General features: G+C 39.0%; 2 protein-coding genes across 2 annotated transcripts; both read left to right on the forward strand.

Annotated features, from left to right (window-relative positions):
- Positions 1–30,271: 30,271 nt before the first annotated feature.
- Positions 30,272–64,179, forward strand: CD84 (CD84 molecule; the record flags this gene model as incomplete). Its single annotated transcript, XM_082861808.1, has 6 exons — positions 30,272–30,317; positions 58,688–58,939; positions 59,339–59,458; positions 61,324–61,421; positions 62,344–62,406; positions 64,114–64,179. 6 exons carry the CDS (start codon positions 30,272–30,274, stop codon positions 64,177–64,179), a joined length of 645 nt encoding a protein of 214 aa, XP_082717934.1.
- Positions 64,180–83,145: 18,966 nt separating this feature from the next.
- On the forward strand, positions 83,146–112,246 carry SLAMF6 (SLAM family member 6; the record flags this gene model as incomplete). Its single annotated transcript, XM_082865774.1, has 8 exons — positions 83,146–83,251; positions 103,327–103,650; positions 106,412–106,675; positions 107,147–107,263; positions 107,588–107,626; positions 108,920–108,999; positions 111,519–111,593; positions 111,943–112,246. The coding sequence occupies 8 exons, from the start codon at positions 83,146–83,148 to the stop codon at positions 111,994–111,996; spliced, it is 1,059 nt and encodes a 352-aa protein (XP_082721900.1). The 3' UTR covers positions 111,997–112,246.
- Between the last annotated feature and the right edge of the window lie 31,933 nt (positions 112,247–144,179).

Here is a 144,179-nt window from a genome sequence, read left to right on the forward strand (position 1 = left end):
ACACATATGGTTACCTTATTTTTGATAAAGGAGGCAAGAATATAGAGTGGAGCAAGACACCCCTTTCAATAAGTGGTGCTGGGAAAACTGGACAGTTACATGTAAAAGAATGAAGTTAGAACAGTCCCTAACACCATACACAAAAATAAACTCAAAATGGATTAAAGACCTAAATGTAAGGCCAGACACTATAAAGCTCTTAGAGGAAAATATAGGCAGAATACTCTATGATATAAATCACAGCAAGATCCTTTTGACCCACCTCCTAGAAAAATGGAAATAAAAACAAAAATAAACAATTGGGACCTAATGAAACTTAAAAGCTTTTGCACAGCAGAGGAAATCATAAAGAAGATGAAAAGACAACCCTCAGAATGGGAGAAAATATTTGCAAATGAAGTAAATGAGAAAGGATTAACCTCCAAAATTTCCAAGCAGCTCATGCAACTCAATATCAAAAGAAAAAACAACCCAATCCAAAAATGGGCAGAAGACCTAAATAGACATTTTTCCAAAGAAGATATACAGATGGCCAACAATAGCACATGAAAGAAGGCTCAACACCAGTAATCATTAGAGAAATGCAAATCAAAACTACAATGAGGTATCACCTCACACCACTCAGAATGGCCATCATTGAAAAATCTACAAACAGTAAATGCTGGAGAGGGTGTGGAGCAAAGGGAACCCTCTTGCACTGTTGGTGGGAATGTAAATTGATTCAGCCACTATGGAGGACAATATGGAGGTTCCTTAAAAAACTAAAAATAGAACTACCATATGACCCAGCAATCCCATTACTGGACATATACCCTGAGAAAACTATAATTCAAAAAGAGTCATGTACCAAAATGTTCATTGCAGCTCTATTTACAATAGCCAGGACATGGATGCAACCTAAGTGTCCATCAACAGATGAATGGATAAAGAAGATGTGCACATATATACAATGCAATAATACTCAGCCATGAAAGGAAATGAAATTGAGTTATTTGTAGTGAGGTGGTTGGACCTAGAGTCTGTTATACAGAGTGAAGTAAGTCAGAAAGAGAAAAACAAATATTGTATGCTAACACATATATATGGAATCTTAAAAAAAAATGTTCTGTAGAACCTACGGGCAGGACAGGAATAAAGATGCAGACGTAGAGAATGGACTTGAGGACACGGGGGTGGGAAGGGTAAGCTGGGAACAAGCGAGAGAGTGGCATGGACATATATACACTACCAAACGTAAAATAGATAGCTAGTGGGAAGCAGCCGCATAGCACAGGGAGATCAGCTCAGTGCTTTGTGACCACCTAGAGGTTTGGGATAGGGAGGGTGGGAGGGAGATGCAAGAAGGAGATCTTATTGGGATATATGTATATGTATAGCTGATTCACTTTGTTATAAAGCAGAAACTAACACACCATTGTAAAGCAATTATACTCTAATAAAGATGTTAAAAAAATTTTTTTAATAAATAAATAAATAAATAAAATACAACAGAAAATAATCCAAATGACTTTCAGCTTCACGTGATCTGGGAACTATTCAGTATTAAACTAATATTTAGTATTAAATTTTGGTTAAGTTTATTAATTAATACAGACATGTCTTTAGAGTCATCAATATTAAGTATAATACTTTTTTACTGTACCTAGCTATCCTGAAAGTCAATAGTTCATATTATATTTATTACAAAATTTTTCAGCAATAAAATTATCTTGATATGATATTGTCATAACTAATGAAAAAGAGGTAAATGGTAAAGATGTCTTACGTGAAATCTTTAGAAATAATTATGTTTTAGTTTTTATAGATTCTTAGTAACTTGAAACTTTAGGGTTTTGCTAAGTTAACTTCAATGATAAAAATTCATTGAAAGTCTAGGTCATTTTAATTAAGATAAGATACTAGAACATTGTTTGCTAGACAAGCCATTTTATTAAGAGAAAAAAACTTAAAGATATTTGGGTTTATTAGGTACATGTTTTGTACCACATTAAAAATTATGCTATAAAAATGTGTGTTTTTAGAGGTTATGGTATATGTTGTTAAGTTCTTTGCTATTCAGGAAATATTGGTATGACATACAGTTCACAATTGCTTGTTTCTTGATTTTCATTTGAGATTAAGGTTTTTAATGGTTAAAAATGGTAATATATGTAATTCAAGCTACTAAAAATGACAAAGGAAGCATTTCAGTGTGTAAAGAATGTAGGAAATAGGTTGTCAGTGATATAAAATATGAAGACTAGATATACATTTGTTGGAGAAAAAAGAAGAATAATTTTTTCTTAGAGTTGATTATTTCTGGATGGAAACATGGGACAAATTAATATGGATTCAGAAAACTATGAAAAAAATGTAGAAAAAGAACCTTGAAAAAAGAGTTTTGTACATGGTCAGGATTGATTAAGATTTTAGTGAATTTAATTAGTTAAATGAATTTTGTTATTAACAGTAAACTAATTTAAGGCTGGAATCTGATTCTCTCTCTCTGTTAAGAGAACAAAGTTTCCTTAGAATGCTGCTTTTGATAACAGGCTAAATCTCTTTCTCTAGCTAACTTTAGGATGTTTTACAGAGCCCCCGAAGCATCTCAGAAAGATATTAAACTAACTAGGATTATTTGGTAGATTGGATTACAGGGGAAGCATTGTCAAATAAAAGGTAATGTTAAGCCTTCTTATGTTATGTCTATATAAATATATATTATAGGTGTTCCAGAAGTTATATGAAGTTCCTGGAAATCATATATGTCCTAACATAAAATGTTATCTGTCATCAAAACTGAGGCTCACTCTAAGGGGACTGAACCCGAGTATTAAGGAAATGCCCTAACTGACTTTCATGTAAAGGCAACAACAGAATCTATAAAGATTATGGCACATATAGATAAAGTCCATTCTACTTCTACAAAAAATTAACCCCGCATGTCAGACTTTTGTCATCCTGATAGCCTTGTGTCATGGCAGCAGTCTGCTCCTAAATCAGAGAAATTAAGATGGGTAAACAATAGTTGTGAATTAAATAATCAAGGCTATGGGAAACCTAATACAGCCAATTGGCTCTTCCCGGCTCCCTGGAAAACCCCATTTTTCTACTTGGTGGGTTAAAGCCTTCCCTTGATGCAACGCTGATGCTCTCACAATAAAAAAAAGAAATGGTTAAAAATGTATTTTCTACTTGGGGTATACTTTCTACAATCTCCAGTGATCAAGGCATCCACTTCACTGGACAAAATATACAAGCTTTAAAAAAATCCCACAAACTTGTTGAAATTATCACTGTCACTATCATTCTTAATTATCAGGCAAGATCAACAAAACTAATGGAAAAAACGGACTCAAACAACAAAAATTAATTACATGGGACTGAATGAACTGAAAAATATGATTATAATTTTTATGACTTTTTGTCTGACATATTACTGGCTTTCAATCTTTGTTTTTCAGTTGTAAGGGAACATTTCCCCTTAAGCTGATTATGATTTATAACAATTTGGTAAATTATACCTTATAAATTGAAATATTTATCTTTTCTCTCTACCTGATCTCTCCAGAAATTAGAAACTCTCAGGTTCCCAGAAGCCTAATCAGATGAATGAGGAAGGCCACCTCTTACTTAACAAGTTCAAGAATCTCAAGGGAGTTCCCTGGTGGCCTAGCGTTTAGGATTCATTGCTGTCACTGCTGTGGCATATATATGTGTGTGTGTGTGTGTGTGTGTGTGTGTGTGTGTGTGTGTGTGTGTGTGTACTCATGTAAAATCTCAAGCTATTTTGGGGACCTTGAGAAGAGAAGAATTCACCCAAATCTATAGATACTGCAGGCAGAATCTGTGACAGCCCTTGGTGTGGCTTTACTGGCCTTGAGATTCCTTTTAAAAGTTCAGTCTGAGATTCCTTATGAAAAGTTTAAGCACAGCCAATTTTTTAAAAGCCTATGTGATCAATGAATCAGACTTATTTTACAAACAAATTAATCTTAATTTGGCTATATTTGGTAAAAATGAGGGTAATTTTAGAGAGAAAAAGATTGTGTTTTGTTATATATTAAATTCTAGTTTTGTTAATTGACATCAGTATTTACTGCCTAAAACTCATTTCCCAAATAGCTCTTTGTTGCTATGTTACATTATTGTAAAGCTTAATTGAGTTATTAAGAAGATATTCTAAGCTTGTTTCTGATCACTGTAATCTATTTTTGGATGAAGATAAGATGTCCCATGATCTATAACCAGGGGATTATGCATACCGGAAAAAGCATCATTTAAAGGACTATCTCCAACTAGATGAAAGACTACTTATCAGGTATTCTTAAGTACATAATGGACAAAGAAACTGAAGTGAATTAACTCAAATTCATATTTCTTACTTAAGAAAGGCCTCTGCATTGGACTAGTCTATAGAAAGGACTGCTGACTCCAAACAATATTAATACCAGAATGAGAAGAAGACAACAGCAGTGGTAGGCAGTTGAACCAGACTGGACCTGTAAGGCCTATCATACAAATCGAATGGAACTGTTTACCAAATGTTTGTCTCCCTATCAACATCGAAAGTTACTGTTTTACTTTTAACCACACTGTTGCCCTCAGTGTTTAGGATAGGAATATAATTCTCTAATGGAGCTTTCACAGAGTATAACTACTCATGATGTAAAATTGCTGGCTTAAACCTATTGCTGAAAGCACATGTACAATGCTTATGTGACAATTGATTTTTGTGACAATTATTGATAAAATGTATAGCCTATAAAATGTTTCCCCATTAACATACCTCTGAGCCTGTTCACAATATCTGATTAGTTTCCCTCAATGTGCATAACTAGGCAAATATAAAGGAGGCCTAGCACCTAGGGACATGCTCTAACCCTGGGGCAGGCAGCTGAACCACCCCAGCATCAAGGGACAGATATTCTGATTATCAATACTTTCTATTGAAAGATTTGCCATCAAAAGTTGAAAATAATGAAAGAAACTTTTACATATTGAGGTATGTGGAGGTCATTCTGGCTTTAGGCTAACCAGAACAGCCTGCTTGTGGGCTATTAAACATGTATTGTATATCTGCTTTAGCCATTAAAGAAACATACATTAAAAAAATCAGAATGGAGTAACTGTGGTTCAGACATCCAAAATGGAGATAGGTGGCCATTGTGGACCTGGGTTCAGACACATTCCTATGTTACTGAGAACTTGTTTTCTAAACTTTATTAGACTTAAGGACATCACCAGCTGTTCTCAAAACAATATCTACTAACAGCTGCCAAGTGCAACCTTATGGTTTCAAGGTCTCCTTGTAACTATGAAATCTTTTCTCACTTTAGAAATAGTATTGGCAAATTAGACAGCTCAAGCTATAGCCTCCCAGCAAAAGGCACTTGTTTCTTTAGTCAGAATAATATTAGCTAATAAAATTGCTTTAAATTATATTTTGGCCAAAAAAAAAAAGGGAGCCATGTATAGTGGCCAATAGTTACTGTTATGTATAATTAGTACCCTTGGAAAAGTTAAAACCCAAATATAGAACAATTCAAAAATCTACTTGATTACTGAATGTATGTAAAGAGGAAATATTCTAAAACTTATTTTCCTGGTTGCCATCTAAAGTAGGAGGACTCTTTTGAAAAATACTATAAACTATAGTTTGATCATTATACTCATTGTAATATGTCTATTAATATTCAAATGTTTGTTCAGGTGGTATAACAAAACAATCAAAGATGGAAGTACTGTTTTCATAATACAAAATATTGATGCTGAGCTTGGAACTAGAGACTATTTCCAATTCTGTGTCCAGTTCCCAAATTAGACAGGACTATGCCCCATTTCAGCAGGAAGTAGCCAGTGTGGTCATCACCCCATTCCCTCAAAGAGTTGGGGAAAATTGAAACAGAAATGGAAACTAAAACTGAGTTCCTCTGCCAAGTTTATGATTAACCTCTCAATCCAAAACTATATTTCCTTTCTTGTTATGCATCTGTTCTCCCTCAAGATTGAGGAGTATCCAAGGAAAGGGGGGAATTGTAACTGAGCAGGTCTCTATGGGGCCTTTCCTGAACATACCACCCCCCATGTCCTCTGCCTGCATTTTATCTGTAGAAAAACTTAGTCAAAGAATAAATTTAATCAGAGAAGTGAGAAAATGAAGAAAGAAGGAAAACAGTTTGGTTTAGTAACCTAGGATAAAGAGAAAGTCTTAAATATTTCCAGACAGAGAAATTACAGAACAAGAAGAATAAAAATAGCATACTTTTTAATGCAAGTCTAAATGCTACTCACACATAAAAAAGAATAAAATTTTGCCATTTGCAACAACATGGATGAACCTGGAGGATATTGTGCTAAGTGAAATAAGACAGAGAAAGATAAATACTGGATGATATCACTTATATGTGGAATCTAAAAAATAAAACAAATGAATGAATATAACAAAACAAAAAAATTCACAGGCATAGAGAACAGACTGGTGTTTACCAGAGGGGAGAGGGAGGTGGGGAGAGGTGGGATGCGGTGCTGATTGAGAAATACAAATGTGTAAAACAGATAGGCTACAGGGATTTATTGTACAGCACAGAGAAATATAGTCATTATTTTATGGTGACTTTCAATGGAGTATAATCTATAAAAATGTTGAGTTTCTATGATGTACACCTGAAACTAGTATGATGTTGTAAATCAACTATACTTCAACTTAAAAAATAGATTAAAATAAATATTTCCAAAAAGAGGGACAAGTTATGGAACTCAAGATATACTGGTGAGAAAGATAACAGTAATAGTAAATTCCCAAACTGCTGAGAATAAAATTTCTAACATATTACTAGGAGAGGATTCATAAAACAGGAAATGATTTTTTAAAGTAATAAAGGAATACAATTCCAGCTTATTTCAATGAAATGAAGAGATTGAGAGAAATAAATGCTAATATTTCACCTTGCTGGGAGTTAGGAATATCAACACTAATTAATTCTCATTACTGATAGAAAAATATAGATTTGTATGTTCCTTAAAATGCTATGTGTAACCACTAATAGAACAGATTAGTTTCAAAAGTTAGCTCAGTCTGTTAAGGCATTGACATATTGGTGAAAGAACTTGGCAGTAGAAAAACTGACTTCTGGCTAACCAGTTTGTGGATATGAGGCTAGGTAGCTCCACCAAATAGAAATTAGAAGAAAACACTGCAGTGAGCAGGACAAGAGACACCATCATGAGACTGTTATCTGGCCAAGTTAATTAGAATGAAAAGAAACATAACCATCCTTCTGACCAATTTTACTTGTATTCTAAGCTTTTTTTATATAGGAATGTAAATGCTATGTTGTTAGGTGCCTAAAGTTTTATGATCACTATATCTTTCAAGTATATTGTATATATTTTTTATCATCATGCATTTTCTCATTCAAACAACATACTACAATGTGCTTATTGCACAAAGCTCATATTAAAAAGGAAATTTAGAAATTATGTTGGAGGCTTGGTGACACCCAGAGTCTTGACAGTTTAATGTAAATTTGAGGACTTGGCATTAGATGATGCACAAGATGATGCACAATCTACCATTTTCCAAGGAGAGGTGAAACTGATTATTTAAAATGTCTAATAGTAATATTGAGAGTATGACATTTGGGGGTATTCAGTCAAATCTGAACACTTAAGACAAAAATTGAAAATAGTGTAAATTGAGTTTCAGGTACCCAAGTTGCTCTCTACTCAAGGGAACAGATGTAGGAGACTCCAAAAGTTCTTTGCTTAATTGTGTGAATACCTACATTTTTTCACATATGTATACACAATGAAACATTACTACATTCAAGATAATGAACAGATCCATTACTGCCAAAAGTTTTTTTGTAGCCACTAATCTTTTTTCTATCCCTATAGATGTCTCATTTTCTAAAAATTTTTATAACTGGAATTTAGAGTATGTTTGTGTATGACTTCTTTCACTTGGCATAATTATGCTGATTCATCTATGTAGTCATATTTCATGTGTATTAATGGTTCATTCCTTTTTACTGCTGAGTAGTATTGTATTCAATTAGTATAACACAATTTATTTATTCATTCTCTTCTTGAGAGACATTGGGGTTGTTTCCAGTTTTTGGCTATTACAAATAAAGTTGTACCGAACATTCATCTACAAGACTTTGTACAGCCATATGCTTTCATTTTCTTTAATAAATACCCAGAAGTGGAATAGCTGAATTTTATGGTAGGTGTAACTTAACTTTTTAAGAAATTGTCACTGTTTTCTAAGTGGTTGTCCATTGTCTTAAGTCCATTCAGGCTGCTATAAAAAAAATACCATAAACTAGGCAGCTTATAAACACCAAAAACTTACTTCTTACAGTTTTGGATGCTGGGAAGTCCAAGATCAAATAGCCAACAGATTTGGTGTCTGGTGGGGGCAAAATTCCTGGTTCATAGATGGCTGTCTTTTTGCTGTATTCTCACATAGTGAAAGAGTGGAGGAAGCTCTCTGGGACCTCTTTTTTTTTCTTTTAGATTTTATTTACTTTTTAATTCAGATATAATTGACATATGACATTATATTAGTTTTTCTAATAGATCTTTTTTGGAGTATAATTGCTTCACAGTACTGTGTTAGTTTCTCTTGCACAACAAAGCGAATCAGCCATATGTGTATGCATGTCTCCATATCTCCTCCCTCTTGAGCCTCTCTCCCATCCTCCCTATCCCACCCTATCTAGGTCTTGACAAAGCACCAAGCCGATTTCCCTGTGCTATGCTGCTGCTTCCCACCAGCCAACTATTTTACATTCTGTAGTATATATATGTCGATGCTACTCTCAGTTTGCCCCAGCTTCACCTTCCCATCCCATGTCCTCAAGTCCATTTCTTATGTCTACCTCTTTATTCCTGCCCTTTAACTAGGTTCATCAGTACCTTTTTTTTTTTTTAGATTCCATATATATGCATTAGTATACAGTATTTGTTTTTCTCTTTCTCACTTACTTCCCTCTGTGAAGTACAAATAACTCACTACAAATAACTCAATTTCATTTCTTTTTATGGATGAGTAATATTCCATTGTATATATGTGCCATTTATGCATTAATCTGTCAATGCACATTTTGCTTGCTTCCATGTCCTGGCTATTGTAAATAGTGCTGCAATGGACATTGTGGTACATGACTCTTTTTGAATTATGGTTTTCTCAGGGTATATGCTTAGTAGTGGGATTGCTGGGTCATATGGTACTTCTATTTTTAGTTTTTTAAGTAACACCGGTACTGTTTTCCATAGTGGTTGTATCAATTTACATTCCCACAAAGAGTACAAGAGGGTTCCCTTTTCACCACACCCTTTTCAGCATTTATTGTGTCTAGATTTTTTGATAGTGGTCATTCTGAACAACATGAGGTGATACCTCATTGTAATTTTGGTTTGCATTTCTCTAATAATAGTGATGTTGAGCATCTTTTATGTGCCTCTTGGCCATCTGTATGTCTTCCTTGGTGAAACGTCTATTTAGGTCTTCCACTCAGTTTTTAACTGGATTGTTTGTTTTTTTGATATTGAGCTCCATGAGCTATTTGTATATTTTGGAGATTAATCCTTTGTCTGTTGTTTGATTTGCAAATATTTTCTCCCATTCTGAGGGCTGTCTTTTTCTCTTGTTTATGGTTTCCTTAGCTGTGCAAAAGCTTTTAAATTTAATTAAGTTCCATTTGTTTATTTTAATTTCTGTTACTCTAGTAAGTGTGTCAAAAAAGATCTTGTTGTGGTTTATGTCAAAGACTGTTTTTCCTATGTTTTCCTCTAAGAGTTTTATAGTGTCTTGTCTTACATTTAAGTCTTTAATGCATTTGGAGTTTATTTTTGTATATGGTGTTAGGTAGTGTTCTAATTTCATTCTTTTACATGTAGCTGTCCAGTTTTCCCAGCACCACTTATTGAACAAGCTGTCTTTTCTCCATTGTATGTTCTTGCCTCCTTTGTCATAAATTAGGTGCCCATATGTGGGTGGGTTTATCTCTGGGCATTCTATCTTGTACCATTGATCTATATTTCTGTTTTTGTACCGTACCATACTGCCTTGATTACTATAGCTTTGTGGTATAGTTTGAAGTCAGGGAGCCTGATTCCTCCAACTCCGTTTTTCTTTCTCAAGATTGCTTTGGCTATTTGGAGGTCTTTTGTGTTTCCATACGAATTGCAAAAACTTTGGTTCTAATTCTGTGAAGAATACCATTGGTAGCTTGATAGGGATTGCATTGAATCTTTAGATTGCTTTGGGTAGTATAGTCATTTTCACAATATTGATTCTTCCAATCCAAGAACATGGTATGTTCCTCCATCTGTTTATGTCATCTTTGATTTCTTTCATCAGTGTTTTATAGTTTTCTGAGTACAAGTGTTTTGCCTCCTTAGTCAGGTTTATTCCTAGGTATTTTATTCTTTTTGTTGCAATGGTGAATGGGATTGTTTCATTAATTTCTCTTTCCGATTTTTTGTTGGTGGTGTATAAGAATGCCAGAGATTTCTGTGCATTAATTTTGTATCCTGCAACCTTACCAAATTCATTGATTAGTTCTAGAAGTTTTCTGGTGGCATCTTTAGGATTTTCTATGTATAGTATCATGTCATCGGCAAACAGTGGCAGTTTTACTTCTTCTTTTCTGATTTGTATTCCTTTTATTTCATTTTCTTCTCTGATTGCTATGGCTAGGACTTCCAAAGCTATGTTGAATAAGAGTGGTGAGAGTGGACATACTTGTCTTGTTCCTAATCTTAGCGGAAATGCTTTCAGTTTTTCACCATTAAGTATGATGCTTCCTGTGGGTTTGTCATATATGGCCTATATTATGTTGAGGTAGGTTCCCTCTATGCCCATTTTATGGAGAGTTTTTATCATAAATCGGTGTTGAATTTTGTCAAAAGCTTTTTCTGCATTTATTGTGATGATCATATGGTTTTTATTCCTTAATTTGTTAATGTGGTATATCACATTGATTGATTTGTGTTTATTGAAGAATCCTTGCATCCCTGGGATAAATCCCACCTGATCATGGTGTACGATCCTTTTAATGTGTCATGGATTCTGTTTGTTAGTATTTTGTTCATCAGTGCATCTATGTTCATCAGTGATATTGGTCTATAATTTTCTTTTTTTGTGATATCTTCTGGTTTTGGTATCAGGGTGATGGTGGCTTCAAAGAATGAATTTGAGAGTGCTTGTCCCTCTGCAATTTTTTGTAAGACTTTGAAAAGAATCGGTGTTAGGTCTTCTCTAAATGTTTGATAGAATTCAGCTGTAAAGTCATCTGATCCTGGACTTTTGTTTGTTGGAAGATTTTTAATTACGGTTTCAGTTTCATTACTTGTGATAGGTCTGTTTACATTTTCTAATTCTTCCTGGTTCAGTCTTGGAAAGTTGCACCTTTCCAAGAATTTGCCCATTTCTTTGTGGTTGTCCATTTTATTGGCATAGAGTTGTTTTGTAGTAGTCTCTTATAATCCTTTGTATTTCTGAAATGTCAGTTGTGATTTCTCCCTTTTCATTTCTAATTTTATTGATTTGCATCCTCTCCATTTTTTTCTTGATGAGTCTGGCTAATGGTTTATCAATTTTGTTTATCTTCTCAAAGAACCAGGTTTTAGTTTTATTGATCTTTGCTATTGTTTTCTTTGTTGCTATTTCATTTATTTCTACTCCAATCTTTAAGATTTCTTTCCTTTTACTGACTATGGGTTTTCTTTGTTCTTCATTCTCTCGTTGTTTTAAGTGTAGGGTTAGACTGTTTATTTGAGATTTTTCTCATTTCTTGAGATGATATTGTATTGCTATAAACTTCCTTCTTAGAACTGCTTTTGCTGTGTCCCATAGGTTTTGGATCGTCATGTTTTCATTGTCATTTGTTTCTATGTATTTTTAAATTTCTTCTTTGATTTCTTCAGTGATCTCTTGGTTATTTAGTAGTGCACTGTTTACTCTCCATGTATTTGTGTTTTTTACAGTTTTTTTCCCTGTAATTGATTTCCAATCTCATAGCATTCTGGTCAGAAAAGATCCTTGATAGGATTTCAATTTTCTTAAATTTACTGAGCCTTGATTTGTTACCCAAGATCTGATCTATCCTGGAGAATGTTCCATGTGCACTTGAGAAGAAAGTGTATTCTGCCACTTTGGGGTGGAATGTTGTATAAATATCAATTAGATTTATCTGGTGTGTTGTGTCATTTAAAGCTTGTAGCTCCTTATTTATTCTGTTTGGATGATCTGTCCATTGCTGTAAGTGGGGTGTTAAAGTCCCCTACTGTTGTCTTACTGTTGATTTCTCCTTTCATGGTTGTTAGCATTTGTCTTATGTTTTGAGGTGTTCCTATGTTGGGTGCATAAACATTTATTATTGTTATAACTTCTTCTTGGATTGATCCCTTGATCATTATGTAGTGTCCCTTCTTATCTCTTGTAAGAGTCTTTATTTTAAAGTATATTTTGTCTGATACAAGTATTGCTACTCCAGCTTTCTTTTGATTTACATTTGCATGGAATATCTTTTTCCATCCCTTCACTTTTAGTCTGTATGTGTCCCTAGGTTTGAAGTTGATCTCTTGTAGAAAGCATATATATGAGCCTTGTTTTTGTATCTCTTCAGCCAGGCTGTGTCTTTTGGTTGGGGTATTTAATCTATTTACATTCAAGGTTATTATTGATATGTATATTACTATTACCATTTTCTTAATTGTTTTGGGTTTGTTTTTGTGGGTCTTTTTCTTTTCTTGTGTTTCCTGCTTAGAGAAGTTTCTTTAGCATTTGTTGTAAAGTTGGTTTGGTGATGCTGAATTCTCTTAGCTTTTGTTTGTCTGAAAAGCTTTTGATTTCTCCATTGAATCTGAATGAGATCCTTGCTGGTAGGTTAATCTTGGTTGTACGTTTTTTCTCTTTCATCACTTCAAATATAGCCTGCCAATCCCTTCTTGCTTGCAGAGTTTCCATTGAAAAATCAGCTGATAACCTTATGGGGATTCCTTTGCATGTTATTTTTTGTTTTTCCCTTGCTGCTTTTAATATTTTTTCTTTGAATTTAATTTTTGCTATTTGATTAATATGTGCCTTGGTGTGTTTTTCCTAGGGTTTATCCTGTATGGGACTCTCTGTGCTTCCTGGGCTTGATTAACTATTTCCTTTCCCAAGTAAGGGACGTTTTCAACTATAATCTCAGCAAATATTTTCTTAGACTCTTTCTTTTTCTCTTCTTCTTCTGGGACCCCTACAATTCGAATGTTGGTGTGTTTAGTGTTGTCCCAGAGGTCTCTGAGATTGTCTTCAATTCTTTTCATTCTTTTTTTCTTTATTCTGCCCCTCGGCAGTTATTTCCACCATTTTGTCTTTCAGCTCACTTATTCGTTTTTCTGCATCAGTTATTCTGTTATTGATTACTTCTAGTGTATTTTTCATTTCAGTTGTTGTGTTGTTTATCTCTGTTTCTTCTTTAGTTCTTCTAGATTTTGGTAAACATTTCTTGTATTTTCTCAATCCATGCCTCCATTCTATTTCCAAGATTCTGGATCATCTTTACTATCATTACTCTGAATTCTTTTCAGGTAGATTGCCTATTTCCTCTTCATTTATTTGGTCTTGTAGTTTTCTTCCTTGCTTCTTCATCTGTGATATATTTTTTGCTGTTTCTTTTTTTTTTTTTAATGAGTGGGATTGTGTTGCTGTCTTACTGTTTTTTTGGTCCAAGGCTTCCAAAACTGGGGTTTGTAAGCTATTGGGTAGAGCTGGGTCTTGGTGCTGAGATGAGAAACTCCATGAGACTTCACCCTGATGAATATTCCCTGGAGTCTGAGGTTCTCTGTTAGTCTAGTGGTTTGTACTCAGAGCTCCCACTGCAGGAGCTTTGGCTGGACACTGGGTTCATGAACCAAGATCCTGCAAGCTTCCTGAGGTGGCAAAAATAAATAAATAAATAACAAAGTAAAAACTAAAATTAGACTAGGAAACTAACAGACATGTTGGAAGAATATAAAAATTAAAATATAGATGAGTTGACAACTGGATGGTACATCAGTACCACAATAGTAAAAAAGAGGAGGAGAGAAAGAAAGAAAAAAAAAGGAGGAGGGATGGAAAGGCCTTGGCTGTGTTGGGCAGGGCCAATGCTCAGGATCCACAGGGCTGGAAAAGGCCCTGGGGGCTGTGGGGTGTGGGGCTTAGGCTCAAGAAACAGAAGAGACCCTGGTGTGCCCCCAACCCGTGGTCTCAGAGGGCAGGGGACCTCACCTGGGAGCCCAGCAGGTTTATTGGGCTCTAGTGGGTGGGGCAAATGCCCTCCTCTCCTCTCCTTCTCCTCTGGTCTGGGAGGGCCCCTCCTGTCTGCCTCTCCTGATCTCCCTGGCCTCCCTCCTATGCCCCCAAGGACCCATGCAGTCCAGAGGGGGCTTTGGAGGGCAAAGAGCTGGCCTGGAAGCTCAGCGGGCTCCCCAGCCCAAGTGGGCCAGGCAATCGCCCTCCACTCCTCTTCCGCTCTTCCTGGAGAGTCCCTCCCACCTGCCTTTCCTGATCTCCCTGGCATCAAGGGCACCAATCCTGCCTGGCCTCCACTTTTCCTCTCCCCTCAGTCACCCTACTTCCTACCAGTTCACTTTAGGGTTCCTTCCATCTCTTTGGGCATCAGAGTCTCCCACCAGTGGCCAGCAGGTGCCCTAGTTGTAGGGAGACACTAACTCCACATCTTCCCACACCATCATCTTGACTCTGCCTCTCTAAGACCCCTTTTATAAGGGCACTAATTCCTTTTATGAGGGCTCCAGACTCATGATCAAATCATTTTCCATGGCCCCCACCTCTTAATACTGTCACATTGGGGTTAGGTTTCAACATATGAATTTTAGGGGGACACTAATATTCAGTTTATAGCAACCATTTAACATACATATACACCAAAAGTGTATAAAAGTTCTAGTTCCTCCATAATCTTGCCAACATTTGGTATGCTGAGTGTATTAGTCAAGGTTCTCTAGAGAAACAGAATCAATAGAATATATACATATATAACTAGAATGAGACTTATTATAAGGAACTGACTCATGATTATGGAAGCTGTAAAGTCCCACAGTCTGCCGTCTGCAAGCTGGAGAACCAGGAAAGCTGGTGGTGTAAATTCCAGTCTGAAGGCCTGAGAACCAAGAACACTGATGGTGTAAATCCCAGTCCAAGGGCAAAAGACAAATGTCTTAGCTCAAGCTGTCAGGCAGAGAGAACAAGTTCAACCTTCCACTACCTTTTTGTTCTATTCAGGCCCTCAACAGATTGGGTCATGCCCACTGACAATGGGGAGAGCAATCTACTTTACTCAGTCCACCAATTCAAATGCTAATCTCTTCCAGAAACACCCTCACAATACATTCAGAAATAATGTGCAACCAGATATCTGGGCATCTCATGATCAAGTTGACATAAAACTAACCGTCACAGTGAGTATTTTTAACTTTAAAGGATGTTTAAATGTATCTCATTGTAGTTTTAATTCAATTTCCCTAAAGATTAATGAAGTTGAGCATCTTTTCATTTGCTTAGTTGACAGCCTTATATCTTCTTCGATGAAGTGTCTATTTAAACTTTTGTCCATTTATTTTATTGGGTTGTTTGTTTTTTTATTATTTAGTTTTGAGATCGCTGTATTTTCTGGATATAAGTCCTTTGACAGATACATAGTTTGCAAAAAATTCCTCTCTGTGGCTTTTCTTTTCATTCTCTTAACAGTGTCTTTTGAAAAGCAGAAGTTCTTAATTTTGGTCAGTTCGGATTTGTCAATTTATTCTTCTGTGGATTGTGATTTTGGTGGTGTGTCTAAGAAATCTTCATCTGCCACAAAATTAAAAATATTTGACAAATATATTCTCTTATGTTTTCTTCTAGAAGTTTTATAATTTTAGGTTTTACCTTTAGGTCACGATCTATTTTGAATGGATTTTTAAAATATGGTACAATGTATGAATCAAAGTTATTTTTCTATTTTTTCCTTTCCTTTCTCTCTCTCTCTCTCTCTCTCTCTCTCTTTTTTTTTTTTGACTGCATTGGGTCTTCATTGCTGCACACAGGCTTTCTCTAATTGGTGCGAGTGTGAGCTACTCTCTATTGCAGTGCACAGGCTTCTCACTGCGGTGGCTTCTCTTGTATCAGAGGATGGGCTCTAGGTGCACGGGCTTCAGTAGTTGTAGCACGTGGGCCCTAGAGCATGTGGGCTTCAGTAGTTGTGGTGCATGGGCTCAGAAGTTGTGGCACACAGGCTCTAGAGTGCAGGCTTTGTAGCTGTGGTGCACAGGCTTAGTTGCTTCACAGCATGTGAGATCTTCTTGGACCAGGGATTGAACCCATTTCCCCTGCACTGGCAGGCAGATTCTTAACCACTGCACCACCAGGGAAGTCCCTCCTTTCTTTTCTTTCTTTCTATTTCTTTTTCTTCCTTCCTTTCTTTATCTTCTTTTTCATATGGATATTCAATTATTCTAAAATAATTTGTGGGGAAGACTGCCCTTTATGCACCTCATTTCTTTTGTTCTTTCATCAAAATCCATTTGTCCATATATGTGTGAGTCTGTTTCTGGACTCTCTATTCTATTCCATTGATCTGTTTGTCTATCTTTAAACCAATACTACACTCTTCAACTCTATATTCATAATTATTATTTGTACCTCTCCAATTTTGATCTTCTTTTTCATAGTTGTTTTACCTATTTAGGTTTTTTGCATTTCCATTTTAGAATCAGCTTGTAAATTTCTGTTAAAATCCTGCTGGTTATGAATAATTATACAACTACAAATTAGACAACTTAGAAGAAATGGATAAATTCCTAGAAACATACAACATACAATGTACATACATACATACATTCTTTCTTCATCATGAAGAAATAGAAAGTCTGAACAGACAAATAGTGAATAAAGAGATTGAATTAGTAATCAACAATCTTCCAACACATAAAACCCCAGGACCAGATGACTTCACTGGTGAATTCTTCCAAGCATTAAAAGAAGAATTAATATCAATCCTCAATCTCTTCCAAAAAATAGAAGAGAAAATACTTCCAAACTCATTTTACAAAGTCAGTATTACCCTGATACCAAAACCAGACAAGGACACCAGAAGAAAAGAAAATTACAGAACAATATCCCAGATGAACATAGATCCAAAATTCCTCAACAAAATTTTATAAAACCAATTCAACAATACATTAAAAAGATCATACACCATGATCAGGTGGGATTTATCCCTGGAATTCAAGGGTGGCTTAACATCTGCAAATCAGTCAGTGTGACACATCACATTAATAGAGTGAAAAGTAAAAATAATATGATAATTTCAGTAGGTGAAAAAAATTTTGGAAAAATTATCATTAATTCATGATAAAAAATCTCTAAAAAATGGATATAGAGGGAATGTACCTTAACATTATAGCGACCATATATGACAAGCCCACAGCTAGTGTCATACTCAACAGTAAAAACATAAGTTCCTCTAAAATCAGGAACAAGACAAAAATGTCCACCCTCACCACTTTTATTCAAGGTAGTACTAGAAAACTTAATACTAGCCAGAGTATTTAGACAAGAAAAAGAAATAAAGGCATTCCAATTGAAAAGGAAAAAGTAAAGTTCTCTCTGTTTGCAGATGACATAATATATGTAGAAAACCCTAAAGGCTTCACCAAAATACTCTTCGAAGTAATAAACAAATTCAGTAAAGATGCAGGGTACAAAACCAATCTGCAAAAATCATTTGCACTTATATACACTAGTAAACTATCAGAAAGAAATTAAGAAAACAATCTCATTTACAATTGAATCAAAAACAATAAAATATCTAGGAATAAATTTAATGAAGGAGGTGAAAATTCTGTACACAAAAACTATAAGACATTGATGAAAGAAAGTGAAGAAGACACAAATCAATGAAAATGTATTCCATGCCCATGAATTAGGAGAATGAATAGTTAAAATGCCCATACCATCTAAAGCAAACAATAAAGTCAATGCAATCCCTACGAAAATTCCAATGGCATTTCCACAGAAATAGAAAAAACAATATAAAATTTATATGAAACCAGAAAACACCCTGAATAGCCAAAGCAATTCTGAGAAAGAAAAGAAAATCTGAGGCATTACAAGTCCTGTTTTCAAACTATATTACAAAGCTATAGTAATCAAAACAGTATGATATTGGCATAAAAACAGACGCATAGATTAATAGAACAGGATAAAGAGCTTAGAAATACACTTTATGGCCAATTACTTTGTAACAAAGGAGCCAAGAATGTGCAATGAAGTAAGGATAGTCTCTTCAATAAATTGTATTGGGAAAACTCGATATTCACATGCAAAAAAATGAAACTGGACCCCTAGTTTACACCATACCCAAAAATCAACTCAGAATGGATTAAAATATAAAACCTGAAACCATAAAACTCCTAGAAAAAAGCATAGGCAGTAAGCTCTTTGACAGCAGTCTTGGCAATGATTTCTTGGATTTGACACCAAAAACAAAGGCAACAAAAGAAAAAAATTAAAAAGTTGTACTCATCAAACTAAAAATCTTCTGCACAGTGAAGGAAGTCATCAACAAAATGCAAAGAAGCCTAAGGAATTCGAGAAATATTTGAAAAACACATATATTATAAGGGATTAATATCCAAAACATGTAAAGAACTCATACGAGTCAATAGCAAAAAACCCCCAAACAATCCAATTTAAAAATAGGCAGAGATACTAACTAGAAATTTATCCGAAAATGGCATACAAAAGGCAAACAGGTACATGAAAATGTGCGTAAACATATCTGGTATTTTCACAGTAAAAATCTTTGCTGCGAGCAGTTTCATCACAGCAGTTTTGTTGCCCAACTAGTTAGCCATAAGACAATTTTGCCATAAAAGAAAATAACAAAAACAAATCAAAGACAGACATAAAAAAGGACATAATGAAACATGAAAAATCAATAACAAAAGATTTTATTGTGAAACAAATGAACCTGTCTATGAAACAAAAACAGACTCACAGACATAGAGAACAGACTTGTTGTTGGCAAAGGGGAGGGGGAGTGGGAGAGGGCTGAACTGGGAGTTCAGGGTTAGCAAATGCAAACTATTATAAGTAGAATGGATAAAAAACAAGGTCCTACTGTATAGCACAGGGAACTATATTCAATACCCTGAGATAAACCACATGGAAAAGAACATAAAAAAGAATTATAGGTTTTGTGATGAGAGAGGAATAGTGGTAGTTCAGAGTACAGATCTCGAGATACACCAGAAATACATCTGCATGTGGAACAACTCCTACAGAACACCCACTGAACGCTGGCAGAAGACCTCAGACCTCCCAAAAGGCAAGAAAGTCCCCACGTACCTGGATAGGGAAAAAGAAAAAAGAATAAACAGAGACAAAATGATAGGGACGGGACCTGCACCAGTGGGAGGGAGCTGTAAAGGAGGAAAGATTTCCACACACTAGGAAGCCCCTTCGTGGGCGGAAGACTGCGGGTGGTGGAGAGGAAAAGCTTCGGAGCCGTGGAGTAGAGCACAGCAACAGGGGTGCGGAGGGCAAAGCAGTGACATTCCCGCACAGAGGATCAGTACCCACCGGCACTCACCAGCCCGAGAGACTTGTCTGCTCACCCGCCAGGGCGGGTGGGGCTGGGAGCTGACGCTCGGGCTTCGGTTAGAGCGCAGGGAGAGGACTGGGGTTGACGGCATGAACACAGCCTGCAGGGGGTTAGTGCCCCACGGCTAGCCGCAAGGGAGTCCGGGAAAAAGTCTGGACCTGCCGAAGAGGCAAGAGACTTTTTCTTCCCTCTTTTGTTTCCTGGTGCGCGAGGAGAGGGGATTAAGAGCGCTGCTTAAAGGAGCTCCAGAGACGGGTGCGAGCTGCGGCTAACAGCGCAGACACCAGAGACGGGCATGAGACGCTAAGGCTGCTGCTGCTGCCACCAGGAAGCCTGTGTGCGAGCACAGGTCACTATCCACACCTCCCCTTCCTGGGAGCCTGTGCAGCCCACCACTGCCAGGGTCCCGGGATCCAGGGAAACCTTCCCCCGGAGAACGCACGGCGTGCCTCCGGCTGGTGCAACATCATGCTGGCCTCTGCCGCCGCAGGCTCACCCCGCATCCATGCACCTCCCTCCCCGCGGCCTGAGTGAGCCAGAGTCCCCGAAGCAGCTGCTCCTTTAACCCTGTCCTGTCTGAGAGAAGAACAGACGCCCTCCAGCGACCTACACGCAGAGGCGGGGCCAAATACAAAGCTAAGCCCCGTGAGCTGTGAGAACAAAGAAGAGAAAGGGAAATCTCTCCCAGCAGCCTCAGAAACAGTGGATTAAAGCTCCACAATCAACTTGATGTACCCTGCATCTGTGGAATACATGAATAGACAACGAATCATCCCAAATTGAGGAGGTGGACTTTGAGAGCAAGATTTAGGATTTTTTCCTCTTTTCCTCTTTTTGTGAGTGTGTAAGTGTATGCTTCTGTGTGAGAATTTGTCTATATAGCTTTACTTCCACCATTTGTCCTAGGGTCCTATCCATCCGTTTGTTTGTTTTTCTTCTTTTAAAATAATTCTTTTTTTCTTAATAATTATTTTTATTTTAATAACTTTATTTTATTTTATCTTCATTCTTTCTTTCTTTCCTTCCTTCCCTCCTTCCTTCCCTCCCTCCATCCTTCCTTCCTTGCTTCCTCCCTCCATCCCTCCCTCCTTTCTTTCCTTTTCTTTCTTTCTTTCATTCTTTCTTTCTTTCATTCTACTTTTTCTCCCTTTCATTCTGAGCCGTGTGGATGAAAGACTCTTGGTGCTGCAGCCAGGAGTCAGTGCTGTGCCTCTGAGGTGGGAGAGCCAACTTCAGGAAACTGGTCCACAAGAGACCTCCCAGCTCCACGTAATATCAAACGGCAAAAATCTCCCAGAGATCTCCATCTCAACACCAGCACCCAGCTTCACTCAACGACCAGAAAGCTACAGTGCTGGACACCCTATGCCAAACAATTAGCAAAACAGAAACACAACCCCACCAATTAGCAGAGAGGCTGCCTAAAACCATAATAAGTCCACAGACACCCCAAAACACACCACCAGACGTGGACCTGCCCACCAGAAAGACAAGATCCAGCTTCATCCACCAGAACACAGGCACTAGTCCCCTCCACCAGGAAGCCTACACAACCCACTGAACCAAATTTAGCCACTGGGGACAGACAACAAAAACAATGGGAACTACGAACCTGTAGCCTGCAGAAAGGAGACCCGAAACACAGTAAGATAAGCAAAATGAGAGGACAGAAAAACACACAGCAGATGAAGAGGCAGGGTAAAAACCCACCAGACCTAACAAATGAAGAGGAAATAGGCAGCCTACCTGAAAAAGAATTCAGAATAATGATAGTAAAGCTGATCCAAAATCTTGGAAATAGAATAGAGAAAATGCAAGAAACATTTAACAAGGACCTAGAAGAACTAAAGAGGAAACAAGCAAATGCTGAACAACACAATAAATGAAATTAAAAATACTCTAGAAGGGATCAACAGCAGAATAACTGAGGCAGAAGAACGGATAAGTGACCTGGAAGATAAAATAGTCTAAATAACTGCTGCAGAGCAAAATAAAGAAAAAAGAATGAAGAGAACTTAAGACAGTCTCAGAGACCTCTGGGACAACATTAAACGCACCAACATTCGAATTATAGGGGTCCCAGAAGAAGAAGAGAAAAAGAAAGTAACTGAGAAAATATTTGAAGAGATTATAGTTGAAAACTTCCTTAATATGGGAAAGGAATTAGTTAATCAAGTCCAGGAAGCACAGAGAGTCCCATACAGGATAAATCCAAGGAGAAATATGCCAAGACACATATTAATCAAACTGTCAAAAATTAAATACAAAAAAACACATTAAAAGCAGCAAGAGAAAAATAGCACACAAGGGAATCCCCATAAGTTTAACAGCTGATCTTTCAGCAGAAACTCTGCAAGCCAGAAGGGAGTGGCAGGACATATTTTAAGTGATGAAGGAGAAAAACCTGCAACCAAGATTACTCTACCCAGCAAGGATCTCATTCAGATTTGATGGAGAAATTAAAACCTTTACAGACAACAAAAGCTGAGAGTGTTCAGCACCACCAAACCAGCTTTACAACAAATGCTAAAGGAACTTCTCTAGGCAAGAAACACAAGAGAAGGAAAAGACCTACAATAACGAACCCAAAACAATTAAGAAAATGGGAATAGGAACATACATATCGATAATTACCTTAAATGTAAATGGACTAAATGCTCCTACCAAAAGACACAGATTGGCTGAATGGATACAAAAACAAGACCCATATATATGCTTTCTACAAGAGACCTACTTCAGACCTAGAGACACATACAGACTGAAAGTAAGGGGATGGAAAAAGATATTCCATGCAAATGGAAACCAAAAGAAAGCTGGAGTAGCAATTATCATATCAGACAAAATAGACTTTCAAATAAAGACTATTAGAAGAGACAAAGAAGGACACTACGTAATGATCAAGGGATCAATCCAAGAAGGAGATGTAACAATTGTAATTATTTATGTATCCAACATAGGAGCACCTCAATACATAAGGCAAATACTAACAATCATAAAAGGGGATATCGACAGTAACATATTCATAGTAGGGGACTTTAACACCTCACTTTCACCATTGGACAGATCATCCAAAATGAAAATAAATAAGGAAACACAAGCTTTAAATGATACATTAAACAAGATGGACTTAATTGATATTTATAGGACATTCCATCCAAAAACAACAGAATACACATTTTTCCAAGTGCTCATGGAAGATTCTCCAGGGTAGATCATATCTTGGGTCATAAATCAAGTCTTGGTAAATTTAAGAAAATTGAAATTGTATCAAGTATCTTTTCCCACCACAACGCTATGAGACTAGATATCTATTACAGGAGAAGATCTGTAAAAAATACAAACACATGGAGGCTAAACAATACACTACTTAATAACGAAGTGATCACTGAAGAAATCAAAGAGGAAATAAAAAATACCTAGGAACAAATGGCAATGGAGACACGAAGACCCAAAACCTATGGGATGCAGCAAAAGCAGTTCTAAGAGCGAAGTTTATAGCAATACAATCCTACCTTAAGAAACAGGAAACATCTTGAATAAACAACCTAACCTTGCACCTAAAGCAATTAGAGAAAGAAGAACAAAAAAATCCCAAAGTTAGCAGAAGGAAAGAAATCATAAAGATAAGATCAGAAATAAATGAAAAAGAAATGAAGGAAATGATAGAAAAGATCAATAAAACTAAAAGCTCGTTCTTTGAGAAGATAAACAAAATGGATAAACCATTAGCCAGACTTATCAAGAAAAAAAGGGAGAAGATTCAAATCAATAGAGTTAGAAATGAAAAAGGAAAAGTAACAACTGACACTGCAGAAACAAAAAAGATCATGAGAGATTACTACAAGTAACTCTATGCCAATAAAATGGACAACCTGGAAAAAATGGACAAATTCTTAGAAATGCACAACCTGCCAAGACTGAATCAGGAAAAAAGTAGAAAATATGAACAGACCAATCACAAGGACTGAAATTGAAACTGTGATTAAATATGTTCCAACAAACAAAAACCCAGGACCAGATGGCTTCACAGGTGAATTCTATCAAATATTTAGAGAAGAGCTAACACCTATCCTTCTCAAACTCTTCCAACATATAGAAGAGGGAGGAACACTCCCAAACTCATTCTACGAGGCCACCATCACCTTGATACCAAAACCAGACAAGGATGTCACAAAGAAAGAAAACTACAGGCCAATATCACTGATGAACATAGTTGCAAAAATCCTCAACAAAATACTAGCAAACAGAATCCAACAGCACATTAAAAGGATCATACATCTTGATCAAGTGGGGTTTATTCCAGGAATGCAAGGATTCCTCAATATACACAAATCAATCAATGTGATACACCATATTAACAAATTGAAGGAGAAAAACCATATGATCATCTCAATAGATGCAGAGAAAGCTTTCGACAAAATTCAACACCCATTTATGATAAAAACCCTGCAGAAAGTAGGCATAGAGGGAACTTTCCTCAACATAATAAAGGCCATATATGACAAATTCACAGCCAAAATCATTTTCAATGGTGAAAAACTGAAAGCATTTCCACTAAGATCAGGAACAAGACAAGGTTGCCCACTCTCACCACTCTTATTCAACATAGTTTTGGAAGTTTTAGCCACAGCAATCAGAGAAGAAAAGGAAATAAAAGGAATCCAAATCGGAAAAGAAGAAGTAAACTGGGCACTGTTTGCAGATGACATGATACTATACATAGAGAATCCTAAAGATGCTACCAGAAAACTACTAGAGCTAATCAATGAATTTGGTAAAGTAGCAGGATACAAAATTAATGCACAGAAATCTCTGGCATTCCTATATACTAATGATGAAAAATCTGAAAGTGAAATCAAGAAAACACTCCCATTTACCATTGCAACAAAAAGAATAAAATATCTAGAAATAAACCTACCTAAGGAGACAAAAGACCTGTATGCAGAAAATTATAAGATACTGATGAAAGAAATTAAAGATGATACCAATAGATGGAGAGATATATCATGTTCTTGGATTGGAAGAATCAACATTGTAAAAATGACTCTACTACCCAAAGCAATCTACAGATTCAAAGCAATCCCTATCAAACTACCACTGGCATTTTTCACAGAACTAGAACAAAAAATTTCACAATTTGTATGGAAACACAAAAGACCCTGAATAGTCAAAGCAATCTTGAGAACGAAAAAAGGCGCTGGAGGAATCAGGCTCCCTGACTTCAGACTATACCACAAAGCTACAGTTATCAAGATGGTATGGTACTGGCACAAAAACCGAAAGATAGATTAATGGAACAGGATAGAAAGCCCAGAGATTAACCCACGCACATATGGACACCTTATCTTTGATAAAGGTAGCAGGAATGTACAGTGGAGAAAGGACAGCCTCTTCAATACGTGGTGCTGGGAAAACGGACAGGTATATGTAAAAGTAAGAGATTAGATCACTCCCTAACACCATACACAAAAATAAGCTCAAAATGGATTAAAGACCTAAATATAAGGCCAGAAACTATCAAACTGTTAGAGGAAAACATAAGCAGAACACTCTATGGCATAAATCACAGCAAGATCCTTTTTGACCCACCTCCTAGAGAAATGGAAATAAAAACAAAAATAAACAAATGGGATGTAATGAAACTTCAAAGTTTTTGCACAGCAAAGGAAACCATAAACAAGACCAAAAGACAACCCTCAGAATGGGAGAAAATATTTGCAAATGAAGCAACTGACAAAGGATTAATCTCCAAAATTTACAAGCAGCTCATGCAGCTCAATAACAAAAAAACAAAAACACAATCTAAAAATGGGCAGAAGACCTAAATAGACATTTCTCCAAAGAAGATATGCAGACTGCCAACAAACACATGAAAGAATGCTCAACATCATTAATCATTAGAGAAATGCAAATCAAAACTACAATGAGATATCATCTCACACTAGTCAGAATGGCCATCATCAAAAAATCTAGAAACAATAAATGCTGGAGAGGGTGTGGAGAAAAGGGTACACTCTTGCACTACTGGTAGGAATGTGAATTGGTTCAGCCACTATGGAGAACAGTATGGAGGTTCCTTAAAAAACTACAAATAGAACTACCATATGACCCAGCAATCCCACTACTGGGCATATACCCTGAGAAAACCAAAATTCAAAGAGTCATGTACCAAAATCTTCATTGCAGCTCTACTTACAATAGCTCAGAGATGGAAACAACCTAAGTGTCCATCATTGGATGAATGGATGAAGAAGATGTGGCACATATATACAATGGAATATTACTCAGCCATAAAAAGAAACGAAATTGAGCTATTTGTAATGAGGTGGATAGACCTAGAGTCTGTCATACAGAGTGAAGTAAGTCAGAAAGAAAAAGACAAATACCGTATGCTAACACATATATATGGAATTTAAGAAAAAAAAATGTCATGAAGAACCTAGTGGTAAGACAGGAATAAAGACACAGACCTACTGGAGAACGGACTTGAGGATATGGGGAGGGGGAAGGGTGAGCTGTGACAGGGCAAGAGAGAGGCATGGACATATATACACTAACAAACATAAGGTAGATAGCTAGTGTGAAGCAGCCGTATGGCACAGGGATATTGGCTTGGTGCTTTGTGACAGCCTGGAGGGTTGGTTAGGGAGGGTCGGAGGGAGGGAGACGCAAGAGGGAAGAGATATGGGAACATATGTATATGTATAACTGATTCACTTGGTTATAAAGCAGAAACTAACACACCATTGTAAAGCAATTATACCCCAATAAAGATGTTAAAAAAAAAGAATTATATATATATATATAAAATTATATATATATAAAATTTTGCTGTACAGCAGAAATTAACACAACGGTGTAAATCAGCTACAATTCAATTAAAAATATTTTATTGTGGAAAATAAAAGTACAAAAATATTTGAAAACACGTTAAATGTGTAGATTCATGATTGTAGCTGTATTTAGGTGTATCTTAAATTGAAGGATGATACTTCCTTTCTCAAGGTCAGCCATTAAGGATTCAGGATCCAATGTTGGATCCAAAGTAAGTTGTTTATAATATAAGAAAGTCTGCTGTAAATCTCTTCAGATTTCCCTAGAAGCAAAATGAACAGATGAGGAATGTTGTTATCTCTTATCAATGCATATAACCTATACAACTGGTAGAACACATCTGGACTACATTTAAATGTTCCATCACATGCCCAGTCCTCATATTTCACCAAATCATCTAAGCCAGATTCCGTGCCAAATGCAAAATTCTACATCACATTCTCCACTCTCAGGTACAAAAAATTTCCACTATTTTCAAGAAATTTATACTCATCAGGAATCTTGTAATTTGGCAGGGGTAGGGAAAATTTGATTCTTCTGTCATCTCCAACATCTAATATTGCTTGACACATTTGGTAAAGATGAGATTAGAGAACAAGTGGATGTATCTAAATCAGGTAAAGAATTGATAATTAATGCTCTTGAAGACTGTTGTGAATTACTAACCACCTCTTTTATATTTGCTATAGTTTGGTAAACTTTTCGTTTTGATGGAGGGAGGGATGACTGTGCTCACCAAAGGATTTTTCAGTTTTAGTTTTTGCCACAGGTTTTCTCCAGATAGTATAGTAATCACCACAGTGATTATGAAGAACTAGGCTATAGTAGGGTCTACATGTTTGTAATTATTACTTGTTTAATATAATTACAGCATTTTATTATATGTATTTAGAGAAATTTATTTACTAAATAAAACAAGTGTCTTACAATGTTCAAAAACAAAAATACCTACTGGGATTTTGAGTGGGATTTTGTTGGACCTATAGATCAATCTGGGGAGAATTAACATCTTAACAATATTGAATCTTCCAACACATCAATAGGCATTCCTTCCCACTTATTTCTAGTTTCCAGTATCTTTTGTCAGATTTATCCTTAAGCTGTCATCAAATTTATCTGTAAATATTTCATATTTTTGATCTCCTCTCTACTTCAGTTTGAATAGTTTTTATTGTCTTGACGTTCACTGACCCTTTCTTCTGAAGTGCTTATTCTGATATTAAGTCCATCTAATTAAATTTGTTTCATATATCATATTTTTACACTTTAGAATTTCAAGTTGGTTCTTCATTGGGATTTTGATTTCTCTCTGGAAACAGGCCATCTTTTCAAAGTTTCAACACATTTTCCTGTAAATTCTTCAAAATATTTATAGCAGTTGTTTTAAAGTCTTTACCTGCTATTTCTCAAACCTGCTCAGCTGTAGTTTATTTCTATTGATTTAGCTTTCTCCTGATTATGAATCACATTTTCTTGCTTCTTAACAATTCTCATAATTTTTATTGTATTCAAATAGTTGTATAAAAGAAAATATATTGTTAAGTATAATGCTTTTTTTGTTTGTTTTACTTTATTTATTTCCCTAGGAATGCAATCCCTTCCCTCTGCCTGGCATTTTGAGTGAGAAGGTGATCATTAATATTCTCCTTAGAATTAAATTGAGCTGGGATAGTGTCATAGCTTTAATTAGATTCAGTTCACTTACAGTTAGCCTAACCCCCAACCTCCTTCACCACCACTGCCTTTCAGATCTTACTAATATTTGAAGTGGGAAGGGGTTGGGCTGTAGTTTCATTATTTTTGGTTCACTTTTATATTAAAACTCCAACTACATGTGTCATACAATCTGCCTCTGTTTTCCAGATCCTTCTCAGTGCCACTTTCTCAGCAAAATTCTGGAGGGCATGGGAAATGTTGGACAAAAAGAATTTGTTTTTGCACTGGAGACTTTTCCAGATTCCAGCTTGTCTTGCCATCCCACAGGGTCACCTAAGTTTTATCTAATCTGTCTGTCTTCTCAAATTTTCTGTCTGTCGCAGACTCTCTCTTCTATTGGTCTGTACCCCAGACTGACCTCCTGCCCCAGATCTCAAGCTATTTGGCTCTTTGCTCATCTACAAAGGGCACATCAAGAAAAGAAGTCTCAAAAGCTAGTATCTTCTTGATAAAAAAAAAAATACACTATTGTGTGGCAGGTTAAGGCTGAAAGACAGAGATAAGACACTGGTTCAAGCTTAAGAGAACATAAGTCCTTGAGTAAGATACCAATATAGGAGTTCTTGTCTATGGCCATATCACCCTGAATGTGCCGTATCTCATCCAATAAAGGAGTTCTAAAGACATACACATGAGACCAAGCAAGAGTTTTAAATGCAAGAGACGAAGAAACATTTTTTCAGAGACTGAAGAAGGGAAAAACAGGATACAAAGTCAGGTTTCCAGCAGCTCTTGGCAACTTCATAGTCTTTCTTCCTTCTCTGTACAACTAATACAAGATAGATGTGTGGTTTTGCAAATGTATTAATTACATATTTCAGGAAGATATTCTTGCTAAAACTGTGAAAGTAATATGGTTTTATCTTGTGAAAGGAAAAAATAAAACTGGGAAATTTTATTTTTATTTTAATCCTTCTTTGGTCTCAGCTTCCCAGTTCACTATATCTACATAAAGGCACTCAACTATTCAATAATGAATAAGTATATATGGAGAATGAGGAGCAGGATTGTTTTATGAATGACTCCAGATGCTCAGGACCCCTAGAAATGAGCTAGCTGGCTGAGGGAAAGGCTGCATAAAATCTTACTTCCCCAGGTCTCAGGACCTATCTCCTCAGTTTTCCCAGCACTTCCCAAAACATCTGGGTCCAAGTTCAAACTGCTTAACATCTGGTCCCAAATATTTACTCATATTACCACTCTCCAACACACCCCACACAGACAAGATCCTTGTTATACTTCTAACAGGGATTGGCTAGGAGCATAACTAGAGGAGTATCCTAGAAGTATACTAGAGAACAGTCCTGTGTTATATCTAGCTCAATCATAACATATTTATACAAATTATACATTATATATATTATTTATGTATATACATATATACATTAAAATGTATAATATGATTTATATATTATCTGATAATATACATTATATTACTATTACATATAATATAATTATTATACAGTATAAATAATTTTACAGTTATATACAATTATAAAATTGTATAATAGAATTATAAATAATTATTATTACATGCAACTATAATTATGTAATATTAACTGCTACCACTTATTAAGCTCCTATAGTGTTAACACATTCTTCCTATTCATAATCCCTACCACCTTTCTCCTAATAATGTTAACTTACTCTTCAGACCTGACTCAGCTTTGTTGTCAGTTCCTTCAGGAAGCCTTCCCCACACTGTCCTAGTCTGGGTTAGAACTCCCCGCTGCCCTCTCAGTTCCCATTATTTTCTCTTTGGCAACACTTATCACACTATATTGCCTGTTAATATTGATCTCCCCAACAAGAATATGAGCTCCATGAAAGGAGGGTGATCAATTGCTTTGTTGTTCTTTATATTGCCAGTGCCCAGAAGAGTGTCTGACACATAGTAGGCATTCAATAAATATTTGTTGAAAAAATAACTAATTATACAATAGAAAAAAAAACTGGCATGTCCTTCATCAGCTAACTCACTTCCTTTCTGCAACGCCTTCTATAAAAAGGGGCATGAAAACAGAAGTGAGATTGATTCTCCGCTGGAAGAGAGTCATACTTTTACACAGAAGTTTATACTCTGGAAGAAGATGGCTCTTCACCACCTATGGATCTTGCTCCTTTGTCTACAAACCTGTGAGTTCTGACCCTTGATGATCCCCTCCTAATTTTCTGTTGTTTTAGAAATTTCCCTTAAGGAAGACATTGAATTGCCCTTTTGATCTGCTTTAACAGAAACACCCTGGGTCTCAAAAGGAATCCAACTGACTGGGGAGAGACCTAAAATCCAAACCTAACTGTTTTTCAGGTTTAGAGTTTATATTTCTGAATTTTATTTGTATTCAGTCTCTAAAGATCTGAGACAAACCCTTCTGCTCAGAAGAGTCAGCATATGGTAGACCTGCCCAGAAAACCAACAGAGGAACAGATAATCCAAAACCTTGAAAAACTTAAAAGCAATTTTCTTTTGGTGTTAGAATGTGTTATATAGGCTTTAACAGAGATAGACCCTTCTCAATTATTTCATTTCTCCAGCAGATTAGAGAGATGCATGACTATAATTATCGTTGTAAAAGTTTCATTGTTATAAGCCCCCTTTATTTTCAAAGTAAATTCAGAGCTATTGCTCTGCTTCTGTCCTCCAAAAACCCTAAAATAAATGGAGAAGAGATTATCATCCCTGTTCTACAAATAAGTTAGTTCTCAAAAAAGAAACAGAGAAGTTGAACTGAAAATTCTGTTTTTCTTACTTATGGCTTAACAGTAAATTATAAAGGTTAAATGCATATTGGTTGTTGTTAGTACAAAGAAAACTTATGTAACATCAACATAGTTCTGGGAGTGCTTTGTCATTGCATATATTATCTCATTGAATCCTAACAATTGCCTTATTTATGTAAAAACTGACTATATTTGGCATTTCTAAATCTACTTATAGGGTCTCTTACCAGCTTTGGAAATGCATTAGCAAATTCCTGGCATAAGTTAGAACACAGAGAATCTAGTGGGTTAGGATTTCTTGAAAAGGTAGAATCCATGCACTTTGGTGTCTCTGGTTCCCTTAACCATTTAAAACTGTGGCTCATTTAATGTGAGCTTCATAGGTATTGTATCCACTGGGCAGGTCAGGGTTTTAGAGCCTATGTTAGTCATCCGGACATACAAGTAGAAGATGCAAGTAGATGGGGAAAAAAGTTGAATAGAACCTAAGTGTAAATCTAGGGATGTCCCCAATCTTCCAAAGAAGGGCTGGACAGGGTGGTACTTGATACCACTTAACTTGGAAAGCATTTTACAATCTTTATGCCCACATTCTTATGTGATACATACTAAAATCATTTAAATAAGCAAGATAGATATTATTAATTCCATTATGCAAAAAAGTGTAATCTAAAATTCAAGTTAAACAATTCACCTGAAATTTCACAACCTGAAATTGGTAGAGCTGGAAATGGACATTTGTTCTGTTAACCCCAGGGCTATAGTTCTTTCTGCTGCACACTTTTCTGACCTCTTCACTCATTCAGTTTCTACGTCCTTGATACTCTTCAAAGGGCAAAACATGCTACGATGAAAGGCAGCTCTAAGATACACTTGCCTCATCTACTGAAACTGAAATCGAAGTTGTCAAATCAGCTAGCAGTGAATCATTCATCCATTAGTTTTAGGACTTTGGGAAAATTATATAAACTCCACCTGTTGTCAGGAAGAGGACTATTTCCCCTCTTCCCCCTCTTGAGTTCTTGTGGCTGGACTAATAATAAAATTGACACAAGACAAATTATAGGAGAAAAGAGACAAATTTTAATTTGTGCACACAGAAGTCTCATAGAAATTAGACCTAACAAGTGGCCAACACAAACAGCTTTTATACTTTTTAGACAAAGAAAAAATAAACTTGTGAAGAATCAACAGGACAAAGAAACTTAGGCTTTGGGTGCTCAATCAGTGAAGAATGTAAACAGAGTTTGGGCTTGAAGTAGTAAATTAAAGTAACAAGGTTTGTTTATACAAGCTCCCTGCCCCAAATTCCCTGTCTCTGGTGATAAGGATGTCCTTGTACCTCCAGATATAGGGAGTGCACCTTTCATATGGGAGATTTATTTTCTGCTTTCAGGGGGACAGAGAAGTCAGAGTTTCCCTCTTGCATTGGCTGCTTCTTAAGGAACTTCAATTCAAAATAATCAACATTGGGAGTTACCTGGTGGCCTAATGGTTAGAATTCTGGGCTTTCACTGCCATGGCCCGGGTTCAATCCCTGGTAGGGGAACTGAGATCCCTGCAAGTGGCACGGCCAAAAAGTAATAATAATCAATACGTCATTGTGGCATATTTGGGGACAGCCCATCCTGGGCCCCAAAAATGTTATTTAGATTTCAAAATGGGAGAACTATTAGTACAATAGGATTGTTTTGAGAACCAAAATGATAATCCATGTACAACACTTGGCACAGTATCTGAATATAGTAGGTGCTTAACAAATATTAGCTAATGCTGTTGTTTTTCACACTTGCTTTTCACGTGGTTTTAGGAGGAGCCAGGGCTTTCTTGCACTGAGATCCTGGGCGAGACTCCTCTGTTTAGGATGATCCAAGGAACATGAGCAGATGAAAAGATGGTGGGAATTTGAGCTTAGGTGTGGGATTTTGGGGTTCCATAAGAGAAAACCAGGGATGAAATATTCATTTTGTCAGGGATCCATAAATGAGGGGTGGGGACTTGTTTTTATAGCAGCAAAACTAAAAGTACTTTCAGGTACAATTTGCCTTTGCTGAATGGATCTGTTTACCTTTTAAAATTTATTCCACCAACATTTCCTGAGTCAAAAATATACCCGAAATCCCTCCTGCTGCTATTCCTGGCAAAGGTGGTCCCTTATATTTAGCACTGGGCTTAGACATCAACACTGACTTTACTTACTTCCCTGGAATTCAGAGCAGTGGAAGCAGCTGAAATGCAGTGGGAAAAGGGGGTTGGAAATCCCATTTTCCCTTGAAATCACTGAAATAAGAGGAGTCTGAGTGTGCAAAGCTCATGACCATTCCATGTTGGAAAAGTTTTCTCTAAGAACCAAGACTCACAGTCTTATGCTCTATAATCTCAACTTCCTCATCATGACCTGTGAACACTGTGACTCTGACTGTCCCTCCAAGTATTCTGCTAGCTACCTACCCTCTGGGGTAGAAAACAAGAATCCACCGCTTTTGCTTCATGCTCCTCTACGTGTTCTTTCTCACACTCCTTTAATTCTTCCTTTTCTCCACACCTTTCTCACTTCTCTTTCTTCATCCCCTCCACTTGCTCCCTTATCCTCTCTCCTGTCAATAATAGTAATAATTAACCATTTATGAAGCAATCACTACATGTCTGGCATTACTCTAAGTAGTGTACGTTTGTTATTTTGTCTAATCCTCACAACACCTTATGAGATGGATACTATTAATATCCCAGTTTACAGATGAAGACATTAACACAGAAAATCAGAAGTCATTTAGCCAAAAAGTGGGGGAAGTATGATTTGAACTCCAGTGTCTTTAGGCTTAACCACTGAGCAGTGCTGCCTTCACCCACTTTGATGCTGAAGTGGAATTGTCCCTGAGATTGATGGTTATCCCACTTTGGGATTTATCATGAATGGTGACTTATTCCCAACAAGAAAGGATTATTCAGCAGAAGCTGGGCCTATCTCTATACCTACCTACAGAGGAGGATGGGGGTTAGAGGCCAGACCTTTGCCAATATCAGAAGTTTAGGCAGGCCAGCAAGGCAGAATATCCAAGGAAATGACCATATCCAGACATGGTTCAGGTATCATTCACATGAACATGGTTATGTGTTGACTTGAATTTTCTTCTTCAGAACAAACAAGCGTCCAGTATCAACAAGGTCTTGATGTCTTGTTGAATGTAGAGCACATCATGGTGTGTTCCAGCAGGTGATACTTAAAAGTACAAGAGAAGTGAGCGGGCCCCTCTGGATATCTGTTCCTGGATAAGTAGGCCCCAACCATCATCCTGTGGGTTAGGGAGAGAACTTCATGCCTGGAGAAGGGTCCTGGCAAGAGTCAATTTGCCACTAGTCCAAAGTCCTAATGAAGAGGGGCCTTCAAGATAAAGACCAAGCCTCTGTTCTAGAAAGCGATTTGAGCAGACTACTACCATAGACACTCAGAAAGGGCTTAAAAGCAAAAGCCCAAACTAACACACCATGGTAAAGCAATTATACTCCAATAAAGTTGTTAAAAAAGAAAAACAAACTACTATGTATAAAACAGACAAGCAAAAGGGTGTATTGTATAGCACAGGGGAATATAGCTATTATTTTCTAATAATTTTAAATGGAGTATAATCAATAAAAATTTGAAAAATATAAATAAATAAAGCAAATCATTGTAAAGATTCCATGATACAGAGCTTAGCACAAATGTCTGGCACATAGTAAGTGCTCAATAAATATTGGCTATTGCTCAAAAAAAAAAAAGAGCAAAAGCCCAGTTATAGACAAGAAAAAATATATTAAGTATGGGGAAAACTAGGTGTCAGGACATTAGCTTAAAAATCCAGTCTCCAAGTAGAGGCTCGAAGCTGCATACTTGTGACAACACAGGACTCCAGTAGAGGGGGTAGTGACCCACCACACCAACCCAATCCACAAAGCAGCCCTAGAGATCAATATGGTGACCCACAAGGCAGCCAGAGTGCCTTCACAACAGGAGCCCAAAAGTCAGTGCTAGGCCATTTGGGTTACTCAAGTATTTTCTAAATCAAACCTTTCTTCTCTTGAACCTAAGAGAAGGATGAATCTGTAAGTTTGGGGGTATCTAAACTCATCTACGTGGAAGTTGGAAAAGAAAGAGGTGTGAACAATCAATTGGGGAGCTGATGTTAGTAGAGGTATGTACCCACATTTCCTTTGTTATACTCGATTTTTGATTATATGCTTACAGTGCTGAGTAGTGATAAAACAATGGGTGGTCAGGACCCCATCTCTGTTTTGAGAATCTGTGTGTGTGTGTGGGGGGTGTATGGATGTGTTTTGCAGAAGTGGAATCAAGTCAACCCAAATCTCAGTAAAGATAATATAAAGTAAAAAAAAAAAAAAATCCAGCAGAAAATAGCATACTATTGTATGGGGGTGGTAGGTTCCTTTTTTTTAAAACCTCATAACCAAGGACTTTCCATGCTCATGGAGAATAACAAAAAACTTCTGGCTGCTAACACTTTGTTTCCTCTTTGTCTGCTACTTCACTTCACTCAGAATAACTGGTTACAACCATCTCTCTTCTGGGTGCCATTGGGTGGTGCTACGTCTGGTCACCCTTCCAGGCCTGGAATATTCAGGCAGGCAGTGAATGGGAGGAGAGGAGGGGAAGGTTAGCTGGAGTCAAAAAAAGGACAAGAAATACTGACTTGAAGAATCCTAAAGAAGTGAGGGGTTTGGGTCACTATTAAGCAAGAGTTTACCCTTCCTTATTTCCACTCCCATGAATAGCTTCATGTTGGCCTTCTCTAACATCTCCCCAATACTGCAGCTCTTCTTTTGGAACACATAAAAGTTGTCTGGGGATATTATCTTAATCTCTGTAATAATGCTTTCATTTTACATAACAAACACATATGGTGCCTAGTATATGCAAGGTACTTTTCCAAAAGGCTTACAAATATTAAGTTGTTTAACTCTCATAACGCTTCTATGAAGTAAGTGCTACTATTAGTCTATTGGCTTCATTTAGAAGCTGATAAAACTGAGACACAGAGAGGTGGTTAAATTTCCCAAAGTCTCATGGCTAGAACCTGGCAGAAGCAGGATTCAAGCTCAGGCAGTCTGGATCTTCATCACTAAGTCATGGTGCTTGACACAGGGGCAGAAAGAGGGTGCTCTTCATGGCAAGACTCCCTTTGGGGGTTCTAGATTCTTCTCTGTTGATATATACATCTGAGAGCACTCTAGTGTCATTTGTTTTTGGAATTTTTGAATTTTATTTTATATTTTTATACAGCAGGTTCTTATTAGTCATCAATTTTATACACATCAGTGTATACATGTCAATCCCAATAGCCCAATTCAGCACATCACCATCCCCAAACCCCCGTGGCTTACCCCTCTTGGTGTCCATACGTTTGTTCTCTACATCTGTGTCTCAACTTCTGCCCTGCAAACGGGTTCATCTGCACCATTTTTCTAGGTTCCACGTACATGTGTTAATATACAATATTTGTTTTTCTCTTTCTGACTTACTTCACTCTGTATGACACTCTCTAGATCCATCCACATCTCAACAAATGACTCAATTTCGTTCCTTTATATGGCTGAGTAATATTCCATTGTATATACGTACCACATCTTCTTTATCCATTCATCCATCAATGGACATTTAGGTTGCTTCCATGACCTGGCTATTGTAAATAGTGCTGCAATGAACGTTGGGGTGCATGTGTCTTTTTGAATTATGGTTTTCTCTGGGTATATGCCCAGTAGTGGGATTGCTGGGTCATATGGTAATTCTATTTTTAGTTTTTTAAGGAACCTCCATATTGTTGTCCATAGTGGCTGTATCAATTTACATTCCCACCAGCAGTGCAAGAGTGTTCCCTTTTCTCCACACCCTCTCCAGCACTTGTTGTTTGTAGATTTTCTGATGATGCCCATTCTAACTGGTGTGAGGTGATACTTCACTGTAGTTTTGATTTGCATTTCTCTAATAATTAGTGATGTTGAGCAGCTTTTCATGTGCTTCTTGGCCATCTGTATGTCTTCTTTGGAGAAATGTCTATTTAGGTCTTCTGCTCATTTTTGGATTGGGTTGTTTATTTCTTTAATATTGAGCTGCATGGGCTGTTTATATATTTTGAAGATTAATCCTTTGTCCATTAATTCTTTTGCAAATATTTTCTCCCATTCTGAGGGCTGTCTTTTTGTCTTGTTTATGGTTTCCTTTGCTGTGCAAAAGCTTTGAAGTTTCATTAGGTCCCATTTGTTTATTTTTGTTTTTATTTCCATTTCTCTAGAAGGAGGGTCAAAAGGATCTTGCTGTGATTTGTGTCAAATAATGTTCTTCCTATGTTTTTCTCTAAGAGTTTTATAGTGTCCTGTCTTACATTTAGGTCTCTAATCCATTTTGAATTTATTTTTGTGTATGGTGTTAGGGAGTGTTCTAATTTCACTCTTTTCCATGTAGCTGTCCAGTTTTCCCAGCACCACTTATTGAAGAGACTCTCTTTTCTCCATTGTGTATTCTTGCCTCCTTTGCAATAGATTAGTTGACCATAGGAGTGTGGGTTTATCTCTGGGCTTTCTATCTTGTTCCATTGATCTATATTTCTGTTTTTGTGCTAGTACCATATTGTCTTGATTATTGTAGCTTTATAGTATAGTCTGAAGTCAGGGAGTCTGATTCCCCCTGTTCCGTTTTTCTCCCTCAAGACTGCTTTGGCTATTCGGGGTCTTTTGTGTCTCCATACAAATTTTAAGATTTTTTGTTCTAGTTCTGTAAAAAATGCCATTGGTAATTTGATAAGGATTGCATTGAATTTGTAGATTGCTTTGGGTAGTATAGTCATTTTCACAATATTGATTCTTCCAATCCAAGAACATGGTATATCTCTCCATCTGTTGGTATCACCTTTAATTTCTTTCATCAGTATCTTATAGTTTTCTGCATACAGGTCTTTTGTTTCCCTAGGTAGGCTTATTTCTAGGTATTTATTTTTTTCATTACAATGGTAGATGGGAGTGTTTCTGTAATTTCTCTTTCAGAATTTTCATTAGCGTATAGGAATGCAAGAGTTCTAATTTCTCTTGTGGTCAGAAACGATGCTAGATATGATTTCAATTTTCTTAAATTTACTGAGGCTTGATTTGTGACCCAAGATGTGATCTATCCTGGAGAATATTCCATGCGCACTTGAGAAGAAAGTGTAATCTGTTGTTTTTGGATGGAATGTCCTATAAATATCAATTAAATCTCTCTGGTTTATTGTGTCATTTAAAACTTCTGTTTCCTTATTTATTTTCATTTTGGATGATCTGCCTATTGGTGTAAGTGAGGTGTTAAAGTCCCCCACTATTATTGTGTTACTGTCGATTTCCTCTTTTATAGCTGTTAGCAGTTGCCTTGTGTATTGAGGTGCTCCTATGTTGGGTGCATATATATTTATAATTGTTATATCTTCTTCTTGGATTGATCTCTTGATCATTATGTAGTGTCCTTCCTTGTCTCTTGTAGCATTCTTTATTTTAAAGTCTATTTTTTCTGATATGAGTATTGCTACTCCAGCTTTCTTTTGATTTCCATTTGCATGGAATATCTTTTTCCATCCCCTCACTTTCAGTCTGTATGTGTCCCTAGGTCTGAAGTGGGTCTCTTGTAGACAGCATATATATGGGTCTCGTTTTTGTTTCCATTCAGCAAGCCTGTGTCTTTTGGATGGAGCATTTAATCCATTCACATTTAAGGTAATTATCGATATGTATGTTCCTATAACCATTTTCTTAATTCTTTTGCATCTGTTTTCGTAGGTCCTTTTCTTCTCTTGTGTTTCCCACTTAGAGAAGTTCCTTTAGCATTTGTTGTAGAGCTGGTTTGGTGGTGCTGAATTCTCTTAGCTTTTGCTTCTCTGTAAAGCTTTTGATTTCTCCATCGAATCTGAATGAGGTCCTTGCTGGGTAGAGTAATCTAGGTTGTAGGTTCTTCCCTTTCATCACTTTAAGTATATCATGCCACTCCCTTCTGGCTTGTAGAGTTTCTGCTGAGAAATCAGCTGTTTACCTTATGGGAGTTCCCTTGTATGTTATTTGTCATTTTTCCCTTGCTGCTTTCAATAATTTTTCTTTGTCTTTAATTTTTGCCAATTTGATTACTACGTGTCTTGGCGTGTTTCTCTTTGGGTTTATCCTGTATGGGACTCGCTACGCTTCCTGGACTTGGGTGCTATTTCCTTTCCCATGTTAGGGAAGTTTTTAACTCTAATCTCTTCAAATATTTTCTCTCGTCCTTTCTCTCTCTCTTCTCCTTCTGGGACCCCTATAATTCGAATGTTTGTGCATTTAATGTTGTCCCAGCAGTCTCTTAGGCTGTCTTCATTTCTTTTCATTCTTTTTTCTTTATTCTGTTCTGCAGCAGTGAATTCCACCATTCTGTCTTCCAGGTCACTTATCCGTTCTTCTGACTCAGTTATTCTGCTATTGATTCCTTCTAGTGTAGTTTTCATTTCAGTTATTGTATTGTTCATCTCTGTTTGATTGTCCTTTAATTCTTCTAGGTCTCTGTTAAATATTTCTTGCATCTTCTTGATCTTTTCCTCCATTCTTTTTCCGAGGTCCTGGATCATCTTCACTATCATTATTCTGAATTCTTTTTCTAGAAGGTTGCCTATCTCTACTTCATTTAGTTGTTTTTCTGGGGTTTTATCTTGTTCCTTCACCTGGTACATAGCCCTCTGCCTTTTCATCTTGTCTATCTTTCTGTGAATGTTGTTCTGGTTCCACAGGCTGCAGGACTGTAGTTCTTCTTACTTCTGCTGTCTGACATCTGGTGGATGAGGCTATCTAAGAGGAATGTGTACGTTTCCTGATGGGAGGGGCTGGTGGTGGGTAGAGCTGCCTAGTGTCATTTAATCTTCATAATTCCTCTAAGTGATAGAGAAATTTTATTTCATTTACCAACTAGAATCCTGAGGTTTAGCAGGTAAGTGACTTAGTCATGGTCATTTAGCTGGTTGGCAACAGAGCCTTAACTAGAACATGTTTCTTGATCCCTAGTTCAGGACACTTTTACTAACCATGCTATGAAGCCCCAGCCTCTGGACCTATGCAATTTTTTTGTTGTTGTTAACAACATGAGAATATTGGAATGGAAAGTAGTTACATTTAGCCAACTGCTCCTTCTTATTAATCAGTTTACACCATGGACCTTCCACACCAAGACCCAGAGACCAGCAGAGTTATCTCTTGCCCTCACTCTTTCTTCCTCTGAGTTTTCTACCTTGCTTTTTATTGCTAGAAAAAGGGCAACTGGGTCAGTAGCCAAAAAAGTATTTAGTTTTTCAACAAATATTTAATAATCATCCATTAATTGTTAGGGAAATACTAGTGACCAAAAAAGACAAGGACTGCATGGCAATTATATTCTCATGGGGGTGCAAAGTGGGGAAGACAATAAGTAAATACACACATACAATGCTTTAGTAGTCAAAACTGCTATGAGGAAAAATAAAGTAAGGCAAGGCCATAGGGAGTGATGGGAAGGAGACTGCTACTTAAACATGGTGTTTAAGAAAGCTCTCTCTGATGAGATGACATTGGAGCAGAGTTTCACAGTAAGGGAGTGCTAGAAACAGTGTAGAAAAGGAGGACAGCAAGTATAAAGTCTCTAAGGCAACAGCAGCTGGTTTGAAGAATGAGGAAGTCAGTGTGGTTGGAGTGAGTAGGGGAGAGAAGGGTAGGAGAGGAGGCAGGAGAGCAGGGGCAGACCAGACAGGATCTAGTAGATGGTGGCAAAGTATATGAAAGGAGACTAGGGAGCCCCTCAAAACCCCAAATGTACACTGTCTTTGTTTTTAATAGACTCTAAGGGGAACTATGAGGTTTAAGTCTAAACACCCTCTTTGTTGTCATCAATATTTGATATTTCAAAATCTCTTTAGATTCCACCCAACACTTCTTAGTAAGTTTCCCTTGCTCAGCTATGAAGAATTTGGATAATTCCCTCCTTACCACCCTTCCCCCACCAATACCTTCTATTTTAAAACAAAATCAAATAGTAGTTTTGCTTGACCCTCTAGCTATTATTCTATCTTATAACATTTCTTTCACTATTAAGCTTTTCCACTTCTTTACCACATATTCTATCCTCAATCCTCTGTACTCTGGGCTCCATTTGAATCATCTTAACTTGCACTACATTCTCAAGCACCATCAATAACCTCCTAATGGACAAATCTAGGGATCACTTTCAGTCTTTATCTTACTTGAAGACTGAATCATTAGACATCAGTTACAGCCCCCTTCTTGAGATTTTTTGTCCTCCTGGATTTCATGATATTGTCCACTATTGGTTCCTCTCTTGCCACTCCTACCACTTGGTCTATTCAATTTCTTTTGACAGTGCCTCTTTTAGAACTGTGAGCACTGTTCACAAGGCTCAGCCTTGGACTTCAGCCAACTCTTCCTGAGTGACCCTCTTCTTCAATCATCTCCTCTCCATAGATGATTCCTAAACCACTTGAATTTCAGTTTGATGGCAAATGACAGAGACTCAAAAAAAAAAAAGAATTCCTTAAAGAAGAAAAAAGTTTATTTCTTGCTCATGTAAAATGTCTGGAGTTGGCAGTTCGGTTGGTAGAATAGTTCACAAGGTCATCAGGAATCCATACTTTTTCAGTCTTCCTGCGCCACAATTCTCAGTACTTGGCTTCCTCTTCCTGATCCAAAATGTCCAAGATCCAGTTGTCATGGCATTCCAGCCTGCAAGAGACAAGGAAGAGATGAAGAAAACAAAGCATCCTCTTCTTAAAGATATAAAAGTTGATACAATACTTTCAGTTTCATCCTATGGACCTGAACTTAGTCACATGACCAAACTAAGCTAGCAGAAGGCTGGGCAATGTAGTCTTTTTTTTTTTTTTAACATCTTTATTGGAGTATAATTGCTTTACAATGGTGTGTAAGTTTCCACTTTATAACAAATTGAATCAGCTATACATATACATATAACACCATATCTCTTCCCTCTTGCATCTCCCTCCCTACCCCCCTCCCTATCCCACCCCTCTAGGTGGTCACAAAGCACCGAGCTGATCTCCCTGTGCTATGCGGCTGCTTCCCACTAGTTATCGGTTTTACATTTGATAGTGTATATATGTCCATGCCACTCTCTCACTTTGTCCCAGCTTACCCTTCCCCCTCCCATGTCCTCAAGTCCATTCTCTAGTAGGTCTGCGTCTTTATTCCCGTCCTGCGCCTAGGTTCTTCATGACCTTTTTTTCTTTTAGATTCCATATATATGTGTTACTAAGAATGGAGATGAAAACAAATATTGGAAAACAACTAGCAGATTCTGTCACAGCCCCCCAAATAATACTTTGAATCCATTAACTTTTCTTATCTTCCATCCTTCCAACTCCTTATTTAGATGGTCCACCATCATCTCACATTCAATATTTCTGATACTAAACTTGTCTTCTCCTTTTGACTTCTTTCAAGCATAAACAATCAATTTCCAGTTGCTATTAGTTTTCCACTGACATGAAGTAGACACTCAAAATATATTGTTGAATTCTGTGACATGACTCTTTATTCCTTGCCTTTATTTGCGCTCTCTCTCAAATTCAGCCCTTCTTTTCCACTCTCATCATCATCCCCCGATTCATGTCCAGATGGCTACAATAGCCTATGAAATGGTTTCTTAAGCCCAGCTTCTCTTTCCTCTTATTCTTCCTACATGTTATTACCATATTACTATGACCCTAAAACATCATTTAATTTTTATTCTCAAAAACTTTAATAGCTCCCCTCTGCCTGTGGTGTAGACTTCAAACTCAGGGCTGTCCCAAATCTAAACAATTTATATCTCCAGCCTTATTGCTCTCTACTCTGTTATGCAAATCTATACTTATTCAACCTATATCACACATTCTCCTGCTTCTAAACTTTTATTCAGAACCTGAGGACCCGAGACACCAATCCTTTCCCTTTCTATCCAATAAAATTCTATTCACTCTTAAAGGTCTTCCTCAAATTCTATTTCCTCCAAGAAGTTTTCTCTAACAACTGCAGATCAAAGTGATCTCTCCCTTCTTTGAAATCCTACTGCAATTATTGTCTCTACCATTTGCTTAAATTTATCATTTACCACTTCATATTGTAAAGGAGATTTATGTGTGTCTGTGTGTGTGTCTCATTTCCCTAAGCATATATGAAATTTCTAAAAAAGACAAGGAACTTGTCTTGGTCACAGACTTGCATAGTGCATTTCATAGTAAGTCCTTAAGACATTTTTGTGCCACAAATTCTCTCTGAAATTGAGTTTTCTTAAGGTCTCCTCCAACACTAATATAATGTTTGAGTCCCCTCAGTACCTAGAAAAATAAACATTAGGGTTGGTTGATATGGAGATTCTTTTTTTAAAAGACTGAAGTCTTTAAGAGAAGAATAAAGGCCACCAAGTGGAGTGGTACTGAAAACTCTATCCCTCTTTGCTTTACTTGAATTAGTCCTTAATAATGGCTCTTCATACATTCTTCAGTATGGCCCTGGTGTCATGAAGGCCATCATAGAGAGGGACTAGGGAAGCCCTAAAGGGCATGTCCTAATTGTTAAGGTGAGGATGAGAATGACAATTATTACTAACATTTATTTTGGTTTGATGGTTACCAGAGTTTCTACTCATACGATTTTCTGATCACTAATTAGATAGGCAATTTTTATAGTTATTATTTCCATTCTGTGGATGAAAATACTGAGACTCAGAAAAGTCTTCTGGCTTTATTAAGTTTGCCCAGCTCATAAGTAGAAGTACTAGCACCTATGTCTTCAAGCCTCCTTATCTTTTTGCTGCATGCTACGGTTTTGCAGCTGCCTCAGACCTCAGATGGAATGTCCAAAGGTGCATATTACGTTTGTGCAAGCCCTACACCTTTTCTCAGCAAGCCCAGGAATCTCATCCCCAACACCACAGCACAAAATAGCAACAGGGTTTCCGCTAGCTTAACGTATCTGCCACCCCCACTGCCTTTTCCTTTGATGCCCCAGCATCACTTCCTGAATGACCTGCTGCAGAAGACAAGACAAACTTCGAAAACAACACCACACACCAATCATTTTGTGACCACACAATTGTGTTCCTATTAAGAAGGCCTCAGCCTTAGCAAACTTCCCACCACTTCCTGGGGTTTGATAAGAGAATTATGAGTCTTCTCACACTGAACCTGAATCCAAAGAACAGAATGGAAATTAGGCACAAGGACCTGACTAAAAAAAAAAAAATCCTTATGAGACGTGGGAGATCTGGCACCAGGACCAGCCATATAATTTGTGGAACCCAGTAGAACATGAAAATATGGGGTCCCCTGTTCAAATAATATTAAGAAGTTCAAAGTGACATGGCAGCATTAAATCAAGTTCAGGTCCTTCTGAGCTCAAGGCTCTGTACGACTGCACAAGTCACATGTCCATATCCGGCACATCCAAGAATTCAGGCTGGGAAACTCTTAAGTGCCCCTCTACCCGACCTTATCAGCCCAGCGGAAGAGTTTTTCTGGGGAGAATTAATGTTCAAGGAATGGATTTTAATAAACTCTGACTCCTGTCACTGAAGGCAAGCTTAGTCTCTCCTGTTCCCCTAGTGGTTTGTTCCTTTTGCTTTTACCATTTAGTACTCATCATATTGTATTATTGTTGACTTGAATGCTCATGTGTCTTATTCTCCGGGCTGTGAGCTCCTCAGGGCTGCCACCATGTTCTATTCATCCCTGAGTCCCTAACACAGCATCTGACACTTAATTAGCACTTAATAAATGTTTGTAGATAGGGATCATTTGTGTCGCTCTTGCCCTCAGGGCCCTGTTATGTCTCATTCTGTACTTAGCCCACCCCACCTAAGTCACCACTCCTTGCCTGGGATATTCCTCCTAAGGGAAAATCTTGGATGTTCTGAAAGGAAAGACGTTTATATTAGAAGTCCCTGGCTCATTAAGGAGTTACTGTGTTGGAGAGCGGGGGTGGCCATAGTGAGACAGCACCATCAGGTTAAGAAATATCTTTGCTTTTCTGACACTTCAAAATGACTTGTATTCTCAATGACCTTTATTCTTGACCTCTTTTCTGTTTTTAATTAATTTATTTTTATTTTTGGCTGTGTTGGGTCTTCATTGCTGCTCATGCGCTTTCTCTAGTTGTGGCGAGCGGGGGCTATACTTCGTTGTGGTGCGCAGGCTTCTCATTGTGGTGGCTTCTCTTTGTTGTGGAGCACGGGCTCTAGGAATGCGGGCTTCTGTAGTTGTGGCACATGGGCTCAGTAGTTGTGACACATGGGTTTAGTTGCTCCATGGCATGTGGGATCTTCCCGGACCAGGGCTCGGACCTGTGTCCCCTGCATTGGCAGGCAGATTCCTAACCACTGTGCCACCAGGGAAGCCCTATTCTTGCCCTCTTTATGCCAAGCCTGGATAAACTTTAGGGTCAGCCTGAACTCACTTACATGGGAAACTTTTGTTCTGCTCTTCGTGGCTTACATGCAACCAGTACTCATCAGAATAGCCCTGTTACTCTTTATGGCTGAAGCCCTACTTGATTGGTCAGGGCCTGTATTTATTGGTTATTAAGCATTTTGAATATCATACATGCTGGCTTAATACACTATTTCACACTATATAGCTCAGTGAGAATAACAAAGTGATGAAAGAATAGAAGGAAAACGAGAAAAAACACCCTATAATTATATTGCCTTTCATTTTACAAACTATGTATTAAATCAATTTATCTTCATAAGGTAATAGAGGAGAAGAGAAAAAAATAAACATTTCATTTTTTTCCATGTTAGATTTTAAAAGCATTCATCCTTCAGCTTTTACCCGAAAGTATTGCTGGATTCCCAGAACAAATCAAGTCCCCTTCTTATTCTCTCTCAAAGTACCATAACACTTAATACCATTTGCACTTATCCAATCAAACCAGTTCTCTTCATTTAACTGTTAAGTTCCAGAGAGCAGGAACTACGTCTATTTTTACTCACCATTGTACCCCCATCTCCTTACATCATGCTTTAAGGAGTAGATGCTCAACAAACTTTTGTATTATAATTAAATTAATAAATACCTGCCATAGTATCTGGAAAAAAGCTGACCTTGAATACATACATTCATTGATTCATAAAAGTATAAATGAATAAACAAACTTTGCTTACTTCAGAAGTTGCTCCAAAAGATCCTAGGCAACACATAACTTAATTCCATTTATTAACTCATTCCACAAATATTTACTAAGCACCCACTATGTGTCAAGTACTTGTCTAAAGACTGGGGATATAGCAATGAACAAAAAAGCCCCCCCAAAATCACCAGCTTGGGGAATATTTACTCCAGAGCCTCTAAAGCACTCTCTGCCTATATCTTCTAGGAATAGAGGCATACGTGTAGCTCTTTATTTGCAAAGACCACAGTAGCCATCGTAGGCTCTTGTCCCAGCTCTTTGACCACTTGGCAATATGACTTGGGAAAGAAAGAACATTTAATATCTCAGACCTCATGGAAATTTATGGCCTTCATCTCTCAAATTCCATCTAGCTCTCAGAGTCTATATGTCTAGATAAATAAATTTTAATGAAATGGATCGCTTAAAATTCACTGGGAAACTTAGTTTTTGAAAGAGAATCCTTTAGAATATTTAGCCATCATATTAAATATATTTAAAGCAGAATGCCCCCACAAAAAAGAAGATATCATCAAGAAACTGCATGAGCTGCTCCTTGGGGAGATTCAAGCCTGGGGAAACAGGGAATTCTAAAAGTTGCAACAGTCAAATGGTTATGATTTTCTATTTATGTCCTCAGGTCTGGAAGCAGCTGGAAGTGACACAGATATCTTCATGGTGAATGGGATTCTGGGGGAGTTAGTTACTTTCCCCTTAAATATCCAACAATCACAGAAAGTTATCAGCATTTCTTGGAATTCCAAAACATCTGTCGCTTTTGTAACACCAGGAAACTCAGGAGCAGCACCCACAATTTCCATAACCCACCAAAATTACCATAAACGAATAAATGTCTCAGGTCAGAACTATAACCTGGAGCTCAGAAATCTGAGGTTGGAAGACTCAGGGATCTACAAAGCCGACATAAATGTAAAGACCTCTGAAAAGATCACTACCACCACCAGGTGCTACAATCTTCAAGTCTATCGTAAGTTGTGGGAAGACAGAGGGCTTGATTTTTTATTTTTACTTTGCAATTTGCTGTCTAAAGAACACTTTTATTTCTGACAGCTGGGTTCTCTAAATCTTTTTATACTTATAAATACTTACATAAATATATCAGTACTTAAGGGGATGTGGCTTTGTTTGCTTTTAGCTATGTACTCTTCCTGTGGACCTTGTTTCTTTTTTCTATAAAATGTAAATAATCATACTATTTATTTCCCATAGTTATTGTGAGGATCAAGTAAGACAGTGTATGCAAAGTACTTTTTAAAAACCTTTTTATTTTGAAATAATTATAGTTGCATAGAAAGGTGTAAAGAAATGTATAGGGAGGGCCTGTGTGCATTTCACCCCCACCTCTCCCAATGGTAACATTTTACATAACTAGAGTACAATATCAAAACCAGGAAATCGACATTGGTACAATCTGTAGAGCTTATTTATTGAATAGATTTCACCAGTTATATAGGCACTTATTTATGTGTATGTGTGTAGCTCTGTACAATTTATTCACATAAATAGCCTTATGTAATCACTACCATAATCAAGATACTTAACTGTACCGATGTCACAAGATTCCTTCATCCCTTTATAGTCACTCATTGCCACCCCCTTTCCCCTCCCAAACTCCTGGAAGACATTAATCCATTCTTCATATCTAAAATTATGTTACTTCACAAATGTTACATAGATAGAATCATGCAGTATGCAAGCTTTGGAGATTGGCTTTTTTCATTCAGCATAATTTCTTTGAGCCATCCTAATTGTTGCAAGTATCAACAGGTTATATATTTTTATTGTTGGATAGTATTTCATGGTACAGATGTACTACTTTGTTTAACTATTCACCTATTGAGGGATATATTAGTTGTTTCTAGTTTGGGGGTTATTACAAATAAAACTGCTATGAATATTTGTGTACAAGTTTCTGCATGAAGTAAGTTTTTGTTTCTTTAAGATAAATGTCCAAGATTGAAATCATATGGTAAGTCCATTTGTCTTTCTTTAAATGGTTTATTGTGATAAAATATACATAACATTTAACATGTTAATCATTTTTAAGTGTAACATTCAGTGGCATTAAGTACGTTTACATTGTTGTGCAATCATCACCACTTTTCAACTCCAGAAATTTTTTCCCCCTTTTAGATAGATTCTATTTTTTAGAGCAGTTCAAGGTTCATACAAAAGTTTAGTAAAAAGTACGGAGTTCCCATATGCACCCTGCCTCCTACGACATACATAGCCTCCTACATTATCTACATCCCCCACCAGAGTGATATATTTATTACAATTAATAATGTACATTGATACATCGTTAGCAACCAAAGTCCACAGTTTACATTAGGGTTCACTCTTGGTGTTATACATTCTATGGGTAATGACAAATATATAATGACATTTATCCACCATGACAGTATCATTCAGAATAGTTTCACTGCCCTAAAATCCCTCTGTGTTCTGTTATTCATTCCTCTCCCCAAGCCCTGGCAACCACTGATCTTACTGTCTCCATGGTTTTGTCTTTTTCAGAATGTCATGTAGTTGGAATCACACAGTATGTAACCCTTTCAGGTTGGCTTCGTCCACTTAGTAATATGCATTTAAGTTATCTTCGTATCTTTTCATGGCTTCATAGCTCTCTCCAGAACTTTTGAGTCATTTTTAGTGTTAAAAGGATTGCCAAATTATTTTGCATTCCCACAAAAAATGTACAAATGATCAGTATCTCCACATCCTCACAGCATTTAGTGTTGTCACTGTTATTTTGGTCATTCTGATGAGTGAGTAGTATATTTCATTTTGGTTTTTAATTTTAATTTCTCCAGTAGCTAATGCAAAATGCCTTTAAAAGGTAAAATATTAGTACTGTTATCATCACTAAAATTATGCAATTCACTAGGAGATGTGTGTGGTGTGTTACGCAATGCTACTCAAAGTGTGGTCTGTGTGCTGGCAGCAACAGCATCACCTGGGAACTTATTGGAAATGCAAATTCTCAGGCCACAATCCTTACCATTGGTGGTGAAGCCCAGGAATCTGTGTTTTAACATTCTCTCTGAACCATTCCTATGTGTGCTGAAGTTTGAGAAGTGCTAATCTAGAACTGCTCTGTCCAGCATGGTAGTCAGTAGCTACATGTAGCTATTAAGTATTTGAAATGTGGTGAGTACAAATTGAAATGTGCTCTAAGTGTAAAATACACACTAGATTTAGCATCAATAAAGAAACCCATAAAATATCTCATTAATCAATTTTATATTGGTTCCAGGTTAAGATAACATTTTGGATATATTGAGTTAAATAAAATACATTATTACATCACCTGTTTATTTTCACTACTTTTAATGTGGCTATTAGAAAAATTTAAATTACATAAGTGATTAACATTTTATTTCAGCACTAATTTATAGCATAGAGAATATTTGAGCCATGTCTCAAGGATTTTACTGTCCATCTGCCCCACAGCAGAAAAACACAGAAATGCGACTAATAGATAAAATTCAGGTATACAGTTAATCCACTAAAGTTCAAGCTCCATAAAGGCAAAGACTGGTATATGATACACTTCATGTTCCCAGCTCCTACCTTGCCAGGCACATAGTGGGTGCTGCAGAAGTATTTGTTGAATGGAAAAGTGAATTAATCATAATAGTCCCAGGTCCTAATACAGTGCCTGACAATTGTAAGTGCTCAATTAATATAGCATAATTCAATCAGGTTGCATCTGGATAGGACGCATACTGTAAAGAGCATTAATGTCAGAATTAGAACCCTTGCCAACTGTGTGACCCTGGCAAAGTTATTTACCTTGTCTGGGCCTAAATTTCCTTATCTATAGAATGTAGATTGTAATAGGTGGGATTAATTGAGATAGTGTTAGTTGAGCTCCTAGTACAGTGCAAGCCTTAAAGTAGATGCTCAATAACTAGCTGTTGTTATTAATTTTTTAACCCTTGTCCCCTTTTTAGATTCTAGTTAGGAAGAACTTCCTAGATGAAGAAGGCTCTGAACTGGGCATGAGCGACAGAGTCAAAGAACCATACCCAAGTGTGGACACTTCAGAAAATATGACTCATTCAAGAACTTTGGCTGAGAAAATATAGAGGGCGTTCAATCTTATGATGTTTGTTTTCATCCCGTTATATGTTTAGTTTTACCCACTCAGTCTTTAGGCGGTGTTAAACCATCTGCAATTAGGGCAGACTACTGTAAAATCTTAGAGAAAGTCCATACAACAAAATCTGCACTTTTTGGGTAGTTAGCTGAGAAGATAAAGAGAAAGAAACTGACATTTAATGAACACTATTTATTTGTATGGCATTCTACCACCTAATTGTTAAAAATACATAAAGATTATACATATTTAGGCAATATATGCACAAACAGAGCAAAAGATAATACAATGAAATGCAACTCTTCCTTTTCAGAGGCAGTCACTATGGCCAGTTTATTTTGCTTCTTCAGTAGAAAATTAAAGTACATATAAGCATAGATAGATTGATGCTGGATAGATAGATAGATAGATAAATAGATAGATAGATGATAGATAGATAGTAGAGTGGTCTTTATATATAATAGCTCATCTAATCCTCACAACCACCCTAGCTAGAGAAAATTGTTGTCCCCGTGTTATAATTGAGGAAACCAAAGCTCAGTGCAGCTGGATACCTTCTCCACCATTCCATAGTTAGAGAACAGTGGAGTCTGGATTCAATGGCTTCTCCACACTTTTACTCGGGAGGATGAAGGCCTGTCAGCCACAACCCTGACCTTCTCTGCCCATCAGCTTTGTGCAGGTAACATCTCTGTTCCTGCAGAGAAAAATGAGATGGAATCCTATTCTTCACCACTATCCCCCACCTTGACACCCACAAAAAAAAAGTCTTTTTAAAAATAAGTGAACAACAAGCAGAGACTTAAACACTGTTGTAAATCAAATTTCTATGGAAACACACACACACCATTTGGTTCCTTTTTCACTATACATATCTGTATCTATCACTGTTATAGCTAATCAAGGTCTTTACTCCAAACTTGTTTAGAAGCTCTTTGACAAGTTATCACTAACTCTGATTTGGAATGGTTCCCTCTAAGAGACTCTTAGGACCAGAGTATCTGGTTAGGTTGGAATCAAAGACTTTACTGCTCTTAGTTCCCATGTTCTACTCCCTCACATGTACAGACAAATGGTTCCTATATTTACAGTGCTGAATTTATTGCCTTTACAGACTTCACATTAATTAGAAAGTTATGTGCCAGTTCCTTCCTCTACTTCCTCTCTCACATGGCAATAGTGGGAGGAGCAAACCACATTGCAGCAGTTTTGACAAGAATGAACTAAACTTATCAGCTCTGAATGTAGTCCTTTTCTTATTTCCTGGTAAAAGGTTTTTCCTTTCCTTCTGCCAGCTCCAGATCTAGATATTGCCTCAACTTATATATAATTGGGTTTTTGGTAACCCTTTACTACCTACAACTTTTATCATTTACTTTTTCTTTGCTTTAGTAAAAACATTTTTTAAATGAACTTTTATTTTTTTATTATTTAAACATCTTTATTGGAGTATAATTGCTTCACAATGGTGTGTTAGTTTCTGCTTTATAACAAAGTGAATCAGCTATACATATACATACATCCCCATATCTCCTCCATCTTGCGGCTTTCTCCCACCCTCCCTATCCCACCCCTCTAGGTGGTCACAAAGCACCGAGCTGATCCCCCTGTGCTATGCGGCTGCTCCCCACTAGCTATCTATTTTACATTTGGTGGTGTATATATGTCCATGCCACTCTCTCACTTTGTCACAGCTTACCCTTCCCCCTGCCCATATCCTCAAGTCCATTCTCTAGTTGGTCTGTGTCTTTATTCCCGTCTTACCCCTAGGTTCTTCATGACATTATTTTTACTTAGATTCCATATATATGTGTTAGCATATGGTATTTGTCTTTCTCTTTCTGACTTACTTCGCTCTGTATGACAGACTCTAGGTCCATCCACTTCACTACAAATAACTCAATTTCGTTTCTTTTTATGGCTGAGTAATATTCCATTGTATATATGTGCCACATCTTCTTTATCCATTCATCTGTCGATGGACACTTAGGTTGTTTCCATGTCCTGGTTATTGCAAATAGAGCTGCAATGAACATTGTGGTACATGACACTTCTTGAATTATGGTTTTCTCAGGGAATATGCTCAGTAGTGGGATTGCTGGGTTGTATGGTAGTCCTATTTTTAGTTCTCTGAGGAACCTCCATACTATTCTCCATAGTGGCTGTATCAATTTAAATTCCCACCAACAATACAAGAGGGTTCCTTTTCTCCACACACTCTCCAGCATTTATTGTTTGTAGATTTTTTTGATGATGGCCATTCTGACTGGAGTGAGGTGATACCTCATTGTAGTTTTGATTTGCATTTCTCTAATGATTAGTGATGTTGAGCATTCTTTCACATGTTTGTTGGCAATCTGTGTATCTTCTTTGGAGAAATGTCTATTTAGGTCTTCTGCCCATTTTTGGATTGTGTTGTTTGTTATTTTGATATTGAGTTGCATGAGCTGCTTATCAATTTTGGAGTTTAATCCTTTGTCAGTTGCTTCATTTGCAAATATTTCCTCCCATTCTGTGGGTTGTCATTTCATCTTGTTTATGGTTTCCTTTGCTGTGCAAAAGCTTTGAAGTTTCATTAGGTCCCATTTGTTTATTTTTGTTTTTATTTCCATTTCTCTAGGAGGTGCGTCAAAAGGACCTTGCTGTGATTTATGTCATAGATTGTTCTGCCTATGCTTTCCTCTAAAGTTTTATAATGTCTGTCCTTACATTTAGATCTTTAATCCATTTTGAGTTTATTTTTGTATATGGTGTTAGGGAGTGCTCTAATTTCATTCTTTTACATGTAGTTGTCCAGTTTTCCCAGCATCACTTATTGAAGAGGCTGTCTTTTCTCTATTGTATATTCTTGCCTCCTTTATCAAAGTTAAGGTGACCATATGTGCATGGGTTTATGTCTGGGCTTACTATCCTGTTCCATTGATCTATATTTCTGTTTCTGTGCAAGTACCATACTGTCTTAATTACTGTAGCTTTGTAGTGTAGTCTGAAGTCTGGGAGCCTGATTCCTCCAGTTCTGTTTTTCTTTTCTGAAGATTGCTTTGGCTATTCAGGTCTTTTGTTTTTCAGTACAAATTTTGAAAATCTTTTTCTAGTTCTGTGAAAAATGCCATTTGTAATTTGATAGGGATTGCATTGAATCTGTAGATATACTTTGGGTAGTAGAGTCATTTTCACAATGTTGATTCTTCCAATCCAAGAACATTGTATATCTCTCCATCTGTTTGGGTTTTTTTGGGGTTTTTTTTGTTTGTTTTTTTTGCAGTACGTGGGCTTCTCACTGTTATGGCCTCTCCCATTGTGGAGCACAGGCTCTGGACGCGCAGGCTCAGCGGCCATGGCTCACAGGCCAGCCGCTCCACGGCATGTGGGATCTTCCCGGACCAAGGAACGAACCCATGTCCCCTGCATTGGCTGGTGGACTCTCAACTACTGTGCCACCAGGGAAGCCCTCTCCATCTGTTTGAATCATGTTTAATTTCTTTCATCAGTGTCTTATACTTTTCTGCATACAGATCTTTTGTCTCCTTAGGTAGGTATATTCCTAGGTATTTTATTCTTATTTTTGCAATGGTAAATGTGAGTGTTTCCTTAATTTCTCTTTCAGATATTTCATCTTTAGTGTATAGGAATGCAAGAGATTTCTGTGCATTAATTTTGTATCCTGCTACTTTACCAAATTCATTGATTAGCTCTAGTAGTTTTCTGGTGGTATCTCTAGGATTCTCTATGTATAATATCATGTCATCTGCAAACAGTGACAGCTTTATTCTTCTTTTCTGATTTGGATTCCTTTTATTTCTTTTTCTTCTCTGATTGCTGTGGCTAAAACTTCCAAAACTATGTTGAATAATAGTGGTGAGAGTGGACAATCTTGTCTTCTTCCCACTCTTAGAGGAAATGGTTTCAGTTTTTCACCACTGAGAACTATGTTGGCTGTGGGTTTGTCATATATGACCTTTATTATGTTGAAGTAAGTTCCCTCCATGCTTACTTTCTGGAGGGCTTTTATCATAAATGGGTGTTGAATTTTGTCAAAAGCTTTTTCTACATCTCTTGAAATGATCATATGGTTTTTCTCCTTCTATTTGTTAATATGATTTATCACATTGATTGATTTGCATATATGAAGAATCCTTGCATTCCTGGGATAAACCCCGCTTGATCATGGTGTATGATCATTTTAATGTGCTGTTGAATTCTGTTTGCTAGTATTTTGTTGAGGATTTTTGCAACTGTGTTCATCAGTGATATTGGCCTGTACTTTTATTTCTTTGTGACATCTTTGGTTTTGGTATCAGGGTGATGGTGGCCTTGTAGAATGAGTTCATCAGTGTTCCTCCTTCTGCTATATTTTGGAAGAGTTTGAGGAGGATAGGTGTTAGCTCTTCTCTAAATGTTTGATAGAATTTTCCTGTGAAGCCATCTGGTCCTGGGCTTTTGTTTGTTGCAAGATTTTTAATCACAGTCTTAATTTCAGTGCTTGTGATTCATTGTTTATACTTTCTATTTCTTCCTGGATCAGTCTCAGATGGTTGTGCTTTTCTAAGAATTTGTCCCTTTCTTCTTGGTTGTCCATTTTATTGGCATATAATTGCTTGTAGTAATCTCTCATGATCCTTTGTATTTCTTCAGTGTCAGTTATTACTTCTTTTTCATTTCTAATTCTATTGATTTGTGTCTTCCCCCTTTTTTTCCTGAATGAGTCTGGCTAATGGTTTATCAATTTTGTTTACCTTCTCAAAGGACCAGCTTTTAGTTTTACTAATCTTTGCTATTGTTTCCTTCATTTCTTTAGCATTTATTTCTGATCTGATCTTAATGATTTCTTTCCTTCTGCTAACTTTGGAGTTCTTTTGTTCTTCTTTCTCTAATTGCTGTAGGTGTAAGGTTAGGTTGTTTATTTGAGATGTTTCTTGTTTCTTCATGTAGGATTGTATTGCTATAAACTTCCCTCATAACACTGCTTTTGCTGCATCCCATAAGTTTTGGGTTATCGTGTTTTCATTGTCATTTGTTTCTAGGTATTTTTTGATTTCCTCTTTGATTTTTTCAATGATCCCTTGGTTATTAAGTAGTGCATTGTTTAGCCTCCATGTGTTTGTATTTTTTACAGATTGTTTCTTTTAATTGATATCTAGTCTCATAGTGTTCTGGTCAGAAAACACTCTTGATATGATTTCAATTTTCTTGAATTTACCAAGGCTTGATTTGTGACCCAAGATGTGATATATCTTGGAGGATGTTCCCTGCGCACATGAGAAGAAAGTGAAATCTGCTCTTTTGGGAAGGCATGTCCTATAAACATTAATTAAGTTCATCTTCTTTAATGTATCATTTAAAGCTTGTGTTTCCTTATTTATTTACATTTTATATGATCGGTCCATTGGCGAAAATGGGGTGTTAAAGTCCCCTACTATGATTGTGTTACTGCTGCTTTCCCCTTTTATGGCTGTTAGCAGTTGCCTTACATATTGAGGTGCACCTATGTTGGGTGCATAATTATTTACAATTGTTATATCTTCTTCTTGGATTGATCCCTTGATCATTATGTAGTGTCCTTCTTTGTCTCTTGTAATATTCTTTATTTTAAAGTCTATTTTGTCTGACATGAGAATTGCTACTCCAGCTTTCTTTTGATATCCATTTTCATGGAATATCTTTCCGTCCCATCACTTTCAATGCGTATGTATCCCTAGGTCTGAAGTGGGTCTCTTGTAGACAGCATATATAAGGGTCTTGTTTTTGTATGCATTCAACCAGTCTATGATTTTTGGTTGGAGCATTGAATCAATTTACATTTAAGGTAATTATCCATATGTATGTTCCTGTTACCAGTTTCTTAATTGTTTTGGGGTTTGTTATTGTACATCTTTTCCTTCTCTTGCGTTTCCTGCTTAATGAAGTTCTTTTAGCATTTGTTGTAAAGCTGGCTTGGTTGTGCTGAACTCTCTTAGCTTTTGCCTGTCTGTAAAGCTTTAAATTTCTCTGTTGAATCTGAATAAGATCCTTGCTGTGTAGAGTAATCTTGGTTGTAGGTCTTTCCCTTTCGTTACTTTAAATATATCCTGCCAGTCCCTTCTGGCTTGCAGAGTTTCTGCTGAAAGATCAGCTGTTAACCTTGTGGAGATTCCCTTGTATGTTATTTGTTGTTTTTCCCTTGCTGCTTGTAATATTTTTTCTTTGTATTTAATTTTTGATAGTTTGATTAATATGTGTCTTGGCATGTTTCTCCTTGGATTTATCCTGTATGGGACTCTCTGCGCTTCCTGGACTTGATTGATTATTTCCTTTCCTGTATTAGGAAACTTTTCAACTATAATCTCTTCAAATATTTTCTCAGTCCCTTTCTTTTTCTCTTCTTATTCTGGGACCCCTATAATTTGCATGTTGGTGCCTTTAACGTTGTCCCAGAGGTCTCTGAGTCTGTACTCAATTCTTTTCTTTCTTTTTTCTTTATTCTGCTCTGAAGTAGTTATTTCCACTATTTTACCTTCCTGGTCACCTATCCATTCTTCTGCCTCAGTTATTCTGCTATTGATTCCTTCTAGAGAATTTTTAATTTCATTTATAGTGTTGTTCAACATTGTTTGTTTGCTGTTTAGTTCTTCTAGGTCCTTGTTAAATGTTTCTTGTATTTTCTCCATTCTTTTTCCAGGATTTTGGATCATCTTTACTATCATTATTTTGAATTTTTTTTCAGGTAGACTGCCTATTTCCTCTTCATTTGTTTGGTCTGGTGGGTTTTTACCTTGCTCTTTCATCTGCTGTGTGTTTTTCTGTCTTCTCATTTTGCTTCACTTACTGTGTTTGGGGTCTCTTTTTCACCGGCTGCAGGTTCGTAGCTCCCATTGTTTTTGGTGTCTGTCCCCAGTGGCTAAGTTTGGTTCAGTGGGTTGTGTAGGTTTCCTAGTGGAGGGGACTAGTGCCTGTGTTCTGGTGGATGAGGCTGGATCTTGTCTTTCTGGTGGGCACGACCGCATCTGGTGGTGTGTTTTGCAGTGCCTGTGACCTTATTATGATTTTAGGCAGCCTCTCTGCTACTGGGTGGGGTTGTGTTCCTGTCTCGGTAGTTGTTTGGCATAGGGTGTCCAGCACTGTAGCTTTCTCATCATTGAATGGAGTGGGTCTTAGCATTGAGATGGAGATCTCTGGGAGAGCCTTTGCTGTTTGATACTACATGGAGCTGGGAGGTCTCTGGTGGACCCATGTCCTGAACTCAGCTCTCCCACCTCAGAGGCACAGACCTGACACTCAGCTGGAGCAACAAGACCCTGTCAGCCTCATGGCTCAGAAGAAAAGGGAGAAAAAAGGAAGAATGAAAAAATAAAATAGTTATTAATTTAAAAAATAATTATTAACATTAGAAAAAATTTAAAAAGTAATTAAAAAAGAAAAAAAAAAGAAAGAAAGAAGAGAGCAACCAAACCAAAAAACAAATCCACCAATGATAACAAGCACTAAAATCTATACTAAAAAAAAAAAGAAAAGAAAAGAAAGAAACCGGACAGACGGAACGCTAGGTCAAAGCTATACAGACAAGATCACACCAAGAATCATACACATACACACTCGCAAAAAGAGGAAAAGGAAAAAAATACATATATCTTTTGAGAAGTCTGAGATCTTCTGCCAACATTCAATAGCTAGGTGTTCTGTAGGAGTTGTTCCACATGTAGATGTATTTCTGATGTATTTGTGGGGAAGAAGGTGATCTCCACGTCATACTGCTCCTCCATCTTGAAGATCTCCCCCCTTTCAAATGCTTTGTTGAGCATTTATATCCCTAGCCAACATATGGTTGCAACTGATGAAGGAACCAACATGAGTAGTGGATAAACACAACCAACATATATATTGGTTGCTATTTTCATTTAAGTTCAGTAATAAGAAAAAAGTGATTGAACAAAGACATATATTGGAACTTCACTTGTTCATCAATGACGTGAGCAACTTCTTTGCTGAACTGGATAGTGGTTTTCCAATGCTGGAAGAACATTTCCAATTTTTTGTGTGCTATTCACAATATAATGGCTACAGACAGGATGCATTGTTATTTTAATCTGCTTCAGTACCCTCTCCTCCATTGCTTTCTTAAGTCTAGTGTGACAATCAAGAAAACAATAAGTCAAGCCCTAGTTTGCAGCACTTGCCAATTTCTTTGGTGTAAATACTCCCACTTTGGCTGATTTTAAGACCTGCAGAGTTGGGAAGGCTTTGTATTGATACATCATTACAAGGGATAGATACAATAGATGTAAATAACCTCTAGAGCATAGATTATAGTAAATTGTCCCAAAAAAATTAGTAAGTGATGAGTTTTGAAGAGTTATTAGACTTGTTTTTAATATAATTTATTTCATTGTAAGTTTTTAACATCCATCATGAAAATTTCTGAAAATTTAACAGTTGGCTCGCACAAGCTGGTATAGGCCAGCTCCAGCTTACCACTGGCTCATGTGTTTTCTCCTCATAGGTCGGCTTCGAAAGCCAAAAATTACTCAGAGTTTAATGACATTTGTGAATAGGACCTGCAATGTCACACTGACATGCTCTGTCGAGAAAGAAGAAAAGAATGTGACATACAGTTGGAATCCACTGGGGGAAGAAGGCAATGTTCTTCGAGTCTTCCAGACCCCTGACAACCAAGAGCTGACTTACACGTGTACAGCATGGAACCCTGTCAGCAACAATTCTGACTCCATCTCTGCCCAGCAGCTCTGTGCAGGTAACCATCTCTGTCCATCTCTCCTGGAGTCTCAGAAATCACTCTAACCTGCTGCAAGGCCTGAATCGGCCCTAGTTCTCCAGGGAAAGGTGCCTCCCTTATGCCAGGGCTGGACTCAGGGGAATTCTCTTCCCAAGAAGCCCTGGAAAAGAATACAAAGTCTTCTGGGTGATGCCAGGCATTTCAGGGTGTTCTGAAGCAGCCCCCGCTCAGCTCCCCAATTCAGTTTCTGATCTTGACCTTTAATAGCAGGAAGTAGAGTTTCCCTCGGAGCTTTGGCACTCCCCTCTATCCATATTGAGTGTCCTTCAGGGGAGTGCCCCTGAATGTGGACGAGCTTGCCCAGCCTCTAAGGCCTATTTCCTGAGAGTCAAGTCTCACCACATCTTCTCTTTCCAGACATCGCAATCGGCCTCCATACTCACCGCACTGGGCTGCTGAGTGGGCTGGCTGTGCTCTCTCTGCTTCTAATCATTCTACCTTCAGTGATTTTGTTCCTTTTGCACAAAAGAGGACAAGGTAAGGTTTTCTCGGAAGTTAAAATGTGGAAATGCACCTGCCTTCTTCCTTCTTCCTGGGACTGAAGTCATTTATCCAAGGTGGGGTGGAAATGTCCTTTGTTCCAGGGAATTAGCCTTCCTAAAATCCCCAGCCCCTCACCTTACTATCTCCCAGAAAGATGGTCCCGAGGACTATATAACATTACCCTGAATGGCCTTCAAAATATGTTACTGGGATCACCAAGATGTGGTGGGCCCAGAACTTGGGTTTGAGTTTAGCACTGCCATTAACAAGCAGTGCTTCATGGGATACTTGTCTTTACCTCTCTGACTCAGTGTTCTCACATGTGAAATGAGGTTTGGACTAGGTCTCCAAGGTCACTTCCAATTCCATCAAAACTGTGACCTTTGAAATGTCATTGAGGGACATGTACTAATTTTATATTCCATGGTTGCCACTAGATCCCTTTGGGTCCCTCTGGATCATTCTGTAATTGTAACATTCTCAATTCAGAAAACCTGATCTGGGGCCCTAGGGGATCATTATACCCTCCTATTCCTCCTAACTCCGTGTCCACCCAAAATCTTGCTTTCCCACCCATCGTAATAACAAGCCTGTATGTAGCGAGGCTCTACATCTGATTCCATGTTCCTGACTCTCCTTTGTGTCTGATTCCTCAGGTTCCTACTTGAAGATCTTCAGTAAGAACCCTGGTAAGTTCTCAGCCACAAGTTTCCCTGTATGAAGGAAGAGATGCATTCACAGCACAGTGATTAAGCCTAAGCTTGTACTTTGCAGGCAGTCTGGGATGAAGGTGCCAGCTTGACCATTTATCAACTACCAGTTATTTTATCACTGTCTCAGTTTTCTCAGTTGTAAAATATGCATAAAAATAGGATTGCTGCATATACTTATTAAACGGATTTAATGAATTACACATATAAAATACTTGGCCCAGTGTCTGGTACCTCGTAAGTACTCAGTCGGTGTTAGATACTATACTTACAATTGACCAACCTGGGCTTGGCACAGAAGGAGGCATTCTGGGGGCAGAGAGTTTGTGACATGAACTGTAACTCAAATGGCCTCATGATGGGGAGAAATCACACAACCTGCTGTAATATCACTCAGCTCAGGCTTGTTGTCTGCAGATATGTTGGTGCCCTGGAATATGAAGGCCCCAAATTCTGGCTATCTCTTTTCAACTTGACCCTCAAATGTTCCATGTTGGAGCAAAGAAAAGCAGTACACTGGGAGGAATTCCCACGAATTCTTAAAAGTAGGGACTTACCTCTCTTGTCTGCTGCTCCGTGACCTCATACATAGCTTGGCATGTGGGGAGAGCTTAACAAATCTTTGACTCTGTGAATCAGTCAAGCAACAAATATTTGTGGAGCATCTACTACAGGTCTAACATTGAGGTGGTAAAGGAAAGGTGTGCACCAGAAGAGGCCAACACAGTGTATAACTAGAGGGAATCGTTCTAGTCAAAAAATTAAGACCCTCACATGAAAAGAAAACTAGCCATGCAAGGCAGTGGATGCTAAGTGCCAGAGACACTAAGACCCTGGGTGGAAAAGCTACCTTCAGTGCCCCCACAGGGATTGGGGAGAATCTCTTTACCCTAATGTGGGCTTTGGAGCAGAAAAGAATTCCCACTGAGCTCTGGGTGAAACCTGAGCCAGGTGTCTCCCATACCACATGCCATCCCTAGAAAAGGAAAAGACAGTCAAGGATCCAAGCATCCATCTCAAGAGGATGGGAGTCATTTAACTTCTTGGGGTTTTATTTCTTCATCTGAAAAAGAGAACATTAGAATAGATCACCTCGAAAACTTCATCCACATTTCACATACTGTGGTTCTATGTTTGTTTGTGACACAGATGCTGCCTCAAAGAAAACAATATACACATACGTCACAGTTCCAAGAGACACCCAGACAGCAGAGCTCAGGATCTATGATGAAATCCCCCAGTCCAAGGTGAGGTGGTGCTACTTGTGGGTCTCCACCACAGGCCCCCAGGATAGGGAGTCATGGGCAGCAGGCACAGCCAAGAGCCTGACGGGGTCCAACCAGGAAATACCAGGTCAGGGAAATGATGCCATGAGTCTTTCTATGAGGACAAGAATGTGGTCAAGTGTCACCCCATGACAGCCTCCCGGGGTTGAAGCCTCATGCTTCCACATGAGAGCCTCACTCCAGATTAGATGAGAGTCATGACTAAGAGCAAAGCACCTTCTATAGGGGACCCACAACAGGGGAGTCCCTGATGTGAGGTGAGAGCTGTTATGTGGCCACTGACAGGTGAACAAGTTGCTAAGCGGGGTTCAAGGACACAGAACTGAGAGAGGTCCCCTTGAACTTGACTTCTTGGTCTGGCTGTAGCAACAGCTTGCTTTCCTCAGGCTGCTTCACTCTGTTCCACAGCCTCCCCTCTCGCCTGCCTTTTACCTGCCTGTCTCTCCCTCACCTCCACCCTGAACCAGGCTTCTACATGGTATTGCCTTTCTCTGTGCCCCCACCAGCATGCTCTCCTAAATTCTCCAAGGAGTGAAAGGGAAACTGAGGTCTGCCCGGTCAATCCAGCCTTGTACTTCGACTGATAGGTCAGCTGGGTCCATAGAGCCCATGGAAAGCTAAAATTCTGACTAAGCAAGACTCAGTCTGACCCCTCCTCTTGGCTCCTGAAGATTTTGCCCAATGGCTGCCAACTGTCCCATGCTCACCCCCACCTAAATCTGATCCTCTCCAAAGCTGGATGGAACCAAAGTTGAAGCTGGAGAGGAGGCCACCTAGTGAAAGTGCAACCAGGGAGGGCTGATGGGCAGAAGCAGAAGTAAGAAGGGGGACTCATAAGATTTTGCCTGGGCTCCCTCACTGAGGGAAGATGGGTGTTTTACGGGTGCTCCCCACCAAGGAGAAGCCAGTGAACGTGATTTATTCCATAGTGCAGTACTCTGATAAGGTAAAGACTTTCTGATTTTTAGCCCTGTTGTCCTGTCTATTCCAACCTTTCTGCTGTATCTTGTCCATCCAACCAGGAGTCAGCTGGTTCCCTTGGGACTCTATGCTTCTCAGGATTAATTGCTGAGGGCCTTGGTCTCATTCCACACATGCACACAGCCTTACTCCCCAGGTCCATGACCATCCACAAGCTGGCCTCCTTGATGCTGATCCCACACTTTGTATGCAGGAGCCCCTAGGCCTCTGAACTACAGTGTGGAAATTCCAGCCTCTATAACATCCAAGGCCATTGCTAGCTCACAGTGTGGAAATTAGAAAGCAGGTGTCCCCCACCTTCCCCCTACCCTGGGCAGACACAGGTCCACACCAAGTGCACAGTAGAACACAGGGGTAAGTAGAACACAGGCTGAACCCCAGTTCCCATTTGCTCCCTCAGCAGACCCTCACAGTGTGCAACATGCCCAACCATTTGTAGAGCTCTACTGACACTCACATTCCCTGTGCCTCAGTGTCCTTCTCTCAATTATGCAAAGAGAGAAGGTAAGTCCTGATCTTTGACAGGACTTTCAGTTTGGGGAATCTGGTGAGGAGTTGATACTGTCTGAGGGTCCTGATTTCTGCTACAGTAAGGACAGCTCTGGGGTATCTGGGTGAATCAAATATTTTGGAAGTGTTTCTGTTTAATAGCTGAGCTAACAGGTAGGAAGCTAATCATGAAAAATAAATTTGAACCCGGAAGTCTCGGAGAAAAGGGATAATAATGATAACAAATGAAGAGTGAGAAGAAATATCGGGATACCAAAACGGAATGCAAATGAATCCATGAATAAGAATTAAGAGCTGATTCTATGAGGCATCTATGAGTTGGCCAAGTAGGAAGGTCGTAAGGGAACTCAATGCACAGGTCATTTTGAATGTAAAGATAAGCCAAGTGTCCTGGAGAACAAGATAAAAGGACCTTGACTTCCTCAGTGATCAGGAGATGAAAGGAGGGAGAAGGAAAAGGAGGAGGTGAGTGAGGAAAGAGGAGGAGGAGGGAAAAGGAAGGAGAAGCAGGAAGCGGGAAGCAAGGTGTCCACATGTTTGAACCAGGATTGGAAGGAGAGTGGGAGGAAACAGAGAAGAAAATACAACTGGAAAAGACTAGACTTGAGGGATTAATCAGGGACTCTTGGATTGAGACATCTCAAAGTAAACCCTCTAGACAAGTTGGATGACAATTATTAATTTGGATAATGTGTAATTTAAAACCTAGGACTCTGCAAGCCAGTGGGAGGGTTGTCTGCAGTATTCTAAGTAACTAGAGCATATGACACCAGTGGAGGTGACTCAGCACTAAATATAGGCCAAGGTGCAGTTACCGGGGTACAGAAGGAATGAAGGCTGAACTAGGAACATGGAACATGGGTAGCTTGAGACTGGATGCTGCCTCAAGTCTATAATAAAAATCAGTGCAGATATCCACATTCTCTACTGCTGCTTTTTCTAAGCTAAGAAGTTGATTACCCAAGGGCTTCCAAATTGGGTGGCTGGAACAGAGGTGAGGGACTCAGCAAAGGGCAAGGCCCTGCTACCCCAGTTTACCCCAGAACCAGGGAAATCTAAGGCATCGGTCTGTGACATTTGCATGACTCTAGAGGGCTCCTCATGGGACTGGAATTCCCTACCAGCACCTTTCAGTCAACATGTCCTCCTCCCTTTTGTGCAGATGGGGAAAACCAACACGCAGGACAGCAAACCTCCTGGGACTTCAAGCTATGAAATTGTAATCTAGGCTCCCAGATGGAATTCTCCCCATGGAAACTGAGCTACAACCATACCTACTGGCAGATGCTCCAGACCTAGACTTGCTCTGCCCAGAACTTACCTGGAGATTGCAAATCACCAGATCCCAACACGTAAGCAAAGAAGCAAACACTTTGTTGCTGGGCATAGCTCATGCCTAGATAAGCAAATGGATACATGCCCTTTCTGAAATTGCTCCCTTCCTGATGAATGACAAGGAATGTCCTTTGACACAGTGCTTCCCACCCTTCTTCACATCGTAGCACATGGAGAAAATATTTTTGTGGCCCAATGGGGTAAACAGTCAAGATTGCTCATGGCTGGAGGCTGTGTACGACCAGAGGTGATGACTCTTCCCAGCAACCCCATATGTGAAGGATCCACATTTTGCACACCTGTAATCTGCCATGACACACCACTTAGGAGCCTCTTCTCACACTCAATATATGGGAGGAGCCCTGGTCCATGGCTTCCCCAATTCCACACAGCACCTTGGGCAGATGAGCCCCTCACTTGAGTACATGGCTTGGCGTGTACTGCATTTCAGCCTCTGTTTGTCCCTTTGCCTGGGAAACTTTGTTCAGGGTACACCTGGCTGGACCAGCCCAATCCTATATAACTGTGTGGCATGGGAAGCCATCAGAGTTGTGGCTCTCAGCTGTGCAGACACAGTCTCCCAATAGAGTGTTGGAAAATGCTCTTTCTGTAGAAACTAGACTGCTAGGGCATTTTTCTTCAGGCTCCACTTCAGAAACCTCATAATATATTTTTTCTGGCCAAGTTTTCCTTCTATATCACTCTGTGATTGTTAATTTTATGTGTCAACTTGATTGGACCATGGGGTGCCCAGATATCTGGTTAAACATTATTCAGGCTGTGAGTGTGAGGGAAGAGGTAAACATTTGAATTGGTAGACTGAGTAAAGCAGATTAATCTTCCCCTCCAGTGTAGGTGGGCATCACCAAATCCATTGAAAACCTGAATAGAACAAAAAGGCAGAGTAAGGGAAAATCCATTCTCTCTCTCTGCCTGTCTTTGAAATGGGACATCAGTCTTCTCCTGCCTTAGGACTTGCACATGGACTGGAATGTCCACGACCAGCTCTCCTGGTTCTCATGCCTTTGGACTCAGACCGGAACTATACCATCACCTCTCCAGCTTGCTGACTACAGATCTTGGAATTTTTCAATCTCCATAACTACATGAGTCAATTCCTTCATAGCTATTTCCTGTTAGATCTGTTTCTCTCCAGAACCAGGCTAATAGACACTCCAAACAGCCTCATCAAGAAGAAGAAGCCAGGGCTTCCTGGTGGCGCAGTGGTTGAGAGTCCACCTGCTGATGCAGGGGACACAGGTTCGTGCCCCAGTCCGGGAAGATCCCACATGCCACGGAGCGGCTGGGCCCGTGAGCCATGGCTGCTGAGCCTGTGCGTCTGCAGCCTGTGCTCTGCAACGGGAGAAGCCACAACAGTGAGAGGCCCGCGTACGGCAAAAAAAAAAAAGAAGTAGAAGCCATATCCAGTAACCTCATTCTCTAAAAGGAATTGCTAAGCTATATTTCTGGCACTTTAGGGGAACCCAACCATCAAAACAATAGACCTTGAAGGAAGCAGTCATTCTCTAGAGGGAACTTCGTAGATGACAGTATAGATGATGAAATTGGACTCATCTCAGTTCCTAAGGCTCATCCCAGAAAGTCGTGGAGTTCAAGCTGATGTTAGTGACCCTCCCTCTTTCCCTTAGTGATCCCTCCCTAAGGAGGAATCACCTATGGCTGAGCAGAACATTGAAGTAAGCATTTGAAAAATTGTTTCCCTTAAGTGTTAGCAAACATAACCAGCTAAATCCTAAAACCCCATGAAAAATCCCAGGCTGGATAGCAGAAATAAACTGCATTTAGGCAGAATGAAGTTGTTAGTCCCCATTAATGGGTCCATAGAACCACCTAGCCCTGACTCTCATTAGCACTGTGTTGGGGGTTGTAAGGCCTCCAAAGAGTAAGATGAGCATGATGTCTGCCCTGATCTAACTACAGTACAAATACTACAGTTAAATTCTGAACTACATGCTACAGAGAGTGGCATGAGCTAGCACAGTCAGAAAAAATGTTATGGAGGAAGTGCTGCTGAAGCTGGACCTCAAAGGATGGATGGAATTTGGCAGAGAATGAAGAAGACAGAAGGCATCCAAGTGAGGAAGGCATGAAAGAAAGAAAAGGACTGGATCTGTGTCATGTATTTGTGATACCTCCCCTGATATACCATGCATGTTCACAGTCTCTTGCCTGTGTGTGGCGCAGTGCTCAGCTGGAACGTATGCCCCCATCCCCTGTCCATTTACACATCCTTCAAGACCCAGCTCAAATGTCACCTCATCTATGAAGCTTTCCCGGGTATCACTAGTCAAATTAACTATGGTTCTTTTTGCACTCCTTCCCCCACCCCTTTGGTCTTTCTGTCATTAAAACTCATTTCATTCTACCTTACAGTATAGATTATTATTTGTTTCCCTCTATGTTGCCCATTACTTAAAGGCAAGGCCCGTGACTTCATGATCATGAAGAGGTAATAGCTTTATTCATCTCTGCATCTACCGCCAGCCAGCACGGTGTCCTGTACCTTACTTGTGAGCTATAAATGCTGTTGAATAGAATTGAAAGTGACCAGCCAGCTTGCAAAGAAGATACATATTGGAAATACTGATGGATAGGAGCCAATAAGCACAGTGGAATCGAATCATGGCAAGCATTACATATCAAGAGGCAGACATCAGAGGCTATTCCTAGTATAAGGACACTTTGGAGGGAGAAGATTTTCAGAGTTAGACAGACCAGCTAAGACATCAAGTGATGCAATGAACCAGGTGTGAAGAGGTGAAAGGCAGTCACCCTAGGGAAGGGTATGAAGGAGGAAATAAAAAGATGTGGTCCTAAAGGATGAAGAAGTTCCAAAGTCACACTAACAGGCTGTTTTTTCTAGAATAAAAGTACTCTTTTATGTGAGTTGAGGGATTGCTCCTGAATATCTTCATTCTGTAACTGCTGTCCCTGCCTTTCTCTGGTGTGCTCACTCAGTCACATTCTTAGTATACTAACACCCCAGTGGAAAGGTGGGGTGGGAGAGAAAGGAAAGAAAGAAAGAAAGAAAGAAAGGGAGAGAGAGAAAGAAATGGGGGAGGAAAGAAAGAAAGAAAGAAAGAAAGAAAGAAGAAAGAAAGAAAGAAAGGGAGAGAGAGAAAGAAAGGGGGAAAGAAAGAAAGAAAGGAAGGAAGGAAGGAAGGAAGGAAGGAAGGGGAAGGAAGGGGGAAGGAAGGGGGAAGGAAGGGGGAGGGAAGGGGGAAGGAAGGGGGAGAAAGGAAGGAAGGAAGGAAGAGGGAGAAAGGAAAGAAGAAAGGAAAGAACCAGAGATAAGTGTTCCTTAGGTCTTCCAGGAGAACTAACCTGGGATGGAACCAGTGCACAGAAATTCTTCAAGTGGACTTTGGGACTCAGGACCACCGTGTTTGATTCTTTCCTGTGAGTCTTCTGATTTATGAAGACGTAAGCTACTTACCCCATTCCCAAGGGCTCAGTTCTCAGATAATCCTTCTGTAAAATGACTGTGATCTTATTTTCCCCTTCACATATTTCCATACAACCTAGATTATGAACAACAGGTCTATAAAATCAAAGTATTCTTTCAATGGAGAGGATCTTGTATCAGACAAAGATGTGCTAGTTTAAAAATGTGCATTGAAATTGAAATCTCAGGGGCAGGGCCCTCTAGTGGAAAGCAGAGGTAAGACAGGACACTCCCTCGTAAGTCAGCATGGGCTTTACCAGGGAACTGAGTTAATGCCTCTCAGAAAAAGAAAGTGAAGCTGATTTAAAATGAGAGTTTTTTAAAGCTATAGAACATTATGAACTGCACAGCCCACAAGAGAAGAGCTGGACTGGGCCACCTGTGGAAAGTGGTGCATAGGAAGGAGCCTGGCTGGTCCAGGCTATGTAAACAGAGAGCACTTCTCATGGTTACTCCTGGAGAAAAGAAATGACCGGGCTGTATTTTCTTCAAGATCCATTACTTTCCTTCTATTTGAATTTTCTCTGAATTTCACTTGATTTGTAAAATTTTCTCGCATGTAATTAGTGACAATACCTATTGGCTGTAAAATGAAGCTTAAGGACACAATAGGAAAAAGTGTAATGAGTGGTCACAAATGTGGGCTCTGATGCTAGAGTACCTGGGTCTGAATCCTGGTTTCTTAGATATGTGACCTTGGGCAAGTTATTTTAACCTCTCCGTGCCTCAGTTTGCCCATCTGTAAAATAGGGATAATACTGGCTCCTACCTTGTAGGGTTGGTGTGGGGATTAAATGAGGTGTTCCGTGCCTGCACACAGTAAAACCCTGGATCATTATATTAGCTATTCTTATAGGCCTGAAACCATCATAAGATGCTAAACCAAAATTATGAAATAAGGTTCTTGCAACACAAATGTATCTGATATTGTGCTAGATTAACATGGTATATCAAACTTTTAACTCTCAATCCTCAACTCAATACCTGCTCCTATTATTTCACTTATTACACTACATCTTAATCACCTGATAGCATACCTGTCTCCTCAACTAGTGAGAGCACAGGGGCTATGTCTGAATAATAGTGATGGAAATAAAGAGCTATTTGAGGGCAGGGAGCCTGTATTAGTTAATTGAGGGCTTACTTTGTACACCAACTGCTACACTAGATGCTGTAAAATAGAAATTAACTCTTCTAGTTTACATTAAGGCTGAGGGAGTAAATACCTTAGCAAAGCCAGTAAGCTTAGGAAGACAGGATTTGAACTCAGGACTTCTTGTCATCAAGGGCTAAGTACTTGCACTCTACCATGCTGCCTCCCTTTACCTGCTGTGGATTCCCAACACCTGGCACTTTGCTTCAAGTATATCACACACCTGGCACCTTGCTTGACCCATAATAGGTGGCCCACAAATATCTGTTGAATGAATATGTACATATAATAATATTTTAAAGACAATAACTGCAACTCCAAGTCAACATGTTCATATATTAATTCCATTGTTCTCTGGATAACCACCCAGCTTTCCTTTTGGAAACAGCCATTAAAGAATCTTGGATAGAAGCCCTGTCTGCATTTTGGACAGCAAACAAGGAATCCAGGTCTTAAGCATTTCTGATGAGTTGTTACAAAATGAGAAAAACACAGTGTAAATTTCCGCTATTTACACCACAAGAAAAACAGGAACAGAAGAGGTAAGAACTGGGGAGTTGTGCTATACTAGTTTATGGTTGAGAAACAGCTACGCACCTTGAGATTTTAATGATCCTCCATCCAAGTGTGAGGAGCCCTTGATGGTTTTTCATATAAAAGTGTTAATACATTTTGACAAAGGCCCATTAGTAAAAGTCTGGAAGTTCTGATTTGAGGAAGCAAAGTAATGACTAGTACATTCTTTAGAGGCTTGTAGACTTTGAGAAATTTATTTAGAGGATGCATAAGAGAACTATCCTATCTTCGGATGATAATTATTATCATCACTCTTGCTGGCTGATTGCCCAGGCAGTTCTGAATAGCCCTACACAAGCCTCTGTGTTTAGCTGCATCAACTCTGGGACCTGAAAGTGGCCATATCTTTGCAAGTGGGAAATAGAGATTTTTTTCTTATGAGGTTTTATCATAGGCAGATAATTACATAAATTATCTGTCAGGGAATTTTTAAAATACACATAATCTCAATCACTAATTTATAATCTATATTTCCAACTGTTTATGGGTCATTTCTGCATGGATGTCAGAAGTCATTTTAAATTCAGTGTGCCCAAAATTGAACTCACAAGTCTTTCCTTGACCTCCCCAACTTGCTTTCTGTCTGTTTCCACTGTGCTAGTTAATGGCCCACCAAATCATAATAGCTGACACTTACTGAGTGCTTACTATGTACAATTCCCATCCTGATGTTTTATATGTATTCACTCATTTAAAGCCCATAAGAAACATTAAAACTTATCTACCCCCAAAATAGTTGCAATCATCCTCCATTTTACAAGTTAAGAAACTGAGTCACAGAAAGGCTAAGTAACTCAGACAAACAAATATTAAAACCAGGAATCAATTCCTAGTCTTCCAACTCCAGGGGCTGTGTCCTGAACTGCTATTCTTCACTGCTTCACCAGTCAGCTGCCACCCAAAGCAAAAAAATCTTTTATCCTCGAGTCTTCTTTCTTTCTTCCCATCACCTCACCTCCCCACTACATCTAATCAGCTATTAGGTCCTGTCAATTCCAACTCCTCATCTGTCATACAGAGTGAAGTAAGTCAGAAGGAGAAAAACAAATACCATATGTTAACACATATATATGGAATCTAAGAAAAAAGAATGTCATGAAGAGCCTAGGGGTAGGATGGGAATAAAGACACAGACCTACTAGAGAATGGACTTGAGGACATGGGGAGGGGGAAGGGTGAGCTGTGACAAAGCGAGAGAGAGGCATGGACATATATACACTACCAAACATAAGGTAGATACCTAGTGGGAAGCAGCCACATAGCACAGGGTGATCAGCTCGGTGCTTTGTGACCGCCTGGAGGGGTGGGATAGGGAGGGTGGGAGGGAGGGAGATGCAAGAGGGAAGAGATATGGGAACATATGTATATGTATAACTGATTCACTTTGTTGTAAAGCAGAAACTAACACACCATTGTAAAGCAATTATACTCCAATAAAGATGTTAAATAAATTAATTAATTAATTAAAAAAAATTCCAACTCCTCTATTTGGCCTCTCTCAACCATGTCTCCTCAATCTGTCTAATTCTCAAACACACCCTCCCTCTCTATCCCAGTCTCTCAGTTCATTCCTTTATCCTTTATAACCTGGGCTGCTATCACACAAAGAGCAATCTTTCTAAAACATGGAAGTTATCACTTCATTTTCCTGTGGGACCAGACTCCTTAGCAATCTAACCTATCAGATTTTCCAGGCCCCTCACCTGCCTATTCCCTAGGATCCAGCCACATAGAATATCGTGGGTCCATAAACTCACCAAATCCTTTCCCACTCCCATGCCTTTGCCCATGCTGCGTCCCCCACCTGAAATGCCTTTCTCTCCATTCCATCTCTGGCTCTTTCATATTTCAAGGATCAGACCAAGTATCCCCTCTTTGTGTAGCCTTCCAAAACCTCCCACTCAAAGCTAAATATATAGCTCCTTATTTACACTCCTGCAGCATTTAGTACATAAGTGCATAATAGTAGCATTTATCATATTCTTTTATAATTATATAGCTGTGGCATTTTTTTAACTGTCTCCCCAACTGGTCAATAAGTTGTTTTGGCTCAGAAGACTTTCTCCTCTTCTTTGTGTCCACAGTACCTAATAAACCTTGGATCCTCAAAAACTTGGATTAATTAATACAAGCATGAAGATTATGCTTACTAGTAGCAAATGCTGCTAAACCTATTTCAGAAGCCAGGTGCCGTGTTTGTAACAGGGTATTTTATCCTTTCTATGTGTTACCTTTTATTTCATGTATTTGTAAATTTCCATTAATAAAGTATTGTCCGCACCTTGTAAGTGCCTAAGAGATGAGACTACAAGCTCCATTTCAGCAAGTAAACACACGAATATTTGTTGATGCATCTATTCTGTTTGTGTCTTACTTGGCTTTTTCAGGAAAAGAAGAGATAAAATAAGTAGCTGATACATCAAAAACTATAAACAATATAATAAAGGCTCTGTGCAGCTGAGAACTCAGACCCTGAATAGACACAAAGTTACCATGGATTGAGGTAGTCAGACAGAGAATGGGGAAAAGGAAGTCTGCTGTGAGAGAGATGACCAGGATCCTGAGAAAAGGTGGAAAACCTAGAGATAAGGAGGACCAGGAACAGAAACAAGAAACCAGAGCACAACAGATGCATATGTCTAGAGGTAGAGCAGGGAGTTCTGCCTTGATCATCCTAGAAACAGAGAAACTGGGCACTTAAATCATATGTTTTGGAGTCCCTCTCCCTCTAGTATAAGAGTTTTGTCTTATTCATCTTTTCATTAAGAGCGCTCATCACAGAAGCCAATGCCTAGGAGAGCTTAATAAATATTTGTTGATTCACCTTGTTATAAAGCAGAAGCTAGCACACCATTGTAGAGCAATTATACTCCAATAAAGAATAAAGATGTTAATAAATAAATAAATAATTTGTTGAACTGAACTCGGATTGGGACCCAGACATCAAGAGTAGAATAGAAGTCCTGGAAACCACTTTGAGTCTGTTTCTAGGGAATTTGAGAGTAAGATTGTATAGGTCACCCACAGTGCCACTTGGAGAAAAGGGATAAAAGGACTAGGTTTTTCAATGACGAGACTAGGGTGTGGTTCCCTCAGAACTATGGGTGCAGGGCCTCAGGATGTTTTGTAAAACTTTGAAGAAATGACTTGCTAAGAGGTGGTATGTGAGACAGCAAACAGTATCTTCTAGATCTGAAACCACTTCCTTTACTCTCTACTTATCAAAGAAGCTTCAGATCCTCTGCTCTGAGCAACTCTTTGCAAACACGCTTGGGCTCCCAGCTCCCACAGTTACATCTCTTCATCCGTTTTTTGTTGGGCTGAAATGGAACCACTACCCAGAACAATTTCAGTGCCACCTGTGTAGCAACTTTATAAACAGATACAGATAATCTTGAGAAGATTTTTTTAAATTTTTGGTGGTGTTTTTCTAGTGCCCTCTGAGGTTCTGGCACATTTCATTTAATTTAATCTACACTTTAGCCTTAGGACTCTCCCTCTGTCTGAAATGCTTTACCACCCACTCCGTACCTTCACTACCTCTAATACACACTTCACTTAGTTAATGCCCAGTTATCCCTCAGGGCTCAGCTCAAATGTCCCTTCCTGAGGGAAGTCTTCCTGTTCTTCAATCCATGTCTGATGCCCATTTTTACTCTCATTATACTAGATCTCTTTCCACCACAGCAGTTTTCAAATTTTGTCTTTAAATATTTCTCCTTGTGATTATCTGATCAATGTCTCTGTTTCCCCACTAGACTGTGAGCTCCATCAGGGCACAGATCACACCTGATTTTGCTCATCATTTGTAACCACAATGTCTGATCCTGTGCAAGTTACAGAGGAAGTCCTCAATGTATAATATTTTGATTAACTAGTGAAGATGCAAAAGTTTGTACAGCTTCTAACTGTCTTACCTTACCTGGAATGAGTAATTCTTTGGCACATGTCTCAATGACAAAGCTATTTATTCCAAAGTATATTCCCTTAATAAGTTTCCAACCTTCAGATGGAAATGCAATAGAAAAATACTGGCTTTACTTCCTGTGTATAAAACATAATTAGGAATTAGAAAACACAGAAAAGAGTTAACATTAACAATGTGGGCCTAAGACTGCTATCCTTTGAAAGATGTGCTTACAAGGTTGGCCCTTGGCTGGTGTCTCGGAACTTGGATTTGGGGAGAGTTCTACCATTCCCTGATAAAAGGGAGTCACTGAACTGCTTATACAAACAATTTGCTTTGTGCTAAACATCTGCTTTCCTTCTGGGATTCTGAAATTTTATACATGCTAGGTAGATAGCGCCTGCATGACTACTGATAAAAACCCTGGAATCCTAGGCTCAGACAAACTTCTCTAGTAGAAAATATTTCACACATGTTGTCATCACATGTCACTAGAGGAATTAAGCATATCCTATGTGACTCCACTGGCAGAAGCCTCTTGGAAGCTTGTACCTTGGTTTCTCCTAGACACCACTCTATATACCATCTCTTTTTACTGATTTTGCTTTTTATCTATTCACTGTAATAACTCACAGCCATGCGTATAACTATATGCTGAATCCTATAAGTCCTCGTAGTGAACCATTGAACGTGGAAGTGGTCTTGAAAATCCCTGACATACCTCTTTGAATGTTTTTATAATCCATCCAACTTTTCTTCTTCCATCCAGCAGTAGCTACAGCAGTCAAGGCACTATCTTCTCTTACCTGGACAACAGCACTTTACCTCCTGAAGTCATACTTGCCGTGGTCCAATTCATTCTCTACACCACAGCCAGAGTGATCTTTTCAAAACACAAACAATGCCATCTTGTGGCAGGAAGAACAAATGGATTGCTCTGGTATATAGCTTTACACTTATAATAGTTCATAAGTTGAAAGGTTATAACTGGAAGAACTTCTTTAACCAGAGATAAAATGGAAAATATACTCAGTTATCTAATTCCCCAAGAGGCACCAAGCCTAGATGGTCTTATGAGCTAACTCCACCACCTTCAATTAAAGGATAATTTCTATGTAATTTTAACTGTTCCAAAGTGTAAAAACTGGTGGAAATTTTCAAAATTCATTGAGCACTATTAATATAGCACTGATTCCAAACTAGATGAGGACGATTCCCAAAAAAGAAAAATATAGACCAGGGATCAGCAAACTACTGCCTGTGGACAAATCCAGTCTGCCAAGTGTTTTTATATAGCTCGTGGGTTAAGAATAGTTTTTACAATTTTTAAAAGTTGGAAAAACTCAAAAGAAGAATAATATTTGGTGACATGCAAAAATTATATGAAATTCAAATTTCAGTGTTAATAAATAAATTTTTTCTGGAACCCCCCCAATACTCATTCATTTACATATTGACTGGGGCTGCTTTCATGCTACAACAGCGAAGTTGAATAGTTGCAGTGGAGACTGTACAGCCCCCAAAGTCTAAAAGTATTCACTATCTTGACCTTTATGGAAAAAATTTGTCAATTCCTGATATTGATCAGTCTCACTTATTAATATAATTGTTAAAAATGTTAATTCAAATTTTAGTAAATTGAACCAAGCAAGGAATGAAAAGGAAAAAAGTGCAATCAAGTAGGGGCTCTCTCCAGAATGCAGAAATTAGTTATCTTTAAGAAATCTTTAAAAAAATTTTTTATTGAAGTATAGTGGATTTACAATGGTGTGCCAATCTCTGCTGTACAGCAAAGTGACTCAGTTATACTCATATAGACATTTTTTTATATTCTTTTCCATTATGGTTTATCATAAGATATTGAACATAGTTCCCTGTGCTATATATTAGAACCTTGTTGTTTATCCATCCTAAATGTAACGGTTTTCATCTACCAACCCCAAACTACCAGTCCATCTCTCTCCCTCCCCACTCCCCCTTGGCAACCACAAGTCTGTTCTCTATGGCTATGAGTCTGTTTCTGTTTTGTAGATAGGTTCATTTGTGCCATATTTTAGATTCCACATATGAGTGATATCATATGGTGTTTGTTTTTCTCTTTCTGACTTACTTCACTTAGTATAATAAGCTCTAGATGCATCCATGTTCCTGTAAATGGCATTATTTTGTTCTTTTTTATGGCTGAGTAGTATTCCATTGTATATATGTACCACATCTTCTTTATCCATTCATCTGTCGATGGACATTTAGGTTGTCTCCATGTTTTGGCTATTGTGAATAGTGCTGCTATGACCATAGGGGTGCATGTATCTTTTTGAATTATAGCTTTATCCAGGTATATGCCCAGGAGTGGGATTGCTAGATCATATGATAATTCTATTTTTAGTTTTCTGAAGAACCTCCATAATGTTTTCCATAGTGGCTGTACCAACTTACATTCCCACCAACAGTGTAGGTGGGTTCCCTTTTCTCCACACTTTCTCTAGCATTTGTTATTTGTAGACTTTTTAATGATAGTCATTCTGACTGGTGTGAGGTGGTACCTCATTGTAGTTTTGATTTGCATTTCTTTAATATTTAGTGATGTTGAGCATCTTTTCATGTGCCTACTGGCTATCTGCGTGTCTTCTTTGGAGAAATGTCTATTAAGGTCTTCTGTCCATTTTTTGATTGGACTGTTTGTTTTTTTGTTGTTGAGTTGTATGAGCTGTTTGTGTATTTTGGAGATTATGCCCTTGTCTATCGTATCATTTGCAAATATTTTCTCCCATCCATTCCGTAGGTTGTCTTTTGTTTTTTGTTTGGTTTTTTGTTTGTTTTTATGGTCTGCTGTGCAAAAGCTTGTAAGTTTGGTTAGGTCCCATTTGTTTATTTTTGCTTTTATTTCTATTGCCTTGGGAGACTGGCCTAAGAAAACATTCGTACAGTTTACATCAGAGAATGTTTTGTCTATGCTTTTTTCTAGGAGTTTTATGGTGTTATGTCTTATGTTTAAGTCTTAAAGCCATTTGAGTTTATTTTTGTGCATGGTGTGAGGGTGTGTTCTAACTTCATTGATTTACATGAAACTGTCCAACTTTCCCAGCACCACTTGCTGAAGAGACTGTCTTTTCCCCATTTTATATTCTTGCCTCCTTTGTTGAAGATTAATTGACTGTAGGTGTGTGGGTTTATTTCTGGGCTCTCTGTTCTGTTCCATTGATCCATATGCCTGTTTTTGTACCAATACTACACTGTTTTGATTACTGTAGCTTTGCAGTATTGTCTGAAGTCTGGGAGAGTTATGCCTCTTGCTTTGTTTTTTTCCCCTCAGGATTGCTCTGGTAATTCTGGGTCTTTTATGGTTCCATATAAATTTTTGGATTATCTGTTCTAGTTCTGTGAAAAAATGTCATAGGTAATTTGATAGGAATCACGTTAAATCTGTAGATTGCTTTGGGTAGTATTGCCATTTTAACAATATTAATTCTTCCAATCCAAGAGCATGGGATATCTTTCCATTTCTTTGAATCCTATTTTACTTCCTTAATTAATGTTTTATAGTACTTAGCATATAAATATTTCATCTCCTTGGTCAGGTTTACTCCAGGTATTTTTCTTTCTTTGGTGCAATTTAAAAAAGTGTCTTTTTTTTGAATTCCCTTTCTAATATTTCATTGTTAGTGTAAAGGAATGCAACTGATTTCTGAATGTTAATCTTCTATCATCCTACTTTGCTGAATTCATTTATTAGATCTAGTAGTTTTTGCGTGGAATCCCTAGGTTTTCTATATATAGTATCATGTCATTTGCATACAGTGACAATTTTACCTCTTCCCTTCCAATTTGGATAACTTTTCTTTTTCTTGTCTGATTGCTGTGGCTGGGATTTCCAATACTATGTTGAATAGAAGTGGTGAGAGTGGGCATCCTTGTCTTGTTCCAGATTTTAGAGGAAGGCTTTCAACTTCTCACCATTGACTATTATATTGGCTGTGGGTTTGTCATAAATGACTTTTATTATCTTGAGATATGTTCCCTCTATTCCCACTTTGGTAAGAGTTTTTTTTTTTTTTTTCATGAATTCATGTTGAATTTTGTCAAATGGTTTCTCTTCATCTATTGAGATGATCATGTGGTTTTTGCCTTTTCTGACTTTTCTCTTGTTAATGTGGTGTATTATATTGATTGATTGATTTGCATATGTTGAACCATCCTTGTGAACCTGGGATGAATCCCACTTGGTCGTGGTGTATGATGATTTTTATGTGTTGCTGGATTCTGTTTGCTAATATTTTGTTGAGAATTTTTGCATCTATATTCATCAAAGATATTGGCCTGTAATTTTCTTTTGTGGTGGTGTCTTTGTCTAGTTTTGGTATCAGGGTGATGGTGGCTTCATAGGATGTCTTTGGGAGTGTTCCCTCCTCTTCAATCTTTTGGAAGAATTTGAGAAGAATCAGTATAAGTTCTTCTTTGTATGTTTGGTAGAATTCACCTGTGAAGCCATCTGGTCCTGGACTTTTGTTTGTAGAAAGTTTTTTAATTACAAATTCTATTTCACTTCTAGTAATAGGTCTGTTCAAATTATCTATTCCTGCTTGATTGAATTTTGCTGGGCTGTATGTTTCTAGGAAGCTGTCCATTTCTTCTAGGTTGTCAAATTTGTTGGCATATAATTGTTCATAGTATTCTCTTATTTTTTTTTTTTAATTTCTGTGCTATCAGTTGAGATTTCTCCTTTTTCATTTCTTATTTTGTTTATTTGGGTTCTCTCTCTTTTCTTCTTTGTGAATCTGGCCAGTGATTTGTTAATTTTGTTTATGCTTTCAAAGAACAAGCTCTTGGTTTTGTTGCTTTTTTCTATTGTATTTTTAAAATCTCTATTTATTTATTTTCTCCCTGATCTTTATTATTTCCTTCCTTCTGCTAACTTTAGGTTTTGTTCTTCTTTTTCTAATTCTTTTAGGTGGTAGGTTAAGTTGTTTATTTGAGATTTTTCTGTCTTTGGATGAAAGTCTGTATGCTATGAACTTCCCTCTGAGAAATGTTTTTGCTGCATCCCATAGATTTTGTAAGTTGTGTTTTCATTGTCATTTGTCTCAAGGCATTTTTTAATTTCCTTTGTGACTTCTTCATTGACCCATTGGTTTTTTAGTGTCATGTTTTTTAGTCTCCATATAATCTTTTTTTTTTTTCTCATTTCTTTTCCTGTGGTTGGTTTCTAGTTTCATGCCATTGTGGTCAGAGAAGATGCTTGAAATAATTTCTATACTCTTAAATTTCTTGAAGTTAGTTTTGTGCCCTAGGATATGGTCAATTCTAGAGAATATTCCATGTGCACTTGAAAAGAATGTATATTCTGTGGGTTTTTTTGATGTAGTGCCCTGAAAATATCAATTAAGTCTAACTGTTCTATTGTATCATTTAGGACCTCTGTTGCCTCATTGGTTCTCTGTCTGGAAGGTCTGTCCATTGATGTGAGTGGGATGTTAACCTCTCCTAGTATTATTGTATTCATATCAATTTCTCCGTTTATGTCTGTTAGTATTTGTTTTATGTATTTGGGTCTTCCTATATTAGGTGCATATATGTTGATGAGTGTAAAAGTCTCATCTTGTATTGATTCTTTTATCATATATACTGTACTTCTTTATCTTTCTTTATAGCCTTTGCTTTAAAGACTATTTTGTCTGATATGAGTATTGCAACTCCCACTTCCTTGTCATGTCCATTTGCATGAAATAACTTTTTTTTTTTTTTTGGCTGCATTAGGCCTTCATTGCTGCATGTGGGCTTTCTCTAGTTGTAGCAAACGGGGGCTACTCTTTGTTGTGGTGTGCAGGATTCTCATTGTGGTGGCTTCTCTTGTTGTGGAGCACAGGGTCTAGGAAAGTGGGCTTCATTAGTTGCAGCATGTGGGCTCAGTAGTTGTGGCACATGGGCCCTAGAGCACAGGATCAGTAGTTGTGGTGCACAGGCTTAGTTAATCCGTGGCATGTGGGATCTTCCCAGAGCAGGGATCAAACCCATGTCCCCTTCATTGGTAAGCAGATTCTTAACTACTGCACCACCAGGGAAGTCCCTGAATGAAATCTTTTTCCATCCCCTCACTTTCAATCTATGTGTGCCTTTTTCCCTAAAGTGGGTCTCTTGTAGGCAGCATATTGTAAGCTCTTGTCTTTCAAATCCAATCTGCCACTCTATGTCTTTTGATTGGAACATTCTGTCCATCAACATTTAAGGTAATTATTGATATATGTGTATTAATTGCCATTTCAAACCTTGCTTTCCAGTTGATTCTTTATTTCTTCTGTGTTCCTTTCTTTTTTCTTTTTCTTTTTGTGGTTTGATTATTTCTTTTTATTTTATACTTGTGTTCTCTTCTGTTAGGTTTTTGTGACTCTATTGTAAGTTTTTTATTTGTGGTTGCCCTGTTTTTCCAATATGTTAACCCATTCCTATATCTGCTTGCTTTGGACTGATAGTGATATAGACTCAAACACGTTCTAAAAAAAGGAAAAAGAAGGCTTCCCTGGTGGCACAGTGGTTAAGAATCTGCCTGCCAATGCAAGGAACATGGGTTCGAGCCCTGGTCTGGGAAGATCCCACATGTCACAGAACAACTAAGCCTGTGTGCCACAACTACTGAACCTGTGCTCTAGAGCCCACAAGCCACAACTACTGAGCCTGCATGCCTAAAGCCCATGCTCCGCAACAAGAGAAGCCACCACAATGAGAAGCTCATGCACTGCCGTGAAGAGTAGCCCCTGCTCGCTGCAACTAGAGAAAGCCTCTGTGCAGCAACGAAGACCCAACACAACCAAAAAAAGTAAAAACACATAAAATAAATAAATTTTAAAAAATAAAGAAAAAGAATATGGATTTTCTTACTCTCCTTCCCCACACTTTATGATTTTGATGTCCCTTTTTACATCTTCATGTTTATCCTTTTGCTGTTCCTTGTGTTTATCATTGCTTTCACAAAAGTGTTTTTTTTCTTTTTGATCTGTATACTGGGTAATTTAAGTGATTTACTTTCCAGCTGGATTTACTCCTTCCTATTTCTTCTTGCTTCTCTTCTATTTAGAGATGGCCTTTCAATATATCTTTTAGGATAGGTTTAGTATTGCTGTATTCTTTTAGTTTTTGCTTGTCTGAGAAATTCTTCATTTCTCCACCTATTCTAAATGGCAATCTTGCTGGGTAGAGTATTCTAGGTGGAAGATTTTTCTCTTTTAAGACTTTGAATATATTTTGCAAAAGAAATCATTTATTGCAAGGGTTTTTTTTAATTAATTAATTTATTTATGGCTGTGTTGGGTCTTCGTTTCTGTGCGAGGGCTTTCTCTAGTTGTGGCAAGCGGGGGCCACTCCTCATCGCGGTGCGTGGGCCTCTCACTACCGCTGCCTCTCCTGTTCTCTGCGGAGCACAGGCTCCAGACGCGCAGGCTCAGCAATTGTGGCCCGCGGGCCCAGCCACTCCGCAGCATGTGGGATCCTCCCGGAACAGGGCCCGAACCCACGTCCCCTGCACCGGCAGGCGGATTCCCAACCACTGCGCCACCAGGGAAGCCCTATTGCAAGGTTTTGTTTAAACAAATTAAAGGGGAGAAAAGAAATAATCATCTGGAGAGATTCCAAAACATGTATTTTATTAAATTCAACCCTGAATGGCCAAAACAATCCTGAAAAGGAACAAAGTTAGAGGATTCACACTTTCTGATTTCAAAACTTACTTCAAAGCTACAGTAATCAAAAGAGTGTGGCAGGGGCATAAGACAGACACAGGGTGCTATAGAATAAAACAGAATAGACCAGATATAAACCCTCAAATATATGTCCAAATGATTTTTGACAAGGACGCCAAGAACATTCAATAGGGAAAGGACAGCCTTTTCAACAAATGGTACTGGGAAAATAAGACATCCTAATGCAAAAGAATGAAGGTGAATCTTGCCTTAAATAATATAGAAAAATCAACTCAAATGTATCAAAGAGATAAATATAAAAACTAAGACTATAAAACTCTTAGAAGAAACACAGGGGAAAATCTTCATTACATTGGATTTGGCACAATTTCTTGAATATGACACCAAAAGCATAGGCAACAAAAGAAAAAACAAATAAACCAGTCTTCATTAAAACAAAAAACTTTTGTGCATCAAATGATACTATCAGGGACTTCCCTGGTGGCACAGTGGTTAAGAATCTGCCTGCGACATATGGTCACCTTATCTTTGATAAATGAGGCAAGAATATACAATGGAGAAAAGACAGCCTCTTCAATAAGTGGTGTTGGGAGAACCAGACAGTTACATGTAAAAGAATGAAATTAGAACACTCCCTAACACCATACACAAAAATAAACTCAAAATGTATTAAAGACCTAAATGTAAGATCAGACACTGCCAAACTCTTAGAGGAAAACATAGGCAGAACACTCTGACATAAATCACAGCAAGATCCTTTTTGACCCACCTCCTAGAGAAATGGAAATAAAAACAAAAATAAACAAATGGGACCTAATGAAACTTAAAAGCTTTTGCACAGCAAAGGAAACCATAAACAAGATGAAAAGACAACCTTCAGAATTGGAGAAAATATATGCAAATGAAGCAACTGACAAAAGATTAATCTCCAAAATATACAAGCAGCTCATGCAGCTCAATATCAAAAAGACAAACAACCCAATCCAAAAATGGGCAGAAGACTTAAATAGACATTTCTCCAAAGAAGGTATACAGATTGCCAACAAACACATGAAAGGATGCTCAACATCATTAATCATTAGAGAAATGCAAATCAAAGCTATAATGTGGTATCACCTCACACCAGTCAGGATGGCCATCATCAAAAAATCTATGAACAATAAATGCTGGAGAGGGTGTGGAGAAAAGGGAACCCTCCTGCGCTCTTGGTGGGAATGTATATTGATACAGCCACTATGGAGAACAGTATAGAATTTCCTTAAAAAACTAAAAATAGAATTACCATATGACCCAGCAATCCTAATACTGGGCATATACCCAGAGAAAACCATAATTCAAAAAGACACATGCACCCCAATGTTCATTGCAGCTCTATTTACAATAGCCAGGTCATGGAAGCAACCTAAATGTCCATTGATGGATGAATGGATAATGAAGATGTGATACATATATACAATGGAATATTAATCAGCCATAAAAAGGAACAAAATTTGGTCATTTGTAGAGACGTGGATGGATCTAGAGACTGTCATACAGAGTGAAGTAAGTCAGAAAGAGAAGAACAAATATCGTATATAAATGCATATATATGGAACCAAGAAAAATGGTACAGATGAACCGGTTTGCAGAGCAGAAATGGAGGCACAGTTGTAGAGAACAAACATATGGACACCAAGGGGAGAAAGTGGTAGGGGGTTGGTGGTGGGGGGGTGATGAATTGGGAGATTGAGGTTGACATATATACACTAATATGTGTAAAATGGATAACTAATAAGAACCTGCTGTATAAAAAAATAAAATAAAATTCAAATCCAGTTAATTTTAGGTTACATAACCACAATATGTAATTTAGGTTGTTTTACTACCATATAAAAGAAAGAAAAAAGGATATAGATAGTGAAAATTCCAATTCACATCACACACAAGATTTTTGCACTTTGCTCAGAAAAGAAATAAATAGAGTAATAAAATAAAACTGGAACTCTTTGTATGGGGGAAGAAAGCCTTGCCACGCCTCTGAGAGGAAGAGGGAAGTTTCAGTAGAAGCACTTTCAGTCTATGAGAGAATGCCAAGAACATTGACTGCCTTGAGGTCTCCAGCACCATTCTCCACTGCTAAGAGCATGATCTGGCTGTTCCAGTCTCTCACGCTTGTCTCCTGCCTTGGCCCAGGTAAATACTGAAGCGGACCCATGTAGTCATGAGTCACTCCTGGTTTTGTGCAGCTTGCTCAATCTAAATCACCTATTTATAGGTGTCTGTCTGTCTCTCTGCCAAGGGATCCGGTGGGGCTCACAGTGGTGCCTGATAAACTGCCGTTGTCTCTCAACCTAAAAGCTTATGGCCTGAGATGGTTCAGAGTTAAGAGTTCCAACTGTGTTTTCATTTAAGTGAATTATCTGCTGGGGCATGGTAAATGTGCTTTTATGAGACAAGACTCTTTGGGTTTTATGACCAGCATATTGTGGTATAAAGAGACCGAAAGTTAAGAAAAGAGGTCTTCTTACTTACTGTGGTGTCACAGGTTGGTTACACGTTCCTCCTGAGCCTCACAATCTTCATTGGAAATATTGAAATTCTATGGTTGGGCTTAGCCGAAATTTCTGAACCCAACTAAAACACCAGAAATAGTCCTCTCAGTTTTTGCTTACTGTGATAAAAAGCGTTCTCCAGCTTTCCTTTCCTTTGATGCAAATCAGGGGCTATCTAGTCCAGCAGCACCCAATTTGGCAGACAGAAAGGAATTATCTGATCCTGCCTGCTTCTCATTCCCTGCTGTCCATTTCATGGAAAGCATGAAGGTTCATGTCAGGTTTGGAGAACCACAAGTGGTCAGCTGGGGCCAAAGTATAGGATGGGGCAGAAGACAAAACAGGAAAGCTAGCCCAGAACTAGCCCAGGGTAGCAGATAAAAATAGTTAATATTCATTGAGGGCTCATACTGTTCCAGGAACTGGGTCAAATATTGTACATACATCATATACATAAGCCTTATGACAGTTCTATGAGTCTATACTATTATTATCCCCTTTTTAAATAACTTGCCCAAATTTCATTAGACACTAGGTGGCAAGCTCTTGCAATATTTTTGAGGAACAGTGACAGTTGAATAAACACGGTAGCAGCACAAGAGGAAGAAGGACAGAAGCAAAAATCATCATAGATGTAGAATTAACTAGATTAACTGGCAATGGGAATTAGGGGGGAAGAGAATTCACTGTCATCCAATAAATATTCATTGAGCACCTACTGGATGCCTGGCACTGTTCTAGTTCCTGGGGATACACCATGAACAAAGGAGGCAAAAATTCCTGCTCTCGTGGAGTTAACTTTTTAGCGGGGGAGACAAACTATAAACAAGATAAATAAGTGAAATAGTATATTTGATAGTGATAAATGATAAGAATGAAATAAATCAAGCAGGGAAAGGAGATATGAAATATTGGGGGGGGTGAAATTTCAGAGTAGCCAAAGAAGGTTACAAAGCTGCGGGGATGAGGGAGCAGCCATGAAGAGAAGGTGATTTCTATTTTGGAGCTACTAATTTTAAGATGTTAGTGTGATATCCATGAGAAGATTTCCTGAAAGCAGCTGGAAATTTAGGACTGGAGGTAGAGCTGAGGCTGGAAGCTTAGAAGTCACAGCATAGAAGTAATAAATGAAGTTAAGGAGAAAAGTGTAAGGACAGAAACTTGGGAAATAAGTATAAGATGTAGAAAGAGGGAGAATTTACTTACACATTCAAGAGCCACTCCCCAGCATGGGAGCAGAGACCCGTGTCTTTGCCTCCTTGCAAAATTGAACCCATCCCTAGAATTAAATGTTCTGAACGTCCTCAGGTTAAAATTCCCCTGCTTCTCCTCATTCCCATCAATACTTCTCATAGGGCCCTATGAAATATACACTATCCTCACTTTAAGGAAGAGGAAAGAAGGCATACAACACTTAAGTAACTTGCTTAATGTCACACTGTTATGGGGGAAGTGGGGATGGTGCAGAAAAGAAACATACTTGAATGTGTTTTGCAGGTGTTCTGAAGCCCAGGAGGAAAGCAGTGATTTCCAGGGTTAGAACCTGGCTCCAGAGTCTGTATTCATAACCACTTTACTCTGCTAGTTAGTTTATACACAGTTATATATTCACATAAATGTATATATAATTATAAACTGTGATACTAGGAAGAAAATAAGCAGGGTACTGATGCTGAAAACTTGGCTTCTGTACACTGGTGCTGAATTGAATCTCAGAGACAGAGTTTTAGGTGAAATAGAAAAGTGTAGCTTTATTGCTTTGCCAGACAAGGGAGACAAAGCAGGCTCCTGTCCTCAAAAACTGTGTGTCCCAACCTGAGTTTTTTGGTGTTTTTTTTTTTGTGGTATGCGGGCCTCTCACTGCTGTGGCCTCTCCCGCCATGGAGCACAGGCTCCGGATGCGCAGGCCCAGCAGTCATGGCCCATGGGCCCAGCCGCTCCGTGGCATGTGGGACCCTCCCGGACTGGGGCACGAACCCGTGTCTCCTGCATCGGCAGGCGGACTCCCAACCACTGCACCACCAGGGAAGCCCTGGTGAGGAGTTTTATGCAACGGTTCAAGGTTGGGGTTGCTGATAAGATTAGGGTGTGTGCAGGACCTGCACTCCTTCAGTTTGTTCTCAGGTAATCTGATGAGTTTCTATGGTTCCTTTAATCTGGCCTCAGGTGGTCTTCTTGAAGAGCTTCTCTGGTTCCTTTAATCTGGAATGAAGAATGCTGATATATTCCATTTTGGGGGTTTTAGTTCTGTAGAAGAGCTCAAAGATATTGCTGTTTAACCCTTGAGGCGGAACCAGGACCCTGCCCCAAGGTTGCACTATTGTTTCTTGGCTGCTCCTCTCTCGTCTCTGCATCCCCTCTCTTCCTTGATTAGCAACTATTCTAATCCGCCCTTAGGAACTCAGGGAAGGTCATGGAGGCTGGAGTCTATTCCCTACAAACAAGAAATGGGGGACATAAAGCCTTCCATGCCCAGGAGTCCCCACAGTGTCCTTCTTGGTTTCAGTACCATTGCAGAGAAAAACAAGAGGATCTGCTTTGGATGAGGTGATGTGGAATGGATTTTCTGGAAAGGTAGCATCTCCTCTGATATTTAAGGAGTGTGAGAAGTCAAACAGGGGAGGAGTCTAATGAAGAAGCATTCAAAGCAGTGGGAATTACATGTGCGAAGGCCCTGGTTCAGGGAAGAGTTTGGAGTGATTAAGGAAGGGAAAGAAAACTACTGTGACAAGAGTATGGCACAAATAAAATCACTCTTGAAAACAAGCATGAAGGAAGATGACTCATGCCAGCCTACATTCTTTCAAGGGGCTGGACACCATAACTTGCTCCTTTTAAGAAATGTATCTGAAAAGATAAACCATGTTAAGAAATAATCCCAATTGGTATAACTGAAATCAGACATTATCATGCCCTGGAGAAAATGAATCTCATTTGCTTCTCCGTTTTATTCTTTATAGGTGGGAACTTACTTATCAAATGTCAATATGCATACAAATTATTAGGGAATCTTATTATAATGCTGATTCTGGAATGGAGACTAAGATTCTGCATTTATAACAAGCTCCCAGGCAACCCCAATGCTGCTTCATGAACCACACTCATGAGACTTTAGTCACAGTGGGGTTGGAGGGATGGAGAAATAAGAACAAATTCTTCAAGTGTGTTTGCAGGAAGCAGATACAGGTATTCTGATGCTGAAGAGAGAACAGTGGTAGGAAATATATGTACAGCCAATACACATGGGCCAACCAAATGATTCTGACGTTTTGAGTCAAAAACTTACAGGCTCTTCTGCTAAGAGATTGTAATCCGATGACTCCCCTTCCCCTGAGCAGCATTATCTACTTCTTACTAACCATCCACACCTTCAAATGTTTATTGTTGCTCACCACAGGCAGAGAGTTGTTTATATTTTGTCACTATCCTCAAGGACAACTGTGTCTTTCCACCTCTCAGAATCTGTGGTCTGTGCCCACTGGACTACCAGCCTTCCACACCTCCCAGTTTTCAGTCTCCCACTACAGATCTAGCCTCAGTTGTGTCTCCATGTGCACACAAAATTTTTGTCTTTCTTTTTTTTCATTAAGGTGAAATTCACAAAACAAAATAATAATATTAAAATGTACAATTCAGTGACATTTAGTAAATTCACAATGTTGGGCAACCACCACTTCTATTGCTCCAAAACATTTAGTCACTCCAAAAGGAAACCTTGTACTCATTAAGCAATCACTTCTCATTTCTCCTTCCCCCTATCCCTCTTCAAACACTAATCTGCTTTCTGGCTCAATGGGTTTATCTATTCTGAATATTTCCTATAAATGAAGTCATGCAACATGTGACTTTTTATGTCTGACTTCTTTCACTTAGTACAATGTTTTCAATGTTTATTCATATTGTATCATGTATCAGTACTTTGTTCCTCTTTATTGCTGAATAATATTCCATTGTATGTGTGTACCATATTTATTTATCCACTCATCTACTGATGGACATTTGTGTTGTTTCCACCTTTTGGCTTTTGCAAATAGTTCTATTATGAAGACTTTTGTACAAGTATTGTTTTCAATTCTTCTGGGTATATAACCAGGAATGAAATTGCTGGATCATATGGTAATGTTGTACTTAATTTTTTGAGGGATCACTAAATAGTTTTTTCCACAGTGTCTGTACCAGTTTACAAGCCCACCAGCAATGTATAAGGGTTCTAATTTCTCCACATCCTTACCAAAACTTATTTTCCAATTATTTACTATTATTATTGTTGTTATTATTATTAATCACCATCTTAATACATGTAAAGTGTATTGTGGTTTTGATTTGCATTTCCCTAACAACAAATGATATTGAGCCTCTTTTCATGTGCTTATTGGCCGTTTGTATATTTTCTTTGGAGAAATGTCTATTCAAGTCCTTTGTCCCTTTTTGATTGGATTATTTGTCTTTCTTTTTTTTTGAGCTATAAGAGCTCTTTAACTACGTTGAATACTAGACCCTTATCAGATATATGATTTATAAATATTTTCTCCTATTCTGTAAGTTTTATTTTCATTACCTGATAATGTCCTTTGATGCACAAAAGTTTTTAATTTTGATGAAGTCTAATTTATCTATTTTTTTCTTCTCCTGCTCACACTTTTGTTGTGATATCTAAGAATTCATTGCCAAATCCAAGATCATGTAAATTTACACCTATGTTTTCTTCTAAGAGTTTCATAATTTTTTGCTTTCATATTTAGGTCATTGAAGCATTTTAAGTTGATTCTTGCATAGGTGTGAGGGAGGTGTTCAACTTCATTCTTTTGTTTATAGGCATCCGGTTGTCCCAGCACTATTTGTTGAAGCAACCATTCTTTCCCAATTGAAAGATCTTGGTATTCTTGTCAAAAATTAACTTTCCATAAATGTATGGGTTTATTTATGGACTCTTAATTCAATTCCATATAGACATCTATATGTCTATCTTGATACCAGCAATGCACTGGCATGTGATTAATGTAGCTGTGAAAATTTCTAAATTGGGAAGTGCGAGTTCTTCAATTTGTTTTTATTTTTCAATATAGTTTTGGTTATTTGGGGTCCCTTACAATTCCATATGAATTTGAAGAATGGCTTTTCTATTTATGAAAAAGAAAGTCACAAAAGTCATTGGAATTTTGATAGAGATTGAACTGAATCTGTAACTTGCTTTGGGTAGTATTGCCAAATACTTAATCTTAAATCCTACAATCCAAAAAAAAAAAAAAATCCTACAATCCATGAACATAGGATGTCTTTCCATTTATTTAGGTATTCTTTAATTTCTTTCAAAACATTTCATAGTTTTCAGCATATAAGTCTCTAATCTCCTTGGCTAAATTATTCATAGATATTTAATTATTTTAGATGTTATTATATATGGAATTGTTCTCCTAATTTCCTTTTCAGATTGTTCATTGCTAGTGTTTAAAAATACAATGTGTAAAAAATTAATTAATTAATTAAAATAATAAAAATACAATGTGTATTTGTAAAATACAAATTTAAACTATACAATTGTAAATTTACAATTGTAAAAATATGTGTTGTAATTGTAAAGTTTTGTAAATTGATCTTCTATGCTACAATTTTGCTTAATTCATTTATTAGCTCTGATAGATTTTTTGTGGATTTTTTTTTATATATACTTTTTGTTTTATATTGGAGTGTAGCTGATTAACAGTGTTGTGATAGGTTCAGGTGCACAGCAAAGGGACTCAGTCAGCCATACATATACATGTAACCATTCTCACCCAAACTCCCCTCCCATCCAGACTGCCACATAACATTGTGCAGAGTTCCCTGTGTAATACAGTAGGTCCTTGTTGGTTATCCATTTTTAATATAGCAGTGTGAACATGTCGATCCCAAACTCCCTGACTATCCCTTCCCCCGATCCTTCCCCCCAGTAACCATAAGTTCATTTTCTAAGTCTGTGAGTGTTTCTGTTTTGTAAATAAGTCCATTTGTATCATTTCTGTTTAGATTCTGCATATAAGGGATATAATACAATATTTTTCTTCCTCTGTCTGACTTACTTCACTCTGTATGACATTCTCTAGGTCCATCTATTTTGCTGCAAATGGCATTATTTCATTCTTTTTAATGGCTGAGTAATATTCCATCGTATATATATAGCACATCTTCTTTATCCATTGCTCTGTTGATGGACATTTAGGTTGCTTCCATGTCTTAGCTATTGTAAACAGTGCCTCAATGAACATTGGGGTACATGTATCCTTTCAGAGCATGTTTTTCTCTGGATATATCCCCAGGAGTGGGATTGCAGAGTCATATGGTAGCTGTATTTTTAGTTTTTTAAGGAACTTCCATACTGTTCTTCACAGTGGCTGTACCAGTTTACATTCCCACCAACAGTGTAAGAGGGTTCCCTTCTCTACACACCCTCTCCAGCATTTATTGTTTGTGGATTTTTTGATGATAGCCATTTTGACTGGTGTGAGGTGATGTCTTGTAGTTTTGATTTGCATTTCTCTAATAATTAGCGATGTTGAGCATCTTTTCATGTGCCTGTTGGCCATCTGTATGTCTTCTTTGGAGAAATGTCTATTTAGGTCTTCTGTCTATTTTTTTAAATTGGGTTGTTTGTTTTGATGATATTAAGCCTCGTGAGCTGTTTGTAAATTTTGGAGACTAATCCCTTGTTGGTCACATCATTTGTAAATATTTTCTCCCAATCTGTGGGTTGTCTTTTCATTTTGTTTATGGTTCCCTTTTCTGTGCAAAATCTTTTAAGTTTAATTAGGTCTCATTCATTTATTTTTGTTTTTATTTCCATTATTCTGAGAGATGGATCAAAAAAGATATTGCTGTGATTTATGTCAGAAAGTGTTCTGCCTATGTTTTCCTCTAGGAGTTTTATAGGTTAGGTCTTTAATCCATTTTGAGTTTATTTTTGTGTATGGTGTTAAAGAATTATCTGATTTCATTTTTTCACATGTAGCTGTCCAGTTTCCCCAACACCGTTTGTTGAAAAAACCGTCTTTCCACCATTGTGTAGTTTTGCCTCCTTTGTCATAGATTAATTGACCATAGATGTGTGGGTTTATTTCTGGGCTTTCCATCCTGTTCCATTGATCTATATTTCTATTTTTGTGCCAGCAGCATACTCTTTTGATGACTGTAGCTTTGTAGTATAGTCTGAAGTCAGGGAGCCTGATTCTTCCAGCTCTAGTTTTCTTTCTCAAGATTGTTTTGGATATTTGGGGTCTTTTGTGTTTCCATACAAATTAAGATTTTCTTTGTTCCAGTTCTGTGAAACTTGCCATTGGTAATTTGATAGGAATTGCATTGAATCTGTAGATTGCCTTGGGTAGTATTGTCATTTTAACAGTACTGATTCTTCCAATCCAAGAACATGGTATATCTTTCCATCTGTTTGTGTCATCTTTGATTTCTTTCATCAGTATCTTACAGTTTTCAAAGTACAGGTCTTTTCTCTCCTTAGGTAGGTATATTCCTAGGTATTTTATTCTTTTTCATGTGGTGGTAAATGGGATTGTTTCTTAAATTTCTCTTTCTGAATTTCATTGTTAGTATATAGAAATGCAGCAGGTTTCTGTGCATTAATTTTACATTGTGCAACTTTACGGAATTCATTGATTTTCTCTAGTAGTTTTCTGGTAACATATTTACAATTCTCTATGTATAGTATCATGTCATCTGCAAACAGAAACAGTTTTACTTCTTCTTTGCCAATTTGGATTAGTTTTATTTCTTTTTCTTCTCTGATTGCCATGGCTAGGACTTCCAAAACTATGCTGAATGAAAGTGATGAGAGTGGACATCCTTGTCTTTTTCCTGATCCTAGAGGAAATGCTTTCAGCTTTTCACCAGTGAGTATGATGTTAGCTATAGTTTTGTCATATATGGCCTTTATTATGTTGCAGTATGTTCCCTCTTTGCTTACTTTCTGGGAAGTTTTTATCATAAATGGGTGCTGAATTTTCAAAATATTTTTCTGCATCTATTGAGATGACCACATGGTTTTTTTCTTCAATTTGTTGATGTAGTGTATCACACTGGTTGATTTGTGGATATTGAAAAATCCTTGTACTCCTGGGATAAATCCCACTTGATCATGGTGTATGATCCTTTTAATGTACTGTTGGATTCAGATTGCTAGTATTTTATTGAGGATTTTTGAGTCTATGTTCATCAGTGATATTGGCCTGTAATTTTCCTTTTTTGTGGTATCTTTGTCTTGTGTCAGGGTGATGGTGGCCTCATAGAATGAGTTTGCGAATTTTCCTTCCTCTGCAATTTTTCGCAACAGTTTCAGAAGGATAGGTGTGAGCTCTTCCCTCAATGTTTGATTGAATTCGCCTGTGAAGCCATCAGGTCCTGGACTTTTGCTCTTTGGGAGTTTTTAAATCACAGTTTCCATTTCAGTACTTGTGATTGGTCTGTTCATATTTTCTATTTCTTCCTGGTTCATTCTTGGGTGACTGTTCCTTTCTAAGAATTTGTCCATTTCTTCCAGGTTGTCCATTTTATTGGCATACAGTTGCTTGTAGTAGTCTCTTATGATCCTTTGTATTTCTGTGGTGTCATTTGTAACTCCTCCTTTTTCATTTCAAATATTATTGTTTTGAATCCTCTCCCTTTTCTTCTTGATGAGCCTGGCTAAATGTTTATCAATTTTGTTTATCTTTTCAAGGAATCAGCTTTTAGTTTCATTGATCTTTGCTACTGTTTTCCTTGTCTCTGTTTGTTTATTTCTGCTCTGATCTTTATGATTTCTTTCCTCCTACTAACTTTGGGTTTTTTTTTGGTTGTTGTTGTTGTTCTTCTTCTTTCTCTAATAGCTTTAGGTGTAAGGTTAGGTTGCTCATTTGAGATTTTTATTGTTTCCTGAGGTAAGATTGTATTGCTATAAACTCACCTTTTAGAACTGCTTTTGAGGCATCCCATAGGTTTTGAATCATTGTGCTTTCATTTTCATTTGTCTCTAAGTATTTTTTAATTTCCTCTTTAATTTCTTTAATGATCCATTTGTTCTTTTTTTTTTTTTTTTTTTTTTGCGATACACGGGCCTCTCACTGTTGTGGTCTCTCCTGTTGCAGAGCACAGGCTCCAGACTTGCAGGCTCAGCGGCCATGGCTCATGGACCTAGCTGCTCCACGGCATGTGGGATCTTCCCGGACCAGAGCACGAACCTGTGTCCCCTGCAATGGCAGGCAGACTCTCAACCACTGCGCCACCAAGGAAGCCCCCATTTGTTCTTTAGTAGCATATTTTTTAACCTCCACATGTTTGTGTTTTTTATAGTTTTTTTCCTGTGGTTTATTTTTAATCTCATAACGTTGTGATCAGAAAAGATGCTTGATATGATTTCAATATTCTTAAATTTACTGAGGCTTGCCTTGTGGCCCAGCATGTGGTCAATCCTGGAGAAGGTTCCATGTACACTTGAGAAGAATATGTATTCTGCTGCTTTTGGATGGAATGCTCTATAAATATAAATTAAATCCATTTGGTCTAATGTGTCATTTAAGGCCTGTATTTCCTTATTGATTTTCTGTCTGGATGATCTGTCCATTGATGAAAGTGGGGTGTTAAAGTCCCCCATTATTATCGTGTTACTGTTGATTTCTCCCTTTATAGCTGTTATTTGCCTTATATATTGAGGTGCTCCTATGTTGGGTGCATATATATTTACAATTGTTATATCTTCTTCTTGGACTGATCCCTTGATCATTGTGTAGTGTCCTTCTTTATCTCTTATAACAGGTTTTATTTTAAAGTCTATTTTGTCTGATATGAGTATTGCTACTCCAGCTTTATTTTGGTTTCCATTTGCATTGAATACCTTCTTCCATCCCCTCACTTTCAGTCTGTATGTGTCCCTAGGTCTGAGGTGGGTCCCTTGTAGACAGCATATATACAACTTGTTTTTGTATCCATTCAGCCAGTCTATGTCTTTTGGTTGGCATATTTAATCCATTTACATTTAAGATAATTATCAATATGTGCATTCGTGGGCTTCCCTGGTGGTGCAGTGGTTGAGAGTCCTCCTGCCAATGCAGGGGACACAGGTTCATGCCCTGGTCCAGGAAGATCCCACATGCCGCAGAGCGGCTGGGCCCGTGAGCCATGGCCACTGAGCCTGCACGTCTGGAGACTGTGCTCTGCAGCGGGAGAGGACATGACAGTGAGAGGCTTGTGTACCACAAAGAAAAAAAACATATATATATATATATATATATATATATATATATATATGTGCATTCATATTGCCATTTTCTTAGTTGTTTTGGGTTTGTTTTTGTTGGTCTTTTTTCTTCCCTTCCTCTTTTGCTCTTTTCTCTTGTGATTTGATGACTGTCTTTAGTGTTGTGTTTGGGTTGCTTTTTCTTTTGTGTGTGGGTATCTGTTGCAGTTTTTGGGTTTACTGTTCCCATGAGGTTTTGATATATCAGTCTATATATGTGCAAGTTTATTTTGTGGTTATTGTTTTTGTTTGTTTGTTTGTTTTAAGTTGCTAGTCTCTTTCCTGCGTAGAGGAGTTTCTTTAACATTTGTTGCAAGGCTGGTCTGGTGGTGCTGAATTCTCTTAGCTTTTGCTTGTCTGTAAAGGTTTTGACTTCTTGTCCAAATCTGAATGAGAGTCTTGCTGGGTAGAGTATTCTTGGTTGTAGGTTCTTCCCTTCCATCATTTTAAATATATCATGCCAGAGAGACCTTCAAGATGGTGGAGGAGTAAGACGTGGAGATCACCTTCCTCCCCACAAATACATCAGAAATACATCTATATGTGGAACAACTCCTACAGAACACCTACTGACACTGGCGGAAGACCTTAGACTTCCCAAAAGGCAAGAAACTCCCCACGTACCTGGGTAGGGCAAAAGAAAAAACAGAGATAAAAGAATAGGGAAGGGACCTGCACCTCTGGGAGGGAGCTGTGAAGGAGGAAAAGTTTCCACACACTAGGAAGCTCCTTCACTGGTGGAGATGGGGGATGGGCGGGGGGGGAAGCTTCAGAGCCATGGAGGAAAGCACAGCAACAGGGGTACAGAGGGCAAAGTGGAGAGATTCCCACACAGAGAATCGGTGCCAACCAGCACTCACCAGCCTGAGAGGCTTGTCTGCTTACCAGCCGGGGTGGGTGGAGGCTGGGAGCTGAGGCTTGGGCTTTGGAGGTCAGGTCCCAGGGAGAGGACTGGGGTTGGCTGCATGAACACAACCTGAAGGGAGCTAGTGCTCCACAGCTAGCAGGGAAGGAGTCCGGGAAAAAGTCTGGACCTGACTAAGATGTAAGAGACCTTTGTTTAGGGGTGCATGAGGACAGGGGATTCACAGCACCCCCTAAATTAGCTCCAGAGACAGGTGCGAGCTATCAACACAGACACCAGAGACAGGCATGAGATGCTAAGGCTGCTGCTGCAGCCACCAAGAAGCCTGTGTGCAAGCAGGTCACTATCCACACCTCCCCTCCCTGGAGTCTGTGCAGCCCGCCAGGCCAGGGTCCCGTGATCCAGGGACAACTTCCCCAGAAGAACACACGGTACTCCTCAGGCTGTTGCAACATCACGCTGGCCTCTGCCGCCGTAGGCTCACCTGGCATTCCGTACCCTCCCTCCCCCTGCCCTGGGTGAGCCAGAGCCCCCTAATCAGCTGCTACTGTAACCCCGTCCTGTCTGAGCAAAGAACAGACATCCTCAGGTGACCTACACACAGAGGCGGGGCCAAATCCAAAGCTGAACCCCAGGAGCTGTGCGAACAAAGAAGAGAAAGGGAAATTTCTCCCAGCAGCCTCAGGAGCAGTGGATTATATCTCCACAGTCAACTTGATGTACCCTGCATCTGTGGAATACCTGAATAGACAACAAATCATCCCAAAATTGAGGCGGTGGATTTGGGGAGCAACTGTAGACTTGGGGTTTGCTTTCTGCATCTAATTTGATCCTGGCTTTGTGTTTATCTTAGTTTAGTATTTAGAGTTTATTATCATTGGAAGATTTGTTTATTGATTTGGTTGCTCTCTTCCTCCTTTTGTAGATAGATAGATAGATAGATTTTTTCCTTTTTCTCTTTTTGTGAATGTGTATGTGTATGCTTCTTTGTGTGACTTCGTCTGTATAGTTTTGCTTTTACCATTTGTCCTAGGGTTCTGTCTGTCCGTTATTTTGTTGTTTTTTTTTTAGTATAGCTTTTTAACACTTGTTATCATCGGTGGATTTGTTTTTTGTTTTTGTTGCTCTCTTCTTTCTTTCTTTTTTTATTACTTTTTTATTTTTAATAATTATTTTTAATTTTAATAACTTTTCTTTTCTTTTCTTTTTTTTTTTGCCCTTTTCTTCTGAGCCATGTGGCTGGCAGGGTCTTGGTGCTCCATCCATATGTCAAGCCTGTGCCTCTGAGGTGGGAGAACTGAGTTCAGGACATTGGTCCACCAGAGACCTCCCAGCTCCATGTAATATCAAACGGCAAAAGCTCTCCCAGAGATCTCCATCTCAACACTAAGACCCAGCTCCACTCAATGATGAGCAAGATACAGTGCTGGACACCCTATGCCAAACAACTACCAAGACAGGAACACAATCCCATCCATTAGCAGAGAGGCTGCCTAAAATCATAATAAGGTCACAGGCACCCCAAAACACAGCACCAGACATGGTCGTGCCCACCAGAAAGACTAGATCCAGCCTCATCCACCAGAACACAAGCACTAGTCCCCTCCACCAGGAAGCCTACACAACCCACTGAACCAACTTTAGCCACTGGGCCACTGGGGGCAGACACCAAAAACAACGGGAACTACGGACTTGCAGCCTGTGAAAAGGAGACCCCAAACACAGTAAGTGAAGCAAAATGAGAAGACAAAGAAACACACAGCAGATGAAGGAGCAAGGTAAAAACCACCAGACCAAACAAGTGAAGAGGAAATAGGCAGTCTACCTGAAAAAGAATTCAGAATAATGATAGTTCTTCTGCCTCAGTTATTCTGCTATTGATTCCTTCTAGTATAGTTTACACTTCAGTTGTTATATTGTTCATCTCTGTTCTTTAGTTCTTCTTGGTCTTTGTTAAACATTTCTTGCATCTTCTCAATCTTTGCCTCCATTCTTTTTCCAGGATCCTTGATCATCTTCATTATCATTATTCTGAATTCTTTTTCTGGGAGGTTGCCTAGCTCCACTTCATTTTGTTGTTTTTCTGGGGTTTTATCTTGTTCCTTCATCTGGGACATAGTCCTCTGCCTTTTCATTTTGTCTATCTTTCTGTGACTATGGTTTTTGTTCTGTAGGCTGTAGGTTTGCTTCTTGCTTCTGCTGTCTGCCTTCTGATGGATGAGACTATCCAAGAGGCTTATGCAAGCTTCCTGATAGGAGGGACTGGAGGTGGGTAGAACTGGGTCTTGCTCTGGTGGGTTGAGCCTGTGCTCAGTAAAACTTTAATCCACTTGTCTGCTGATGGGTGGGGCTGTGTTCCCTCCCTGTTGTTTGGCCTGAGGTGACCCAGCACTGGAGCCTACAGGCCATATGGTGGGGCTAGTGGCAGCCTCTGGGAGGGCTCACGCCAGTGGGTACTTCCCAGAACTGCTGCTGCCAGTGACCTTGTCCCTGTAGTGAGCCACAGCTGCCCACTGTCTCTGCAGGAGACCCTCCAACACTAGCAGGTAGGTTTGGTTCAGTCTCCTATGGGGTCACTGCTCCTTTAGCCAGGTCCTCATGCACACAAGACTTTGTGCGTGACCTCCAAGAGTGGAGTCTCTGTTTCCCCCAGTCCTTTGGAAGTCCTGAAATCAAATCCCACTGACCTTCAAAGTCAGATTGCCTGGGGATTCCTAGTCCCATTGCCAGACCCGCAGGCTCGGAAGCCTGACATTGGGCTCAGAACCTTCTCTCCAGTGGGAGAACTTTTGTGGTATAATTGTTCTCCAATTTGTGGATGATCGCCCACCTAGCAGGTATGGGATTTGATTTTATCGTGATTGTGCCCCTCCCACTGTCTCAGTGCAGCTTCTCCTTTGTCTTTGGATGTAGGGTATCTTTTTTGGTGGGTTCCAGCATCTTCCTGTCAATGCTGTTCAGCAGTTAGTTGTGATTTCGGTGCTCTTGCAAGAGGAGGTGAGCCCATGTCCTTCTACTCTACCATTTTGCACCAATCTATTTTTGTGGACTCTTTAGGATTTTCTATCTATAAGATCACATCACCTGTGAATAGGAATAGTTTCACTTTTTCCTTTCCAATTAAGATACCTTTTATTCTTTTTCTTGTCTAATTGCTGTAACTAGAACTTCCAGTACAATGTTAAATAGAAGTGATGAAAGTAGGCATTGTTATCTTGTTCCTGGCCTTACGTGGAAGGCTTTCAGTCTTTCATTCTTTTTTTAAAAATCTATTTATTATTTATTTATTTTTGGCTGCATTGGGTCTTTGTTGCTGTGGGTGGGCTTTCTCTAGTTGCAGTGAGCTGGGGTTACTCTTCATTGCAGTAGGCAGGCTTCTCATTGCAGTGGCTTCTCTTGTTGTGGAGCATGGGCTCTAGGCATGCAGGCTTCAGTAGTTGTGACACACGGGCTCAGTAGTTGTGGCTCACGGGCTCTAGAGCACAGGCTCAGTAGTTGTGGTGTACAGGCTTTGTTGTTCCACAGCATGTGGGATCTTCTGTGTCCCCTGCATTGGCAGGTGGATTCTTAACCACTGCACCACCAGGGAAGTCCCTTCCATTCTTGAATAGAATGTTAGATGTGGGTTTCTCAAATGCCCTTTATCAAGGTGAGGAATTTCCCTTCTACTTTTAGATTCTTATGTGTGAAACAGTGTTGGATTTTGTTAAATGTTTTTTTCTGTATTAATTGAGATGATCATGTGTCTTTTTCCCTTAATTATATTAATGTAGCATATTGCATTGATTGATTTTCATATGTTGAATCACTCTTACATTCCTGAAATAAATTCCAATTAGTCTTGGTGTATAATCCTTTTACTATGCAGCTGGATCCAGTTTGTTAATATTTTGTTGAGGGTTTTTCCATCAATGCTTATAAGGGATAATGGTCCATAGTTTGTGTGTGCGTGCGTGTGTGTGTGTGTGTGTGTGTGTGTGTGTGTGTGTGTGTGTGTGTGTGTGTATGATATCTTTGGCTTTGGTAAAGGTAATGCCGGCCTCATAGGATGAATTAGAAAGTGTTTTCTCCTCTCCTTTTTTGGGGAAGTGTTTGAGAAATATTGACATTAATTATTCTTTAAATATTTGGTAGAATTCACCAGTGAAGCCATCTGGTCCTGGACTTTTCTTTGCCAGAAGGTTTTTGATTACTGATTCAATATCTTTACTTGTTAAAGATCCTCTTAGATTTTCTATTTCTTCTTAAGTCAGTCATGGTAATCTGTTTGTTTATAGAAATTTGTCTATTTCATCTAGGCTATCTAATTTGTTACCATACAGTTATTCATATTATTCTCTTATAATCGTTTTTATTTCTATAAGGTCTGCAGTAATGTCCACTCTTCCATTTCTAATTTTAGTAATTTGAGCCTTCTCTATTGTTCTCTCAATTAATCTAGCTAAAATTATGTCAATCTTCCTGATCTTTTCAAAGAACAAATTTTCCCTCTGAGCACTGTGTTCGCTGCACCCTGTAAGTTTTGGTATGTTGTATTTTCATTTTCACTTGTCTTACTCAAGATCCTGCCTTATATATCTCTTCCCTTCTCTATTAAATCTCTTGAGAAATCAGCCCCTACCCTCCTTCTGAACTTGTTTCATGCTGAGCTGAAACAACCCACTATATCTCCTTTTCCTATAGATAGGCCTAAGCCAGTCCTAGGCCTAAGCCATTCCCCTAGGTTAGATATCCCAAAGTTTCTCTGACTTTTCTCTTTTTCAGAATCAGTTCAGCCTTACCTGCTTTCTTTATTCCTTTGCATTTCTCAAAAATACTCCATGTTTCTTAATATATTCAAAAAAAATCATTCAGATAATCATTCAAGACACTTTACATTCTGATCTCAACCTATTTAGTATTCCAAGATCCCTGGGCCAGATTCTGGGGGCATAAAGAGCTGACTGATACATTACTCATGTTTCCAGAGTGAGTGAAACATGTAAACAAACATACTCCAAATTTCTGCTGACTGAACATCCACACCAGGGGATGGACCTCAGCACCACCCCCATGCTCCAAGTGGCTCCCAGTGACTTATAAGGAATGCTTCCCATAGGCCCCCAAAGCAGCCTTCTGTTAAGGTCATGAGGCATCCTCCCAATTCTTAGTCTCTTCTGATTCTAGTCCTCCAAATCTGCAGCCAGCTGAACCACTTACAGAAGACCTCAATGCTCTGCAGAGAACGTGGATATCCATTCCAAGGATGCTGACCCAGGACATTCCCAAAGCATCAGTGCTGATCCCAGGCAGAGTAGAGAAAAAGGCCTTCTTGTGCCTTCTGGGCCACACCACGTCATCTGGGTCCCAAAGCAGCTCTCCTAGAGTCCAAAGTCTTTCAGAGGAGCCTTTGAACTTTTTCAGTAACTTCTTACCTTCACCTTCCTTAAGCACAGTGGCTCTTATCTTCTTCTTTTTCTTAGACTTGCAGGGAATTACTTCTACCAACCCCTTCTCCTCCTTCTATAACTTCTCCTCTTCTCCAACCACAAACTCCTGTCTCCTCCCCTGTACCAATGCAAACCCCACAAATATAAACAAAGGCAAACAGATATTTGAACTTATCCTTGAAGGATAAATAGGAGCTCACCAGATGGGAAAATGTGAGCAAGGTATTTCAGGCAAAGGGAACAATGGAGCAAAGAAAGAGCCGGGCATTCTTGAAATAATCAAGCAATGGAGAACTTCTTGTTTTTATTCAAAACCCAACTACAATGTTACCTTCTCTGCAAAGTGTTCCCTGACAACCCCCAACCCTTTCTACCCCATCATTTTCACTATTTGTGCTCCTATAGAGCAGTTATCTCTATCAATTCAACATTTATTGAGCTCAAAATTGTGCTAAATGCTAGGAATACAGAGATGATAAGCATAATCCCTACCTCAAGATTATGAAAAATAGAGGAAAAGAACATTTTAACTATATCTAAGAGAAAGAAACACTCGATATTGAGTGTGCAGGGTGCAATTAGTGGTGTGAGAGCAATGCAGAAGCAAACCCTATCCTAGGTCAACGCCTAACTCACCACACCATAGCTACATGTTTACCTGTCAGACTCCTCTACCAAACGGTGAGCCCAGAGAACAGACAATGTCTTATTCATTTCTATATTCAGTCTTCAGTCCAGAAACTGGTACATAAAATGAATCTAATAAGTATGGTCTGAATGCCATGATTTCTAAGGCTTTTACTCACTGAATTGGCATAAAGCTGAGCAAATAGTACAATGAATGGCCTGTTAAATAAATGAATGATTTCAATCTATAACAACAAAGGAAACTTAAAGGTCTGTGCTAGAGAAGGAAGAACAGTTCTTGGAGAGTCTTTGGGCCACAGGGTATGCCGAGACCCGTTACAAAGTGAAACTGGTCCTAAACATCCTGGGCAGAGAACCTGCAAAACAAGGGATGGAGCTGTGCTCATTCACTCAGCAGTATTCATTGGGTGCCTACTCTGTGCCAAGCACTGTTCAAGAATGTCCAGCACCGTGAACAAGACAGAAAAAATCCTTGCTTTCATGGAGCTTACATTCTTATAGAAGGGGGAAAGAACAAAAAAACAAATATGCAAATTACAGAGTATGGTAGAAAGTAAGTATTACAGAGAAAAACAAATTCAAAGGCAATGAGTACACAGGAGTGAGGGCTTGTGGTGAGGAAAGCGTGGTCACAGATGGCCTCCTTGAGAGGGGATGTTTGCATTAAAGACCTTATGGAGATGAAAGAGTGAGCCATGTGGACACCTGGGGGAAGAGCATTCTAGGCAGAGGGAATTACAAGTGTACAACACTGGCCTGTTCAAGGAATAACCAGGCCAGCATAGTGTGAGCAAAGGGAATAAGGGGGAGAGTTATAGGAAATTAGGCTAAAAAGAGAAAAATGACCAGATCATTCTGGCCCTCATAGGACATTGGAATTGCTTTGTTTTGTTTTTTCTTGTTGTTTTAACCTCTTTTACTGAAATATAGTATACAAAGAGAAAATTACAAATCCTAAGTGTCAGCTCAAGGAATAATCATAAAATGAATAAATCTGTGTATCCAGACACAGGTTAAGGAATGGCACATTACCAGCAGCCCAGAAAACCCCCTCTATGCTCCCTCCTATTTGCTATCCCTCCCTCCTCCTCAAAGGTAACCCTATCCTGACTTCTAAAATAATAGATTTGTTTTGCCTGTTTTTTAACTTTAAATAAATGTAAGCATGCTACTGTATTCTATTTGTATTTGTATTTTCTTTTTTCACTCAAGATTTTGCTTGTGATATTCACCCATGTGATTCTGAGAGGGAAGAATGGTCAAATGACAAACAACAGCATGTTAAAGTGCTGATGGGAAAGATGTAGTAAAGAGGGGGAATTAATGGCAGTGTTCATGTGATGGGAATGCATGTGACAATTTGAGAAAAAGAGAGGAAGTGTGAGGTCACCCAGGAGCTGAGTGCAAAGATCCTGAGACATTTCCTCACCTACTCAGATCCTCTCCTGAGAATTAAGAGATCTTGAGAAGGTTGAGGTTGTGGTAATGGTTACCTATTCATTGATTCACTCAAACATTTCCATATCCTACTTTGTGTTAGGCACAGTGCTGAGATATAAAGATAATTAAGACATGGTCAGCTGGACAAACAAGTAAACAGAGGGCTAAAAAATGGTATGATAAATGCTAGGAATTTGGCAAAGGATGGTAAAGAAACATCTTCTTTAAGAATGACTGTGACTATTTCACCTTTTTTCTTGAACATTAATGGCTCTGAGAGAGGCTCATGAGAGTATAGTCATTGTATGTTACTTTGAGGTTAACTGTATTATTTTTATGCTTATCAGTTTTTATCTCCTCAACTACTAGACAATAATCTTTTGGGAGAATAAAAGATATCTTCTGGTATCATGGAAAGAGCACAAAGTAGTTAGAGTCAAAGGAGTTGGGTCTGAATCCTGACTCTCTTATTCCTTAGCTAGGTAACCCTGGGAAAACTAGGTAACCTCTCTGTGCCTCAGATCCTTTCTATAAATGGAGATGGTAATATTCATCCTACTGCCTCACAGAATTGTTGTCAGCGTCGAATGAAATAATGTATAAGAACTGTAAATTCCTATTACTAGTCCTCTAAATCTCACAAGCCTACTATGCTGAACACAGTAAGTATTTAATAAATGTCAAGCTTTGATTATATTTCATCAGCAAAGACTTGTGGGTTTTGAAGTCTGTGCCAGAGAGTTGATATAGTTGTCCCTCTCTATCTCATGCCCAGATAACTCAGAAGCTGGGATCAGATAGTGTGGCCATGACTCAGGAGTGACCAGCTAGTGTGGGAGGGTAGACTGGCCAGGATCATCTGGATCAACTACTCATTAAACAAAAGTGCCAGACATTTTGCTGGGGTGGAGCCTCTGTGATTGCCCATTTCAACACTCCTCCTAACCCTTTCCCTTTTCATCATATTTCTGGACTTCAGTATCAGAGAGCTCTAACTGACTGGCAGAGGATGGAGAAAGGGTGTGGGGAGCAGGAGGAGGGCAGGGAGAGTTATAGCAGTTTTCTTTCTGTGTTTACAGGGAACACAGTTTCACAAACCAGCTCAACCCCATTGATTGTGAACGGGGTCCTGGGGGAGTCTGTAACACTTACCCTGAAGTTTCCTGTGGAAGAGAAGATCACGACCATCACCTGGCTACATGAGGGAAAATCTGCCATCTTCATAGAGCCAAATGAAGCACTAAACAGGGTGACTGACCCAAAGCGGAAAAATCGATTGAATGTCACCGAGTCCTATTCCTTGCAGCTCAGCAACCTGACGATGGCAGACTCAGGACTATACCGCGCCCAGATAACCACACTGACCTCTTCACTGTTTACCGATTATGATCTGAGGATCTTCAGTGAGTCAAATCATGGGGTTTAATTGTGTATGGACTGAAAAATAGTACATATTTCAAGTCTATGTGACTGCAAGTGTGCACTATAGCTTAGTGGTAAAAAGCATGGCATTTGGAGCTAGACTGAGGTCCAGCAACAAAACTATTCAATGGCATTGCACAGCAGTTAGTGACAGAGCTAAGATTAGAACCTAAATCTTGTGACTTCTAGACCCTGTACTAGGCTCCATTACACTTGTTGAGACAAGTTTCTTCTGCCACTATTTAGAAGACCAAGCACAACTTCTTCTGCAACAACCACACTCCTGAGGCTGAATGCCAATGGCTTCTCAGGCCCTTTTGGAGTGCCTCTCCTTCAAAGGTACATACACAGAGAGATGTGTAAGCTACACCAACATGTTTTACAATTGTGCAAAGGTATTTTAAGATATAAATTATATAGGTTTTCTTTTAAAAAACACTGGCCAATTGTTCTGTATGTACTAGGCTAGGGATGGCAAAGATTTGATCTTATGGGCCAATATCAATTAATTGGGAGTAACTGTCTAGGGTTCAGTGTTAAGAAAGATATCAGAGTCATGTTGTTTATTCACTGAGTCAACAATATTTGTTAACCAGGGATAATATACGAGACACTGTTTTAGGCCCTTGAAATACCTCAGTGAACAAAACAAAGGTCCCTGCCCTCATGGAACTGACATTCTGGGTAGGGAATATGGGAGCAATAATAAACAGTACACATAATATATAAACAAATGACACAGTAAGCTGCGAGTGCTATGGAGAAAGAGAGATTAGAACAGAATAAGGAGCATCAGAAGTGCCAGAAAGCAGTGGTCAGTTTTAAATGGAGTGATCATAATAGGCCTCATTGAGAAGATGACATTAGAGCCAAGACATGTTGGAGGTAAAAGAGTGAGCCATGCAGATATCTGGATGAAGAGCCATCCCACACAAGCACTCCCTGTGTCTGGCAGCTCAAGGAATATAAAGAAGGTCAAACATCAAGGAGCAGAGTAAGAGAGAGCAATAGGAAATGAGGTCAGTAAGGAAGTAGGGGGCCATATCTTCTAAGGCTATGAGAGCCATCACAAGGACTTTGGCTTCTATTTTGGGGGAACGGACAACAATTGGAGGGTTTTGCAGAGAAGTAATATAATTTAACTTACTTATTTAAAGGATCTCTTTGGACAAGGATGGAAGCCACTGAACCAATTAGGAAGCCATTGCAACTATCTAAGCAAGAGGTAATACTGGCTTGGACCAGAGTGGTAGCAGTGGAGGTAGTGAGAAGTGGTTGGATTCTGGATATATTTTAGAGGTAAAGCCACCAGGATTTTGTGATGTGGGAGTATGAGAGGAAAAGATGAGTCAGGGATGACTCCAGGGCTTTTGGCTTGGATGACTGGAAGGATGCAGTTGTTGTCAACTAAGATGGGGAAAGTTGCAGATTGAGAATGTTTTGGAGAGAAAAACAGGAGTCATTTTGAACATGTTGAGTTGGAGATACACATTATATCCAGGTGGAAATGTCAAGTCAGTAGTTATATATTCATCAAGTGGAGAAAGATATCAAGATAGGTTTTTGAGGTCAGCAACAGACATTGGCTGAAGGAGATGTAATATTCATGCCAAATATTTGCCATTTCTGTGCTACATGCTGTCTCATTTAATCCTCATAATTACCCAAGAAGTAAGTATTATTGCCCAGTTTTATAGATGAGGAAACTTAGGCATGAAGAGACTAAAATTTGTCCATGTAGCCAGTAAATGACAAAGCCGTGATTCTAACCTAGGTCTTCCTAACTCTAAATCCAACATTTTTGCCATGACATGAAAATTCTGTTCTAGCAAGGTATGTTCCACCACCCCTACTCAGTTAGCTAAGCTTAAAGCATTACTTAATCTCTTCTAATCAGACAGTTGGAGTCATTCTGTTTCTATTGGGTCACCTTTATTTCAACCCTTGGGCGGAGTCTAGGTCAGAGGGCTTTTCTGTACTGCTTTCATGTCCCCATTGATTCACAGCCACTGACACCTTAGAGGTGATATTTTCTCGTCTCTGCTCTCGGATATTTCTGCAACATATGTAGTCCCAAATATATTGCACTTCTTTCTTCCCCAGAATTTCTTGCTTTCTCTCTGTTTCTTCACTTCTTCCTTTCCTAATTCTTTAATTCTCAACATTTCCCTTTCTGACTTGGTGACACTCTACATCAAGGTCTCTTTGTCATCATTTGAGCCAGCATCAGCTCCAGTGAGAACCAATATTCCCACAGATGTGGGAAATACAGTTCTCCAAGAGTGTTAAGCTTTTATCTTCCATCTCATCTAGGGAATTCTGACAATGGAGAAGTGTGCCTGGTCTTCTGGTTTCGGACCTGGCTGAGGTAGGGCTGGTCCTTAGCTTAGTCTCCAAATTATCTTTACATGAGGGGCAGTGAATAAGTGTTAGAAGGACCCCCAGGAAGAAACTGGAGCTCCAAAAATTAAAGTGATCAGCTTAAAATCACCTGACTAGTTGGTGACAACCCCAGTCTTTCCCTTCCCTCTCTCCCACTGCCTACTCTGTCTCATACTGATGTCCCTTATCATTTGGTCACCCCATACCTTGATGTCATCAATTAGGCAGTACATGCAGAGTTATTTACAGAGTACACAGCTGTGTCAGGTGGAATACAGAAACATCGAGGTGAGAGATATTTTTCACAGAGGGCTAAGCCAAGACATTTGTCCTTAATCCAGGCCTCTTCTCTGCACACAGGACGACTGAGGAACTTACAAGTTGTCCCTCACACCAAATGGTCTAATAATAGGACCTGTGAGATCCTCCTGACCTGCTCTGTGGAGAATCCAAATGATAACATCTTATTCAGGTGGCAGGTCTCAGGAAACACACTTCAAAGTGAAGCAAACCTTACTATCTCCTGGGACCCCAAGAGTTTCAATGAAGAGACCTACACCTGCGTAGCTAAGAATCCTGTCAGCAATTCATCCTTCTCTGTCTCTGTCCAGAGTCTCTGCAAAAGTAAGTATGTCTCAGGTCTCTCTGAGAGCCTTGAGTGGCTGTGAGGTGTGGGGTGTCTCTTGTGCTCTTTATGATTCCTAAAACAGCAGCCCAGTAGGAGACAGCCAAGTGACACTGGGAAGGGACAGACATCCCCTGGGGCTCCATGCCTCTCACTCCCTCAGAGGTCTCTCCTTCCTCCCTCCCCCTCCACCAACCCTTTCTCCAGCCCACTCAGATCCCAAGAGCAAAGTCCTTGGGAAGGCAGGATTGCTTCCTCCCACTGGCTCTACCAGGCTCCACCATGCCCTGTCTGTCTAAATGGGACTCCCACTCCCAGAAAGCCTGCTCATACCCCCAGAGCCTCTGGGTATAGATGAACCCACCCAACTCCCAAAGATGGTCTAGAAGAGATGCAGTAGAGGCTCTAAAAAACCACTCTGGGCCTCACTCGATGTGTCTCAAGTGCAACTTCTTTTTTTTTCTTTTTAGGTGTTACTAATGAAAAAAATGAACACCTGGATACCACGTGGATTGTAGTGGCAGTTTCTTCAATATGTATAGTCGTGGTCATCATCGTGTCGTTATTTGTTTGGAGGAAAAAAATAGGTTTCCTTTCTTCCTACTTACTGTTTCTTCTCCAAGGTTCCAGAGACTTAGCATTTGGGGCCTCCAAAAGACTCTGTCTTGTAGAAGACAGATAAAGGGAGGGAGCATGCAAACCCTGGCTCAGCTGGTCCACTGGGACAACACCTGGGTTGTGAATACACATGTGCTAATCTCCTAGAAAAGTGTCTTACTGGAAAATGCAGGACCCTTTCGGGTCCCCTTCCACCACATCCTCTAGAGAGACACATCTAGGGGTAGGGGGTGGAAGGCTTCTCTCACTATAGTCACAGATTTCAACAGATTTCAATTAATTTTATTTTTCAGGTTTCTTTCAGTTCTCTACTCAGCAAACCCAGTGTCCTGGTGAGCTTCCAGACTCTTAAATCCCAATCATAAAACAGATGGGAAGAACCAAGTGAAAAGGAAAGGAGGGCAGTCAGAGGGCTGTATAATGAGAGAGGAGGGAGTCAGAATGTCATTACTCAGATGGACCAGATGGTGCAAGGGGATAACACCTGGAACTGCACAAGTTTGTCCCCTGTGTGACTTACAGGGTCCCTTACAAGCATGCAAACCGGTCACTCATGCAATTTCTTGGGGTAGGATTAGGGTCATTCCCCACTCTGCCAATGGAGAGACTAAGCACCAGTGAAAGGACTCATGACCTGTCCATTATCAACAGGAGGTGCAGGGTAAAGACAGGATTACAGCATCAAATGCCCAAAGACAAACTGCCTGACCCCATCACTCTCTTCAGCCAGGGTTTGGGCATTGAGTGGACACAGTCAAAAGAGAAAGTATGATATAGAGACAGAAACACAGGCTCTGGACTCAGACTGGCATTGAGTTTTATTTCATGGGTGAGAGATACATGACTTCATGCATGGAGGACCTGGCATGAGGTTTGGAGTCAGAAGGCATGCATTCAAATTCTTGTCTGATCACTTCCTGTGTGAGTTTGCACCAAGTCTGTAAAACTTTCTGAGCCTCCAGTTCCTCATCTCTAATATAATCAAACCCACTCTAAGGAGCTCTGAAAAGTTTAATAGTATTATATATGTGAAATAATCTGGCTCCATTATGCTCACCAGTGAGGTTCTCTAGCTCCTGTGTAGGCAGTGTTATTTGGTCCCAGAAGCTTCCCTTCCTGTGAAGCCAGAGGGAGACTCTGAGGCTTTAGGATAGCTCAAGACCATGTGCCCCTGAGGAGATGAGGTCAGAAATAGATCACATGGGGCTTCCCTGGTGGCGCAGTGGTTGAGAGTCCGCCTGCCGATGCAGGGGACACGGGTTTATGCCCTGGTCCGGGATGATCCCACATGCCGCAGAGCGGCTGGGCCCGTGAGCCATGGCCGCTGCGCCTGCGCGTCCGGAGCCTGCGCATTCGGAGCCTGTGCTCCACAACGGGAGAGGCCACAGCAGTGAGAGGCCCGCGTACTGCAAAAAAAAAAAAAAAAAAGAAATAGATCACATGGCTGAGAATGTTCTGGTTCAACCCAGAACTCCAAAGACTGTCAAAAATGAATGAACCCTAAGGAAGGGCCATGCTTTGAACAATTGCCTCTCTGGGGTCAGAGAATGGCCTGGGGTAGACAAGGTCCTGGGAGAGCAGACCAGAGTCCTTCAGCTACTGACTGTGCCTTCCTGTGTTAACAGCAGAGACTGTGAGGAACGTGGAGTATGCTTCCTTCTCTCCAGGGAGCACTGTGTATGCTCAGGTCACCCATTCAAAGAGGGTGAGTACTTTCAGGTTTATACTCCTTCATGGTCATTATTTTTACAGTCATTATACATGACATTGTCACCAAACTTTTCTAAATTCAAATGACATACACCATTGAGGAGAAGCAAAGGCAGTGACAAGAACTGCAGAGTTATGTGCGGGACCTTTCTAGACATCAATGCTCACACCTCAGTAGAATGTTGACTCATACCCTGCTTTACATTGCTTAATCTAACTGCTTAATGCATCAGTGAGTCTTGTCCCTTCAGCTTAATTACAAGCTGCCTGGAAGTGAAAATTATGTCTTCCTCTCTCTTCCCCTATGTCTTAGCATGATGCTCAGTAAATAGTTGCTGGATGGATCAGAGTTCATTTAAGCTTGAGAGCCCCCAGAGGGCATGATTCTGTATCAGGGGCTTTCTCATCCTGGATGTAGGGGAAATAGGGGAGCTCAGAAGAGTCTCTCAAGAGGGAAGAGGGGCAAGAATTTGCAATCCCTCAACAGTAGAGGACACTAACGGCATGAGCAGTCCTCAATCATCCCCTGCCCTCTAGCAACATAACAGGATGGCCTTGGTCAGGCATCAGGAACTCCTCACCATGCATCAGTAATTCCCCATCAACCGCAAAATAAAGCACCTGCAGGTGGTACATTTCTAAATAACACTACACATCCTGGGAGGCCATTTTCCATGTCTTCTGAAAAATAAGCCAAGAGAGCCAGCATTCTTCAGTTGATGGAAACAATGGTCTGGCTAGAAACCTTGGATTCCACAAGCAAATCTCCCTTCACAAAGCCCCTCACAGGTATTTGCAAAGTAGACTCTGAAGCTAGCTAACAATAAGAAGTGCTCTCACTTCAGATATTTCAACTGCCTTTCCAATTTCCTCTTGAAGACAAGATGAATTACTCTCAACAAACAAAGAAACTCTCCGGCAAGTTTGTTAACTTTTGCTTAGCAAAACATGGTACTTTGGAGAGTTTCAGAGGTTTTGATAACACCCCAAATATGCCTTAGTTAATTTAAAATGCCAAAAACTATGAGGATGGGGGACTTCTGTTACTGCCACACTTTTTATTCCAAGCAGAGCCATTCTTAAGACAAGATATTCCTGCTCTACCAGTTCCCCATGCTTGAGGAGAACCCCAGTGACATGATGACCAGGCAAATAGAATCACAGGGGTAAAATGAAGCAGGCAATAACTTCAGTTATAGGTAGTAAAGATCTGAGACAAAAGATGTAATACAATAACCATCTGGTGTGTAGGTTAGTTCCTAAAAATAGAGGAAGGAGAGTAGAGTTGGATGCAGGACAAGAATGTTTTCTTTCCTTCACACCACTGCCAACAAGGTCACCCTTCTCTCTCTCTCTGGTTCTTGAGACCACCGGTTTGCTGGAGTGTTGTGCTTCTGTTTGGGGCTCAGGAAAGGTGACTAATCCTTCACAGGTTTAAGAGCTAGTGGTGCTTTGTTTCCAGCTTCTCTTGCTAGACACTCCCTAGCCTTCCTCCTAAAGAACTTTGACATTATCCCTCATTTGTCACACTGCTTTTCCCAAGAATATACAGTAAGTCCCTTACATACAAATGAGTTCCATTCCAAGAGCATGCTCGTAAGTCCAATTTGTTCTTAAGTCCAACAAAAGTAACCTAGATACCCAACTAACACAATCAGCTATATAGTACTGTACTGTACTGTAATAGGTTTATAATACTTTTCACAAAAATAATACATAAAAAACAAAAAAACAAAAAAAATAAAGAAAACATTTTTAATCTTACAGTACAATACCTTGAAAAGTACAGTAATACGGTACAAGAGCTGGCTTACAGGGGCTGGTATCGAGTGAACAGGCAAGAAGAGTTACTGACTGGCAGAGGAAGAGGACATGGGAGATGGCAGAGCTGAAGGATCTCCTGCAATAGGAGGTGGAGGGCAAGCTGCAATTTCACCCATGCCTGATGTTGATGTCACAGGTTCTGGTTCCTTGCTGCATTCAATTTTAACTATTCTCTTGAAAAAATGATCCTGTGATGTCTGGGTAGTAGCTTTTTTTTCTCACCATAAATGACACGGTAGCACTGGATTGCATTCTGAACGGCTGCGGCAACCTTCATGTACTGTTCTATATTTGCGTCCTGTGCCTCAAAAACTAACAGTGCCTCTTCAAATAAAGAAAATCCCCTTTCCATTTCCTGTATCGTGAATCTCTTCAGTTCTTCAATTACTTCTTCTTCCTCTTGTCTCTCTTCTTTCTTTGAGCCTCCAATTCTATCAGGTCTTCATTAGTAAGCTACACAAAGTAAGTACACAAAAGCTTGTGCACTTACTTTGTTGTCAAGTACACAACCACTTGACATGACAATGTACACCAGACACGTGAACTAACTTACATGATTGGACATGTGAACACACGTTCACATCTTTGAAATATCACAACTTGAAGTCTCATAAGTAGGGGACTTACTGTATCTGTGAATGAGTACATTTCTCTTTATGTGAGCCAAATTGGTATGATTGTGTTTTACAGGAAATGGAAATCCCAAAACCTGTGAAAAACAATGACTCCACCACAATTTACTCTGAAGTTCAACAGTCCCAAGAGGTAAGCCTATGATTGGCACATCTTTTTACATTCTTACCTCTCTTCTCAGACCTATGACTTTGCAAATATGGTAAAAGTAAAGGGGCCATTTTACAGATGCACAAATATCAGCAGGATACAGAAAGTCTCAGGACAGCTCCAAAACATATCCAAGAAGCTACCTTGTATTAGGATCACCACACATAACTGAGTTTTTAACCTACTTGTTTTTTAAATTTAATCCTGCTTATGCTGTCAATATCCCTTACTGCCTGTTAGTGCTCTCCAAACCACCTCTATATCCATGAGGAGTGGCCTGACACTCTAGTCCCTATTTACCTACTTTATTTTTCTCTTTTTTCCATTACAGAAAGCCCACCTATTCCAGGACAACTGCCCTTCACAGTGTCATGTAATTTGCTGAAAGTCTTCAAAGGAATTCAGGAACAACACATCTTCTAATCCTATGGGAGAGAACAGAGCTTGGTTTCTGTCTGACAACAGAATTTGAATATCTAGGATTATCAGACTTGAATCTGCTTACCTAGGTCAAACATTTAAGGAATAACATCATCTCCAGCATATGACCCAAATAACAATTTCTAATCAGCTCCAAGTGAAAGCATACATCAGATACCATGCTTGAAAAAATCCTCAACAAAATACTAGCAATCCGAATCCAACAATACATTAAAAGGATCATACACCATGATCACTATCAATTGATCAATTTCAATATCTGCAAATCAATCGATGTGATACACCACATCAACAAATTGAAGAATAAAAACCGTATGATACGGGGGTGGAGTCAAGATGGCATACTAGGAGGATGCGGAATTCGCATCTCCTCACAACTAGGGCACCTACTGGGCACTGGTAAGGGACCATGAACACCTAAGTGGACAGGAGGAACCCCCAGCAACCAGGTAGGGTGTGGGGGGAGTGTAGGGGTAGAAGAAGTGGAGGTCAGAGGGGACTGGCGTCCCTGAGGGTTGGCTGGAGGAGGGGAAGGGATCCTATGCTCGAAGGGGGAAATTGGGGAACCACTGGGAGGGCAAAGGATGAACAAGGAGTGTGGCCAGGTTTCTCCTGCCCACTTGGGCCCCCAGGAGCCTGCTGAGATCCTGGGCCTGATCCTCTGCCCACCTAGGGATCCTCCAGCCATACGGATCTGAGGGAGAGGGAGGGAGGGAAGGGGGAGCAAAAGTAAAGGCCCGACCTCTAGGACCGGCACCCCTGAGGGGTGGCTGGGGGAGGGGAGGAGTTCCTACACCTAGGGGCACCCACTCATGGTTAGGGGTCCAGTGGCTACAGGGGAGACCCTGGAGGTGACAGTGGGGGAGGGGCGCAAAGGAATGGAAGGGAATGTGGCCAGTGCTTTCCCTGTCCACTTAGGCACTGGGGAGCTTGTTGGGCTCCCTGGCCTACTCCTCTGCCCTTGGAGTCTCCCGCCTTACCCGCAGAGCTCAAGCCCTGTTCCTACACCCCCACCCAGGGCTCTACCTCTACAATCGGAGACCCCTCTGAGACCCCCTTCAATGTGCTGGGCCTAAACACCACCCATACACCCTCACTCAGGGCCCTTCCTCCAAACTCCGGAACTCCACACTCCAGAGGCCCTCCTTGCTACGTGCTGCCTCTTCCCTTCCATGCAGGTCCTAAGCAGAGGCCCCGCCCCATGCTTGAACATCGTCCAGCCTAAACCCCGCCCCCAGGGCCTTTTCTGGCTATGTGGTCCTGAGCCTAGGCCCCAGGCCACACACAAACATCATGCTCCCACCTGCCTAAGTCCCACCCCACCCTAAACTCTGCCCCTGCCTTAGTTCCACCACTGCCTAAACTCCACCCCCAGAGCCAAGGCTGTTTTTTTTTTTTTCTTTTTTCTTCTTTTAGATTGGGATTCTGTTTTACCTTGTTGATTCTCTTATATTTTCATTTTTCCTAATAAATCTTTTATTTTTCTAATTTTATTTTATTCTTTATACTTTGTTATTGTTCTCTACTTTTGGCTCATTCCCCACCACCACCTTTTTTTTTTTCTTTTTCCTGTTGTGGTTTTATTTTACCTTGTTGCAGTTGTTTCAATTAAACTTTTATTTTTCCTAATATATTTTTTATCTTTCTAATTTTATTTTGGTTTTTAACTTTGATATTGTACTGCTCCTTTTTATCTTTCTTTCTTTCTTTCTTTCTTTTTTTACCATGTCACGAAACTTGCAGGATCTTGGTTCCAAGGCCAGAGGCCGGGCCTGACCTCCTGTGGTGGGAGCTCTAAGACCAAATCGCTGGACTAACAGAGAACGTCAAACCCCAGGGAATATCAGTAGGAGTGAGAACTTCTGGAGGTCCTCATCTCAGCACCAAGACCCAGCTCTATCCAACTGTCTGTAAAATCCAGTGCTGGACATCTCAGGCCATACAACCAGGAATACAGCACCACCCAGCAAAAAAAAAAGAAATGACAAAAAATTATGTTACAGATGAAGGAGAAAGGTAAAAACCTATAAGCCCACATAAATGAAGATGAAATAGGCAACGGACCTGAAAAAGAACTCAGAGTAATTATAGTAAACATAATCCAAAATCTTGGAAACAAAATGGAGAAAATACAAGAAATATTTAACAAGGACCTAGAAGAACCAAAGAGCACACAAACAGTGATGAACAACACAATTACTGACATTAAAAATACTCTAGAAGGAATCAATAGCAGAATAACTGAGTCATAAGAACGGATAAGTGACCTGGAAGATAAAATGGTGGAATTAACTGTCAGGAAGCAAAATAAAGAAAAAGAGAATGAAAAGAATTGAGGACAGTCTCAGAGACCTCTGGGACAATATTAAATGCACCAACATTCGAATTATAGGGGTCCCAGAAAAAGAAGACAAAAAGAAAAGGTTTAAGAAAATATTTGAAGAGATTATAGTCAAAAACTTCCCCAACATGGGAAAGGAAATAGTCAATCAAATCCATACAGGAGAGAGTACCATACAGGATAAACCCAAAGAGAAACATGCCAAGACACATATTAAGCAAACTATCAAAAATTAAACACAAAGAAAAAATATTAAAAACAGGAAGAGAAAAGCAACAAATAATATACCTGGGAATCCCCATAAGGTTAACAGCTAAATTTTCAGCAGAAATTCTTTAAGCCAGAAGGGAGTGGTAGGACATATTTAAAGTGATGAAAGGGAAAAAACCTACAACCAAGATTACTCTACCCAGCAAGGATCTCATTCACATTCAGTGGAGAAAAAAAATTCTACAGATAAGCAAAAGTTAAGAGAATTCAGCACCACCAAACCAGCTTTACAACAAATGCTAAAGGAACTTCTCTAGGCAGGAAATACAAAAGAAGGAAAAGACCTACAAAAACAAACCCAAAACTATTAAGAAAATGGTAATAGGAACATACATATCAATAATTACTTTAAATGTAAATGGATTAAATGCTCCAACACACATAGACTGGCTGAAGGGATACAAAAACAAGACCCATACATATGTTGTCTACAAGAGACCCACTTCAGACTTAGGGACAAAACAGACTGAAAGTGAGGGGACGAAAAAGATATTCCATGCAAATGGAAATCAAAAGAAAGCTGGAGTAGCAATTCTCATTGAAGACAAAATAGAATATTACAAGAGACAAAGAAGGACGCTATACAATGATCAAAGGATCAATCCAAGAAGAAGTAATAACAATTGTAAATATGCACCCAATGTAGGAACACCTCAATACATAAGGCAAATGCTAACAGCCATAAAAGGGGAAACTGAAAGTACAACAATCATAGTAGGGGACTTTAACACCCCACTTTCACCAATGGACAAATCAGCCAAAATGAAAATAAATAAGGAAACAAAAGCTTTAAATGACACATTAAACAAGATGGACTTAATTGATATTTATAGGACATTCCATCCAAAAACACCACAATATATTTTCTTCTCAAGTGCTCATGGAACATTCTCCAGGATAGACCATATCTTGGGTCACATATCAAGCCTTGGTAAATTTAAGAAAATTGATATCATATCATGTATCTTTGCCAACCACAGTGCTATGAGAAGATATCAATAACAGGGAAAAAACTGTAAAAAATACAAACACATGTAGGCTAAATAATACACTACTAAATAACCAAGAGATCATTGGAGAAATCAAAGCGGAAATTGAAAAATACCTAGAAACAAATGACAATGAATACACGACCACCCAAAACCTATGGGTTGTAGCAAAAGCAGTTCTTACAGGGAAGTTTATAACAATACAAGCCTATCTCAAGAAACAAGAAACATCTCAAATAAACAACCAAACCTTACACCAAAAGCAATTAGAGAAAGAAGAACAAGAACAACAACAGGGCTTCCCTGTTGGCACAGTGATTGAGAGTCCACCTGCCGATGCAGGGGACAAGGGTTCTTGCCCCGGTCCAGGAAGATCCCACAGGCCATGGAGTGGCTAGGCCCGTGAGCCATGGCCACGGAGCCTGCGCGTCTGGAGCCTGTGCTCCACAACGGAGGAGGCCACAACAGTGAGAGACCTGTGTAACAAAAAAAAAAAGAACAACAACAACAACAAAAAAACCAAAGTTAGCAGAAGGAAAGAAATCATAAAGATCAGATCAGAAATAAATGAAAAATAAATGAAGGAAACAGTAGCAAAGATCAATAAAACTAAAAGCTGGTTCTTTGAGAAGATAAACAAAATTGATAAATCATTAGCCAGACTCATCAGATAAAAAGGGAGAAGACTCAAATCAACAGAATTAGAAATGAAAAAGGTGAAGTAACAACAAACACTACAGAAACACAAAGCATCATGAGAGATTACTACAAGCAATTATATACCAATAAAATGGACAACCTGGAAGAAATGGACAAATTCTTAGAAAAGCACAACTTTCTGAGATTGAACCAGGTAGAAATAGAAAATATACATGGACCATTCACAAGCACTGAAATTGAAACTGTGATTAAAAATCTTCCAAGAAACAAAAGCCCAGGACCAGATGGCTTCACAGGCGAATTCTATCAAACATTTAGAGAAGAGCTAACACCTATCCTTCTCAAACTCTTCCAAAATATAGCTGAGGGAGGAACACTGCTGAACTCATTCTACAAGGCCACCATCACCCTGATACCAAAACCAAACAAATATGTCACAAAAAAAAGAAAACTACAGACCAATATCTCTGATAAACATAGCTGAAAACATCCTCAACAAAATACTAGCAAAGAGAATCCAACAGCACATTAAAAGGATCATACACCATCATCAAGTGGGGTTTATACCAGGGATGGAAGAATTATTCAGTATATGCAAATCAATTAATGTGATACACCATACTAACAAATTGAAGGATAAAAACCATATGATAATCTCAGTAGATGCAGAAAAAGCTTTTGACAAAATTCAACAACAATTTATGATAAAAACTCTCCAGAAAGTAGACATAGAGGGGACCTACCTCGACCTAATAAAGGCCATATATGACAAACCCACAGCCAACATTATTCTCAATGGTGAAAAACTGAAAAAATTTACACTAAGATCAGGAACAAGACAAGGTTGCCCACTCTCACCACTATTATTCAACATAGTTTTGGAAGTTTTATCCACAGTAATCAGAAAAGAAAAAGAAATAAAAGGAATCCAAATCGAAAAAGAAGAAGTAAAGCTGTCACTGTTTGCAGATGACATGGTACTATACAGAGAGAATCCTAAAGATGCTACCAAAAAATTACTAGAGCTAATCAATTAATTTGGTAGAGTAGCAGGGTACAGAATTAATGCACAGAAATCTCTTGTATTCCTATACACTAATGATGAAAAAAATCTGAAAGAGAAATTAAGGAAACACTCCCATTTACCATTGCAGCAAAAAGAATAAAATACCTAGGAATAAAACTACCTAAGGAGACAAAAGACCTGTATGCAGAAAACTATAAGACACTGATGAAAGAAATTAAAGATGATACAAACAGATGGAGAGATATACCATGTTCTTGAATTGGAAGAATCAATACTGTGAAAATGACTATACTACCTAAAACAATCTACAGATTCAATGCAATCCCTATCAAACTACCACTGGCATCTTTCACAGAACTAGTACAAAAAATTGCACAATTTGTATGGAAACATGAAAGATGCCGAATAGCAAAAGCAATCTTGAGCAAGAAAAATGGAGCTGGAGTAATCAGGCCCCTGGACTTCAGACTATATCACAAAGCTACAGTAATCAAGACAGTATGGTACTGGCACAAAAACAGAAATATAGATCAATAGAACAGGATAGAAAGCCCAGAGATAAACCCACGCACATATGGTCACCTTATTTTTGATAAAGGAGGCAAGGATATACAATGAAGAAAAGACAACCTCTTCAATAAGTGCTGCTAGGAAAACTGGACAGCTACATGTAAAAGAATGCAATTAGAACACTCCCTAACACCATACACAGAAATAAACTCAAAATGATTAAAGACCTAAATGTAAGACCAGACACTATAAAACTCTTAGGGGAAACCATAGGCAGAACACTCTATGACATAAATCACAGCAAGATCCTTTTGACCCTCCTCCTAGAGAAATGGAAATAAAAACAAAAATAAACAAATGGGACCTAATGAAACTTAAAAACTTTTGCACAGCAAAGGAAACCATAAAAACAATGAAAAGACAACCTTCACAATGGGAGAAAATATTTGCAAATGAAGCAACTGACAAAGGATTAATCTCCAAAATATACAAGCAGCTCATGCACCTCAATATCAAAAAAACAAACAACCCAATCCAAAAATGGGCAGAAGACCTAAATAGACATTCCTCCAAAGAAGATATACAGATTGCCAACAAACACATGAAAGGATGCTCAACATCACTAATCATTAGAGAAATGCAAATCAGAACTACAATGAAGTATCACCTCACACTGGCCAGAATGGTCATCATCAAATAATCTACAAACAATAAATGCTGGAGAGGGTGTGGAGAAAAGGGAATCCTCTTGTTCTGTTTGTAGAAATGTAAACTGATATAGCCACTATGGAGACCAGTATGGAGGTTCCTTAAAAAATGAAAAATAGAACTACCATATGACCCAACAATCCCACTACTGTGCAAATATCCTGAGAAAATCATAATTCAAAAAGAGTCATGTATATGGAAAGCTGATTCACTTTGTTATAAAGCAGAAATTAACACACCATTGTAAAGCAATTATACTCCAACAAAGATGTTAAAAATAAAATAAAATAAACAAAAAGAGTCATGTACCACAATGTCCACTGCAGCACTATTTACAATAGCCAGGACATGGAAGCAACCTAAGTATCCATAAACAGATGAATGGTTAAAGAAGATGTGGCACATATACACAATGGAAAATTGCTCAGCCATAAAAAGAAACGAAATTGAGTTATTTGTAGTGAGGTGGATGAACCTAGAGCCTGTCATACAGAGTGAAATAAGTCAGAAATAGAAAAAAAAATACCGTATGCTATCACATATATATTCAATCTAAAAAAAAAATCCTAAAAAAAGAACCTAGGGGCAGGACAGGAATAAAGACGCAGACATAGAGTATGGACTTGAGGACACATGGAGTGGGAAGGGTAAGCTGGGAAGAAGTGAGAGAGTGGCATGCACTTATATATACTACCAAATATACATGCACTTATGTATACTACCACATAGCTAGCAGGAAGAAGCCTCATAGCACAGGGAGATCAGCTCTATGCTTTCTGACCACCTAGAGGGGTGGTATATGGAGGGTGGGAGGGAGACACAAGAGGGAGGAGATATGGGGATGTATGTATGTGTATAGCTGATTCACTTTGTTATAAAGCAGAAACTAGCACTCCATTTTAAAGTAATTATACTCCAATAAAGATGTTAAAAAAAAAGAAAAAATTCCACATATAAGCAAAAAAAGAAATTAGATTATTCTTTAACACCATACCCAAAAATAAACTCCAAATGGATTAAAGACCTAAATATAAGACCAGATACTATAAAACTCATAGCGGAAAACATGGGTAGAACCCTCTTTGACATAAATTGCAGCAATATCTTTTTCGATCTGTCTCCCAGTGTAATGGAAATACAAATAAACAAATGGGATCTAATTAAACTCAAAAGCTTTTGCACATCAAAGGGAGCCATGAGCAAAACAAAGAAAACCCACACAATGGGAGAAAATATTTTCAAACAATGTGACAGATGAGATCTTAGTCTCCAAAATTTACAAACAGCTCATGCAGCTCAATATCAAAAGAAACACAACCCAATCCAAAAATAGGGAGAAGACCTAAATAGACATTTCTCCAAAGAAGACATACAGATGGCCAACATCGCTAATTATTAGAGAAATGCAAATCAAAAGTACAGTGAGATGTCCCCTCACACCAGTCAGAATGACCATCATTAAAAATCCACAAATGGGCTTCCATGGTGGTGCAGTCATTACGAATCCGCCTGCCAATGCTGGAGGTATGGGTTCAAGCCCTGGTCCAGGAAGATGGAGCAACTCCATGCTCCATGCCATGGAGCAACTAAGCCCATGAGCCACAACTACTGAAGCCTGTGTACCTAGAGCCCATGCTCCTCAACAAGAGAAGCCACAGCAATAAGCCCACACACCACGATGAAAAGTAGCCCTCACTTGCCACAACTAGAGAAAAGCCCGCGTGCAGCAACAAAGACCCAATGCAGACAAAAATCAATAAAATTAAATAAATAAATAAATAACTTTTAAAATATAAAAATAAAGTCTTTTAAAAATCCACAAACAATAAATACTGCAGAGGGTTTGGAGAAAAGGGAACCCGCCTACACTGTTGGTGAGAATGTAAATTGATACAGCCACTATGGAGAACAGTAAGGAGGTTTCTTTAAAAACTAAAAATAGGGACTGCCCTGGTGGCACAGTGGTAAAGAATCTGCCTGCCAATGCAGGGGACACGGGTTCAAGCCCTGGTCCAGAAAGATCCCACATGTCACGGAGCAACTACTGAGCCTGTGCACCACAACTAGTGAGCCTGTGCTCTAGAGCCCACAAGCCACAACTACTGAGCTTGCTTGCCACAACTACTGAAGCCCGTGCACCCAGAGCGCGTGCTCCACAATGAAGAGTAGCCCCTGCTCTCTGCAACTAGATAAAGCCTGTGCACAGCAATGAAGACACAATGCAGCCGAAAATAATAAATAAATAAATAAATGTAAATAAATTTAAAAGATTAAAAAAAAATGTGTTTGTATTTTTAACAGATCTTTTCCTGTAATTGATATCCAGTCTCATAGTGTTGTGGTCGGAAAAGATACTTGATACAACTTCAATTTTCTTAAATTTACCAAGGCTTAATTTGTGACCCAAGATATGATTTACCCTGGAGAATGTTCCATGAGTACTTGAGAAAAATGTGTATTCTGTTGTTTTGGATGGAATGTCCTATAAATATCAATTAAGTCCATCTTGTTTAACGTATCATTTAAAGCTTGTGTTTCCTTACTTATTTTCATTTTGGATGATCTGTCCATTGGTGAAAGTGGGGTATTAAAGTCCCCTACTATGAATGTGTTACTGTCAATTTCCCCTTTTATGGGTGTTAGTATTTGCCTTACGTATTGATGTGCTCCTATGTTGGTTGCATAAATATTTACAATTGTTATATCTTCTTCTTGGATAGATCCCTTGATCATTATGTAGTGTCCTTCTTTGTCTCTTCTAATAGTCTTTATTTGAAAGTCTATTTTGTCTGATATGAGAATTGCTACTCCAGCTTTCTTTTGATTTCCATTTGTATGGAATATCTTTTTCCATCCCCTCACTTTCAGTCTGTATGTGTCCCTTGGTCTGAAGTGGGTCTCTTGTAGACAGCATATATATGGGTCTTGTTTTTGTATCCATTCAGCCAGTCTGTGTCTTTTGGTGGGAGGCATTTAATCCATTTACATTTAAGGCAATTATCGATATGTATGTTCCTATTCCCATTTTCTTAATTGTTTTGGGTTTGTTATGGTAGGTCTTTTCCTTCTCTTGTGTTTCTTGCTTAGAGAAGATCCTTTAGCATTTGTTGTAAAGCTGGTTTGGTGGTGCTGAACTCTCTCAGCTTTTGCAGATTTTAATTTCTCCATCAAATCTGAATGAGATCCTTGCTGGGTAGGGTAATATTGTTGTAGGTTTTTCTCCTTCATCACTTTAAATATGTCCTGCCAGTCCCTTCTGGCTTGCAGAGTTTCTGATGAAAGATCAGCTGTTAACCTTATGGGGATTCACTTGTGTGTTATTTGTTGTTTTTCCCTTGCTGCTTTTAATATGTTTTCTTTGTAATTAATTTTTGACAGTTTGATTAATATGTGTCTTGGTGTGTTTCTCCTTGGATTTATCCTTATGGGACTCTCTGTGCTTCCTGAACTTGATTAACTATTTCCTTTCCCATATTAGGGAAGTTTTCAACTATAATCTCTTCAAATATTTTCTGTCCCTTTCTTTTTCTCTTCTTCTTCTGGAACCCCTATAATTCAAATGTTGGTGTGTTTAATGTTGTCCCAGAGGTCTCTGAGACTGTCCTCAGTTCTTTTCATTCTTCTTTCTTTATTCTGCTCTGTAGTAGGTATTTCCACTATTTTATCTTCCAGGTCACTTATCCGTTCTTCTGCCTCAGTTATTCTGCTGTCGATCCCTTCTAGGGTATTTTTAATTTCATTTATTGTGTTGTTCATCGTTGCTTGTTTCAACTTTAGTTCTTCTAGGTCCTTGTTAAATGTTTCTTGGATTTTCTCTATTCTATTTCCAAGAATTTGGATCATCTTTACTATCATTATTCTGAATTCTTTTTCAGGTAGACTGCCTATTTCCTCTTCGTTTGTTAGGTCTGGTGGGTTATTGCCTTGCTCCTTCATCTGCTGTCTTCTCATTTTGCTTAACTTACTGTGTTTGGGGTCTCCGTTTTGCAGGCTGCAGGTTCATAGTTCCCGTTGTTTTTGGTGTCTGTCCCCAGTGGCTAAGTTGGTTCAGTGGGTTGTGTAGGCTTCCGGGTGGAGGGGACTAGTGCCTGTGTTCTGGGGGATGAGGCTGGATCTTTTCTTTCTGGTGGGCAGGTCCACGTCTGGTGGTGTGTTTTGGGGTGTCTGTGGACTTATTATGGTTTTAGGCAGTCACTCTGCTAATGGGTGGGGTTGTGTTCCTGTTTTGCTAATTGTTTGGCATAGGGTGTCCTGCACTGTAGCGTGCTGGTCGTTGAGTGAAGCTCGGTGTTGGTGTTGAGATGGAGCTCTCTGGGAGATTTTCGCTGTTTGATATTACGTGGAGCTGGGAGGTCTCTTGTGGACCAGTTTCCTGAAGTTGGCTCTCCCACCTCAGAGGCACAGCACTGACTCCTGGCTGCAGCACCAAGAGCCTTTCATCCACACAGCTCAGAATAAAAGGGAGAAAAAGTAGAAAGAAAGAAAGAAAGAAAGAAAGACAGAAAGAAAGAAAGAAAGAAAGAAAGAAAGAAAGAAAGAAAGAAAGAAAGAAAGAAAGAAAGAGGATAAAAGAAAATAAAATAAAGTAAGGGAAAATAAAATAAAGTTATTAAAATAAAAATATAATTATTAAGAAAAAGAATTTTTTTTTAAATTAAAAAAACGGACGGATAGAACCCTAGGACAAATGGTGAAAGAAAAGCTATACAGACAAAATCTCACACAGAAACATACACACTCACTAAAAGAGGAAAAGGGGAAAAAATAATAAATCTTGCTCTCAAAGTCCACCTCCTCAATTTGGGATGATTCGTTGTCTATTCAGGTATTCCACAGATGCAGGGTACATCAAGTTGATTGTGGAGCTTTAATCCACTTCTGAGGCTGCTGGGAGACATTTCCCTTTCTCTTCTTTGTTCGCACAGCTCCCAGGGCTCAGCTTTGGATTTGGCCCCGCCTCTAAGTGTAGGTCGCTGGAGGGCATCTGTTCTTCGCTCAGACAGGACGGGGTTAAAGGAGCAGCTGCTTCAGGGACTCTGGCTCACTCAGGCCGGGGGGGAGGGAGGGGCACGATGCTTGGCAGAGGCCGGCGTGACATTGCACCAGCCTGAGGCGCGCCTTGCGTTCTCCTGGGGAAGTTTTCCCTGGATCCAGGGACCCTGGCATTGGCGGGCTGCACAGGGTCCCGGAAGGGAGGTGTGGAGAGTGACCTGTGCTCACACACAGGCTTCTTGGTGGCTGCAGCAGCAGCCTTAGCATCTCATGCCAGTCTCTGGCGTCCGCGCTGATAGCCGCGGCTCGCGCCCGTCTCTGGAGCTACATTAAGCAGCGCTCTTAATCCCCTCTCCTTGCGCACCAGGAAACAGAGAGGGAAGAAAAAGTCTCTTGCCTCTTCGGCAGGTCCAGACTTTTTCCCGGACTCCCTCCCGGCTATCCGTGGGCCACTAACCCCTTGCAGGCTGTGTTCACGCCGCCAACCCCAGTCCTCTCCCTACGCTCAGACCGAAGCCCGAGCCTCCGCTCCCAGCCCACGCCCGCCCGGGCTGGTGAGTGCTGGTCAGCACTGATCCTCTGGGCGGAAATCTCTCCACTTTGCCCTCCGCACCCTGTGGCTGCGCTCTCCTCTGCGGCCCCGAAACTCCCCTCCTCCGCCACCCGCAGTCTCTGCCTGCAAAGGGGCTTCTAGTGTGTGGAAACCTTTCCTCCTTCACGGCTTCCTCCCACTGGTGCAGGTCCCGTCCCTATTCTTTTGTCTCTGTTTATTCTTTTTTCTTTTGCCCTACCCAGGTAGGTGGGGAGTTTCTTGCCTTTAGGGAGGTCTGAGGTCTTCTGCCAGCATTCAGTAGGTGTTCTGTAGGAGTTGTTCCACGTGTAGATGTATTTCTGATGTATCTGTGGGGAGGAAGGTGATCTCCGCATCTTACTCTTCTGCCATCTTCCCAATCCTCCTAAATCATTTTTTAAATAAAGTATTCCTTAAATATTTAAACCAAATGTTTTTTCTGTTGTTGTTTTGGTTTGGTTTTTTTGGCTGCATTGGGTCTTCGTTGCTACACATGGGCTTTTTCTAGTTGTCGTGAGCAGGGGATACTCTTTGTTGTGGTGGATGGGCTTCTCGTTGCAGTGGCTTCTCTTGTTGTGGGGCACGGGCTCTAGACACATGGGCTTCACTAGTTGCAGCACCCGGGCCCTAGAGTGCACAGGGTTCAGTAGTTGTGGCACGTGGGCACAGTAGTTGCGGCTCGTGGGCTCTGGAGTGCAGGCTCAGTAGATGTGGCACACGGGCTTATTTGCTCTGCGGCATGTGGGATCCTCCCAGACCAGGGATCAAACCCATGTCCCCTGCATTGGCAGGCAAACTCTCAACCACTGCGCCACCAGGGAAGTCCAAGCCAAATGTTTTTAATTCTTCTAGACTTCTAGGGTCACCCTTTCCTTTAACACCCAGAGAAAACACCTCAAGCCCCATCCCACACTCAGAAATTCCTGTTCCAGGGGATTGCTGTATGGCTGGGAAGGAAGCAGTGCTTATACTCACCTGGTAACCTCACTCCAAATTGCTACACCTATAGAGTTTCCATTTCCTATTGTCCTTTCACCTTCTACAGCTGTGTTCTCTCCATACTATTTCATCACTAGTGTTGACTGAAAAAAAGTACATGTCAGAGCTTTGAGTTGAATTTTATTCAGGGTCTTACAGAGAACTATAGCCAGGGAAACAGCCTCTCAGTTAGCTCTGGCTAACTGCTCTGAGGAGGTAGGAGGACCAGCCTATATATATATATATATATATATATATATACACACACACACACACACACACACACACACCCCTCAGTAAAAGGTAACTGCTAGTCACGAGGAACAGGTATCTCTGTTAGTGATCTAAGTGTTTTTTAAAATATATATGTGGGAAAACACAAGAATTTGGGTTCATTAAAATTATTTCTGGGATCTCTAACTAACTAAGGGGCTTGTTTTTCCAAAGCACAGAGTGACTTATGCTGTTTTTCATCTGTAATTCCTTTCAGGGCATACTGTCAGTCAGCAACTGCAGTGGCTAATGTCTTAATCCTCACAGACAGCCCAAGGATGGTGGGCAACATTCTTTGTTTTACAATTTGCATGGACCCTGACCGTGAAAGTACCATCAAACACTAGTCTGTGTGTCTATCACACTTTCACTTGTTCAAATAACTTTCTAGGCCCAAGATGGAGCTCTGCCTGCCCCAGATGCCATGTCATCAAACCAAAACTTTGACAACTTTCATGTCCTAGTAAATGCTCTTGTCAGGAAGGAGGAAATTTTCCTTGTAGGTTCTTCTGGCTGACCCAAGAATTAAATTGACATGCAACAGATGAACAGGAGAAAATAAAACAAAAGTTTAATAGCATGTACAACTGGGAGAGATCCCGGAAAACTGAGTAACTTACCAAAATGGTCAAAACCCTCACCTTAAATATCATCTTCAGCTAAAGACAAAAAAGGATGCTGGGTGTAGTGGTTTGGGACTTCAAAGGGGTGGTAGGCAATTCACATGGAGATTGAAAAGCAAATGTTTGGTAAACAAATGTTTGCTGGGCCACCTGAGACAATAGTGCACAGAGTGGACTCTTATCAATAGGCCCTGCTGAGTTTCCCCAGCACCCCTAGCCCATATTCTTTGCAGATTATCTCTGGTGACAGCCCTATTCCAGGACCAGTCTATCTAAATTCTTTTAGGCAGTTAGGGGGAAGGTCGAAATTTCTTCCTGAATCTTTTAAGACTTGATTGTTTTCAGCTCAAAATAATGCTCATGCGAAAGAGATGTTTTGGGGTGGCGAGTTTTGCTCACCTACACTCTGCTTGACCAGAAACATGGTATATCCAGTCAGCCAGTCCCTAAACACCAAGCCAACTCTGGGCTCTATACTTACTTGCTTTTGCCTTAGTCTTTACCCTGTAAAAGCTGCTGCCAGAAAGAATCTGAAATATATATATATATATATATATATATATATATATATATATATATATATATATAACTGAATCACTTTGCTGTACACCTGAAACTAACACAACATTGTAAATCAATGATACTTCAAGAAAAAAAGAAAAAGAAAGAAAGAAAAAAAAAAGAAAAGCTCCTGCCCTCCGCCCCATTTTGCAGTTCTCCAAATGGAGACATTTCACTTCATAAAACGGTAGGTAAAGATTGTTTGTATCACCTAAATTGTCTTCTTTAATCATTATTTAACACACTTAAAGATTTGAGGAAAAAGGCTGGAATAAAAAACAAGTTAAAATTGAATTATTTAAATCACTGTCCTCAAAGTCCATTGGTCATCTCTGCACAGAGAGTTTCTCATTGGGTATCGCTTTTTTGTTATTGTTTTGGCATGTACCCTTCCTGAGAGACCATTCTCTTTCTCCTCTTAAAGTTTCAGGCCCCCAAAGCTAGTGGTATGCCATAGCTGCATACAGGTACACATAAGTCCATTGCTAAAATTTCAGGAATTTCACAAGCCTGTTGTTAAACACAGCCGTTATTAAAAACTAAATTATATAAGCTTATGTTCAAATAAATTATATTTTTAAAAGATAGTAAATATTCACTTCTTAATTATTTTACTACACTTTAGTATTCGATGCTCTTGAGACTATTTACATCTATTTTACCTGTTGAGTGGAAATACTGTATAATGGTACACATCTTTATGCAAATGCTACCACAGAATGGACAAGCGCTATAAATCAGGGTTTTGTGGGTTTTCTGTTCGTCTGTAGTTTTTATTAGAGAAGTGGTTTTTTGCTTTGTTTTTTTTTTTAAACCCACATTTGTTTATTTATTTATTTTTGGCTGTGTTGGGTCTTCGTTTCTGTGCAAGGGTTTTCTCTAGTTGTGGCAAGCGGGGACCACCCTTCATCGCGGTGTGCGGGCCTCTCACTATCGCGGCCTCTCTTGTTGCGGAGCACAGGTTTCAGACGCACAGGCTCAGTAGTTGTGGCTCACGGGCTTAGTTGCTCTGTGGCATGTGGGATCTTCCCAGCCCAGGGCTCGAACCCATGTTCCCTGAATTAGCAGGCAGATTCTCAACCACTGCGCCACCAGGGAAGCCCAGAGAAATGGCTTTTAAACATTTGCTAGCACACCACTTGCCTTCCCCCAAGGGGAAAACTGAAACACACCTGTTACTTTATTATACCGACCAATTTGAGCTCTGTCACAGTTGTTCCCTTTTCAGAACAGGATCAGAACAGGATCTGAACCAAACAGGCCTGTTGAGGAGCTTTTCTAAACCCATCACTTCTCTAAATGATTTTACCAGACCCATAAAATTTGCAGCTGCTGCTGTGCTTTTTTATAAGCAATGTATTTACAAATCTTTGACTAATCCTGTTTTCTTCAATAGCAAAAACTCAACACAAGTATTCAGTATGCTTGAAAGAAGAGTGAAAGAAGAGGCCAGAGAGGTTTGTCATGACTTCTTCGGAAAAACTGAATTTGCCTCATAGGAGGGAGTTAAGAGAGTTTGAGTTGTTGAGGGAAAAATCCTAAAAACAAAGATAATGGAAATGCTTCTTTCTGTGAGAGGAATGACCAAGGTAAAGGGAGTGCCCCCTTCTATGGTTTATGAGTCATTTCCTGTTTTAATTCTTCCTGTTTATCCTTGGTTTTTCCACAAGTAACAGTTGAGTCTGTACCCTTCACCCTTACCTCCCCTCCCAGGTCGTGATTACCGGAGCCCTGGTGTTGAGTGAATACACTGGGGAGTCTGAAGCACTTTGATGTTGAAAGCTGCTAGGGAGTCAGAAATAACTTCTAAATTTGCAAACTTTCCATTCACTGTGAGCCTATCTGATTAAACTGTAGAAACAAAGCTCCAGAACTAGCCCTGTTCTGAATGCTTTCTTTCTTGCTGGCTTTTTTTCTTCTCTCCCTCCTTCCTTCCTTCCTTTCTTCTCTGTCTTTCTCTGACTCCCTTTCTTTCTTTTTGATCTGTTCCCCCACTGTCCTTCTTTCTTTTTCTTTTGTATTGCTCTCAGTAATGCACATGTATCTTGATTGGGGAGCACTGTCACAAGGAGAGGAAGTAAGATTCTGTACATAAGATTTTGTATTACTTTTATGTTCCACAGCTCACATAAAGGAAACCTGAGACACAAAGGCAAATGGACTAGCACCATAGTGAGTCAGAGACACCAGCACTTGATCAAGGCTCCTCAAGCCTGACTCAGAGCATTAACCACAAGACGCTCGGCCTCCCTGGTAATCAGTTAACACTTTTAAAGTGGAAGGAGCATAAAGTTTGAAGTGAGAAAGATCTGCGTTCACATTCTATCCCTGCCACTTACTATCTATATGATCTCATACAAGTCACGTAACCTTTTTAAACCTGTTTTCTCATGTGTAAAATGGGACCAATATATTGAAATGTTTAAGTGAGGTAATGCTTGTGTAAAAGGAGCTTAAAACAGTATTCTTTCTTTGTTAGTTTGGGCTAAGTCTACAAAACCAAAAATAAAACAGTAGATGCCAAGCTCTCCTCACAGTACAAAGCTTGCCCTCTTTTTCAGGAATTTACTAAGGAGATGATCAAAAGCTGGCTTTGTGACCCTTAGCACATCCCCTGTATCAGGAGTTAAAGCTGAAGAGAAGGGGAAGCACAGAATTTCTTTAAAAGAGTTGTGTAAATGCTCGTGTTCACAGCACGAGGAAGGGGGACTTCCCTTCACCCTAAGCCAACTGGATGGGCTTCAATAGAATCATAAACAGCAGAGCATTCAGAGTGACCTGTGTCCTCTGGAGTTTGGGGTTTATAAGGACTGTGAAGAGTGGCTGTGGATAGATGGGCCTGAGGCCACAGAGCAGAGAAAATAGAAGGCTGACCATCCACAGAGGGCAGAACAGAAATAAGAATGTTTCCTCATACCAGACACAGGTTTTCTAAAATGGAGTTGACCTGGAGCCAGTCTGAAAACTCATGACTCCATAGAGGTACCTTATGTTTACTATAGGAGGCTCATTCCTAGGAGTTGAAGTTAAAACCGGCCTGTCAGATAAGAAGCATCAACCACATGACAGGAATTACACTTACAGATTCCTAGCAGGGGAATCTTTGAAGAACTTACAATACCCCATTTTAATAAGCCAACAATATTAATCTGCCCGTTTCCAGGTCACAGAACTACCTAAGATGGCCTCAGATCTCCACCTACATCTTTTAGTAATCCGATGCCCTCTTTCATGGCATTGTTCTCACTGTCACTTCTGGCTCCAAATTCCTGCTTCTGCTAAATTAGTTCAGTTTATGGATCATTTGGCCACCTATGTGTGTTTCCCTACCCCTTACTACCTTAAACCCAGACAAGAGGACTTCCCTGGCGGCCCAGTGGGTAAGACTCTGTACTCCCAATGCAGGGGACCCAGGTTCAATCCCTGGTTGGGGAACTAGACCCAGATTGCATGCTGCAACTGAGAGTCCACATGCTGCAACTATGAGCCTGCATGCCGCAACAAAGATCCGACATGCTGCAACTAAGACCTGGTGCAGCCTAAATAAATAAATAAATAGGTATTTTTTTAAAAAGAGCCGACAACGCCTAAGATCCTTTCCAAAATTTCCACCTGAAAATCTCCATTTACACAAAGCTGTTGCATGGATAGAAGATTGTACTGAAGGTTTTTGGAAGAGAGTTTAAGCAACACAAAGTTCCACTCTTATTTTTATCTTCCCAGTAAGTATTTTTATTCCCATTCTTCTGGTAATAGACCCTTCCCCTCTAGGCAAAAATGTAGTCACATGACTTCTGTAGGACAATCATAGTGCCTAGTATCACTGGCACTGTTGATTGATCCAAGGGATGGAAATGTAATCCAAGCAAGGCTAATTAGAGAAGGTCCCTAGGATTGTTATATGCATACTTGGAACCCAAAAAGCTCTGTTTCCGTGGTCACTGAGCTGGGTCTGGCAGGAACCATGTTTCCTACCACATGGCAAAGTCCTGTCTGCAGTAAAGAGTGAAGTCAGCATGGAAAGAAAAAGCCAAGCAGAGATGAGCAAGATAGGAAAAGAAGGAAGGGGGGAAGAAGAGAAAGAGAGAGAGAGATGGCAATGTTTTTTGTTTGTTTTTTAACATCTTTATTAGAGTATATTTGCTTTACAATGGTGTGTCACTTTCTGCTTTATAACAAAGTGAATCAGTTATACATATACATATGTCCCCAATATCTCTTCCCTCTTGCATCTCCCTCCCTCCCACCCTCCCTATCCCACCCCTCTAGGTGGTCAAAAAGCACCAAGCTGATCTCCCTGTGCTATGCGGCTGCTTCTCACTAGCTATCTATTTTACATTTGCTAGTGTATATATGTCCATGCCACTCTCTCACTTTGTCACAGCTTACACTTCCCTCTCCCCGTATCCTCAAGTCCATTCTCTAGTAGGTCTTACCCCTAGGTTCTTCTGACCATTTTCTTCTTTCTTTTCTTTTTTTTAGATTCCATATATATGTATTAGCATATGGTATTTGCTTTTCTCCTTCTGACTTACTTCACTCTGTATGACAGTCTCTAGGTCCATCGACCTCACTACAAATAACAGTTTCATTCCTTTTATGGCTGAGTAATATTCCATTGTATATAGGTGCCACAACTTCTTTATCCATTCATCTGTTGATGGACACTTAGGTTGCTTCCATGTCCTGGCTATTGTAAGTAGAGCTGCAATGAGTATTTTGGTACATGACTCTTTTTGAATTATGGTTTTCTCAGTGTATCTGTCCAATAGTAGGATTGCTGGGTTGCTTGGTAGTTCTATTTTTAGTTTTTTAAGGAACCTCCATATTGTTCTGCATAGTGGCTGTATGACTTTACATTCCCACCAACAGTGAAAGAGGGTTCCCTTTTCTCCACACCCTCTCCAGCATTTATTGTTTGTAGATTTTTTTGATCATGGCCATTCTGATCGGTGTGAGATGATATCTCATTGCAGTTTTGATTTGCATTTCTCTAATGATTAATGATGTTGAGCATTCTTTCATGTGTTTGTTGGCAATTTGTATATCTTCTTTGGAGAAATGTCTATTTAAGTCTTCTGCCCATTTTTGGATTGGGTTGTTTGGTTTTTTTTTTTTTTTTTGATATTGAGCTGCATGAGTTGCTTGTATGTTTTGGAGATTAATCCTTTGTCAGTTGCTTCATTTGCAAATATTTTCTCCCATTCTGAGGGTTGCCTTTTCGTCTTGTTTATGGTTTCCTTTGCTGTGCAAAAGCTTTTAAGTTTCAATAGGTCCCATTTGTTTATTTTTGTTTTTATTTCCATTTCTCTAGGAGGTGGATCAAAAAGGATCTTCCTGTGATTTATGTCATAGACTGTTCTGCCTATGTTTTCCTCTAAGAGTTTTTTGGTGTCTAGCCTTACATTTAGGTCTTTAATCCATTTTGAGTTTATTTTTGTGTATGGTATTAGGGAGTGTTCTAATTTAATTCTTTTACATGTAGCTGTCCAGTTTTCCCAGCACCACTTATTGAAAAGGCTGTTTTTTCTCCACTGTATATTCTTGCCTCCTTTATCAAAGATAAGGTGACCATATGTGCCTGGGTTTATCTCTGGGCTTTCTATCCTGTTCCATTGATCTATATTTCTGTTTTTGTGCCAGTACCATACTGCCTTGATTACTGTAGCTTTGTAGTATAGTCTGAAGTCAGGGAGCCTGATTCCTCAAGCTCCATTTTCCTTTCTCAAGATTGCTTTGGCTATTCGGGGCCTTTTGTGTTTCCATATAAATTGTGAAATTTTTTGTTCTAGTTCTGTGAAAGATGCCAGTGGTAGTTTGATAGGGAATGCATTGAATCTGTAGATTGCTTTGGGTAGTAGAGTCATTTTCACAATGTTGCTTCTTCCAATTCAAGAACATGGTATATTTCTCTATCTGTTTGTGTCATCTTTAATTTCCTTCATCAGTGTCTTATAATTTTCTGCACACAGGTCTTTTGTCTCCATAGGTAGGTTTATTCCTAGATATTTTATTCTTTTTGTTGCAATGGTAAATGGGAGTGTTTTCTTAATTTCATTTTCAGATTTTTCATCATTATTGTACAGGAATGTAAGAGATTTCTGTGCATTAATTTTGTATCCTGCTACTTTACCAAATTCATTGATTAGCTCTAGTAGCATTCTGGTAGCATCTTTATGATTCTCTATGTATAGTATCCTGTCATCTGCAAACAGTGACAGCTTTACTTCTTTTCTGACTTGGATTCCTTTTTTTTCCTTTTTTCTCTGATTGCTGTGGCTAAAACTTCCAAAACTATGTTGAATAATAGTGGTGAGAATGGGCAACCTTGTCTTGTTCCTGATCTTAGTGTAAATGGTTTCAGTTTTTCACCATTGAAGGTGATGTTGGCTGTGGGTTTGTCATATATAGACATTATTATGTTGAGGAAATTTCCCTCTATGCCTACTTTCTGCAGGGTTTTTATCATAAATGGGTGTTGAATTTTGTCAAAAGCTTTTTCTGCATCTATTGAGGTGATCATACGGGGTTTTTCCTTCAATTTGTTAATATGGTGTATCATGTTGATTGATTTGTGTATATTGAAGAATCCTTGCATTCCTGGGATAAACCCCACTTGATCAAGATGTATGATCCTTTTAATGTGCTGTTGGATTCTGTTTGCTAGTATTTTGTTGAGGATTCTTGCATCTATGTTCATCAGTGATATTGGCCTGTAGTTTTCTTTCTTTGTGACATATTTGTTTGGTTTTGGTATCAGGGTGATGGTGGCCTTGTAGAAGGAGTTCAGCAGTGTTCCTCCCTCAGCTATATTTTGGAAGAGTTTGAGAAGGATAGGTGTTAGCTCTTCTCTAAATGTTTGATAGAATTCGCCTATGAAGCCATCTGGTCCTGGGCTCGTGTTTGTTGGAAGATTTTTAATCACAGTTTCAATTTCATTGCTTCTGATTGGTCTGTTCATATTTTCTATTTCTTCCTGGTTCAGTCTTGGCAGGTTGTGCATTTCTAAGAATTTGTCCATTTCTTCCAGGTTGTCCATTTAATGGCATAGAGTTGCTTGTAGTAATCTCTCATGATCCTTTGTATTTCTGCAGTGTCATTTGTTACTTCTCCTTTTTCATTTCTAATTCTATTGATTTGAGTCTTCTCCCTTTTTTTTCTTGATAGTCTGGCTAATGGTTTATCTATTTTGTTTATCTTCTCAAAGAACCAGCTTTTAGTTTTATTGATCTTTGCTATCATTTCCTTCATTTATTTCTGATCTGATTTTTATGATTTCTTTCCTTCTGCTAAATTGGGGGTTTTTTGTTCTTCTTTCTCTAATTGCTTTAGGTGTAAGGTTAGGTTGTTTATTTGAGATGTTTCTTGTTTTTTAAGGTAGGTTGTATAGCTAGAAACTTCCCTCTTAAAACTGCTTTTGTTGCATCCCATAGGTTTTTGGTCATTGTCACTTTTTTCTAGGTATTTTTGATTTCCTCTTTGATTTCTTCAGTGATCTCTTGGTTATTAAGTAGTGTGTTGTTTAGCCTCTTGTGTTTGTATTTCTTACAGATTTTTTCCTGTAATTGATATCTAGTCTCATAGCATTGTGGTCAGAAAAGATACTTGATACGATTTCAACTTTCTTAAATTTACCAAGGCTTGATTTGTGACCCAAGATATGATCTATCCTGGGAATGTTCCATGAGCACTTCAGAAAAATGTATATTCTGCTGTTTTTGGGTGGAATGTCCTATAAATATCAATTAAGTCCATCTTGTTTAATGTATCATTTAAAGCTTGTGTTTCTTTATTTATTTTCATTTTGGATGATCTGTCCATTGGTGAAAGTGGGGTGTTAAAGTCCCCTACTATGATTGTGTTACTGTCGATTTCCCCTTTTATGACTGTTAGTATTTGCCTTATGTATTGAGGTGCTCCTCTGTTGGGTGCATAAATATTTACAGTTGTTTTATCTTCTTGGATTGATCATTATCCCTTGATCATTATGTAGTGTCCTTGTCTCTTTTAATAGTCTTTGTTTTAAAGTCTATTTTGTCTGATATGAGAATTGCTACTCCAGCTTATTTTTGATTTCCATTTGCATGGAATATCTTTTTCCATTCCCTCACTTTCAGTCTATATGTGTCCCAAAGTCTGAAGTGGGTCTCTTGTAGACAGCATATATAAGGGTCTTGTTTTTGTTTCCATTCAGCCAGTCTATGTTGTTTGGTTGGAGCATTTAATCCATTTACGTTTAAGGTAATTATCGATATGTATGTTCCTATTACCATTTTCTTAATTGTTTTGGGTTTATTATTGTAGGTCTTTTCCTTCTCTTGTGTTTCCTGCCTAGAGAAGTTCCTTTAGCATTTGTTGTAAAGCTGGTTTGGTGGTTCTGAATTTTCTTAACTTTTGCTTGTCTGTAAAACTTTTAATTTCTCCGTCAAATCTGAATGAGATCCTTGCTGGGTAGAGTAATCGTAGTTGTAGGTTTTTCTCCTTCATTACTTTAAATATGTCCTGCCACTCCCTTCTGGCTTGCAGAGTTTCTGCTGAAAGATCAACTGTTAACCTTATGGGGATTCCCTTTTGTGTTACTTGTTGTTTTTCTCTTGCTGCTTTTAATATTTTTTCTTTGTATTTAATTTTTGATATTTTGATTATTATGTGTCTTGGAGTGTTTCTCCTTGGATTTATCCTGTATGGGACTCTGTGTGCTTCCTGGACTTGATTAACTATTTCCTTTCCCATATTAGGGAAGTTTTCAACTATAATCTCTTCAAATATTTTCTCAGTCCCTCTCTTTTTCTCTTCTTCTTCTGGGACCCCTATAATTCGAATGTTGGTGCATTTAATGTTGCCCCAGAGGTCTCTGAGACTGTCCTCAATTCTTTTCATTCATTTTTCTTTATTCTGCTCTGCAGTAGTTATTTCCATTATTTTATCTTCCAGGTCACTTATCCGTTCTTCTGCCTCAGTTATTCTGCTATTGATCCCTTGTAGAGAATTTTTAATTTCATTTATTGTGTTGTTTATCTTTGTTTGTTTGCTCTTTAGTTCTTCTACATCTTTGTTAATTGTTTCTTTATTTTCTCCATGCTATTTCCAAGATTTTGGATCATCTTTACTATCATTATTCTGAATTCTTTTTCCGGTAAACTGCCTATTTCCTCTTCATTTGTTAGGTCTGGTGGGTTTTTGCCTTGCTCCTTCATCTGCTATGTGTTTCTCTGTCTTCTCATTTTGCTTAACTTACTGTGTTTGGGGTCTCCTTTTCGCAGGCTGCAGGTTCATAGTTTCTGGTATTTTTGGTGTCTTCCCCCAGTAGCTAAGGTTGGTTCAGTGGGCTGTGTAGGCTTCCGGGTGGAGGGGACTAGTGCCTGTGTTCTGGTGGATGAGGCTGGATCTTGTCTTTCTGGTAGGCAGGTCCACGTCTGGTGGTGTGTTTTGGGGTGTCTGTGGCCTTATTGTGATTTTAGGTAGCCTCTGTCCTAATGGATTGGGATGTGTTTCTGTGTTGCTAGTTGTTTGGCATAGGGTGTCCTGCACTGTAGCTTGCTGGTCATTGAGTGGAGCTGGGCCTTGGCCTTGAGATGGAGATCTCTGGGACATTTTCACCGTTTGATTTTACGTGGAGCTGGGAGGTCTCTTATGGACCAGTGTCCTGAACTTGGCTCTCCCACCTCAGTGGCACAGCCCTGACTCCTGGCTGGAGGACCAAGAGTTGTCCTCTACATGGCTCAGAGTAAAAGTGAGAAAAAAAAAGAAAGAAAGAAAGAAGAAGATAAAATAAAAATAGAATAAAATAAAATTATTAAAATAAAAAATAATTAAGAAAAATATTTTTAAGTTAAATAATAAAAAATAAATGGACAGACAGAACCCTAAGACAAATGGTAAAAACAAAGCTATACAGACAAAATGACACACAGAAGCATACACATACACACTCACAAAAAGAGAAGAAGGGTTAAAAATATATATATTGTTGCTCCCAAAGTCCACTTCCTCAATTTGGGCTGATTTGTTGTCTATTCAGGTATTCCATAGATGCAGCGTACATCAAGTTGATTGTGGAGATTTAATCCACTGCTCCTGGGGCTGCTGGGAGAGATTTCCCTTTCTCTTCTTTGTTCGCACAGCTCCCGCGGTTCAGTTTTGGATTTGGCCCCGCCTCTGCATGTAGGTGGCCGGAGGGTATCTGTTCTTCACTCAGACAGGACGGGGTTAAAGGAGCAGCTGCTTCGGGGGCTCTGGCTCACTCAGGCCGGGGTGACGGAGGGGTACAGAGTGCGGGGTGAGCCTGCACCGGCAGAGGCCAGCATGACGTTGCAACAGTCTGAGATTCACTGTGTGTTCTTCCGGGGAAGTTGTCCCTGGATCCCGGGACCCTGGCAGTGGTGGGCTGCACAGCCTCCTCGTAAGGGAGGTGTGGAGAGTGACCTGTGCTCGCACACAGGCTTCTTGGTGGCGGCAGCAGCAGCCTTAGCGTCTCATGCCCGTCTCTGGGGTCCATGCTGATAGCCGCGGCTCGCGCAAGTCTCTGGAGCTCCTTTAAGCAGCGCTCTTAATCCCCTCTCCTCGCGCACCAGGAAACAAAGAGGCAAGAAAAAGTCTCTTGTCTCTTCGGCAGCTCCAGACTTTTTCCTGGGCTCCCTCCCGGCTAGCTGTGGCGCACTAGCCCCCTTCAGGCTTTGTTCACACAGCCAACAACCACAGTCCTCTGCCTGGGGTCCGACCTCCGAAGCCCGAGCCTCACCTCCCAGTCTCCAACCATCCCAGCGGGTGAGCTGACAAGCCTCTTGGGCTGGTGAGTGCCGGTCGGCACTGATCCTCTGGGCGGGAATCTCTCTGCTTTGCCCTGCACACCCCTCTTGCTGCGCTCTCCTTCATGGTTCTGAAGCTCACCCCCTCCGCCACCCACAGTCTCTGCCCGCGAAGGGGCTTCTAGTGTGTGGAAACCTTTCCTCCTTCACGGCTCCCTCCCACTGGTGCAGGTCCCATCCCTATTATTTTGTCTGTTTTTTCTGTTTTCTTTTACCCTACCTAGGTACGTGGGGAGTTTCTTGCCTTTTGGGAGGTCTGAGGTCTTCTGCCGGCGTTCAGGAGGTGTTCTGTAGGAGTTGTTCCACATTTAGATGTATTTCTGATGTATTTGTGGGGAGGAAGTTGATCTCTGCATATTACTCTTCCGCCATCTTGAAGCTCCTCCTGAGATCTGGCAATTTTAAATCAAGTTTCTGGTTCCAGTTCCTGCAGCTCTGGTTTCTGTAACTCTTCCTTAGATGCTACAAACTCTCCTAGTATCTTTCCAAACTTTGTGAGCCACTAAGATTTTTTTTTATTGAAGCTTCTTTGAATTGGGTTTGTGTTACTTTCAAACACAGAAGCCTAATTCATACAGAGAAAACAAAAAAAAAAGCTTCAATTAAATGTTGTGTATCTCTAGGCTTAAAAACCCTTTCCCCATTCTACACCTAGGAATGTTCACCCCATGTAGCTCTCTAGCTTCTTACTCTTTTGATAGCTTCACTCTTTTTCCTTGCTTCTTCCTTCTCTTTTCTATTCCCTCCTACAGTGAAAACTAAATGCCTTCTCTTTTTATACAGAACAGTTCAGCCACTTTTTTCATTATATTGGCCCCAAAAATCCATGTTCTCAGTTTACATCCTTTACCACGAGTGGTTTATCAAGGTATTTTCCTAAAGACAGTTCAATACAAAAAAAAGTCTTGGGCCATTTGTTGGCTGTTAGGAAAAAAAAGTCCAATCCAGATATTCACTAACAAGACTTTGGACAATTGGACAGGTAAATTACTTAAGCTTTCTCTTCTATAAAATTACATTTTAGAGTTAAAGGGTCTATATAAGTGAGCTAGCCCAAACCTTTTAATAAACTTAGAGAAGTTAAGTGTCTTGTCTAGGTACAAAAGAGAGTTAGCAATAATGTCAGGGCTCCTGATTCTTTATCCAGGACCTCAGGTCACCAGATAGGAGAACAAGCCTTTATCACCTATTGCCATAATATAGGTTGGTTTTGCTTCACAAACTCAATATTCAGAAGGACCCTCTGAGCTTCAGTATCTAAACTATAAATGATATAAAATAGATCACTAGTTCTCAAAAACTTTTAGATCTGTAATCTTTTATTTAAATGAAATTCTATACTGGCTGAAAATAAAATAATAATAAATATATTTGTTCAGATCCTCCAATGAACAAGATGCCAAAGATTTACTGAGGGAGATGCCTATGAGAAAAAGAGAAGGAACTGGAGAAGGAGGGAGGCTTTTCAGACCATGATGTAGATCTGACCCTTAGGAAAAAGAGAGGAAAGGAAGAAGAATTGGATTAGTAGAGTTTCCAACTGCCATGCAGTTCTAAGAAAGTCTCAGCTAGGCTGATGAGTCCTCAAGCCAAAATCACCCATTAGAGGAGTCTGCATCTTACAAGAAAAGGCCTGTATTAGTATACAAACCACATTCAATCACTGACTAAGAGCATGAAAACCATGACTTCAGTACAAACACAATGCTGGCTTCAGAGCATGCTGCTGGAGTCATCAATCAATTAGCCTTTCTGCAACAAAAGATCTCAGTGACATACTTTCAGGACTACATCAATTTTTTTAAAATGTTTTAAGCTGATGTTGCATTTGGTTCTTTTCTATACTTCCACTTCTCTCCTTATTGTGTTCATATGGGAAAAAATAGAAGACACAGAAAACAATTAAATGGAAGTTATAGAGTTAAAAAAAATACAATATCTGAAATAAAAATTCCCTAGCTGGGCTTAACAGTTACAAAAGAAATGACCAGTGAACTTGATAACATAGTAATAAAAACCATTAACAACATTAAACCATTAAAACCATTAACAACACTCTCAAGAAACATCTTGAGAGTGAGAGACAAACTGAATAATACAGAGAAAAAATTACTTTAAAAAAGAGACAAGGACAGTACCTCAGCGAAGTGTAGCACGGTTAAGCAGAATAACATAAATGTAATCAGAGACCGAAAAGAGGGAGCAGAGAAATATTTCAAGGTATAATGGCCAAAAATATTCCAAATCTGATAAAACTATAAACTCACAGAAGCTCAGTCAGCACCAAGAAGCTCAGTCAACCCCAAGCAAGATACACATAAAAACCACAAAAAGTAATATCATAAACAAATTGTTGAAAACCAGTGATAAAAAAATCTTAAAAGCAGCCAAGGGAAAAAGGAGCCTTACATACAGGGGAAGAAAGATAAGACTTATTGCAGATGTCTAGTAAAAAAATTTTGTAAGCAAGCAGACAAAAAACATCTTTACAGTGTTGAAAGAAAAAGCACTAAATCTAGAGTTCTTTCCAGAGAAAATATCTTTTAGAAAATAAGGCAAAATAAAGACTTTTTAAGAAGAATAAAAGGATAGAAGAATTCATGACCTGAAGACATACACTACAAGAAATATTAAAATAAGTTCTTAAGGCTAAAATAAAAAGATTGCAGATGGAAATTTGGATGTACACTAAGGAATAAAGAGGATTGGCTCTAATCTCACCTAACAAACTCAAAAGCAAAACTGAAAATATTAAACAGTCTCCAAATAAATTAACAACACACACAACTCAGAATTATTTTTAAAAAATACAAAAACCTCCAATAACCTAAAATTCACAAAACTGGCATCCAATAAAAAAAATTATCAGACATGCAAAGAATCAGGGTCATGTGACTCATTTTGAGGATAAAAAAAAAAGAGCCAAAAAATGACACCAATGATAAAAATAATAGAAAAGGACATTTAAACAACTGTTATAAACATATTCTATATGTCCAAGAAGGTAGAAGAAAGCATGAGCATATTAAGGAGAGACATGGAAGGGAATTCCCTGGTCGTCCAGTGGTTAGGACTCGGCACTTTCACTGCCGTGACCTGGGTTCAATCCCTGGTTGGGGAACTAAGATTCTGCAAGTCATACAGCATGGCCAGGAAAAAAAAAAAAAAGGAGAGACATGGAAGATATAAAACAGGCCCAAACTGAACTTCTAGAGATGAAAAAATGCACTGGCTGAAAGTAAGAACTTATTAAACTCTGCATTAAAAAAAAAAAAGATTAGTGAACTTAAACTCTGCATAAAAAATGATTAGCAATAGAAACTACCCAAAATGAAACATAAAGACTGAAAACAAAATAACCAAGAATTATTGACATTTAGGGCAACTTCAAATGGACCAATATACATGTACCTTGAGTCCAGGAAAAGGGGAGGGGGAAAATGTCTTAAGTAAAATTAACAGTAAAATTTTTCAAGTTTGATGAAATTATAAACCCATAGATCCAAGAAACTCAATAAATTCCAACCACAAAAAAACTTAAGAAAATTATGCCAAGGTGCATCATAATCAAATTGTTTAAAACCAGTGATACAGAGAGAAGTTTAGAAGCAGCCAAAGGAAAAAGGACATATGTACAGAGGAATAAAAGTAATAACAACAGCAGATTTCTCATTGGAAACAATGCAAGACAGTAGACAATGGAGCAACGTCTTGAGAGTGAGAGACAAAAACTGTCAACCTAGAATTCTATACCCAGTGAAAATAGCCTTCAGAAACAAAGCTGAAATAAAGACTATTTCAGACATGCACAAGCTGAATCATCACCAGCAGATTGGCACCACAAGAAATGTTAAAGGAAGCCTTTCAGGAAGAATGATAATGATACCAAATGGTTTCATCAGAGTAGGTAGCACAGCTACCACTCAGCCCCTTTCTTTACCCCATTACTAAGGTGCTCCAGGTGGGGACTCTACAGATGCCTAACAATGCCTCAGAACCACCTCAAATGATCTATAAAGGCCTTTCTTGTTCTCACCATTTAAAATGACTTGATCACTGTACAGTAGAAACTAACACAACATTGTAAAACAACTATACCCCAATTAAAAAAAAACTTTACCTCTCTGACCATAAAAAATAAAATAAAATGATTTGAGTCTGGATTGTGTGTTTTCTCTTGGGCATTTTTCCTATAAGCAGAATGAACAGCCACCAAATACATATTAATTAGTGAGTTACTGAAATAGTTTTGTGATGCAAAGAGTCAGGAATTAACAATGAGATGGTAGTCCAAAACCATCCTTTTTCCAGTATTAGTGATATATACCAAGTATTGCTTTGATCATCAGCAATCAGGAATGTGGCAGAGGAAGTACAAAAAGGCAGAATTTGTGCTAGAACTGAAAGTCAGACAAAACCAATAGTAAAAATCATGTTATATAATAGTTAAAAGCATACTTAATCTGACTGTTAAGAAACTGAGTGCTAATATAGAGATTAACACTATGTAATGCAATCCCTATCAAATTACCAATGGCATTTTTCACAGAACTGGAACAAAAAAAATTTTAATTTGTGTGGAAACACAAAAGACCCCAAATAACCAAAACAATCTTGAGAAAGAAGAACGGAGCTGAAGGAATCATGCTCTCTGACTTCAGGCTATACTGCAATGTTACAGTAATCAAAACAGTATGGTACTGGCACAAAAACAGACACATAGATCAATGGAATAGGGTAGAAAGCCCAGAAATAAACCCAAACACTTATAGTCAATTAATCTGCAACAAAGGAGGCAAAAATATACAATGGAGAAAAGGCAGTCTCTTGAAAAAGTGGTGCTGGTAAAACTGGACAGATACAAGTAAAAGAATAAATTAGAACATTCTCTAACACCATATACAAAAATAAACTCAAAATGGATTAAAGACCTAAATGTAAGACCTGATACTCTAAAACTCCTAGAGGAAAACATAGGCAGAAAACTCTTTGACATAAATCATAGAAATATTTTTTTGGATCTATCTCCTAGAGAAATGGAAACAAAAGCAAAAATAAACAAGTGGGACCTAATTAAATTTAAAAGCTTTTGCAAAGGAAAGGAAACCATAAACAAAACAAAGAAAACCTACAGAATGGGAGAAAATATTTGTAAATAATGCAATTGACAAGGGATTAAACTCCAAAATATGCAAACAGCTCATACAGCTCAATATCAAGAAAACAAACAACCCAATCAAAAAATGGGCAGAAGACCTAAGCAGACATTTCTCCAAAGAAGACATACAGATGACTAATAGGCACATGAAAAGATGCTCATCATTACTTATTAGAGAAATGCAAATCAAAACTGCAATGAGATATCACCTCACACCAGTCAGAATGACCATCAAAAAGTCTACAAATAAAAAATGCTGGAGAGGGTATGGAGAAAAGGGAACACTCATATACTATTGGTGGGAATGTAAACTGGTGCAGCCACTATGGAGAACAGTATGGAATTTCTTTAAAAACCTAAGAATAGAGTAACCATTTGATCCAGCAATCCCACTCCTGGACATATACCCTGAAAAAATGAAAACGCTAATTTGAAAAGATACATGCACCCCAATGTTCATAACAACACTATTTACAATAGCCAGGTCATGGAAGCATCATAAATATCTATCAACAGATGAATGGATAAAGAAGATGTGATATATACATAAAATGGCATACTACCCAGTAATTAAAAAGAATGAAATAATGTCATTTGCAGCAACATGAATGAACCTAGAGATTATCATACTAAGTTGTCAGGCAAAGAAAGACAAACACCATATGATATCACTTATATGTAGAATCTAAAAAAAAATGATACAAATGAACCTATTTACAAAACAGAAATATACTCACAGACATAGAAAACAAACTTATGGTTACCAAAGGGGAAAGGGGTGGGGAGGGATAAATTAGGAATTTGGTATTAACTGATACTTACTACTGTATATAAAATAGATAACTAGCAAGGACCTACTATATAGCACAGGGAACTATATTTAATTTCTTGTAATAACCTATAATGGAAAAGAATCTGAAATATTTACATATACGTAACTTTGCTATACACCTGAAACACTGTAAATCATCTATACTTCAATTTTTTTAATTAAATTTTATAAAAAAGAAACTGAGTGCCAGGTCAATTCTACTACTAGTTACATAAGCTTGAGATTCACTCTTGTCTTCTGGACCTCAGTTTCTTTATATTTAAAATTAGGATTTTAGCTAAATAACTCTAAAAATCCTTCCAGCTCTAACTGAGTGTGAGTCTATGAGAATAACTGAATTCAGACTAACCTCATCCTGTCTGTGACTATCTCAGCCTTCTCAATCTGACTAGTTATCAGCAGGGAAATTCCCACAACCCCAAAATAGCCATTATTTTTGTAATTCAAAAATTAAAATTGGACAGCCTAAACGGATCTTGAGGGCATTATGCTGAGTGAAATAAATCAGACAGAGAAAGACAAATGCCATATGATCTTACTTATATGTGGAATCTAAACTTTCCCCCCACCCCCCTCCAAAGAACAAAAACAAGCTTATGGATACAGAGAACAGATTGGTGGTGTCATTGGAAGGGGGGGTGGGTGCAAAATGGGTGAAGTTGGTCACAAAATAAAAACTTCCAGTTATAAAATACGTAAGTCATAAGGATGCAATGCACAGCATGGTGACTATAATTAATAATACTTTATTGTATATTTGAAAGTTGCTAAAAGAGTGGTTCTTAAAAGTTCTCATCACAAGAAAAAATGTTTGTTACAACTTTTT

This window comes from Leucopleurus acutus, assembly GCF_964270905.1.
Source record: "Leucopleurus acutus genome assembly, chromosome: 2".
Classification (NCBI taxonomy): Eukaryota; Metazoa; Chordata; class Mammalia; order Artiodactyla; family Delphinidae; genus Leucopleurus; species Leucopleurus acutus.